The sequence below is a fragment of the Leuresthes tenuis genome, unplaced genomic scaffold (genome assembly GCF_036924035.1).
Source record: "Leuresthes tenuis unplaced genomic scaffold, fLeuTen1.0.hap1 SCAF_9, whole genome shotgun sequence".
Classification (NCBI taxonomy): domain Eukaryota; kingdom Metazoa; phylum Chordata; class Actinopteri; order Atheriniformes; family Atherinopsidae; genus Leuresthes; species Leuresthes tenuis.
Window position 1 is genome coordinate 16,737,916 of NW_027325363.1, and position 144,179 is coordinate 16,882,094.

At 41.2% G+C, this 144,179-nt stretch overlaps 6 protein-coding genes and 1 non-coding gene across 9 annotated transcripts in view; 2 read left to right on the plus strand and 5 right to left on the minus strand.

Moving 5' to 3' along the window:
- Nucleotides 1-1,852: 1,852 nt before the first annotated feature.
- LOC140314400 (rho guanine nucleotide exchange factor 17-like) lies at nucleotides 1,853-68,077 on the minus strand. Its single transcript, XM_072392570.1, has 25 exons — nucleotides 67,824-68,077; nucleotides 62,376-67,685; nucleotides 21,968-22,045; nucleotides 16,013-16,195; nucleotides 12,295-12,411; nucleotides 11,495-11,587; nucleotides 11,226-11,402; nucleotides 10,964-11,014; nucleotides 10,653-10,762; nucleotides 10,365-10,450; nucleotides 10,042-10,160; nucleotides 9,608-9,815; nucleotides 9,357-9,430; nucleotides 9,089-9,172; nucleotides 8,865-8,968; nucleotides 8,354-8,463; nucleotides 8,092-8,211; nucleotides 7,741-8,008; nucleotides 7,546-7,632; nucleotides 7,257-7,324; nucleotides 6,827-6,975; nucleotides 6,527-6,701; nucleotides 6,111-6,206; nucleotides 5,842-6,024; nucleotides 1,853-5,698 (listed from the first exon to the last, which is right to left on the minus strand). The coding sequence occupies exons 2-25, from the start codon at nucleotides 67,587-67,589 to the stop codon at nucleotides 5,490-5,492; spliced, it is 8,163 nt and encodes a 2,720-aa protein (XP_072248671.1). The 5' UTR covers nucleotides 67,590-67,685; nucleotides 67,824-68,077; the 3' UTR covers nucleotides 1,853-5,489.
- Nucleotides 14,004-14,076, minus strand: trnam-cau (transfer RNA methionine (anticodon CAU)). The gene has a single exon. It is a non-coding gene; the product is annotated as a tRNA-Met (tRNA).
- Nucleotides 68,078-70,970: 2,893 nt separating the features above from the next.
- LOC140314401 (P2Y purinoceptor 3) lies at nucleotides 70,971-84,530 on the minus strand. Of its 2 annotated transcripts, none has more exons than XM_072392572.1 (3): nucleotides 84,344-84,530; nucleotides 72,277-72,719; nucleotides 70,971-72,150 (listed from the first exon to the last, which is right to left on the minus strand). In XM_072392572.1, the coding sequence occupies exons 2-3, from the start codon at nucleotides 72,708-72,710 to the stop codon at nucleotides 71,484-71,486; spliced, it is 1,101 nt and encodes a 366-aa protein (XP_072248673.1). In that variant the 5' UTR covers nucleotides 72,711-72,719; nucleotides 84,344-84,530; the 3' UTR covers nucleotides 70,971-71,483. The 2 variants fall into 2 exon arrangements, with proteins under 2 accessions (XP_072248673.1, XP_072248672.1); XM_072392571.1 differs by lacking the exon at nucleotides 84,344-84,530 and adding an exon at nucleotides 73,462-73,548.
- Nucleotides 84,531-95,445: 10,915 nt separating this feature from the next.
- Nucleotides 95,446-117,238, minus strand: fam168a (family with sequence similarity 168 member A). 2 transcript variants are annotated; one of them, XM_072391741.1, is made up of 8 exons: nucleotides 117,061-117,238; nucleotides 104,915-105,022; nucleotides 104,116-104,207; nucleotides 101,343-101,423; nucleotides 97,269-97,414; nucleotides 96,703-96,889; nucleotides 96,300-96,426; nucleotides 95,446-96,104 (listed from the first exon to the last, which is right to left on the minus strand). In XM_072391741.1, the coding sequence occupies exons 2-7, from the start codon at nucleotides 104,974-104,976 to the stop codon at nucleotides 96,314-96,316; spliced, it is 681 nt and encodes a 226-aa protein (XP_072247842.1). In that variant the 5' UTR covers nucleotides 104,977-105,022; nucleotides 117,061-117,238; the 3' UTR covers nucleotides 95,446-96,104; nucleotides 96,300-96,313. The 2 variants fall into 2 exon arrangements, with proteins under 2 accessions (XP_072247842.1, XP_072247843.1); XM_072391742.1 differs by lacking the exon at nucleotides 104,915-105,022.
- A 2,588-nt stretch (nucleotides 117,239-119,826) lies between these two features.
- On the plus strand, nucleotides 119,827-125,361 carry kbtbd3 (kelch repeat and BTB (POZ) domain containing 3). Its single transcript, XM_072392577.1, has 10 exons — nucleotides 119,827-119,877; nucleotides 120,244-120,535; nucleotides 120,743-120,908; nucleotides 121,510-121,692; nucleotides 122,111-122,284; nucleotides 122,362-122,652; nucleotides 122,858-123,100; nucleotides 123,189-123,479; nucleotides 123,636-123,785; nucleotides 124,388-125,361. Exons 2-10 carry the CDS (start codon nucleotides 120,255-120,257, stop codon nucleotides 124,508-124,510), a joined length of 1,902 nt encoding a protein of 633 aa, XP_072248678.1. The 5' UTR covers nucleotides 119,827-119,877; nucleotides 120,244-120,254; the 3' UTR covers nucleotides 124,511-125,361.
- A 69-nt stretch (nucleotides 125,362-125,430) lies between these two features.
- LOC140314406 (sarcolipin) lies at nucleotides 125,431-126,070 on the minus strand. The gene has a single exon (XM_072392578.1). It carries the CDS (start codon nucleotides 126,068-126,070, stop codon nucleotides 125,972-125,974), a length of 99 nt encoding a protein of 32 aa, XP_072248679.1. The 3' UTR covers nucleotides 125,431-125,971.
- A 7,624-nt stretch (nucleotides 126,071-133,694) lies between these two features.
- The window catches only part of alkbh8 (alkB homolog 8, tRNA methyltransferase), an 11,865-nt gene continuing 1,380 nt past the window's right edge, over nucleotides 133,695-144,179 (plus strand). Inside the window, exons 1-11 of the mRNA XM_072392579.1 lie at nucleotides 133,695-133,871; nucleotides 134,357-134,490; nucleotides 135,232-135,332; nucleotides 135,481-135,612; nucleotides 135,951-136,046; nucleotides 136,245-136,349; nucleotides 137,735-137,805; nucleotides 140,950-141,056; nucleotides 141,307-141,467; nucleotides 141,933-142,204; nucleotides 144,027-144,176. Of these exons, the coding sequence (XP_072248680.1) occupies nucleotides 133,734-133,871; nucleotides 134,357-134,490; nucleotides 135,232-135,332; nucleotides 135,481-135,612; nucleotides 135,951-136,046; nucleotides 136,245-136,349; nucleotides 137,735-137,805; nucleotides 140,950-141,056; nucleotides 141,307-141,467; nucleotides 141,933-142,204; nucleotides 144,027-144,176 (1,467 nt within the window). The 5' untranslated portion in view covers nucleotides 133,695-133,733. The remainder of the gene's footprint in view (nucleotides 133,872-134,356; nucleotides 134,491-135,231; nucleotides 135,333-135,480; nucleotides 135,613-135,950; nucleotides 136,047-136,244; nucleotides 136,350-137,734; nucleotides 137,806-140,949; nucleotides 141,057-141,306; nucleotides 141,468-141,932; nucleotides 142,205-144,026; nucleotides 144,177-144,179) is intronic.

The following is a 144,179-nucleotide window of genomic DNA, read 5'->3' on the forward strand; positions in this document are numbered from 1 at the left end:
GGACTGCAAGCAGACCAGTCCAGCACTCGCACCCTCTTGTTCCTCAGCCATGCTTTTGTGATATGTTCTGAATGTTTTTAGTTTTTTTTTTAATCGTCTTGCAATAAAATTTCTGGACATCAATAGAAAATGTGTTGTCTTGAAGGCATGTTGCTTTAAAATGACCTTTTCTACATTCATGCTGCCATCACAGAAGTGAACCTTTGCCAAGGGTACAGATACAGCCACATATCATCACAGAGCCTGGCTTTCGGACATGTTTGCTGACAGCAGTCTGAATGGTCTTTGGTTTGATCTTTGGTTCTGAGCACACAGAGTCCATTTCCTCTTTATCTTAAAACAAAAAGATCTTGAATACTGATTGGCATGACCATAACACATGTTTCAACTATGTGATGGTATATCCCGGATGCCAGATTACTTCCTCTGGATAAGGTTGACAAAAGGCTTCTTTTATGCACGATAAAGTTTTTAATGGCATTTGTGAATGTAATTCTGTATTGTAGCTCTTGACAAAGGATTTCCATAGTAATCTCTTGCCCACATAAGCTATCAATGAGTGCAGGTTCTTTACATCGAGAGATCGAAGATCATGGGTGTCCAGCTTAGGCTTGCTCCCTTGGCCTTTCAGCAGTGTTGACATCACCTGTTTCAAATAATATTATTATTATCATTGTCATTATCATTAAATTGACCCATTCTGAATTTCCCTGGAATGTGTGCAAAAATGGATGAATGTTAACAAATTTAATCAAGTTAATGAGATAACACATGACATAGCTGCAATGATTATAAAGTTTTGCTAGTTTTCAGTTCAATTGAAAGTTGTACAAAGAATAAATTTCCAATCTTTCCTTTTTTTTTCTGTAGTTGTCAGTGCATGGTTCAAAAGCCATATTCTCTACTGGTAGTTCACAGTCATTGTGGCGTTGGTAAGTTACATATTGATGAAGCTACCATTTCAAACTGGTGCAAGGAGTTCAAGGACTAAACTGCTAAACTGGCCTCTCTGCAGTCTAAAGCTTTTTCATCCTTTGTAATATGTAAGAAGAAAATGGTTGGGGGAAAAAAAAAGAAATAAAACTCAAAGGAAGCTAAAAACTGTTGAGCAGTCAAAATACTATACTAAGCAACAACAGTTCTTCTTAGTTCCCGAAAGCTTCTGTGTTGTTAAAAGAGGAGGTGATGCACGGTGGAGAAAGGCTCTGTCCTGATTCTCCTGAAAACTGTTTACTGGTATCAGATTTAATATGACCGTTATATTACAGAGACATTTCAGGGAAAAAAATACATCCGCTCTGTTTCATCATCTGCTAAGTTGTTTTTCATGCAATTTTCAATGAAACGTAGGAGTGCGTTTTGTATTTTGCTTTGATCTACAGCATCACAGATTTTTTTGGAAACAGCTGAAAAATCGAAAAGACAGGCTGGGTGTTGGGTGTTTTGCAGCAAGAGATAGTTTCAACATAGAAAATATTGTGTTTCACATATTTCACTCTCAAACAGTGTGTTCCTGATTCAAGAAAAGAGAAAAGGTAATTATTTTAAAAGCTGAAAAACCCGCTCGACATCACACTGCATTTGTTACTTTTAGGGTGGCTGACTGCCATCTTAAAGCATTTCTCAGTATGTACCCAGCATTTTTTTTTTAAACTGTCAATTGCTTCCTCTTAAATACCTTATTACCCATACTTATGCTGTCATACTTTTCATTTAAGTACCAAGAGAAAAACCAGTACTTTCTTTTTTTTTTTTTGATAACCAATTGGCATACATTGCCCGCCGTGTTAGAAAGTTTTCACCAAGCTTACTCTGTTGTCTGTCGTGAGTTAAGAGAACAAGCACAAAGTGGCACCAGTGAACTGATTTAATTACAAAGAGGAACCCACAGTGACAAAAACAAGAACAGCTACATACAGGAGGTAACTCTGATAGACCGTAACCATGGCAACTGTAAGAAGTCAACTAGAGTCAGAGATAAACAGGTAGGTGGCGACGCAAAAACTGACCTTTTTTTTTTTTCTTTTTTTTTTTCCCAATCCTTCCCCTGCATGTCAGTAACAAAGCAAGCATCAGGAGCTACAAGGGACAACACGAACAACAAACCCCTGTCAGTCTTGCATGAACATGGACCGTGTGTCTTCCTTTTGAAAGATTCTGTGACAGCTATAATTTAAACGTGACTGACAGCGCATGCCAGGGAAGAAGGGGGGGGGGGTTACAAATAAAAACAAACGTTACACAAATATATAAAAATATGCCATTAGATTCATATCAACAATTGAGGACTGTGGGTGCACTATTTACAGAAAAGAGGCAATATGTACCAATATTTACAAAAATAAGACTTAGTTCACATATGGGCATGAGGAGATTACGTACAAGTCAACTAGTGTTACAGTTGTGTGCTTAATTTTCGTAATCAAATTAGCGTGGAGATTATTTCTTCTTCATATATAGGATGGAGTGTGTGATAAAGAATCTGAGTTAGTTCAGTTTAATTTCAACCTGCCTCTGTGTAAGGAGTCATTTTGATTTGTGTGACTTCTGAGGAACCTGATTTCTAAGTCTGCTGAATTGAAAGTTGTCGACTCCAACCACAGTGCAGCATCGACCAAAACTGAAAAACCTCTTCTCATCATAAGACGCCACACGGCATGAAAACACACTCAATGTTGAATGAACTACCTCTGAGGGAAATTCTGCTGCCACACTCCCAGATTCAGACCGATCCAAAAAGTAAAGTGTGCCAGCAAAGACAGCAGATGTTGTATGGCTCACAAATAAACTGAAACCTTTCTGCAGGGAACTCTACAACCAGCATAAGTATACAGCATCTTCTTGGGTAACATGGCCGCTCTTAGCACAGTGAACACAAGTTGAAGATAAAAAAAAACCTAAAAAAACCACACATATTGGCCACATTAACATGACATTACATTGTTTTGGGGATAGAAACAACTTCCTGTTGTGAGTGACCCATTATACCACTTCCATGCTGATAAAGTTAAGCTACAGCCGGTTGGGGGGTTGATTAGCTTAGCCTAACATAATACAGAAAATGACCCTCCCAAAACCACAAGGTGCTTATACACTTCAAGGCTTGTACTGATTTGAGAGCCACTTTAAGCAAGCTGCTTTCTTGTTTCCATATTTAGATTTAAGTCAACCACATACATATTACCACAATTACCATACAGACTTGGGAATTGTATGAATCTGTTCACTTACTAACACCAAGGAAATTGTTGAGCAAGTTCTTACTAAAGATTCCTCCACTGCATTCCTCACTTGCTACCGCAACTGCAGTTTTTGCTTTATATTTGGACAGAAAACAACAAAAAAAGCCTTTTTTAAAATACTTTTCAATTGAATAACAGAGCACTTGAGGAGGAGTCTTTCCACTTCTGCACTTACAGATGCTCACAAGCTAGTTAGTTAGCAGCCATCACAACAGCCAACTAATCTTCTTAACCATCACAGTGGGAGAAAGAGCCTTATGTGGATGCTTGTGGAAGTGGGAAAGCAAAGGTGAAGAGCCCAGATGGCAGGTAAAGTGCAATAAGGTTTCTTTAGGCTTGGAGGGATCAAAGACAATCACTGCTTAACCTTCAAAGTCTGAGGCTAACTCCTGTGTGTGTGTGTGTGTATTCGTGTGTGCAGGGACAAGTCAGTCATCCTTCACTTCCATGGACATCTGCTGCGGGACCAAGGAGAGCTGACTTTTCGCTGTGTGTGTGAAATGGCTTAACTTTTTAGCCTTCTGAAGGCACGTGCAGTTACTAAGCATTTATCCTTCTAACCTTTCTAGTGCCCTTTCTTGTCTAAATACATGCTTCTTCTTCTTAAATAATCGCAACAAATCCTTTAAATTGTTTCGCGTTTTGTGCATTAAGAGTGTAAAACTACATCTTAGTGTTATATCTTCTGTAACAAAAATACCAGAGCACACACAGTGGAGCTGAAAAGTAACTCGAATATGATGCAAATCTTTATGAAGCGTTTGGCACCTACACAGGCAACACAGTGGTTGCGTTCTGCGTCAGTCCGAGCTGCTTTCGGATACATTACGAGGGGAAATTATAGCACTGATATGCACGGACAAAAACGATTCTGGTCCCGTCTCTCAACATTTTGGGGAACAACACGACTCCAAAAACAAGAACCCTGTAATGCGAATCGTACCAAAACCACGAGGAAACGACATCCTTACACCCCTAGTGTGCATTTGTGTCCGCCGGAGGCAAGCTATACTCTTTTCTCTAATCTCAAAATCAAGCCAGGACCTCCGTGTTGATCAGTTCAGGAAGCAAAAGTGAAAGCTACATCTTCTATAAATTAAGTGCTATAAAAGGCGACGCTAAAATAAAAACCATAAATACTGTACATTTCTATCTTTATCTGCTACCTCAGCTTAGCGTCATCTTTAAAGAGCCCCCGTCCAACATGACAGAACGCTAAACAAACTACAATTTCATGGCAAGGAAAAAAAAAAAGAGAACACATGTAAGGCTTTGGCATGGTCATGTTAAGGAGGAACGTCTCCAATGCACTTTTTTTTTCTCCAACCAGTATTGGGACACCGCTTCTTCTCCATTACTGTCATCTTCAGCTATCGGTAAAAAGAAAAGCAAATACAATGCGAATACTTGAAGGAAACGTGTCGTTTGACTCTCTGAGTAAGGCTGTGCATTACTTTTGTATACGTGTGTTGTTGTCACATACCACCTCACCAGTGGAGCCAGAAAGATCTGAGCTCAGATCTGGCCTATCAGGCGCAAAACATTTTACCCTTTCCTCCTATAAAGACTCACAGATCATCTAAACCGCTTGACTGACATGTCATTGTAGCTGGGGAAAAAAAACAAACAAAATATCTAACTCAAAATTTCAAACTACAGTCTGTGTTGGCATGTTTCACTTAATTCACATATTCACTTCTGATCATCAGGAGGCTTCTTGTCTTAAGGTTCAAGTGAAGATGAAGTGTTGATGGAGTGAATCTTGAAGTCCAAAAAACCAGAGGATTTTAAAGTACATGCAATAATTTGTTAATGTCATTCATTGGAATGTCCTCTTCCGTCTTCCTGCGCAGAGTCCACGTCTGTGTCTTCCATATTTGCTCTCAGTCCGAACATCGTCCATCTGTGACAGTCTAACTAGTCCCTTCTCTGTCTCCTGTCTCTCTTTGCAAAAAGTTGAGTCTAAAGACTATAATCACAGATTCCAAAAAAGCAAAGCACACACGCACAGACAATGCACACCACCAGAAACATTAACACAAACAAAACTGAGTTTGACGTGATCATATGCATTGGTACGTCCTGGAGCGAGCTGGCAGCCGTATTATGCACATAGAGACCGTTGGACCGAGCAAGAGACCAAAACAACAACACCAAAAACTGAAGAGTCTGATCAGGTTGAAGGAGAGCAGGCTGTGTGCTCATCTCTGCTATAGGGAGGTTAGTTAGACCGAGTGAGCGATTGTCTCAAACCCTCCAAAGCAAAAGATGGTTTGTGCTGTCGTCCCGTCCAATGGTTTCACTGCTATTAGTCAGTCTGAAGTCCTCATAGCCATCACCGCCAGAAATGACAAGATGGTTCGTTTTTGGAGGGATGTGGGAGGAGGCTCTGCGATGTGTGGAGTCACGCCTTTGAAGGCTTCCCTCAAATGTGCTGCTGCTCTGAGATTGATTACCTAGAGTTCAGAGAGAATGGGTTTCGAAGTGAAAGTGAGGCAAAAGCAACACAAAGTTTCAGCCTTTAACAAATGTGGAGGTCACTGTTATGCATGAGGACTCATCAATGTTTGTTAAAACGTTTGACAAAAGCAGTAAAAACCTGTGGAGTCAGTTGTTGCCGAAGGGAAATTCATGTCAAACCCTTCGGGTAGTTCGATTGACGTCAGGAACCGAACGTGGCCTGTGTGCCCGTGAGCTGATCCCATTGGCGCAAGAGGAGATTTGAGTGTCCCGGCCCCAGTTCCTGAGCTCACCGCTGGGATCGCCAGCGTAAGGACCACCCCTGTAGAAGAACAGTCAGGAAAAATTAGCCTTGAGTTTCGTACCCCAGTAGCTCAGTAGGTTAAAGAGTCACGCATTTGCTCTTACCGGCACTGGTGCCGATCCACAGCAGATCCTTGCAGGCCAGTAAAGCTGTGATTCTGAGACAGGCAGCTTTGTGCTGCCTGATGATCGCATCTGCACCTGAATAGAGTAGAGAAGACAGGGTGGAGGATCAAAGTGAGTGTCGGAAAGAGGTGGTAAAAAGGTGAATATTTAACCTGAAAGAAGAAATGGACCCAAACCCTAACTCACTGACCAAGAGGAAAGCCTGTATATGAACTGACTTGACATCTGGAATCAAAGTAACTTCAACACAAGATTTTTTTTTCTGTTTAGGGTTTTTTAGAATAAATTTTCCAGCCATAGAAGCACACGTCCTCATTAAGTTGATGTGATTAGAATATCTGCCGGAACACGTGCCTAAAATCCAGTAAATGTGATCGCTGTCTGTGTGTGTTTACCTGCAAGCATTTTGTGCACAGCAGGTGCCACGTCCACCTCTGTCAGGCTCTCCCAGGTCTGAGCGTGGTACAGTCTGACCTGTGCACTGCCCTGCAACGCCAGCCACACACCCTGACCGTAAGCCACCATGCACGTTACACAGCGACTGCTGTCGGTGCCCACCTGGAACCAGTGCTGGGGAGGGTAGGAAGAAAGATGGAGGTAATACCAGCTAATACAAGCATCCCTGATTATTGCCCTTGTCAGTTGCTCTGCTGTTTCCTTTCCCTCAGCCCCTTCTTCATAAACCTTCCACTTACTTCTTGTGCCAGTGTTGTAGTATTGATGATAAGGACTCTGTTTTGTGAGCCACACCACAGCTTTCCCCCAACAGGAACCATTTTCGTGACTGGACTACTGGGCGTGCCCAGAACTAATGTCTGAGAAGACTGAGGGTCCCAGAAACTACCTGCAAATTGAAATTGATTTTAATCGCGCGAGCTGGACATGTGTGCCTTTTAAATATTCAAAACATTAAAGTTTAGAAACAGAAAGAGAGGAAATAACAGCTGTCATTTCATGTCACTAGTAGAGGTTGGAGGTAAAAGTGTGTCCACACTAAACAGGATGGAGGACAGCAATGACATAATGTTACAAAGTAAGAAATCTAAAAGCATGGCCTGCCTAAAACTTAACTTGAACAAATCTTATACCCTACTTTACATCAATTGTGCCCACGGTTCAGCTTACCTGCTTCTCTCTGATAAACGATGACCTCTCCATTTGCTAACGACACAAACACTTTGTTGTCCAAATATCTGATGTGAGAGAAAAAGGGCAGTAAAAGCAGAATTTATGTTATCAATTAACAGTATCTGGCTGATTCATACCTTTACTTATTTTACTTTGATACCTTTAAGTTACAAGCTGCATCATGTTTTTTTTTTTCCTGTATTGCAAATTGTGTGGTAAGAAAACATAAACTCGAGTAAAACTTTTGTTTCTAAAGACACGCTAACAGGTGAAAAAGCAGACTCACAAAATACAGAGGATGGAGGCTGAGTGTTGCATCTTCATGCTGTTCTTACGGTTGCGGATGTTGTCTGAGGACTGGTACACGTGGATGCTGACAAAAACGGAGACAACACAGAAATTTAGGGGACGCGGTCAAGCAAGGGAGCATTTATAACGCAGGGATGGAAAATGGTAAATTAAGGTTTTTAGTGCATGCTACCATCCATCCTCTGTGCCCAGCCACACAGAGCTCTGATAGGCCTCCGGGTCGATGCTAAGCAGATCCTCCAGACTCGCCCGGGTGAACGACCCCCGAGAGGATCGCCGCATGGCACGGCCATCCATGGGGCTCTCTGTGTGGGGACGGCTTCCTCCCCCAACCCCTAACACTCCTGGGGCACCGTAACAGCTCGTCACTGAGAACTCCTGTTCCTCCTCACTGCTGGTGGTCTCTGTAGCCATGTCCTTGGAGCTCGGACCCTCGTCATCTTTGAGGGAAAATGAAGCGTGGTTTGAGGGACGTGTGAAGACTGTGATGGCTTAACAAGTTGAAACGGAAGCTTTTACTCACTTCCATAGCTGGATGATATGGTGGAGTGACTGGCCTGACTCTGCAGAGTGGAGGAGGGACTGGGTGAGTCTTCATCATCCGTGTCATCGCTGTCAAATGGCACAAGCTCTGCCCCTGGTCCTGGAAACGATCAATCGACATGTCAGTCAACATAAATGTATTTTCACAAGTTTAAATTGGACCATATGCTTGAAAAGTACAAGCTGAGAACAATTTTGACAGGTCTCACGATACTTGCAAAGCAGATTCAGCAGAGACTAACCTGTGGGTTGCTCCGTGAGCTCTAGAGTTGAATGAGAGATCGATATGTGAAGCTGCTGCTGGGTATGAGCAGGTGCTGCGGAGGTAGGGGTGGGTTCCGAGCCACGATCCCTGAGAGGTCATGAATGATTGGTTAAGAGCAGCAGTGCTACAACTCTCCACCAAGCTACATGGAATTCAGCTTGGTAGTTTCTGTGTAATCTTGGTGACAAACAGTGGGCAATGACCACATTCGAGTGTGTAGGTACTCTAAAAGTTTTTAAACCATGTACACTTTTATTCTTTTAACATATACTCAGGTTTTTTCACCAGTCGATTTGCATTTTCTAAGACTTGAGAGGGCAACGAATGTCTCTGAATTATTTTGAAACATCACGTAAAACAGAGGGGAGAATAAGAAGCAAATATCAGAGTTACACTATTTTATGTCAAGGCCACACAAACTCAAATCTTTAAATTAAAGTTTACCTTCATGTCAACTTTTCAATATAAATATCGATGCATGCACTGACCTTCCCTTGAGTCCTGGAACTGCAGCAATACAAATGATCCTCGCTGAGCAGACAGCGATGCAGGCCTCCACTGTGGGCTCATCTTTGATATTCAACAAGCAAACCTGGACAGAGAGAAAAAAAATTTAAATCTTGCTTTTTAAATTTTAAAGATTGCTCACACCGGCTTACGTTTTTTTTTTCTCTCCACCAGACAAAGCAGAATAATCAGAAAATGTTCTCACCTGTCCCACGTATCCGTCACTGTTACACACCCACACCTCACAGCCGCTGTCAGGACAGCTGTGGCTGGGAGAGGCACACGAAAACTGGACACAAACAATGATACATGAGTCAAGATGGCATTTCCATGGCTGTTGAGACTATTTTTCCTTTTTTTAAATTTTTTTACTGCTAAATCCACAACCATATACACACACAAAGCAGTGACCTGGGTTGTCTGGCTATCAAAACTTCTCCATGCATAGCGTGGTTCATTTGTGTTGCTCTCACCTGCATTCCACTGCGGGTCTTCATAATAGGGATAGCCTTCAGAAACTCTGGGTCCCACTGGTCCTTATTCATAGCTAAACACATATCACGCACAAGTATAATTTGCAGTGTTTGAAGTGTGTAAATGGATCTCGGCAGGTTTATAAGTTATAAATGTAAATTAATGCATGTCATCCATTTTACCATATGACTTCTTCTACTGTCCAATTCACAAGTTTTCTTTTGTCTCATAGTATAGATTCCACACTAACCTAGCTTCTTCTTGGCATCTTCAAAGGCCAGTTCGAAGCTGGAGCGAGCATCAGGCGAGCTGAACTCAAATACAAAGCTGCTCTCAGCGGAGGCTGTGATCAGCTCCAGCTTTGTGGGCAGGAAAGTCATACTGAAAGCCAAAGACTGTTTCTCCGACAGCTCTTTGTGCACCGATGCCATCAGGTCCTTTATTACTTCATCTAGGGACTGAGAGAGGAGGGGAAACACAGAATAGATTTTGAAAAACAATACTTAGATCCTTCAACCAAAAGCAAAGATTAACAAAAAAGATTAAAAGTTAAAGTAAATACAGAAATCAGCCTCTTTATGTATGTGACAAGGAGTGGATAAAAGGAGAGGAGGGAGGGAGGGTTACGACTAAAATACAGTATTGAAATGTGTACGAGTAATTGCACATGTTGGTCCGCAGTACCTGGTGTGGGAAACTGAGGGTCTCTGAGAGTTTGCTGATCTGACCCAGGGTGCTGAGATCCTCGTCCAATCGACTGATCATCTTCTGGATGCTCTCCTTATTTGTGGCCTGAGTGGGGCCTGGTGCAGAGAGAAACTAACAGTCAGGGAACAGCTCTAAAGTTTTCAAAACTCAAAGATAAATGACTAAATATTTAGAATGGAACATTAATCTAGACATAAAAAACACTGGCATCAAATGACGTGCTGAACGCGACTTGATGCCCCATGTAGTTACTCAGCAAACAAAGAGCAAAATGCGCAAAAGTTTAAATTAAGTCTTACTTTTCACCACTTCCACGTCCTCAAGGGGAAGTTTCCACAGAAACTTGTATTTACTGGAAGTATCAATCACACTTGCAGCAGAGTATCTAAGAACAGAAGAATTCAGAGAGAGCGTAAATAGAAAGACAAACACTGTCTGCATGACTGTTACTTAACACCAGGGGGCAGTGTGGTTTTAAAGTGCTGCATTTGTGTGTGTGTGTGTGTGTGTGTGTGTGTGTGTGTGTGTGTGTGTGTGTGTGTGTGTGTGTGTGTGTGTGTGTGTGTGTGTGTTGGTTTGGTACATACAGACTCATGGAGCTGCGTCTCAATGAGCCGGACTTCCTCTTTAGAGTGGTGCAGATGATCAGATCACTGAAGAGGAAGAGGGAACGGTCCTTCTTCCCACCCACCGTCTTCTACATGGAGACAGGAACAGCTCAGAAAATCAGGGCTTTAACTCCAAATACTCTACTCAGTTTAGGTGTAATATCAGCCAAAGTTAAAATCTATCGTTTGGTGAATGTATAACAGGACGGTTTGGAATACAGTTTGCTTTAATCACTCGTATTACTTGGACTTTTTTTTTCCCATTTGTCAAATCAGAAATCACATCTTACCGCCTCCATGACTATTTCCTGTCTCAGGAATTTCCTCTGGGGATTCAGAATCTGACACACAGAAAAAAATACAAAAGTTACTATATAACATCACAATAATGTGCTATGGCTCTCTAGGATAGAGATCCCTTAGGCGTAATGAAGCAACAACTGTCTGAAAGTTCATATTTCTCCCTTTACAGTTGTAAAAATAGGCCAACCTCAGTAGTAGAGTAAAGAGTAAGCTCTACTGGTTTGAGCTACATATGAATAAATATCTCACATGTTCAACTCCCTCTATGTGTGCCTCAATCTCCTGGATAACTCTGGCCTCCCTCTCTGCCTCCTCAGCAGAGCGACGTCCCTTATTGATCTTCTCTGCCAGTCGCTTGATGTCCCTCTGAGCGTCCAGTAGGAGCGGGTGGTCCGGGTGGTCCTCTGGAGTGTGCTTCAGCAAGTCCTTAAACAAGCAGCACGTACACATTAGTCTCTCTTTACACAGCCCATGTACAACATACAGAAAGCGGGTAGTTATCCACTGAAATAAGTCACCTTAACCAGCAGCTCATATCGAGGAATCCTCTGCACCGGCTTAATCATCAGATCACCCAGAGCTTGCTTCTCCTTGTTCTCTCGCATGTTTTGCTGTTGGGTTAGAGGAAGGAGGATGATGGAGGAACATTCAACAAAAGAAAAACAAAAAAAACATAAAGAGACTCTGCATTTTACACCGCCACCATAAGATGGCGAAGTTGTCCCACTTTCAAAGCCAGTCACTGACATGACGGTTTTCAACTGTGAGGGAGACGTGAGGACACGTCAGGACTTTGTGGTTCCCGATTCCATTTTTTTGGATCAGTGCTTGGGTCTGTGTGGCCAGCCTGGGCTGTTTTCACCCTCAGGGCATCCATTTCAGATGGCGCACCGCAGCATCAAACAGAAAAAAAGTGGTCTACCAAAGTTAACCGGACAAACAATAAAAATATCAGGTTTTTAAGTGCAATTTTCCCCATTTAAAACTTTAAAGTTCTAAAGCTTTACATGAAAAAGGATTAGCTTTATCTTCTGATACGTGAGCAGTGGTTTGCATTGTGAATACAGCCTAGTTTGTCTAGATGCATCATAAATTTAATATAGCTTAATCAAATAAATTATCTAATTATATCTAATACTTAATCTAATTAGTTTAGAGTGAAAGACTGCCTCTTTCAAAGGCAAATACATACACACTAATACACAGCGCTGACAAAAAGCTGGTAGTGGCCAAACTCATTTCATCTGTACGTGTTTCAGCTGTAAAAGCTTGTTTTCCTGGTAAAAACACATTCAAAAACGGCTGGTCCAACACCCACCTCCAGAAACTTGTGAAATGCCGGCTTGGCCTCCTTAGCGATCCTCACGGCATCTTTGGCGTTGAGAAAGTTGTCAATGTACGCTGAATACATATCAGCGAGGGCCTCTTTGGAGAACTAAAGGAGGGGGAGAACATTAGTAATTAGTAATCAGTGACGTTGAAAAGTTGAAAGTCATATTTTCATGTAAGGGTGTAAAATATGAAAAAAGATCAAATAAAAAGAATTCCGCCTGATCTGATTTGGTTAATTCTACAAATTTAAAAAAGGGAAAATTTCACATCAGAGGTTTACAGTTTGCTGTGACTTCACCAGGAAAAAATGAGAAAAACGAGAGTGGAATTTCTTTAACTACAACTGAATTCCAAGGAGCGACATCAAATGCACTTAGATGCCATCAGAAAGACCTAAAACGACAAAAAAAAAAAACTAAAACAAAAAGTGTGTCATAGCGCTGAGCAACGTGCCTCCAAACAGCGCTCCTTTATCTGTGGTTATATCAATCATGTCAAATGTGCCCCAGATTTATCTCATTTCCAGGTGTGTTTTTACATTTTATGGAAATCTAACGATCTTGTGTTTTTTCTTCCTCTCAAACACACACATAAACCACAGATGACTCATCCTGACCTGATTTCTTTTCTCAAACAGAAGGTAGAACAAAGAGGGTTACGGACCATATCTGATGTCATACAGTAATGTGTCTCTCTGTCCCCTGATCGAATCAACTCCTCTTTTTGTTCTCGTTGGCCTGTTTCTCTGCTCTCAGCATTTTATGTTCCACTGTCCTCTCCTCTTAGGATCCCACACCCACCACCAGCACCGGCAGAGGACAAATACGGCAGAAAGATGAGGAATACGCAATGATGAAATTTTATGTTCTTTTTCAGCAGATTTTTCTCTAAAAATAGTAGTGACTGATCCCTTCTCAAGTTTGATTAAGAAGGTGTCCAACCCTAAATGTCAACTGGAAGATAAAACTGTTACTGCCAGAGAACAGGGCAGAAAAGCAGTTAACTCAATAATTTGTATTTAACTTTTTAATCCGCTGATGTCTGCACTTTAATCACGTCAAGAGAAAATACTATTATGGCCCATTTAATCGGCCCTAATTGCATATTTTTACGACAACATGTTCAAATTTTTTTTGCTTCTTCATACACAAAACTTTTTTTACAGCTTTATTATGATGTTATTCAAGCATCTCTCTCCTTTCAGGGATTTCACGGAGTAACAAAATAAACTCTGAGCCTTCAGTGTCTTTCTCTGTCATGATAAACGATAAATGCTCGCAGAGAATTGGCCGACATCCCCGCACTTCATCGATTTATCTCTGAAAAAGTCTGACAAGTCTTATTTCCTAAACATTTTTGCCAAGAAGCTAAATCAAATTCAAGCGATTCAAATCATTTTAGTGATTTTCCCTCAGAGGGCAATTCAAACTTAGAATTACTCTAATGGGTTAATCCAACACTTACCTATTGTGAAACTGCTTAAATACCTAAAATTACATTCTGTATGCATCTATAGGTGGCTTATACACAAAATAACATACACTGAATGCTTGTATTGTAATACTTGAGGAAGCCTTGTTGTGCATATAAGACAGGGTGTGCTTGCACAAGAACAGAAAGAAATAGCACAAATACAACAAAATTACCCTTCACGTCCGCAACCCCAAGTGTTGCAGACCTCAAAAAATAAATAAGTGCCCCGTGTGAGGCTCGAACTCACGACCTTCAGATTATGAGACTGACGCGCTGCCTACTGCGCCAACGAGGCTTGACGCCCTTCGCAGCTGCTGCTAGTTAAATAACCGCAGGGAAGAGTGAGGAGGGACACACGGGCGGCAGTGTGGAAACACTGAAACTGAGCGCAACGAATCAACAGCCTCAGCTGAACAGCAAAAAAAACCCTGCCCCACTCGCATTTCGTCAAGCAGTCTTATTTCTTATGCCCCATCCTCAAAATCCATTGATTAAATTTCATGATGCAGTTCTGTTTCATCTACTGTGGCTCAGAAATCCGTCCATTGATTTACACTGAGAAAAGTCTGATTTCCTGTAATGCTGTGTTGTTTATTTTTGCGTTATTTGTGCATTTGTTCAGTGTTTCAGAAAAATCTGTTTGGCTTTCCTTGTCACTCTCGATGGGAAAATATAGCATTTAGCCTTACACTGATTCTCTGGAGCTCTGTTTGGTTAACGTCTAGGTTGAGAGCGACTCTTGGGTCATGGGAAATTTTTAAAAGGGGCACCAAACGGTCACTGGAAAAACAAAATACTGAACTACTGCCGCCAACTGTGACTAGTCTCCCTTCAAAACTGCTTCCCTTCATTAAAACAAATGCTCATCAACTCAAGCTCATGTCTACAGTAAAATAAAATTCAATACGTCATGTCTGTAAAAATGATTCACTTCTGCTTCAAAATAGTTTGTATATTTGTCTTGGACTCAAATTTGAAAATAATCTGAGAAATAATCTCATATAGATTAAGAAAGAAACTGAAGCAGTTGGGTCCACAGAAACACAGCACACCACATTATGAAGAGTGGTGGAGAGATGCAATTTTAGGTCCAAAATACAGCTAATTTCTTGTTTTTCAGTTTGATTTTAACTGAAGGTTGCTGTACGATACTTTAAGATGCTCTGATAATAAAAAAAAGTCTCTTTCACACATCACAGGCTTTTTGTTTTACAGGCTCTTGAGAGAAGTAAGGCAATCCCTGCTTGCTGGCAGAGGTTAACTGTCTCACACTGTCAGCCTACATTCTACAGACAGAAGCTAACCATGCTAACATGTGCAAAATGTTTTCCTACAGTATGAACGAGACAGGCTAGTAGGACTTTACTAGCCTTTAGAACTGGGCTTTAAAGGCAGATACAAAAGGCAAAAACATTTTACACTATGTCTTATATTTTGTCATTTTTACTTTTACAGTTGTTTTTTTCTTTTGTTTTAGAATCTTATGCCAATTTATCTTCATCAGCTGGAGACGGTCTCAGTGTTTAGGGACATTATGTGGACCTAATGGAAACAGATAGCCTGTGTGGCCATTTAAGTGGGCCAAAAATAATCTTGTCAGGACTCAATGCTGGTCTCAGCCTGCAGTAATTGCCACTAGCATCTGTAGCCATCAGACTCATTCATCCACCCATCCATTATTTTCTACACCTGCTTAATCCAATTCAGGGTCACGGGGTTCATCAGTCCCCATAATGAACTGTCTCATCCAAATATGTGTGTTTCTTTACTAATCAGAATTTTTTGATAATGAAACACAGATCAAGATGCTTTAAACACATTACGTGAAATAAATCATGAACATTTTTAAATGAATTTGACCAATAACAAAACAATATTTTTGTTCTGCATATTTCTTTTAGGCACACAAACTCTTTAAAGCTCAATAATTAAGTCACTTGTAGTCTAGTGTATAATTTTATAGTACTGAGCCAGCAACAGTGTGAAGTTGGGTGGTACGTTTCAAACATCCACAAGACTGCAGTGTTTTCCTGCAGAATGGTGCAATCTGAGCATGTTGTTACTGTTATTCACTTACCCCGTCACTGGTTGTAAAGCTGTGACCGATCACTCTTTTTCTTTGACAGGCAAATATTCAATGTAAGGGGCCTGACTTAACCCCAAAGAAATTACAAAATGTTGGTGACCCCCAAGTCTTAAGTTCACACTCAATATTTCTTAATTTTACATACTGATTGGATGAGGATGTGTCCAATGGTCTGCCTGTCGTGCCACTGGCCGACGCAGCCGGAAACCTGCTCCAGGAAGTCCTCGTGGTGCTCCAGGATCTCTGGGATCTGGTAGAACATCTCATCCACCAGCAGAGGGTCAACAATGGAGCCGCTGTCCGGCTGTTTGAGAGGACGCATGTAGCCCTGAGAAGACAAATCCACCAGCTAATGACTGAGGAGTTCAAATAACTTCAACAGGCATCAGATTAATTGAAAATGTGACACTTTTTTTTTTTTAAATCATCTTCATCAGCATATAGAGAAGGCTGAATAATGTTGAAAGCATTTAATCATCACATGGCTTTGGTATCGGACTTAGTTTCTGTCATAATGAGGGTTAAGACATGCAGTAGAAGGCCAATAAATCATAAATAGTGTCTGATCTGGAAGAAGGTAAAAAACAGCAGTCTGTTCGGACATTGAAAATCTGTCCAACAACATCTGGAAGATCACAAGTGAACACCACATTGTTTCCGTGATAGTTATTTCTCTCATATCTCTCGTGTTCCCATTTATTGAGTCTGTTCAGCTTTCATAAACGGGTAGGGACAGAAGGTGTTGTGTTTTCTGGAAAACGAGAAAAGGCGAGAGGTTTCCCTTCGTCCCACCTCCGTCACTTCTTCACAGAGAGATAAAATATGTTACGATGATAACTACTGCATTTTTCTGCGTGTCAGTTTCACGGAGCATGCAAAATGTCAAGCTTGTCGCACACACGACAAGTGGCAAATGCGTGAAAAATAATGAGGTCACTTTTTAACCAGGAATCATCATTTTAAATGAAACCACAAACAACCATGTTAAACATGTAAAAATCACTCCTTTCAAAACACAGACTTTGATGACTGAAGCTAAGTTATCACCGTTTATTTACATTATTAAGTTTAAGGGGAGAAACAGGTGAGTGGGGTAAAATTATCAAACTATCATTATGAGTATTATTAGGTATAATACTAGAAAGTTGGGGCACGAGTGATTTTGAGAGATTTTGAGAAAATCTCATTTTGAGAGAATTGCTATTACCTATACTTGCTGTAAAGCTACATGTAAAAAACAATCGACTATAAGACAAAAACAAAGAACTTCCCCCAGCTGATTTCTTACATCAAAGCAATAATCTTTCAACATGTATGAACATGGCCTCAGAAACTGAATGTTAAAATATGCAAATGCAGCATTATATGGTTAAATTTGAACTGGGAGGGGTAAACATCCATGAAACAAAATGCTGTTATATAAACTGTGTAATTAGTGTTATTTTACCCCCCACACACTTTTAAAAGAGACATGAAAAAGGATTAGCTTTATCTTCTGTGTGTATAATGTATTAAAGTGACCAGCGTATGAAAAACAATATTTTGACCTTTTGCTGTTAAATAAGTGAAGTAACATTTTAATTTTACAGAAACCTCTGAAACTTTCCTGAGTTGGCACTATGTAAATTATTTACAGCTATGTTACCATGATGGATAATTAATTGGGAGTCCATGGGATTATCCAGCGTGTCTCCAAAACTTATCTTAACTGCTAGCCATAGTTATAATAGATCAATAGGCTAAATGTGCAAAATGCCACGTCATTGTCCTAGACTGCCAATGATGTCTGCCAATCCATGGCTGATAATGTTCCATCATGCTGTTCCAGGCAGGTATATTCTTGCTGCCAGAGCATCGAAAACCAAACTGTGATCCAATGAGGCCTCTTTGCCAATCAGACACTTTCCAGATGTTACTGCATGGCAGATGAAAATCTGAAGGTACTTTTCTGAGTTCATAATGTCAGCGGTTTTGATGAGATCCTTCAAACCACATGCTGAAATGCAGCCCCAAAAGCATAATCCTCAACTTGTCAAGCTTCTTCAAATTTCTTATGGACACGTTGCGCCACGTCGAGTTTTCAGCAAATAGCTCTGTGGGAATCACCTTGTTGGTGTTAAAATACCATTTTATGTCTTTGGCACTCTCCCTTTGGATTCAACAAAAAATTTGTGTCGTGTGTCATTGTGACAGGCTGCTAGTAACGCAGTGCCTGAAGACACAACTTAAAATTGGTACTCTGCTGAGTTGTCTTTTTTGTGGACAAAACACTGCTTCATCCCCTGAGTCGGGTCCTTTTTTTTTTTGGTTATGCTTGAATCTGATTCATAGGTCAGTGTTACGTGATTTAACAAACAAAAAACACATTCCACTGAAAATATTCAGGCACAAGGAGTACAAATGATCGAAAAAGCAACTGAGAAACTTTCAGAATACCTGGAGAACTATTGCTTAAGACCACTTTCAAAGATTACAAAAGAGTGTGAGTCCTCAGATGCAAAAAATACCATTGAGAGAGAGAGCGTGGGGGGGGGGGGGGTGTCTTCGCACAGTACCACATTTGCAGCAGTTTGTGAGGTCAGCACACAGAGTCTTTTAAACGAGCTTCATGTCATTTTGTGTTTCAGTGAGTGACGACCATAAATCAGCTTGCTCAAAAGCTGGACCTACACCTAGCGGAATGCTTTGCTACATCTGTGACTGTAACAACTCAAAACATCTGCCGTGGAAATGCTCTCCTGGTGTTCACGCTGGGTTTTATTTTGTTGTTAGGGTCAGCGATGGAAGCTTTGTCAGCAGCTTAGAATTTCCAGACTGGGTGGCTGATAATTAAAGCCTGACCGATATGGTATTGTTAGCAACAGTGCCAGAGAAGCCACGTGGAGAAAACAGATTAAGCTGTATTTTGTTAGAGCAAAATGACTTCCCTTTGCCTTTTTTTCCTCACCTCTATGTCTTTATTTTGTGTTTGACGGTGTCCTACGATGCTCGACTCAGGCGCCACACTCCTAGAGAGAAACACTGTGACCCTAAGAGTAATAAGGAAATTGAATTCGCTCCAAAATGAACTCAAATGGATGTGACACCAAGGCTCCAGAGTAAGTAGGAGTCCAGACATCAGTGTGTGGCTCACTGCCCTGACCTCAGGACGCATTTGATGACTAATTCAATCCACTGATTGAAAGATTTGTAGTGACAAAAGGTGGAACAAAGGAGAGTTTAACTTATTTTTCAAAGCAGGCCTGATTCTGCTTGTTCTTCCTGAGAATGTGCTACATAAGAACTCAGTAACTGGCAGGAATTTCCAGAGAGTGTCAGAACTGGGAGGTGAGAAGGAGAGAGGGAGATGTGTGATCTCTAAGTAGGTCATCATAAGCCACATAATGTACTGTATGATACATCTCACGTTGGCCTACGATGGACTGATCCCCGTCATATTGACACAGACCAGCTTCACAGGAACCCATGAAGAATTTAAGAATATAAGAAAACTGAAACTGTGACGCATCTCTGACGCACACATTGAATTTGGTTAAGATTAGTCCGCGAATATAGCAGCAGGATTTGATTTACATGCGGCAGTCTTTTAATATACATTGATTTCCAGTGCGCCTCTTCTTAACCTCCAAAGAGCTGCCATGTAAAGAACTTACAAAGTGGAATTTAAAGGCCAACTGATATGAGATGTTTTAAGCTGAAGAAAGGGTAATAAATCAGGTTTTTGGCGAGTATAGTCACTAAAACCCAAAGCTTATTTCCTCACTGTTGTTTTAAAGTCTGAGTTAAGCATATTCATGAAATCATATTGCATAAAATGTGTTGAAAGACTAAAACTATGTCATTCAAGATGATTCTGTTCTGCCTTAATCATATAAATGCTTATTTCCTGAATAAATAGAATTGGCAGAACTTGGGTGGTCTCCTTAAATCGCAGGGGGAAAAAAAGGAGATTAAGAAGAATTGCAGTAATTGAATAATATTGTAAAGAGCAAAGTTGAAATGTGGCAAAGCATATGGTGGAGTAGCTCCACACCTGCTCAGAGAATCTGATTTATGGTCGGTGGATTAATGGTCAGAGTTAATGATCTTCTTGCACCACCTCAGAGTTTAAAGCTCCATGTACCTACTTTGGGAACCAAAGTTACAGGAGTAACCACGGTCAGCACATGTTCGGTGGACTGATATTGTGCAAAGTCCCAATGATGGAGAGATTAAGATCACTTGCCACATCTTGCACATTTTTGTTTGGTATCAGTTACTAGAGACAGCTGGGATTAATAGATACACTGCTGCAACAGCCAGCAAGACCTTCTCCTTTCCGCATTATCATTCTTATGTTTTAATAAATTGATCCACCACTAAATTGCAATAAAAACATTTATCATCTGCACTGCCCATCTGCTATTTCACATTGAAGGAATTTAGTTTAAACACACATCAGTCTCTGACAGACTCCGAGCACAAATGTATTATTGCTTTACTCAGACTTTTGAATTTAACTTAATTTACATTTCAATAAAACATATAGAGAAAACAATACCTAAATTCACACTATTTGAAAAGGCAAACAGTAATTGTGATAGGCAGTAGACCTTAGAGGAGGTTTTCACACATTCAACAGCCTGCAGCACAGGTGCATCATGCGATAACCCTATATTCACAAAACGAGTAAAAATCCACACGTTTGCCTTGCTCTGTATCACCTGTCCCACTCAGATGAAAGTCGAGGGAAGCTGGAATTTTTTGCATGCTTAATAATTGTCCCCCTGTTTTGAGACTCTGCTGTGACAAGTTAAAAACTTTGCAACACATGCAAAGAGCTGAAGGTATTGCCAACACTGCATGTTGGATATTTGATATGTGATGATGCTATTTCTGAGCTACCAAAAGTATTTTTTTCTATTCTATGTTCTGGCTTCAGAACATAGAATAGGTAGGTGTAGGTGCCAAAACACTGAGGCTTCTTTTTTTCCAAGTTGCTTTGAGAATAATGACTAATATCATTATTGTTATTTTATCTGCGTTTCTCACTAAAACAGAGACAGACCATGCACGCCCGGTAGCAAAAAGATTAGTTTGGGAGTGGCTCTCCTCCATAGTTATGCAATGAAGACAGCAACGATAACGTGCTGTTCTTGGTCTGACAAATGCTCCAACACCTTTTCAACATGCAGACATTTTTTTTTGGAGGGAGTAAAGTTAAAGAAACTCAATAAATTAAGATTTAATAAAAGCTCTTTGTAATTATTCATATCAGAGGAGCCATCTCGTCCGACCTCAGCTAACTACATTATTAAACTGAATACATTATTCACAGAAAGTGTCACCAAAGGCATCCTAAAAAAGAGGAGTCAGATTTAAACCCTGGACAGCAGTGCTGCTGAGCAGTCTCAGCTGAACCACATCTGACACCCTCCCTCAAGGATCTGCACTCTCCCAGCAGTCACCGTGGTAACACTTACTTTCCCCGTGTCGTCATGGGAACACAGCCCAGGATTATTCCCTTTGTGGTCACATAGACACACATGCACGGGCAGCAAGCAAAATCAGCGTGCATGTGGGTTGTGCACGAAAGCTTCTAAACATACGCACATTTTATAAGAATGCACACATACACACACACACACCGTTCGCCCACACACAGCAAACTGTGACAGGTTACACAACAAGGTGATGATAATACGTGCGAGGATCTGTTGGTGTGAATGTGTTTGAGGGACAGAGAGATGAGGCTAAGATCTGGGGGAAAGGTTAGTTAGCTAATAAAGCACAGACAGGTGTAGGATATATGAGAGTGAGTGTGTGTGGACGGGTGTGTGTGTGGGCAGATAATGCTGATGACAGTGAGATGTGATAAGGTTAGCAGATTAGCCTGACAGGATAAATGGTCATAAGTGGATTACATAACATCTACCTACATTTGTTATTCATGGCCTCGGCAGAGATTAAAAAAATTGTTGAAAGTTTTTTTTTGTTTGCTTTTGATCGCAGCTGAACAACAAAGTTAGAGTCTGTCTGTGAAAAAAATCTTTGAGGCCGGAAATGTAAGAAAATCTGAACAGTGTGTTCAGCTGTGTGTGTGTGTGTGTGTGTATGTTACCTGAATGAGAGTTCGTAGTGACTCCACATATGACTGCTCGGTGTCAAAGAGAGTCATCATCACATGTTTTCTCATGTCCTGTGACGACAGAGGAAAAAGCACAACATGAAGAAGAAAGGTCAACCACTGCATTTGACTCTGATTTATGTCATGACAACCCTTCAAGAAGGAATACATGGATGGTGACATCATGAGATGAAGAACACATTAAAAAAAGAAAAAAGATGCACATCTGTAGACATGTTGTGTGATGTTTTGAGTTTTGTTAATAGTTACATTGAGAACAATGCAGTGTTTCCACCTTACATGGACCCTGACAGATAAAGAAAACAGGAAAACCAATCCTACAATGTCCCACAAAAAGAATGTTCTCGAGTCTAATTATGGACCAACAGCTGTCAATAACCTGGGTCTTCTGATGAGACAGACTTGTTTTATGAATGCTTGTTAAAAAAAAAACATGCATACAACTGAGGCCAGATGTCAAGATGCACACCACATGACTGCAACATCCCTGTCCTGTTACATTCCATGAAACCCACCTTTATCTCACAAATTAAATCTACAGAAAGGGCTAGAAGTCTAAAGATAGCGAGGGACTGCTCTGAAAAAACATCTTGATTCGTTTCGAACAATTTGCATCCTTCAATTCTATTTGACCTCCACGTCCATTTTTGTAGAGAACTTCCTAAAACGACAACATGAGTCCCTCAGTGTAGCCTGTCCACATTAAAAATGGGGTTTTCAGGGTGATATTCAACCCCCCACCACCAAATCTAGCAGCCTCACTTAGGGGTTCAGAAAGTAAAAACAGCATTAGATACACTCAGCAACAAAAAACATATTTCTGAGAGTTTAATGTTGTTGATATTTAAGCAGCAAATTCTCACCAATCTGCACAAAATAAGATTATAGGACAGTGGATAACTGAAATTTCAATTTAAATGGTAATTTCTATGGTTTTCATTGCCGATGGACTCTAAAGTGAAAACAATGATCTGTCTACTACGCTATAAATTACTTTTTAAACACCAGTCTCACAAAACTGAAATATAAAATCGTTACAATCTCTGCTATTGTCTCACTGCGTGCGAGACTTCACAAACCGCAGGGTTGTTTTCTAATCTATTAAAAAACCTAACTTGCCTCTTTGTCAATGCTCTTGGGAAACAAAAAGGTAAAACAGGGCAGTTTTAAGTCCAAGAAACAATTTGAAAGAAATTTAGCATCTTACAAAAAAGTCATTGGGTTGTATAAGAAATCTTTTTTTAAATTAGGAGAACTCAGACAAGACGGCCGTAAATTTAGAGCTACTGTAACCCACACCCGGAACTCCACAAAACTAAAACATGACTCAGCTGTCCACCCCAACAGTGACTCATGGTGTGTGGATATAAGCTGCTCCAACACACTGAAAACATAAAGTAAACTAAATAACACCAAAGCAGGAAAGTGCTAACGAATAAAGGGGTAAAGTCTTCAGCAAATTAAAAACATAATTCTGAATTACATCTAAATTTAACTATATCACACATTAAATTAATCTAAATCAACAGGAAACTTGCCAGATTTAAATATAAGTGGACCGCTGATGCCTACATCACAGTTTCAATCAGCCTATGGCTGTAGAGGTAAGGACTGAAAGGTTTGAGCCACATTGATATAATCTATCACTCATTCTCCTGTGATTAGATCGATCTTATTACTTGTGTGTGAGTGTGTGTGTGTGTGTGTGTGTGTGTGTGTGTGTGTGTGCGTGTGAGTCAGAGATATCGAGGTGGGATAACAACAAGAGGAGTCTGAGGATCTCGGAATATGTCAGACGTATTATTTCCGGGGTCTCAGAGGAGATTCTCAGAATATTCTGGTCCCCAACATGAGTCATAAATATCAGATGGAGCCACGGGCCAAACCCTGTGGTGCAGATATAACCACATTCTCTCCCCTGCTGCCTTTCAAACAGACATACACATACAGGGGCCACAAAAATACACAGAGATTACATAGGATCTTTTTTTCACTCCCTGCTTGCGCTGCTCTGCCAACAGCACTTTGCCCTATAAATAATCTTAACAATAACTTCCCAGAAAGGCCATGTTTAGTGTTTGGCATATGAAGAGATCCCAGGGGTACTGTGGGGTACCACCGGAGGGTGAAAGGTGATGTGTGTATGGGAGGAATGTGTATCGTTGTGTGTGCATAAGGGAGAGCAATCGTGAGTGACAAACCTACTCTCTGAAACGGGTACCTTTCCCTCTTTTTTTTTTTTTTTGCAGAGAAGGTTACACTAAAGGTAACTCATCTCCTAAGTCAAATAGTATTTGCTAAATCAATGCTCCTCTAAAAGAAATGAAGGACTGTGTCCAATTCTACTCATGCCTGACAAACAAACACAACAAAGTGGAGGTAGCAACTACAGGACTCAACAGCACACAATAGCATAAGCAATGATCCATTTATATTCCCCAATTACCTTCAAAGTGGATAGTGTTAAAAAAAAAAAGCTCTTTGTACAGATGTAGGTTTAGAGTTCCATGTTTGCTATGGGTACTCAGCAGATCTTTAGGTTCCAGAAAAGAAAGTGCAATTTAAAGGGAAAAGCAACAATCAGACATTTGGGAGGCAGCAAACACATGTGCGATTTTGTTTGATGGAAAAAAAAAAAAAAAAAAAAACTATGGTGGCCTCAAATAACACAAAAGAACTGCTCTAGGGTCAGTGTTTTGGTTTGTCTGTTTTGGCCTACTTCTGAAACATGGTGTTGTAATGTGGTGGAGGGTGAGGAGTGGGACCCTAGTAGTGTGAGAAAATAAATTGCTTGTTCTAAAAACGCAACGATTCTTATTTTTGTGGGTTTCTACACATTTAAAGACGTAGTGCCCCTAATTGTTACACATGGGAACTTCAAACTCAATTCTACATCCTTGACAACTAAAACGGCAACTTTGCAGAAATGATCTGCCACACATTTATCAAAAGCTGGTTTCCCTCCAGCAGTTGCAGTTTAAGTGCTAGATTTTCTCAGTGTCAGGAATCTCCTGACAAGGAGCTGTGGACACGCACACACCACACTCTGCACTCCACACAACAACACAGCCGCTCTCTGAGTGAATGTCACATAGAAATTAAACCTCATTAGCAGTGATCAAATCAACAGATGCAGATACACCCTTGTTTCTAATGACTGCTGATCTGAAATTAGTGTCAGGGATTGGCTGCTGTCACTCTTGTGTTGGTACATAAATATGTGCAAATTGTTGTTGTTGAGACCAAATAACCTGACAAAAACAAGAAAGGTGATACAGTTAATACGTGTTTGTGGGTAACAGTGAAGTAAATAAACGAAGGGAACTTCCCCAAACTCAGGAATGTTCCTCTGTTCGGTGCTGGTTGTCTTTATTAGATTACACACACACACACCCAGACACACACATCAGAACATGGTGAAATAATGCTAGGAATGCCAGTTTCATTTTGCTAGCCGGGTTACCATAGTAACCCCAGCTGAGAGGCTGAACGGTCACAGGACAGGCTTGTCTCACAGAAAAGTCGACAGCACTGTAGAACTGAACTCAAGACGCACTCAGACCAGTTTGTGTCAGGCTTTGTGACCGCTGACTCCCGTGAGATAAAAAGAAAATACATGGAACGATGGCACTGCGATGAAACTGGGTTCTGTTCAGCTCGTGAAGCTGAACGTGGGTAAAAAAGAAGCTGTCTACTGTTTGTTTGACCACAAAACAGAAAGAGAACATTTTAGAATGATTACAACAGACAAACACTCTTACTTTCTTATCTAAATAATCATTTTAAAAAAAATTAACACGCAAACTCAGTGATTTAGATTCTTTAACAACTTTGGTCTTATTTGGTCATCACAGACATCGATGAACAAGACCACACCACTAACAAGCTGCCAAATAAAGCAACAAATGGGCTTGATCAGAAAAATTACATCATCTGAAAGTAAGATTATAACTATAAAAGTAAGCACATTGCAAAATGTTAATAATAGCCCCGTACTTGTCTGGAACATTGTGTGTCTGAAATCAACACACAAAACAACTGCAGTTAGTAGGCAGTGTGCCTCTATTTTTGGATGAGCACGTTTTCATTAACACATTTCTTCACAATACTGACATAAAGCTTTATAATGCAAGTCCGTGCACCTGATAGGAAATTCTCGTTAGCTTGAAGCTAACTTTATAGCCTGACCTGTCACTATCAGATGTGAGTCGCTGCCTCATGTGAGATGTGCATGCTCAGCGAAGACTGGCGCCTGTGCCATAAACCAACCATCCTTTAACCTGGATGCTTCTGGTCACTGACATTCCCGTCGTGCATGGTCTCCAGAATCAACTGTACCTCAATTATTCAAAACCCACTTTTCATGACATTTTGTTTGGTAGAAACGTGAGAAACTGGATATCCTGCAGATTACGACGTGGAATTCATTCACTTGCACTGAGGAAAAACTATCATACCTATCAAAAAGCCACAGCTTTATGTAGGCTCCGATCTGTCAGGAGCTTTTACTTAGTATTTCAGCCTCTGTGGGTTACTCCGTAGAATTCTGTACCATCTGTATGCTAGATAATGCAAAAATAGGCTTATCAAACTTTGATAAAAACAATACTCAGTCACATAATCCGAACACCCTTAAACATAAATACTGTTGATTCAAAATACTTTACTTTCATCTTAAATAGTTGTTGCTGTTCAAGTTAGTTTTGCCATAAAAATAATTGGAAATGCTGTATTTTTAATGCAACAAAATTAATAGGGGTGTGACGAGATCTGGTGCCACGAGATCTTGCGAGATTAAACTTGATTTGTGAGCTATCCAAACTTCTATTTGTGACCTGTGGGGGCAGTAATGCGTCTTTGCTACATCCAGGCTGCCAGAACCTAAAGAAGGAGAAGGAAAAGAAGAAGAGGCGGAGAAGGACGGGAAGCAGCAAGCAGCCAGAATGACGTTGGAAAATACCGGTATTACCACTGAAGATACCCCCGCAACTTTCAAATCATTTGTTTGGCAGCATTTTGGGTACGAGGCGGAAATGATGAATGGCATGCATGTGCAACTCGGTTAAATAAAAGTCTGTTGGGTCCAGTCATATATTTTGTCATTGTAGTTTTCTTAAAATCTTGTCTCGTTCTCGTCAACCCAATATCGTGTCTCATTTCGTGAGCTGAGTGTATCGTCCCACCCCTATCTGATAATACTGTGATGCACTATTTATAGCAGAGGAACACGGCAGTTAGAATTCAAACAACACTACAAAATGGCTGATGGTAAGGGTGTGGATAAAGTTGGCTTTATGCCTCTTCCACACTCGAAGATGTATTTATGTCCTTGAGACAGTGGTAGAAGTTGGCAGATTAATCAAAGATCCTCTATACCAGCAAGAAAAATCAACAAGAAAATACAGCCAGCTATGTCTTCAGTTGAGTCAAGCATGTGGGCTCAATTTGGATTCTACAATGTTCCAGGGAACATATAGAAGACTATTCTTTTTATAATATGCAAGGTCAATATCTATATATTTATAATATCACAAGCAGTCCTGGTTCACGTCAACTGCCATCAACATCCAGAGTCAAACGTCCAGCTGCTGATCAATAGACATTGCACCATGTTATCAAACTCTCTCCAGAATCTGAACAGAGACAAAAAAAACAGAAATCCATTGCCTGTCAAGACCTACATATGTACGCCGAGTTGAGAACAAGGGTTTTGAGTTATAACCCAGACAACTAAGCCGAAGTATGCAGTTTTTCTTATGCCACACCTCAGCTCGACAAAGAGAAGAAAAGAAAAAAAATTCAAGCCAAAGTCAATGCGGATACTGCAGCAGCTGGGGTAATTCTCTCATACACATTCTTTTTTTAAGATTTACTGTATATATACACTACATGTCACTAACTAGCTTATATTTCACATACTATATAAAACAATCATATTCTTATAAAATGTCACATTATGGAAGAGATATATAAATGGAGAAAAGTGCGGCTCTTTCCCAGAAAAAAAATGAATAAGTAAAAAAGTGTTACGTATTAGGAAAGGTGGTTGTCAGTTTATGATGTACATATTCCCTAATGGATGCATCCAGCTCTTTTTATACCTAAAAGAGCAAACTCACCATTTGGCACCAAATATGTGCAAGAAATACAATTATCCAGAAATTGTATTGTGGACAAATGTACAATACAATGAAGGATGTAAAACTGTAAAATGGCTAGGTTTATTACTCACTTAGAAAAACCTGCAAATCTACCTGAATTAGGTAATTGGAGGGGCAGTGGTACAAGTTGCAACAAGGCAATCATGGCCATGGGGCATTTGTTATTGAGCTGCAGGTAGTCTGGTAAAAAATAAATAAATGACAATTAAATAAAAAGATTACTATGCATACGGAAAAAAAAAGAAGCAAAATGTGGCGTGCAGATATTGAACGCAGCATAGACATGCTCACAACGTAACCAGACAGGCAAACTGAAATTGGAGGGGAACATAATTGACATGCTCCAAACATTAGTTCAGATTTTTTGCATGAGATCAAACCTCCTTCACTGTCAAATTAATTTAAATGTTAATTCACTACAAACAGATAACCAAAAAAGTGCAACGGTATAGGTCCACAACTCATTTATGAATACGGCATCTGTATTGACACGCTAATTATCCGGGTGCTTGTGAAGCTAATTATACATAAAACCACGAATTCAGATGGAAAAATAAAGACAAAGGACAGAACCTAAAAGCATTTAAATAACTGTTTTTGTCCTTACTTTTTTTCTTTGTGTATTTATGTGCTTCTCTATCCTTTTGCTCTCAGACAATCTGATTTGAGCATGAGACGTCTGCTTCATCTTTATGAACTGTGCTTGTTGTATGAGGAGACTACTTTATCTTTAAGTGTTTTCCCTTTAACCACCCACCAAAATCGGTTTCTGAACAAAAATGAGAGAAAAAACAGACACTGACGTTATCACATCTTTACAAGGCCTATATCAAAGGTTTATTCTGACCTCTGTCAGACACGGCCTGGTAGAGGAGTCCAACCTTAACAATATGTTTAAAAGATCTTGCCATTTCACGAGGTGTAGCTGGATGCATAGAGCACACTTTTGGACTTTATTACAAAACACACTAACAAAAAGCCACTAGATCAGCATTCCTAAACTCAGGTCCCCAGGGGGGCGCTGCCTTGCATGTTTTAGATGTTTCCTGACTCATCTTAATGGCTCATTAACAAGCTTTTGCAGAACTTGAGGACGAGCTGTTGAAGAGAGCCATTTCTTTTGATTCAGCTGTGTTTGAGCTTGGAAACATCTAAAAACATGCAAATAAAAATACTGAAATGGAAATACTGAAAACACACATTTGAAAAAATGTGTTGCCGTGTATTAACAAGACATGATTGTTCAACTGAAATAAACCTATATATCTTAATTTGCACATGAAAAGAGTGCCAGAGTCATATTTAGCACCTCCCAAATCAAATATGGTTCATAAAGCTTATGAGTCACCCACTTTTCATAAGGGAAATCAAATAACCTTGATCATTTTAACAATCCACATCTTAGGAATGATGTGGCTTTAAAGACAGAGTCTGTTCATGTAATTTAATCACCCCAAAACAGCCGAGCTTCGATCATTTTGGTAAGACAAGTCGGTACATCACAGTCTGCTCATTTGAGACAGAATTCACATTCAAAAGTAAGTAATAACATGTTAAATGTTGGATTCTTCTTTTCTCTTTCATGCATTCCGTCTCCCTGTAGTCTTAATACGGATGTGTGGGGGTGGAGGAGTACACCTTGTACTCTTCAGCTCACACAAGTCCGTGTAAGCTTTCAAGCCTGAATAATGATGTGGACACCGAAGGCCCAGAAAATGAGTTTTCTTCACACCTGTAGCCAGATGCTCACGTCTGAGTCGCAGCATAGACGGGTTTGTGCAGTGCAGTGCAGTTTGGTTTGACTTTTCACTTCATTCTCTCTTGGTGGTGCTGTTATGTTTGTGTCTGGTTCTGCGCAGTCATACTGCACCACTACGGTTGTGTATTTCTGTGATCTGGATTGACGTTTACATTTTGTTTATATTAAAAGAGTACTAAACCACTCCTGCAATTTCTGTTCGTGGAAGTTTGACCACTGAAGTGCCACTAAATCAGAAAAACTGAATGCAGAGTGAGGTGATCAGATGCCTTTAATGCATCCACATTTGTAACAAAAACAACTTCCTTTTCCTCAGTTGATGTCTTTCATAGATAATCCAACAAAGGACTGATGTGCCAAGTACCACAGCTGAGTTCAATTTTGTGCCATCAAATATGAAATCACTGTCTTTTCCCTTCTGACCTCTTTTATCCCGCAATAAAGGAGACGTGCACATGCAATTATGGGGCACAGCTGTGTCCTGCACACAGCTTCTAACAAACAATCATATGTATATGATATATGCAAGCTTATGGTTCAGTCCTGTTTAATTTAGTCTTTCTGTCTATTTATACGGGAAAAACACTAAAACATAAACTGAGTTTCTTGCCGATTCTGGGTGATCGAGATTTTCTATCTTGACACCAAGGTTATTGAATTTGTCCGTTTGCTTACTAACTAGCGTAGAAGATGGACTGTGCTTATACAGCGCTTGTCTAGTCCAATTAACCAGTCAAATGCTTTCACACTATAAACCACATTCACACACACACACACACACTTATGCAGCACATTGATGTTACAGGCTATTCAGTGCTTCTTTCTCTATCCCACACATTCACACACCGATGGCTGCATCAGAGGCAATATGAGGTTCAGTGTCTTGGAAGCTGGGGAGCAAACCGCCAACTTTCCAATTGGCATACGACTGTTTACTCCACAAACCCAAAAAACCTCTTATACAGAAATTATGGGGTGTAAAACAGTCGCACTCACATTTGGAGGAAATAGACTGGAAACAATAATGACTTACAAAGATTATTATTTTAAAAGTTTAAATTCTAGACAAGAGAATTAGAAATTTTTTTAACAAGGTTCCTCTAATTGATTTTTCCTGTCATTAATGAGTGCGATCACTGCATCATGCCGTCTCTGAGGGCTCTTCTACTTCTATATTGACCTTTTCACTTCTTTACTTCACATTTATATGTCATAAGCCTCATTTATTTGCCGAATCAAGTTCAAATTTGGTTAAAAAGTCAAGCGATCGGTTTTTGCTGCACATAAATCTGAAACTACTTTTTCCACAGATTCCATATTCTTACGCATCCATTACTTACAAGCATATTCTGTGGTTAACCATCACTTTGTGTTTCTGCACAGCTATACATGACAAATAAAACAATACTACTAACAGACATATACCTTTGAAAAAGGTGGCGTGGCCTGAATCTGTCCAAAATAACAACTGACAACTGATACACGCACCAGATATTACAACTGAACAATCTGTCTAGTATTATTGAACTGAGCAAAAAGGACATAACCGGAGATATTATCATCACCTCAGCAGGAGATCGCACCACAAACAGCCCCCCAACAAAGCATGTCAAACAAAATCACTGCTGATGAAAAATAGTGTATTCGATAACTTGGATCGATCTGACGTTCATTGTTGGCTTATGCACACTTCTCGCTTAAAGGCACATTCACCTGAAAAATTATGAAAACTGATCATTCATCAGTTATTTCTTTTGAACTTGGGAGCACTGCTGAATGCGTTTACCAACATCAGCACACACACCTCAGGGGAATACTGGCTTTAGCTGAAGTTATTTAATCAAAACTATCAGAGGCCGAGAAGCAGATCTTTTCTCATCTCATTGCTCTCGTCACACCTCTCCCACCTCTGTGCCCCTTCCTGACTACTGTATCCCCTGGCAACAGCTTGGCGAAAGCAGAAACAGGCTGCCTCTTCGTCAAAGGGAGAACGCATCACCTATCGGCTCTTCTGCTTATACCTCGATCTCTGTGAAGCACAATAATGTCACCTCTTTGAGGTGACAGCACCTGGACATTAAGGAGTTGAAATCCGTAACCCGTGAAGTTCATATTTCTGGCATGCTTTAACCAAAATATGCATTTGTGGACAAATGTGTTCACTAATTGTCTTTTGCAGGCCAGAGACCTACTGCTTTGACCTACTCTGTGCCGGTCAATAGTTTTTCCCTCTTCCACACACAGATACAAAAACTATTGATCCACCTTTCCAGCCAGTCTTTTATCACCTCCTCTGTTTGGTTCAAACTCTTTAGTTTGAACCTCTTCAGACTTTGGTCTCACTTGTCATTGACACAGAGATCTAATAAAACTTTATCTTTATCAATATCACCAGTCAAAAAATGTTTACTGACCCTATTAAATGTTTTTACAACGTGTTGCATTATATTCACACTCTATTACGGTCAATTAGAGCTAAAACAAACTGGTAACTGATTATTGGCTTTTTTTTTCTTCTTCTTCTTTTAGGAATTTGACTTTTAAAGCCATTTTCTGGAAATTTACAAAAGATTAAAAAACAAATGAAAAAGTATTGAAATACGTGCCGTTGCTATGATAAATACACATACAAGGGGAAATTTGGAGAAATCATACTTGTGTTTCAGTCTAAATTTGTATTTATTTTGCATGCAACTGGATGTGTCTCCAACAGAGAAAGATAAACTTATCTATTGCGAAGCAAACAGAAGAATAAGATTTAGCTCTGTATTTAGATTAAATCAATCCACACACAAACAAATGGATGCATATCAATCTCTGCTGTGGATTAACTGGTGTTAAGATTAGCAGAACTTCAGCTGTGATGTTATGTTTACAGTTTGTGTGTTCACACGTATCGATCCTGCTCCCATGCAGGCATCGATAAGTTGAGACTGAGATACACGCCACTGATGCAAAAAATGCAACAAAACAGACAAGAGACAACCTAAAGACTGAACAGTGAGAGTAGTTCCATTGGGGAGTGCAGAAGGACAGACAGTGAGACTACAGAGAGTGGGTTGAGTGTTTAGGTGTTGGAGCTAATCGTGTGATTCACTCAGCTCTAATTCCATTATGGACATACATGAGAGACAGAGGGACCTGGTGAATGAGACATTATCCAATGGAGACAGACTGATGGAAAAAAAATAAGTGCAAGAGAAAATGAGGGTCTTAAGAGAAGTAGCTGAAAAAGAGTGAGATGGAAAGCAAGAGAGGAAAAAGTGGAGTTAATGAGAGAAACAGGCAGGATGGAGTAAAATCCAAATTGAACTGGACAGGCAGGTGATAGTGTCCTAGATACCCAGCAAGGGTGCAAGTCGCGAGTAGCACACACAAAAAACACAGACACACACATTTTAATGGGTGACAACAGAAAGAAAGAAAATGGTCTACCTCTCCATTTGGGCTTCCAGCACAAAGTCCATTCCCATTCAAATTGCCACCAGAGTTCCCATTACTGTTGCTGTTTCTGTACTGATCCACAGCATCTCTGTCCACTACTTCTTCTCCTCCACCACCACCACAGTCTCCTCCACCACCTCCTCCTTCATCTCCTGTGTTCTCTCCACTCTCATTCATTTCTTCCAGAGCGATGCTGAACTGGGCCAGGGTTCGAACCATCTGCAGCATACAGTATGGACCGGTCCGTGTGCTCAGATGCACACTCAGCTTGGCACATAGACACACACCCGCAAGGCAACCTGAGAGTTCTTTATCTGTCCGTTTACTCACATAAACTCAGTCTCGATGCCAGTGGAAGCAGGTACAAGGAAAAGCTGCCACCCAAGGGTTGAAGGAATCACCACCTTTCTTCGTAATCACTACGAAAGACGCGCATGTTCCTCCTTTTCTTTTCTCTTGTGGAAACAAACACTAAGAAATAATTCAGTCCCTAAGAGAGCAATCTTTCGGAAAACTGTCTGCTCTTCCATAAATTGAATCTTGTGTCTTCAGAGCACATCAGAGCGCGAGTCTGTTCTGTGGAAGACAGGCTCAGCTGCGCAGCTCCGTGTGTCAAGCAGCGCACACGCAAGTGAAAGGCGAAGGAGCACGCTGCAGCATGTATGCTTGGGTGTCTGATCTGTTTCTACCGCATGGGTGATGTAAGCAAGATCTGAGCGCATGTCGAGGTGTGTGTGGACCACGGGAGAGACAGAGAGCGCGTGCGTGTGTGTGCGAGTGTCTCATGGCCCTCCCTCTGGGTGAGTATAATAAGCGACAGCAGGCAGTGCAGACGCTCAGCTCCGCTTCACACCGTCCAGACTCAACCAATCGCCCCTTAAATAAGTGATTGAAGAAACAGGGACGAGAAGGAGAAGGTTTTAAATAAATCAGTCTCCCACTAAACGTTTACCCTGTGGCCTGTTTGCCATGATGTCATGTTCCTAATTTCAAACGCAGTACAATTGTTTGATGGCAGCACTCTCTGAAGCTTCTTTCTGTTTGTTTGGCTTATCGGCAGAGTCAATGAAACACTGGGTGGCAACATTCTTTGCACTTTTTTTACATGCAATGTCTTAATATCTTAATGCCAAAATAATGTCCCCTCCTTTTGTTGATAATAGTTTATTCTATTTGGATCAAACTAATCACTTTTTTTTCTTACCATCTTTCAATCGGGAATACAATTGTAAATATGAATGCAAGTAGACATGAGTAAATCACTCAGTCTGGATCTTAAAAAGTCAATAACACTTACTTGAAAGTCAAATACTTGCAAAGAGCAATCACATTTGCTCCAGATTTGTGGCATTAGCACTTTTAACTGCCACCTTTCGCAGCAATCTGAACGAAACCTTTCTCCCAACATGTGATATAATAAACGACAGCAAAAGAAGAGGGGACCAATGTTGAGAATTTTTTTTTTTTTTTAAATGGAGATAATGAAGATAACATTTGTTAGCTTCAAGCTGTTTTTAATCAGTCATCAAAAATGATCATCTCTGAAAAGCTGAAAAGAGCTGAAAAGAAACACAGTATGTATTAAATGCATCAAATGTAAACTTAATGCAATAAAATAAACTAGGTTACCACAGTCATTCACTGAAAAGAGTCCCCATTGTCTTCCGTTTCAACCGACACTGAAACACAAGCAGGCCATGGGGTCTTTTTACCAACAGAGATCAGACGGTGACAACACAAAAAGGTCCCAGAGGGACATTTAAAGACCAAGCTTATGCCAGGAAATCGCCTCTAATCCTTGTTGCCATAGGAACAGTAGGATGATTTTGAAGGTCTGGTGACAGATAATCACTCAGGTGCTTTTGGAGTTGTATTAATAAATCAGAACTCTCCAACATATATCAACTTTTACTTCAGTGTTTCTGTTTCTTCTCCAACAAACTTAATTCAGCATGACATGAAGCCAATGTGAATAAAGGAATTTTTTTTGTTTAAATATGCATTGCTGTGGTTTTATCTCCATTCGTCTACTCATCCCACATCTCACACTTTTTTCTGACTCTGGAACACCTCCCCATCTCAAGGATTAAGAAAGATTTCAAGAAAAAGCCCCTGCTGTCAATACATTTAAGTATAACTTGACCACACAAGCGTTAAGCCCAGCATGTCATCATCAAAGCATCGTCATCAAATAAGGGCAATGGCTTTTAAAAACACCATTTCACATAAACCCTGTTTGTTTAGAGGGAAACCCTGTAGTCTATGCGAGCACACAACCTGGCTCCTCACACAACAACTTCAGTTAAAGTTCTGAATAAAAACAAAGCCAAAAAAAATTTTTTTTTAAAAATCGATACGTTTGATTGATAAGCATGAAATAAAGACAATGAGGATGTACATAACGGCCTGTTGAAGCTGTCATTTCTTCACACACAAATGTTTCATTTTCTTGTGACAACTTACTGCTTCGTATATTTTATATTTCCATATTTCTCTTCCCACATTCATTCTTTCATGAACTCCTCTTTAGATTTCCACATTAATTTTCTTGTTATTCTACAGATTTACTATTTTTTTTCCTGGCATTCTGGTCATTCCATAACTTGAGTGCGATTGATGTACAAAGGAGTAAATGAAAAACACATGAAACTAAACGGAAGCTGCTTTCTGGGCTTCCGATAACATTTCAAACAATAAACACTGCTTTTTACCATAACTTCTGTACAAGGTTAAAAACAATTTGCATGCTTGATTATACGCGAATCACAAAGAGAGATTAGATATATGAAATTCTGAAAATCTGAGCACTTTGGTTAATAACAAAAGTTGTTTGAAAAGAACAAAACTGTTTATTGATAGGTGAATTATTTAAATTTTTGGATTGTTACAGTATTTTGCCCATGAATATTTACTGCTGTTTGGCTTACTGGTGCGTTTTTACCAGTTTCTTAGAAAGAGTAAAGCTGACAGGGACAACCTGCATCTGCTTGGGTCCATTTGCTGTTTTTATGAAAAGTCTATGTGAACCCAGGCAGATGCAGGTTGTCCCTGTCAGTATAAGTATCATGACACGTACATGACAGCAGCCACAATCATCCCCTAAATCAGTTTACATCAACATTCGTAGCATCTTGTCTCCATAGAAACCGCAAAGGGCTCACATCCTTAGTAATTTCTGTTTAGTTTTTGACTAATTCAGTTGCTAAGCAATGAAATGGGTGGGGAAAGGGCCATAAATGTGTGTGTTTGTGTGTGTTTCCACATGTGCAAATATAAGCACAGAGTGAGCAGTGCGGGGACGCAATTTTCTCGCTGGATGTGTTACCAGCTCATGGCAAGCTGACCCAGATTTCCCGGCATGTATTCGCTGTCGCACAAAAACACGTCTCCCCAAACAGGTTCCGACTACAGGAGAAACTAAAGATGACTGCGTCACTTTCAGGGGATGATCAGCATGTTCTGACTGTTTTCAGGAACAGACTGACACAAAGTGAGGGGATTAAACACAAAAGCCACACTCTGTCTTGTGCTCTCATAGGTACAGAGGCACTTTAGCTGTTTTCAGTTGATAGATCCACCAGGAAAAGATTCATGTGCGTCTTCCAGAGATCAGCAGTTATCTTAAAACCAACAAAAAAAAAAACAACTTATGAATGCCTCATCATAGACCGCGGGCGCAATTCAAAAGCTTTTAAAAATAAAACAGAGCACCATGCTATGTGCGCATATGGTTCAACCAAGAAAATGTGTAGATGTGCGTGTGTGACTGCGAGTATGTGGTTCAATTTTTGCTCAGCCACCCTGCCTTGTTGTGTCAGTCAGAGTTACTGTGAGCTGCTAAATGGCAGCTCATGTGACATCTGTATTTCGGCCTCTGGGCCTGTGTCACCCCACAAACAGTACGTCAGTCTGAGGACCGTCGCTGATCAACACGTAGGGGGAGTGATGGCACCTGTCAGCGCACCCAGTGGTCCACAGGTGTGCGTCTGTGTGGGACAGATGGAGAGAGTAACCTTAGAAGAGGTGAACGCATGACTGGCCAAACAGATCAAAACAGATGTCTCGTCACACACCTGTGCAGCGTACAGCTTGTACCATATGAGCCTGTGTTTTCATGTGTGTGTGCAGCTCTGTAACAACAAAAAGGTTGACGATTCTGGGAAAAAAAGATCTTTCTCTCCAGTACCTGCATCAATATCCATCCCACTTTACTGATTTCTCACAGTCTTCATTTTCTCTTTATGAGACAGTCTCCTGGTACATCTTCTCTCTTTATCTGCCCACACAAAAACCACTTTGATTCATCAGTGTCTAACCGCAGCCTTCCGCACATTCACACCTGTTAACTGTTACTAACACTATAATAAAAGGTTGACTTGGGTTAGGTACTGTATATGACAACAGCATTTTAAGAATTCATTCGTCATGTCTAATCCTGTGCATGTATGTTGCAAACAACTGCACAGACGGCACCCACAAGGGGGCAGCACTCATAGTAAAGAAACATACTTTTTTTTTCCTTCTTCCTGTCACTCGGTCCCATTACAAATAACGTCTACAAATAGCTCTCCAAAATTAGATAAAAAAATCTAGAGTACATAAAAGCACTCTAGAATGAGTTCTGAAGGTTTCTGTGTGATGAATATGGAAAATGCATTCACATTATCTGAATGCATCTCTTATGTCATGCAGGTCAGCCATTAAAAGTTAAACAGAAAGAGCAACACCTTGAATCAAAATTCTGCTGCGATTGTTGCTGAAACTGTAGAGGGCATGTGTGCATGAGAGAGAGAATTCACAGGTAACCAGATCTACTCACTCTCCCAATACGCCCTTTTGGGGTGGTGTGTATTGGTGTGTGTGTGTGTGTTTGTGTGTGCGAGTGAGAGAAAGAGATGCAGTGAAAAGAGCTTTTGTCTCTGCGAGGTGAGGCCGAAGCAAGGACACAACCAACCACAGGACTCATATATACAAGCGCACACGCACGTGCGCACGCACATCACGGGCTCAGCATTGCTCTTCATACAAACACAGGAAAACACCTGAGATGATAATCTGATATCGTGTTTTGATGACGTGACAAACAAAACTGATACCCAAAGAAAGAAAACATACAATCACTCGTTAGCTTCTCGTTAGCTTCTTCTCACTTTAAAGTCAAATCTACGATAATCCAATATTACTATTCAGTAACATCAGCCTTGTTTCAGTTTTTTGTACCATTATCTGATGGGTCTAATACACTCGTCCAGTCTCACTCCTGAATGTGTAATAGCTTTTTTTCCACCATAGTGTGAAAACACAGTAGCATCACGATAAAGACTCAGAAATTGTGAGAGGTGGGAAGATTTTATGATGCCTGTTGTTTTGTATGAGGCAGCAGGTGACAGCGAGGTTCGAAAAGTGAAAGAACAACAGAAAATGTTGCGTCCTATAGGGCTAAAACTGGGGTCTGTTTGTTGTATGACACTTCATGGATCAATGCCAGTCATCATTCTCTTCTGCCTCCTTTCAAGTATTTTTGTGGATATAAAAAGTGGAAAACATTTATTATGTGACGTTTCACATACATGTAGGCTTATGTTTATTTTTAAAGACAAAGGTGGGCATCTATCATTCTGATTCTGGAGTCTTGAAAGTATAGTAATTTGAGCACTGATTATAATTATTTATTCATATTTTTCTGTGACTTTGGGTCTGTGCTCTACATGCAAATGCAGTTTTGGGCACTCAAACTATCTTAAAAACGCCTTTTAAAGCGAAATGTTTAAACTGGGACTTATGGCTCATGACATCTGATTGCTCACTGCTATTTCCTTTGAGTAACACCAGAATATGCACCAATCTCTCCTTTGTTCACAATTAACTCTCCTAAATGTCTTTTATATTATCAAGTTCCATACTAAGCTGAAATTCGAGATTAATTAATTGTGATCTCCGGGCTCTCAGGCAGCACTGTATTAAAAAACAGACCATTTCTGTAAGGAAATCGTGGAAACTTTACCATGGAAGAAAAAAAAAACGATAAAAACAAGATTGAGAGGTCCAATCCATTACGGCTTCAAATTTACATACATTCTTGTGTTACTTCTTGTCATTTTATCACATAACTTCCTTCTTTAAACAGACAGTGAAGTGTAGAATGTGAACCAAACAGAGGACCATAATGATAGAAAATACTTTCATTGCTACAGACGAAGGCCATATATGCTTGATGGTCTAGATCACATCAATATACTTTAAAAAGTTTTCAATCCAAAAAAGATAGGAATGGCTCCCTTGAAACAGCATCACAAAAATCATGTACATACAAGTTTACTCTTGTTGTTCTGCTGCACTCAGGTGCTGAAAGATACCGATAAAGTTCCTGTGAAGAAGACAGCATTACAGTGACACACCAGGAGGAGCCTTTGATCCACTCTACGTCCTCGTCTTCAATTTCTTGTCCTACCACAGCCTGTAATCTGACATCCCATCCACTTCCTGTCCAGCTCTCATTCCCACAATGCACCAGGCTCCAGAGATAGCCATCCAGCCACAGAAAAGTAGCCTTAACTCAAACACCAGTCCGGAAATACCTTCTCTGTGTCTCTGTCTCTCCCACCCAGTTTGTCCTTTCTGATGCCCTCTGCCATCCCTCTGCCCCCCCCCTTCTCTTTTGCTTTCTACGGTTCCTTCTTGTCTCTCACAGGGCCTCCCACAGAGAAATTGTAAAACAAAATCTGCATCCGTGTCTCTCTTGAGCTATATTTAGAGGTACGACTGATGTTTGCAGAGACTTGAGGAGACTATCAGCTGGAGTCCACAGGAAACTGAGTCTCATAAAAGATGCACACAGTGTTAATGTTGGTTCTTCGGCAGCACTTACACATCTGTACACATTCAATCCCACGTACAATGGTACCGATTGGTTGTATGAGACGAGAGGATGAGGAAAGGAGAAAACAGAAAGATGGACAAAAAGCAGTGATTGAAAACAGCACTGCCATAAGCTGATTGTACATTCTACTATAGCTAATCTGAGTAGTATGACATGCCCCACCACCCTCATCATGCTTCACTTTCTTTCTCCCCTTTTCTTGTCCCTCTTCCTAACCCTTATCCTTCTTTTTCTCCATTTCCCCATCTTTATCCTTCTTTCCACAACATTCCTGACCCCTTACAGCCTAAAATCCCTGTGTATTTGACTTTGTGAGGGTAAGTTGCCACATAAAGCAATAAGACACAACATGTCTTTTTAAAAATATATGGACATTTAAACCTTGTGAAACGACAAAACAGCGTTACTGTGCGCTACAGGCATCAGCAATACCAGCGTGAACTGAAAACGTTGAATGGTGAGACAGAAAAAAACATGAATACACATGCACAGTAAATTGGGAGTGACATAACAATGCCTCAAAACAAAGGCTGATCTCATGAGAGTGCCACAGGGTGGAGAGGAAGCATCAAAACACTGAGGATTAGTTGATGTTTCTCATTTTGTTTAATCTACAAAAGACTAGGCCCTGTTCACACAGAGGCATGTCCCTGTTAGAAGAAGAAATACTTTTCTAAAGTGTTCTTTACTTTTGCCACCTCAGTCTTCTGTTGCAAAATCAGCAGGATTCTCATGAGACTCAAGAGATTCCATCCTGTCAGACTTTAAGCTATCGATTTGTGGCCCAAATGTCAAGGTTTTGACGAATCAGCATTTCATACTAGTAGCAACGGACAGGTATCAGATGGGACAGTTGCCAATAATGGAAGCATCAACTTATCTGTGGTTTTACTCGATTTATCTGGTTGGTGGAAATTTCAATAGACAGAAGCAAAGACCAATCAACTGCTCGCCATTTTTTTATGTTCTTTTTCAAATGATTATTATGGAAGACTTCCAATTTGGTTTGCTATAACAAAGCAGCTGGGTTGTCAGTTTAACTTAAAAAAAATTGGTAGAAAAGATTTATAATATCACACAAATCTCAAAAAAGGTATGATCCTAGTTTAAATGCACACTCTGTTCTCATTTGATCTTCTTCCCCCAGGTTTCATTAAACCTTGGAGCTATCCAATGGGGCCAGCCTGCATTTTTTCCATCAATCTAGGGAAAAACAGATGGTAAATTTCCATCTGGCAGTTTTTTATATAAGCATCATAAATGGATCAAAAAATTTAAAGTAACTCTTAAAAATCACTAAAACGTGGGAAGACTTGAAAAATGTGGAAGACAACTACAGACAAAAGCTAAGTGCAACGAATAGTAACGGAAGCTGGTCCAGCAAAAAATTATGACTTAAACAATTAACCTGACTCATACAAAGAGGACTGTAATCAGGAAATATTTCAAGACAAATATGTTGGAATGGAAACACCCACATGCTTACACACCTGGAAGCTGAGCAGCACGGCAGCTACCCACTGAGCATCCTCTGTGTGTCAGTGAATGCAGAGCTGCACAGTTCACACCGATTTTCTGGGAGAGTCTCTACACTCCATTCTTAAACTTGCTCCTTTTGAGCACCAGAGGAGGAAATTCTTAGTGATGAATGGTTTGAATTCAGTGGCAAAAAAAGTAAAGTAATGCCTTTAGAGAGAAAAAAAAGATGCAAGTTGCCGCTTCTATTCACTTCAGTGGCTGTAGCTTTGCCACACAGCCCAGAGACAGCATGGAGATGGGAAGCAATCACCGCCCATGTCATCTTACACAGAAGCACAGATTTACACTCAGCAGTTGCTGCTGGAGTTGGACTGTGAGAGTCTTTTGTTACCTGCTACTGCTGTGTATGATCAGCAGCTGCGGTTGTCACATTTCCACTGAAAGGGTCATACGGATCAGTGACAACTGACAGTCTAATGAGAAGGCTGCAGAGGAACTCTTTCGAAAGTTAGATAGAAAGAGAAAATGGAAAATCAAGAGAAATGCAGCAAGCTCAACCTCCGCTGCTGTCTGGCCAGTCGTCACATAACGCTGGTTGCCACAGCAACAGCTGAATGCAACAGAAAGCATGAATGAAAAAGAAAAAACAAGCAGCACACGGAAGCTCATGACTGGCACACAAACACTAACACTGCAACACAGCTGCGTCACAAATTACCTAGTAACAACATGTGGCAGCACCATGGAGGCCCAACTGGATAAGTGTCTGCGAAGCTCAGAAACATACAAGAGACGGGCCTGAAATAAATACCTGGGAAAAGCTGTTGTTGAGCATATAGGTCACTTAATAAAGCAGCTTTAGAAAGGTACCAAATTAGGTCAGCAGTAATCAATACAGATGAATAAGATTGAGTCTCTACTATAGACTACATAGACTACTTCATAAATCGATTTGAATGTTCATCCTGCAGACAGATGGTCTGCAGGATGACTGACAATTCATCTGTGGAACAATGCTGCCAAGCTGCTTTTTTATAATTGGAAATCTGATGATATGTATTCTATAAATTCTAACATAATTTTTAAAGGATTGCAATAATTTTGCATAATCATCTTCAATCATTTCGTAAACAGCTGGAGTAAAATAAAAAAACGCCATGTCACCATTTCTTTGGAGTTTATTAAAGATCAGAAGTTTGAGTGACGTCTTTTTGATCTGTCAGCTCAATGTGCCCCCTTCCGCTGCTGTAGTTTAATGATAAATGAGTTGAGAAAAGACCACCATTTTCTTTTTAGTTCAAAGCATTTCATTTCTAATATCAACTGAGAAGCCAATAACCGCGCAATTTTGAGTGAGAAGTTGGCCAAAATATAGTGGACAAAAACGCTAATGCCTCAAATGAAATATATATATATATATATATATATACTTTGCTGATAGATTAAGGTAAAAAAAAAAAAAAAACGGTCATGGTTGAGCAAAATAATACACCCTGTACCCTGGGCATTAAAGAGAAATTGTTGCTCCTCAGGCATCTCTCGGTGAAGACGTGGGTACTTCGTATGTACCGGTACGCGTTTGTCCTCATGTTTTTTCAAATGTAATTTATTAGCTGACCAAAAATAATTGTTTGGTAGTTACTGGAGTTTAGAACTAATAGCTTGTCTTTTGGTTCCGTGCTGAAGGAGTGCTGTCAAACAACAGCTCCTTCATGCTTGGTGTCCGTGTGAACGGAGGAGGAGGACCTGACTGAAGACCGACCCCCCCCCCCCCCCCCCCCCCCCTTCATAAGTTATTCTCCCAGTGGGACAGAACTAAAAAAGGAAAACATTTTCTTTATCTCAGCTACTGACACACACAAAAATACAAATGTACTCCAATACCGGATACTCCCAGGAAAGTAGAGCCGTTTATAACTGCTCAAATGAAACAGTCACATTCCACAACACGACATAACACACACACACACACACAGATAAAAGAGTGTACAGAATCCACAGGGGGTGCTCCTAGTCATCTCTACTGTACACATTAACCAATGCCATGTCGAAATATTCACTAAATGTGTGACGCTTTGCTTTCTTACTTCTCAAGAACACACCGTGGGTCCAAGAGACTCCTGGCTCGATTTCAGGAAACTTACGACATTACGACAATTACGACAACATACAAGAAGAAGATAGCGGCAAACACTTCACTGAGTTTGGACTACAGATCAAGAATATGCTAACATAACCAACATAACAGAGACAATAAAACAACCAAAAGCAGACCTGTTGGAAGAAGTTTAAAAGGAAACAAAAGATTATGCAAATTCAACAGTTCAAGTATAGTGGGTTTTCCCATAAAATCTCACATTGTCAAAAATTGATATCAGCTGCTAAAGCATACAAAGTAGTTTACAATTCGTAGGTCAAGCCAAACCCCGAAAACCATATTGTGAAACACACATTAAGTCGCCTGCAGACCTCAATCTCTGAAGAGAAAAACAAACAAAAATTCATTTAAAAAGTAGCCTTTACATTTGCACAATGCAAACACAGACAATATCACCATTTCTGGTAGTAGAAGTACTCAGTGATTACTTATGCTCTAATAATCTTACACTTGTGTGAACCCTGTGTTTGAACTGGGCTAGTATCAATGAGGGACATTTAGTTAATGTGTACTCTTGAGTGGAGCCGAGGAGGAAAGAAATCGTTTAAATGGTACTGAGAGTGCTTTCTAAAAACTGGGTGTGTAGAGTCTACTGAGAGAGAGAAAAAAAAACACAGTTTCAGACTTGGGACAAGGACAAAGTATGATATTGCAAAGGCTGGGAGAGGGCAGAAAACACAACCGAATGAATGGGTGAAAATGAGAGCCTGAATATAGAGAAAACCAGAGCGGGCGATGAACTTTGGGAGAAAACGGGAAAGAAAAGGGAGAGAAGAAAAGCGGGACTCCTGGTTTCAACCTTGTCCAATTCCCTCTTGCTCTCTCCTTATATAGCAGTGTTACGTGCGTGTTTGTGTATGTGTGTGTGATACGGGCTCACTCCCAGTGTTGCTCTCAGAGGGAGCGATTAGATCAGCAAACGCATGCTGACTAAATTCAAACTAAAGCCTCTTTTCCAAGCCATCTGTACTCTGACGCTCAGTTTTACCAACTGCTCAGCCCATCACACTCTTCCAAGCACACTTCATAAAAAAGGTACTTAGAAAAAAAAAACTTCAAATGCAAAAGTAACTATAAACAAAAGATCCAGAAAAGGGCATTTTTTCTAGTTTATTTGATCTTTTTAAAAACAAGGCCGTAAGTTGACCAAAAAATGGTCTTAACGTCTAAATTTAAAAAGACTCAAGAAAAAATAAACAACTGAGGGGAAATGAAACGAGCAAGACAGAAAAAGAGAAGAGATTACATCACAATCAGCCTCTTTAAGGCTACAGGCCTGCAGATGGGACAAAAGTAACCCCTGGGATCTCTGCTTTAAAATGGAAGGAATCATAAGAAGCCAGAATCCTTTCACTTGTTTTTTCATTTCATCCTCCCCTCCCTCCTTCCTACACCCTTCACCTTCCCAGAATGTTTTAGCCTGAACCCAAATGACTGGAATGCAGGAATCCAGGTAGCATGTCAGCATAAACACACTCGCAAACAATGCATCCATCCACACACAGTGCACAAGAAGGAATGTGCTGTACATGTAACCCCGGTGGAGACATAAAACTTCAGTGAAATGGGTGACCTGTGTGACTTCTGGGTCCATGGCGATTTTCCATAACTGGGACCAACAGTGAGAGCCTACAGCTGGAAATACAATGAATCATTTTCACGATCCTGCATGTTTAGCACAAACACACAACATAGCACCGCCGTATTAATATTACTGCAAATCCTACAATATCAACAGTAAATAAATTACACAAGAAACTATTTGCTGTGACAATAGAATGGGCAACGACTGTAACCATCTTAAACTATCGGCTGGTTGTTCTGCTCACTGTAACTACACTATAAAAGGTACTTGCAAAATAAAACCTGCAAGCCAAAATTCATAACAATTTGGTGCACATCTGTATCACTTTATTTATCACGACAGTTTTAACTTCATCAATCTCATCTGTATGATATTCTTGTCCTCGTCTCCCCTCTCCTCAGTTCTCCTATCCTTGACCCTGAAATCATTCACAGCCAAATATTTTTGAAGGATGTCTCAGTTCCTAAAATGCACCCAGAGGAGAGAGAAGCGAGGACAGAGGATGATTGCCGGGAGGAGCGAGGAGCAAGGATACACCAGTGCATTCTTTGAGGAAGTATTTTTGGTATTCACGATGCTGAAAGGGGCTTGGCACATTAAACATGCATAGTAAATAGAAATTAAAGTAAATACATTATCGCAAACCTCTTACTTGCTCATCTAGTAGGTAGAATGAGATATAGCGATATGCTGTGACAAAATCATGGTTTGATGATGCAGTCGCGTCACACGGACTGAAGGTAAGGTTGCTTTAAAATGATGGTTTTGAAGCTTTGTCTAAATGCCTATTATCCCGCCTCTTCCCTTCTTCTGTCTGTGCTGGCTTCCTCTGCTCTCATTTCTGGTAGGAGGAACTAAGAAGTGATGAGAGGAGTCGAAGGGAGGAGTTAAGTCTGCAAAAACTGAGAAATGGGGAAACAAGCAGATGGAGGCACTTGTAGGCAGGGCACTCTGATTTAATCATGAATGTATCCTCCTTTGCATTTTTGCTGAACATCCACCCTGAGTCTTTCTTGACCCTTCTATTAATCAAAAATGGTCTCACTTTTCCTCGGTTACCCAGCTCAATCAAGTCTGATCCACTATAAAGGTTTGGCAGAGCAATTATCTGCAGACACACCATTTCTATTGTATTTTCCTTGTTTATCATTATTTTACTTTAGTTTGGGATGTTTCTGAGTTGCAGCCTTTGGGCAGAAAGTCTATAGACATCATCCAATGACAGTGTAATAAAATCTGACTACTGAACATTTCTGTTCTGTGAAGATTATTATTTTTTGCTTTAGTGCCGCTGTGAAATTAAGGGTAAGTTGATTTCTGGCTGGCCGCAGCCTTTCACATGCTTCAAACTAATGAGCAATAGGAGCAGCCAAGTTTGAATGCTGCATTCGTAAACAGTAGCTGCTCAATATACTTTTAAACTATATAACATGCTCCTTAAACACCACGTAAGATGGGGGTAATACTGTCGAGCAAACCCACAGTCATCAAAAAAAAAAAATGCATCAGAAAAGACAACAAAAGCAACATTAAATTGCACTATGATTTTGAAATTTTGAAACAAACTTTTTTTTTTCCTGTCATATCAGTCTCGTTCAGGACTGCATTTTAAGCCACTTCATGGAAATCAGCTTCAATGGTTGTAAAAGACACTGACAAATGTAAAAAGCTGAATGATATAGTGGAGTTCAAACTATGAAAACAGCTGACAGACATCTGACAACACAATATCTATAGAATAAAAAATACCTGACCAATATATATGTTATACTGGAGGCTCCTTTGAGGAGGCTGTGCAGACAGAAAATAGTAGAAAAACAAGTTTGGATGTGACATTAGAATGGCTTAGGTTTGTCATTAATTAGCAGTAAATTGACACAAAGGGAGAGAACAGAGGAAAGAAGGCACTGAAAGTTAAACAGCAAAATTCAAACGATCAGAATAATATTAAGAGTCTGTTTCCCAACCAAATAACGGCTACTCTCATCTTCTCATACAATCTTTCTCCATCTTATCATCAGTTTTCTTTCCCTCCCCACCATGTCATTCCCATCTCACAGGGGGGAGGAGGAGGGGGGGCAGAAAGAGGGACAGAAGGGAGGAAAGAAAAGTTTGTTTTTCCAGAGGGGACGACATTCCCAGGCCTGCACCATTCCTACCTCTATTAATAGAGTGTACACAAGCACATCCAACCCAAACACCAGCTCCTCACAAGATCACTAATGTTGAAGAAGGAACCAGAAGCTAAGAGCCATGTTTTTACACGGCAGACCGCAGATGCAAACAAATAGTTGCGTTTATTTCACGGATGAAAAGAGAGGGCGGTATGTAGAAATACATATAGGAGCGCGAGACTGAAATGGGTTTAAAATGATGCGCACTTTGCCTTGTATATTCTCTTGTCCCGTTCTTCCACAGTCACTGATCATTACATGGGCAACAAGACTAAGCTCTGATTTATTTTGCTCGTTTGGGTCGACCACATCGACCTTTTAACACCAACCGCCAGCTCAAATTACTTCCTCATTTGCCTTTTTACAATAACAACGCCAAAGTGACATCCAAAAAATTAGCCAGTTGGCCAAGCTGTCCTTGGCCCGAAACCCTCCTCCACAGTTCACAAACTTCCCTTTTTTTTTCCCCCCTCTTTCTCCTTCTAACCAGCCTACTATTAGGAAGATTTGAGGGCTGTCATGTAACTAGCTGTTAACCCTCTGCTGGGTGAAAACAGTGTTTTACTGGCTCAAAGGTGAGGCAAGAGTTGGAGCACTGGCAAAGGAAAAAGTACAGAACTGGCCTTTGTGGATGATCAGCACACAGTTCACAAGACAGCATTTGTTTGTGGATGCATTAGTGCAAATGCTATGGCTAAACTGCCCATCTGTGAAGGTGATGTTCATGTTGAATGTTTGAGGCCTCTTACAATGGCCGGGTAAATGCCCTTATATCGGCTGAAAACATCCCTAATCATACTGATAGCAATGTGAATTGGACATAAACACTTGCATCCAACGAAGGCCTGACACCCTAAGCAGTTGAGGTTAATACATGACTCTGCCTCTAACTGAGAACATATATGGCCCATGTCTTTTAGAGCAACATATGCTGCAATCCAGATGCTAACTAGGCAAGACAATGTAAACAATTATTTAAACACACTGAAATGAAAAAGATTTAAAAAAAGAGGCTCTAACCTGAAATCCTATGACAAGCGAGAAAGGGAAAATATTTCACTCAGGAGAGGAAAAAACATAATTTAATATGATGCCAATAAAACTTTAAACTGTTCATTTATGGGAAGTGTTTTGCAGCAAAATATCCAAAAGGGCACAGAAAAGGTTCATCAAGGTAGGAGTTGTTATTTTGTATTTCCTTTTCCTGGCTGCATTAGTAACTAAGGTGCATTAAAGAGCTTTAATCCTCTATTAAGATACTACTGTCCATCACATAGTGTCGCACAAGTAGTGTAAAATTCAGCAAACCGACAAGAGGCATTGAAAACACATCAATCATAGCATTAGCTGTGTGTTTGATGCACAGCTAAACATTCAATACTACAGAACAGTTAGAGACAATGTGTTTTATACGGTGAAAACGCACGGCAAACTGCTGATGGACATTCATATGTGTGTGTGAATCCATCTGTGGTCAAGTAAAATCCTCTTTTAATCGGGCTGTGTTATATTTAGGTCTGCCATGCTTTGTAAGACACTCACCAAGTACATACACCACACACGCATGCCGAGTCCAGAGAGTCTTTTATGGCTGAAGGCCTGTTCACTCTGCCAATAAGATCCAGATGTGCGCTCAGTGGGAGAGGGGATAAAAATAGGGGAGAGAGAGAGGTGAGAGAGGCAGAAAGAGAATAGACCAAGACATCGTCGGAGAGGAAGCAAGAGGGACAAACAGACGAAAAGCATCATAGTGCATAACAGAGGGAAACGAAAGCATGACATGGTGAAGAGAAAGCTGTGGAAGCGTTTTGGTTTTTTTTTATTGTTCAAAACTTCTTTCTCTACCCTTACTTTCAAGGTGAAACATTGGCCCTTCTGATGTCATCGCATTCCTACGGCAACATACACACACAGTTGCCAAGGACAACGAATAAAACATAAGGGTGACCATCAACTCCCTCAAGCAAAAAAAAAAATTTTATTTTTTTTTTTAAATCAGCAGCCACATGAGCGTTTTTCTGTAAGATGGAGTTTGCTCCTTTAAAAAAGGGTCCCCCACAGTCTTTTCTCTTTTTTTTCCTCTGACAAACACATTAAAGGAAGGTTGTGCGCCCGTGCATATGTGTATGCATGCGTGTGTGTCTGTGTGTGTGTGTGTGTGTGTGTGTGTGTGTGTGTGTGTCTGTGTGTCTGTGTGTGTGGGGCGCTTAAGGAAAAAAAAATCCCTCCCCAAACCCACTTCCTGCCCTGCCCTCACAATGAAGACAATTATGGTTCCTGCAAGAAGGATAACACAGAAGAAATAGCTCCTTAAAAGGCAGGATCCATGTTGTTTTCACCTCTGCACACATTTTTTAAATTAAAAGGCAATACCGCATGTTTTTCAGATATAAAATGATAAATTTTTCAAGCCTGTATGGAGGAGAGAAAAGCTGAAGGCAGTTATGCTTGATCACAAAGAATGTAGTGTCGGGCTGCCATGTAGATCATAACCTGGATTTAAAAAGGATGAGACTACAGATCTCCACTAAGTAAATCAACCGAGCCCATTTATTTTTACACGCATAAAACGTAAATGTTGACGTGATTTGGGAATAATTTACATTATTAGACACTTACTGTAATCAAACTGATCTATACAACGAATGTTGTGTTTATCTGTTTAGACAGAGCTGAGCACAGGGAGCTTGATTTATTCAGTGAGGTTGGGGCTGTCTTCCAGGGAATCGCCACGCAAGTACACAGTCTGGCGTCATGAAACTGCATGTAAATAACACAGCAGGTCAAGCGGCGTTATCACAGTCCATCGTTTGCTTTTAACACGTTAGCGAAACGTATGCATGACTCAATAAACAACACCCTGAACTTACAGATGCAATGTTTAAGCCTTTTAGTATTGAACACGGAAAAAAAAAATACAGATTTTTGACAGATTGTCAATGATGGGTTAACTTGTTAGAGAGGCTTGTTTCCATTGCCCTGCACATCTGGCTAGCTCAGAGCAAGCAAAGTTAGTTTCAAACCTAGCACCACATCTTTTCTTGCCACATCATTTACTATCTCCGTTCACCCTGGCCAGCAGCATCAGGCCACCAAAGAAGCTAGGTAGAGTCTAATGAATTTGATTATGATCGTGTGACAATGAAGTGCCTTGAGATGGCGCTATACAAATAAAACTGATTATAGATAAATATCTGCTATAAAGTTAAATTAGGACAACACTACATATGTGGAAGATTTGCTTGTCAGTTCTCCCTGAACCTTCCTTTGTGTTCAATGATGACACCACTCTCTCTTGTCTCTGAGGCTGATTGATTAAAATGAATAAAAATGAGAACTCATGTCATTCGGCTAAACTTGAACTTAAACACAGTATGTGAGTTTGCTAAAAAAAATCTCAAATGAGGATGAAGATACGCGACAACGATAACCCAAGATTAGACGAAACAGGTCGTGAAGAAAGAAAAAAAAAAAAAGGTTCAACGATAAGGTTAGAGAGGCATACAAAAAGTCTCTGATGGATACAAGAATCTACAACTCCCCTCAGTTTTCAGTTTTCTTGGAGAAATGGTTTGTAATTCAAGGTCAGATTGGGAACTATTTTAAGGATGTTGGCATCTCCTTATCACAAACGGTTTTATCTGCTCAGCATTCATTCACAGTTCCGACACTGTAACTTTTCTGTTAAAGCTGTAGCTTCACTGGAATCATGAGTGAGATAACAATGATACGACCAACAGAAGACAATGCAACATAGTGACACTGACTGTGCGGTAATTTTAGACCAAATAATACGAGTTCCTTTTGCATATTAATAAATTGCACTTTTAGACACCAGATTTAGTTACAAACATGTTTTTTTTTGTTGTTTTTTTTTTTTTTTACAGCCCGACAAGGTCAAATTCTGCTGTTGTTATTACACAGTCACAGTGATTCTGTCCTTGTGTGACAGTTATCAGGAAACTGTGCTTTCCAGCAAAGTGTGATGTGATTGGCATCTCTGTATAACCCTGCGTGAACCTTAGATAATTTCTCTTGTCCCTCCACAATAACATTTCAGAAACACACAACTGAAATGGCAACTGGTGAATAAAATGTTTGAAGGGGGGGAAATGTCGAGGCCTTCTTGAATATAAGAAGCCCATTGAGGAGTGAAGAAGGACGACATTGTTTCAGGAAAAACGGACCCGATTACCAACAACTCCCTGGCTGCTGTCACTGGGTGATGGGAGCTTTGTGTGAACCTATCAAACAGATCTGAGGATGGACACACACACACACACATACACAAACACACACACACATTCCTCAAGTCAGATAAATGGCAGTCATCATCATTAACCATCATCATTGCCATGGCGATTACCGCTGTTATTTTTGGCAAAATTTCCACTCGGCTGGATGAGCGTGAGAGACAGCCAAAGGACAACACACATGCACGCACGCCCAGAGACGCGCACACACACACACACACACACACAGACAGGAACAAAACTGAATAATTTAATAGTTCAGCATATAATGTTTGAGAAAGATTCTTTGCTAGTTTCAGTCAGAACATTTACATTCTTATCAAGGTCAGTAACAAAAGCAGCAACAGTTGCTGTTACAGAGAAGGTTTCTAAGCTTTTCCGGTTCAAGTATTTTGAATTAACAGTAACAATATATTATACATAATGTACACAAGGATTGATATATCATAAATCTAATGCCAGGCCTGGTTTTAGGTGTCCAAATTATATATAAATACACTGGAAACAAGGTGATCAGTTCTTACAGTGTAGTACTGTTTCCAGACTGTTTTTCCAGCTTCTAAAGGCGGTACGATGTAAAATGATCCAAGCAAGCAGGTTTGAAAAAAAGTAAAAAGTTTTTGTGGAGCAGTTCCTTTTTGTTCAGACAAAGACTGATTCTCTAATGTGAGATAAATATGAAGTAACACCCAGCGGCTGGTTAACTTAGCCAAGCACAATGAGAGGGAGAAACAGTTAGTTTGGTGTGCCAGCCTAGTACCATTATGCAGACCTAGTATCAGACCTAATAACAGTATGTAGACCGAGTACCAGAATGTAGACCAAGTACCAGACCTAGTACCAGAATGTAGACCTAGCACCAAACCTAGTACCAGAATGTAGACCTAGCACCAAACCTAGTACCAGGATGTAGACCTAGTACCAAACCTAGAACCAGGATGTAGACCTAGCACCAGACTTTGTACCAGTATGTAGTCCAGTACCAGGCCTAATACCAATATGTAGGCCTAGTACCAGTATGTAGACCGAGCACCAGACTTAGTACCAGTACTAGCAGACCTTCTTACTAGGATGTACAATAATACAGTATGTAATGCTTGCTTGTGCTGTAGTTTTATGCTATGTCATGCAGTCCAGTTAAAAATATTAAACTTACCAAATTAGTCATGAAAGCTTTGCTAATCAGAAAATGCTGTCCAACACAGCCTGTAGCCTACAGTGCAATCTCATACCTTTATGTAGTCATAGCCATCAGACCCTTGGGAGGCTATAGTGGTCACGCCACAGATTCTGCATATATTGTTGCCAGAACATCGAGGATAAACAGCAAAAGTGGTAATGAGAAAGGATTTATTCTGGTTGTTTTAGCAGGTGAACTTTAAAACCCTGTTTAAACACACTGCTTTAGCTTTAAAAACAGCATAAGTAAGCCTTACACAGTAAGCAGCATAGGCTGGTCAGGTGCTTACAGGAGGCAATTTTTTTCAATCAAGGATTTTTTAAACTCATCACTGTTCTGGTTTTTCTCTACTTTTTTGCTTTTATCCCTTCATGCCTTTTGGACGGTTTATGACTAATTATTCTTCATGTTAATAATAATTTGGATGCATTTACCCAGCAACCCACACTGGGTGGATGTGTGACTCAAACTTCCTGTGACAGAGCTTATGAGTAGACACCGCTTCATCAGGTTTCTTCAGGAAATAACGTCTGGAATTCATCAACCTGCCTGCAATAAACATTGACGGTTCTGTGAGGTTCTGTGTGTGCTGAACACACAAAGTGCCATATCTCTACCAGTAGGCAAATCACTACAAAGAACCAAGGACTAACAGTAAAAGACAGACTGTGAGATATGAGAAAGGGATCTACAAGAGCCCTGTAAGCTTTCTGGAACATCATGGCCTGACTCACATGCACAAGCATAGTACCCCCATGCTTATGTTTCCCTCAGCCTCTCTTATTCACACATTTTCTTGGCTGAGGTAAGGACAACATATTTTCAGGCTGACTCACAGCTTTGCAAAAACTCATCTTGGGGTAAAATGTTTTACTTAAAAGCAAAGGTTGGCAGCGACCAGAGAAATTGAGCCTGTCAATGCTCACCTATGAGGGGACAGGGGGAGAAAACGGGTCACTATTTAGGAAATTCAAAAACACTCGGTTAACCCATAAATATTTTGGGTTCTCATTTAGGATTTTTGCAATACATATGAATATATGAAACAGGAAATGAAGCACAGTTTATGTTGAAGCCCTACTGATAATGTAAGAAAAATTATGATAATTGCTTTGACAAGTGTACAAGGCATGTAAAGGTTATTCATTTTCAATCTTATGGGCATTTACTTTGACTACAAAGCTCAAAACTCCTCACACAAAAAAATCTTATTTGGAGTAAAATGTGGAAATGCTGCACTAAAGTGTGTTGGCCAGAGTAGAAACAATTCATTCTCTAAAATTTCAAACACTGTTGAATCAAAACCGTTCCTCCAATATCAACTAAGTCATAATAATTTAAAAAACAGTCTGAGTATTTAGACTTTTAGCCTCTGCAGTAAGAAGATCTCACAAATACACATGAAAGAGAAGTGACCAAGCTGCATTACAGACCAAAAATCCCCAGGCAAAGGTGTACTGTCTGACAGGCAGTGGACTTAAGCTGTTCAAATATTCAGATCAGTCTTGTTAAAATATAGAGGTCAAAACCAGCGCGTCACATTATGATGATCACAAAACACTTTTTTTCCCCTCCTACATGAACACACATGAATATTACACAAAAAAGGCTAAAGCGATGTCGTCCAGATGCTTGGGACGATGCATGGGGGTGTGCAAAGATAAAATCCATATGATAAAGGTGATGTCACTGCCAAAGTAATGTGATGACAGCAGCAATCGTGGCAAAAACTACACAGCCAACCATTTGAATTAATTCAGTGTCACAGAGACCTGCACTTGGTCAACTAAATCTACCAAAGCCTGTGGAAAACTATCGAGGAAATTAAAGTTACTTAATCAAAGAGTTTGGGTGCATGAAGTCTAAATCTGAAGACCATAGAAACACACAGAGAACCAACTCCACCTGCCTGTGAGGCATCTTTGACCTCAGTTGTTCTCGTCTTTGTTTTCCAGTCATCTTCATCCTCTCCCTGGGCTTTAATCCGGGATCCCAGCAGCCACTCGGGTACGGCGCTACGACACTTCCGACGGCGCGCATTCCCATTTTCACGAGTGTTTCTTAACTGGCAGCTTGAGCATGATCCAAACCGGCGGACCGATGCCATGAGACAGACAAAGGACAGGGTGAGAGGAAGAAGAGGACAGGGACAAGAAATGGAGGAAGAGTGCTGCCTCTGTCATGTTTCTCTGGGTGACAAAAGAGTAAGAGAATGCTGAATAGCCGAATCAACCCACAGTTAGACCGGGCCTGTGTATGCGTCTGTGTGAGCCTGTGCCCGACCACGCAGTCAATTATGCCATGCAATATGCAACATAGCGCACAAGGGGTACAGCTGTAGCATTGTGTGAGTGACAGAGCTCTATAGCAATGCCTTAATGTAGAGATATGCACATACACAGTCCATGATGCATGTACTGTATGCATGTATAATGTTGCAAGTATACAATTTCAACTTTCTGTGTGCCTGTTAAAGATTTTAACTAGTGGATTTGATTTTCTTTTTTTTTTCCTTCTTTTTTTTTTTTTTAAAGTGCCTTGTCAACCACATCTCTACAACCCCATGTGTGTATAAGTACCTTATGCATAGAACTAGCAACTTGCACATCTGAAAAGGTACCATCAATGCTAGAAGGTATATAAAGGTTTCAGAGCAACACACGCTCCCAATCAGGTGACAAATCTTTTTCCGGGCAACAGCAAGACAATGCTAAACCACATACTGCATCTATTACAATGGCACGGCTTCATTGTAGCAGAGTTTGGGTGCTGGACTGGGCTGCCTGAAAACATTTGGAGCATTGTGAAACGCAAAATACAGCAAAGATACACCTATAGCTCTATATCAGACAAAAATGGGACAACATTCATCTCCCAAACGTTCAGCAACTGGTCTCCTGGGTTGCCAGACATTTAGAGACTGCCCAATAAAGATAGGATGCTACATAACCATATAAATCTCCCTGTCCCATCTTATATGAGACGTGATGTTGACAACAAATTCAAGATTAACTACTATGTTTCATGGAACAATAAAAATGTTTCACTTTCAACATTTTGCACGTTTTCTATTTACAATTAGGAATAAAACATTGGTTGGTAAAATGTGCAAGTCTTAGAAAAAACTGCTTTGATATACGTTTTACACCATCTCCCAACTCTTTATTTTTCATTGCAGACACTACATGCAGTTTTTATTGAATGTCCTGACTGACTAACAATATGCTCATCAGAGAAGGCCACAAGACAATGCTAACTATATGTTAAAGTGATCAAAGCGAAGGCTGTGAGCTTCTTTCTCTTATTTTCAGTCAGTCACTCGGTGCAGTCGGTTCAATTCCACATTTACCTCATTTGAAACCTGGGTCACAATTAATATGAGCATGTGACGCTGTAAAATCGTGGATATGACAGAAAATAAAGATGAGCATCTTGCGTAGCTTGCCTGTGGAGATTGCTAATAAAGGAGCTTTAGTTTAACTTTGGCAGCTCTCTCTCTCTTGCATAGTTTTGCCCACCAGAACGTTGAACAGCTTCAAAATCAGATGCAACAAGGAGACAAAAAAGGACTAGAAACATTCAGAGTTCAGTGCTAAGAGGCAAATAAAAACGTTCGTGACTATGAATGTTTAGTTGACTATCATTGCCATACAAATAATTGGAATTCAATGGCCTTTCTTTGTTTATGCCATGTTTCAAGCATGACCCTTCATGATAATGAATTGATAATTCAACAATTTACACAGCCATTACAAAGAATAACAGAATTTTTTTGGAAATGATTACAGGAGCACAAATATATATATATACACATACACAAATATATGAGATGTTAACTGTTATCTACAGTATTTATTCTTTTTTTCTGGAAAGGGAAAGGGTTTTTATAGCATGTTAGGACTATTTGGTTTTTCTAAATTCAATTTATCAACACCTGCTGTAATGTGGACCTTAGGTGGTTCCTCTCAGACACATGTCAGTCAGCTGTATACAGCCCTGAATTAGATGACTCATCAACCCACTGAAGACGGAAGATGTCATGTTAGACATATTTGTTGTCAAATTGACTGCAGATGTATGACTCAGAAGGAAAACTACAGGGTAGGCAAAAGTATCTGAGGCACACCACAGATATACAATAATGTGCTGTGTATCTGGGCACGGGCACAAATAACATTTGACAGGTGGATCCATCTTCGAAGTGGTATGAGAATCAGACGAAACTGGAATTGTTTACATTGCACGAACACTAACACACACTTTAGTGCGTCAAAATCTACATGCACAGACAAAAAGCTGAAACTGCAAGTCCGTTAGAAAGTGCTGTTTCAGGGGAGGCTTTCCTTACATAAGCAAAGTGCTCTGTAATTACACTGGGTGGATCCACACTAACAGAGAGAGTTAGAAAGAGACAGGAGTCAGGAGGGGAGCAAAGAGGAGAAAAAGACACCGATAGCCACAACACTCTTTACCGGTTTGAACTGAACTGAGGGCCACGGTGATTTTTTTTTTTTTAAAGCATATCCTTAAAAGGGCAAGTTAAAGATTATCAAAGCATATTGCAACTGTCACCAACCAAGGGCAAGGACATTCAGAACGGTTTTCCCACAGACGTTTTTTTCCCCCACTGTGAGAAACCAGATGGAGCCTCATGTTAGGATTTGTTTGTAGAGACACTACATGTCCGCTGAGGTTTTTTTTATGGCTTCTACAGAAAAACATGTTTATTCACACACTTTTTAGTCCTTGGATTTCAGTAGTATTTTCAATACAAATAAAGCATGGAGAGCAAAACAAAACTGAAGGCTAAAGAAAGAGTTGGAAAAAATACTTCATAATGTACTTTTTGATGGCAATTATTATATTGTCATATAGACAGTGGTAGGACTTTTTTTAGACTCTCTAGAAGATTTTCCCTAACCCATACATCAAATGTAACTAATGGAAAAAGTTATATGATTTAAATACAAATAACAATATATATGAAAATACATAAACATGTATTTTTTTGCATTTTAAGGCCTGGGTGGGCCTTTTGAAGAACAGTTCAGTGGTTTTATTTTCATTAACAAATATCATTGAGAACTTTTACTAAAAACACAGTGACTGTAGGACATGCCGAATATCAGCAGAAGCTTTTCGGGCCCAACTAAGAAAAGAAAATTGTATGTAGACCTTACTGAAGTGTAGAACTGAGGCTTCAGCTAAATGACATTGGTTTGTTACAGGGTGAATGGCTCTGTGCTTTCCTAAAATAACTGCTGTACAACCAAGAACCAAACCAGTTCTCTTTAGGTGGAAAAGCAGCCAAACTCATAAGCCACATGAAACATAAGAGACTAGTTTGGGCCTAAAGTTAATTTTGTGTCTCTTTTACATAAAACACTTCCTATGGTGCATCTCCACAACTCATATCAGCAAAGAATTCAGTGATCTTTCTTTAGGTAAGCGGCGCATCCAGGGACCAGTGTTCAGCCTCGGCCCACATAAGGTAAAGTCAGAACATCCACCATCAAAGACCGTCTATGTCTTACCAATACCCCAGATATACACAGCATTGCCTTTCATTTTCTGATTCATCCCACCTCTCACCTCTCATCCGCTGAGTCTTTGCAATCAAAATCAGTCGGAACAAACCATCCTAAACCTTTCATCTCTCCTTGATGTTTTTATCTTTCTCAGGATCCCTCACTTTTTAGCCCACAGTATACCTTGGGTGACCTTTACCTGTTAAAAATATAACCCCACGCACCCACACAATGACCTTTCTGTGTATGTAACATGCCCTTTCACTCAACTTTTAAGTCTGCTTTCAAAGAGAGTTTATGATTGGATGACCTCCTTCCTCTTCACTGATCTTCATGGTGCATTTGATACCACCGGTGTGTTTTTCATTACATAATAGAGCAACAGTGTCTTTTCCACTGATAATCAAAGTAATAGTCTCATGAATATTCTGCAATCAAAATAAATTGGTGTGTGTGGAAGGAAATCTAATGAAATCTAATTACATATCTACTGGGGTTTACTTTGTTGTGAGGAACCCCTGCCTACTTCCTGGTTTCATGAAACATATCAACAGCAGATTAACTTACTTTCATATCTACCTTCACTTTTCTTCTGCTCTACATCTATGTAGCAACAGGAACTACAACACTGGAGAGAAAGAAAAAGATTGGGCGGAGGGAAAGTATTTGACTCCATGTGGGTGGTTTGATAAAACAAAGTCAGCCATAAAAGTGGAGTTATAAACACTGCGCTTTTAGACCTAATCCATGAAGAGGGCAGCCAAAACCAACCTTCAGGTCTCTTAACTTCTCTGACTTTATCCTTTCATCTGTTTCTCCCATTACCACTACAACCCATATCCTATATAAACCTGTACTAGCCTCATCAATCAGGTGAAATTGGAAGAAGGACTGAAGAATTATGTCATGTGACACTGACATAGTTTGACAGAGTTTTGTCCAAAGAGAACTCTCCTTTGCTTATGTCCATGATATACAAGAAGTATATTAAAAAAAAAATCCTGTTACTATGGCAGGCTGGAAACATGTATAGCTTACAATAACAATTTATCAAAATAGAATACTTCAGATTCAACGGTGTGGACATGCCAAAAAAAATAAATGACGCCATATTTGCATGAGGCCGTTGATGCGTGACACATGTGAAACACCAATCTTCAGCTTTTTTGGGAAGTTCAGAGCTGTTATGCAACAAGAAGAGAAGGGAAGATGCCACATTCCTGCTGCCTGCTAAAGTGAAAACTACTTAAACGTGTAGGGAAACACACACACACACACACACACGTGCACGCATATACGAGTTGAAGAAGTATCCCCATCCATCCATGGAGGCAAAAGCAATCTATGTACCTTATTTGACTCCAATAAATGACAGACCGCTGTTTTAAGTAACACGACAGTACAATTTGTTTGAACCCGTCTGTTGGACTGCTGTGATGGAAGAGCTGTTCTGTCCCTGAGATGTGTTCAAAACGAGCACATGGAGACCTGTTTACTAATGATATGACAAGATCAGAAAATGGTTTCTCCGCATTATATGTTACAGTAATGAACGAAAGATTATTTGGTACATTTGACCGAGCAATGGTGAAGCTTTTTCTTCCATGTGCGCCCCCTCCCTCCATCACTGCCTCATTCTTCAGCCCTCTTTCAGTTCTATTTTAATCCGGTTACTTTTTTTGTCAACAAGCTTCCTTCCAACTCCCTTCTCTTTTCTTCCTCCGTCTTTCTTTCTCTCCGTCTACCTGACATTTGGCTCGGCCGCCTGCCTTACACCAAGACAAACGTTATGACCTCACTTCCCTGCAATGTTCCAGAGAGACAGCAGAGAGAAGAATAAGATAACATGAGGTGGAATGTTGGGAGAATTAGCCTAAATGAGTCAAATGGAAATGTGAAAATGCAACATACTTTTACAGCTTTGCAGACATGCAAATAACAGGCTATGACTGGCAAAACACCGAGAGGAGGAAGGGAGATTAGAAGTGGATCAGACCAGTTAAAAAAAAAAGAACATTGTACCTCAAACAAAAATAAAAGGAGATTTTGGATAAAATGAGCCCCACCAGAAGACTCCAGAAAAGGTAAAAAAAAATAAATAAATAATAAATAAAAAAAGCACCTTCTCTTCCCAGCTAATACCATCTTTCTTTTGTCCTTTCTTTCTCACTTCCTTTCTCGCCTTCTTACTTCCAGAACTTGTCTGTGGTCATTTTTAGCTTGGCAAAGTCCAAACGTTTGAACAAGGCATTGATATGTTCCAGGCAAACAGGGTGCACGAAGGCTAAGGCACTATACAGAGGAAGAAAGAGGAAACCAGTGTGTAACAGACAGAGGCAAAGTCACCAAACTGCACTCACACAGTGCACAATGACATGTACGTGCACACAGGCCTGCTAGTACTGCTGGATATCATGAAAAATTTCAGTTACCACAACAACTTCCCATTTCTCAAAACCTATTTCCTGCTCGCCGGCTACTGCTCCTGTCACTACAGCAACTCAGAAGAACAACTAATGAAAAGCAGACTGATAGATGGAAATTATATTAGCGAGCATTGAAGCAGCTTGAGAGGATGCCAAAGTCAAGAAGTGGCAGGCAAAAAAGGTTAATTGTTTTGTTTTTGACAAATAAAAATAACGAGGCTCAGATTACTGAAACACAAACAGTGGCAAATCACAACTAACAACATTAGACCTCCACCCCACCACAACATACTGAGCGCAGGGCTGCAACACAGTCACCAGCAATAAAAAAAAGCAGACATACTGTAATAAAACAAAAGCCCTGCATGTTGTGTCTACAGCCTTGCGTGCTGTTTTAAATTTCTAAATGCCTCACAGCACATCCATGAATGTATTATAACTCTGAGCTGAGTCAGAGATTTCTGAGGTGGAGCAGCCGTTCTTAAATAAACCTAACAAAACAGAGCACCTGCCTTTCTGTGTATTTGCGCTATCCCAAACACTTGATATAGCAATAAGACTTTAAGTTTATATAAAGCTGTAGTTGTATATGTAATATGCATTTATTTATGGCCTGTGCAATGATCTGTACAATTATCACAACATTGTTACAGCGCAAAAAAAACAAAACAACATTTTTAAGCTATTATTAAGCAGAAAAAGTCTCTCAGTGTTTCAGGCACTAAATGAAGCATCACGGAACACACACCCAGTCTGTATTTTGGTTGAACTGCCTATTGTATTCCCTCTCTTTGACTTAGAAACTCTGGCACAGGCGCAATCCATACTGGTTGAAAGAAAGAAATGAAAACAGACAGCAGGCCTTGGAGTCTTCCTTAATGGTCTTTGTGCAAGTTTTGTTTAATCAAACTAATAACATCCTCTGATGTTTGTTTAATAGTGCTCAGCCTTCGATAGGCTATAGTGCAAATGCACTCTGAAACTAACCATATGAGCCCTAACTCTGCAAATAAACACAAGTACTAAATGGTGCTGTCAAACCACAAGCGCAAGTTGTTTTCACACACTTTTCAGGACTGATTTTCAACAGAACAATAAAAAACTGAGGGTTTCCGTATCTGATATGAGAGACAGAGGCAAGTTGGCTATGTGCATAGTACTGGGTGTGGTCTACTATTAAAGCCTCTTAAGGGCAAACAATTAACCAAACAATCCCAGTGTCATCAGGAAGCATTCAACCATTTGAAGTTAAACCATTAGAACTCAAAGCATCACACAACATGGGAGCATGCACCAGTCAACACAATGACTATGCTAAAAATAAAAACAAAAAAAAATAAAAATCGGAACTCACCACTCTGGGTTTGGTCCTCTGTGGAGCAGAGACAGATGCAGTGTCCTCCGTGCCCTTCTTCTGAGCTCCAGCTTCTGTAAGTCCACTGTTGCTGGTCTGGCTGGGACCCTCTGAAGATGACACTGAACCTTTAGCTCCATCCCTCGCCCCTGGAAGAGGCCCTGGGCCCTCAGTGTCTCTCTCAGAGGTGCTCAGTTCAAGAATGTATTTCTGTGTCACATCCTCCAGAGAAGGGGCCTCATCTCCTGGAGGCTTACTCAAGGTTGGAGGTTCTGCAGTGGATCCGGCAACGAGGCAGTCCGATTCCTTCAGGGGCTGGAGTTGTGGAGGTGGGGAGATGGGGATGAAGGTGGCTGGCTCACTGGTGTGGCGGACATGCTTGGGTGTTGTTTTGGGTTTGGGTTGCGATGGTGCAACTGGAGAAGAAGAGGTTAGCTTTGTTTGGTTGCTGTCCTCTTCCTGGCACTCTGAGCCCATCTCGAGGGGTTCAAATGGGTCCTCATGAGGGAAAAATGTCATCCTGTTTGGACGCTTTCTGGCGGGCCGACGAATTATTCTAGGGGTCAAAACCTCAGCAAGCTTGAGGTCGAAGTTAAACTTCTGTACCTCCTCCTCTCCACCCTCATCTATTGCATCATCCTCCTCATCATCATGGTTATTAGAGTGAGGGGTGCATTCCGAATGAGAGCGAGCCATCTTGACTTGATGCAGCAGTGTGGGCTTAGCTTCTGGTTCCCACAGCTCTTCTCTCTGATCACTCAGGATTGGCTCACTGCTCGAAGGTGGAATCTGTCCAGATTGATCTAGTTCACTGATTGGCTGAGTGCTGCCAGTTTGACCTCTGAATTGAGGATCATTCTGGGAAAGTAAAGGGGCATCACTGCGGCGACTGGGGTCACTGAAAGACTTCTTTTTGGGGGCTTTGCCATTGCCATGGTCGTCTGTCATCAGTCTGTCCATTGCACCTGGCTCAGCTACAATGTTCCTGATCACTCCACTGTAATCACGAATGCTATCATCACGGAGCCCACCATCACTGTACACTGACAAGTCACTGGCTACGCTTCCCTTGTATTCTGATATCGCAGCTGTACCAGAGGCCTCTGGAGCACCTCCCCCTCCTCCTTTGACAGACAGGGAACCTAGAAGGTTGCTGTCAACAGATGAAAAATTGTTGTTGCCTTCTTCTGCTACAGAGCAGCGCCGCTGAGGCATGGGGTCACTCAGAGAACGGTAGACTGTGGACTCCCCATTTCCTACAGCTGCTGTTGTTGACTCTGCATTACTGCCATTACTGGAATCAGAGCCTGTGTTGCTGTTGCCAGAGGGGGAGAACTTGCGCCTCCGACGGATAGCACTTGGGGTTGCAGGAGCTTCAAATCCTCCTCCTCCTGCAGATGCTGCTGACCCCTGCGACACGGCACTGTTGGTGTGGATCCCCTCACTGTCAGTGTTGACATTATTAATACACGCAGCAGTGCTCAGCTCCATGAAACGATTGTCATTCTCAGCCATACATACAGGAACAGCCAAGGAGCTGGGAATACTGACTTCATTTAGATGATCTGTACAACCCAAGCGGTTTTCTGTCATCTTTTCTACCTCCTGCTTGAACCCTTCAACCTCATGGAGAGCAGACTGCTTCCATGCAGTGACAGGCTGGCAAAGCACATCCCTTGCTATTCTTGACCCTAAATTAACCCCTGCTGATCCCAAGAACAACCTCTCTGAAAGGTCACTGGGACCCGTCTCCGGCTCTGTCACAATCCCCTCATCTGTTAAACTTGACTCGTGGCCTGAAAGCTCATCCACAGTGCGGTCATAGAGCATGCTTTCCTCCGAGTCACCCTTCAGTAAGGCTCTCTCCAGCTCTCCGCTCTGTCTCTTTGACTTCTCCCAGCACTCTGTCCCCCTGCTGTTTAGCTTCTCCAGCTGCATACTTTGTCCACTCCTCTCCCTCTCCCTATTCTCCCTCCTCAGCTCATGTTTATCGCTGTCTTTTATGTTCTCAAACTCAGCCTCTTTCACTGTTCTTGTCTCATCTGTAATACCTCGAGCCTCTTTTTGTTCTTCATTATCATCATTTCTCCTAACACCTACATCATCATCATCATCTCTTGTGCACATCTGGCAGATATCTTGAATGACCTGCCTGGCTTCCTGTGCACACCTCTCCTGCAATGGAGTTGGCATCATTTCATCATCATCCAGTCCATATTCCCTCATTCTTTGTACCCTCCCAACCCTAAAATCCCCACCATCACTTTCTACTTCCCTATCTGACAACAGCATCCTGCCCCCAACCTTCTCATCATCCAAGTCAAGCTGCTGCTCAGAGGAGCTTCTCTTTGTAGTGCCACCTGTCAAGTAACATCTCACACTTGTAGGTTTGTCTGAATAAGTGAAGGATTTTGCACGCCGCAGAGTGGCAGTCAGGTCCTTCAGCGACGGACGACGACCAGAAGGTAGAAGGGTCCCGCCATGAGGTCCTGAGCTGCTCTTGTTTGTTGAGGACCCTTCCACAGCCCCACATCTGTCACCTCCACTTGTTTTGTGTACCTTGAGCTCTGACAGGTCAGATTTCAGAAAGCTTAAGAGGGTCATAGTTTCTGATGTGATATCAGGATTAGACATGGAGATTTGGTTTTTATCCTTATTATTTACAATCCCCCCTCCTGTAGTTTTCCTAAATACCCCAGTCTCACCATCTATAACCCCTGAAGATCTCCCACCATCTCTACAAAGAACACTAGAAAAGGAGGTTACTGTTGGTACAATCTTAGGGCGCACGCGCGCAGGGGCACGGGAGAAGTTATCCCCGTGGCCAAAGCTTGGAGAGCGGTACATGGTAAAATTCCCATGATAGGTTTTACTCAGCATGGATGAGGATGAAGTTCTGCCTGTACTGCCTTCTGCTCCACCCTTGTGAAAGAACATATTTGTTGCACGGTTGGCACAGCTAGACTGGTCCTCCTCTTTTAGTGTCTCAGTGCTGGAGTATCGGCTACTGCAGCGTGAATCACCAGGACTGGAAACAAAAGGGGGTATGTTCACCTTTGACACTCGTGATACGCCAGGAAGTGTGGTGGACATCACAGGAGAGGAGATGCGCTCCCAGTGCTGCACCCTGGCTCTGTTGCTATGACTGCTGGGTTCTCGTGCTAAGTGGCTGCGAGGTATTGTCCCTTCAAACTCTCGTCTAGCGTTTTGTTGCTGTTGTCTCTCCAACTGATCCATTGTCAAGGCAGGGTCACTGTCACTATCTTCTGATTCGCCATCATGATCATTGTAATCATCACGGCCTGCTGCTGGAACAGCCCCACTCACCCTCTTCTTCTTTCTCAGTGAGCGGCGACGCACTGCCTCCCGACAGTAGGGGCCTAAAGAAGCAGGGCTGTCCTCCTCACTGCCCGAGGATCTGCCAATGCCTTTAGCACCCCACCAACCATTTTTGCTGCGGGATAAATAGCCGCCCCCCCGGTCAACACCAACCCTCTCCCCTCCTCGGCAGGTGACTGAAGCAGAGGGCCCAGAAGGAACACCCCAACTGCCTCCTCTTCTTCTTCTGGTGTGCACCTCCTCTTCGTCTCCAGAGCTTAACTTCCAGTGGGAGCTAAGGGGTGAACCAACTGTTTTTGGGGCTCCTAGCTCAGAGGAGGGAGTTACAGTAGAGGAGGAGGAGGTATTGGCTTTATCTGGAGCTGGAGCAGAGGAGGAGGAGGAGGAGGTGGGGGCTGGTGCTCTGGAGGAGCTATGTAAGGAATGTAAACTATCCCTGGGCAGCCCGACCCCCTGTCTATCCCTTCTCTCCCTCTCTGCCGGCTGCTGAAGAGAGGAGGAGCAGAAGGAGGTGTCTAAGCTTCCCGATCGACTCCAAGACGAAGTAGCACGGGGTTGAAGGTCAGGGTTAGGGTCAGATGTCAATCCTTTCGTTCTGTAGGTCTTACGGGCTGCCTCTGCCTCAGCACTGGGACTGCGAGATCTGGATGGAGATGAGTTAATCCTATGATGGTGACTAACCCGAGTGTGACTGGTACTGCTACTGCTCAAAAATATATTTCTATTAGACACTTTGGGTGTTTCTATGTCTGCCTCTTCATCATCCGAGTACTGACAGTGATCAACTTTGGAATAAAAGTCCATACCATGACAAAACGTCTCTTTAGCAGTGCGGCTTTCTCTGCTTTGTGCTCCAACTATGCATTTGTCACGCACACCCAGACCACTCGCTTCATTAGCAGAATTGCAATACGAGTGTTTGTCGCTTCCATCAGAAAGAAGAGCACCCTCGCTGCAGCTGAGCTCCTGTATATGCCCTCTACACGCTGCTTTTATACTCTCGCAAGAGTCAGTCTTATGCTTATGTAAAGCTTTTCTTTGTTTCACATCGAAAAGTTCTCTAATTTTGGTAACACAGGGCCACTTGTCAGAATGTGTGGGAATAAAGTCACTGTGGTTGATGGTGAGATAACTTCTGGGAGATTTACAGGGTGGAGGAACCGCTTGACTATTAACATCGTCTTCTTCGTCTGCAGTCAACGTTTTTCTGATATCAGTGGGACGTGCATTGATCTGAGAATAGTCTCTCTTACCACTGTCGCTGCTGTCGGTTGATAAACGTATACAAATCCGCCTCTCACTTTTTCTTTCCGAGTCTGAGCCTGACACAGAATCAGTGCCAGAGTGAAACTTCGGCAACTTGGAGTCCAAAAGACACTCTGCGGTAGTAGTATCGCTGTCCTGGAAATATCCCCCACCGCTATCCTCGTGAAAAGATTTACGTGATGAAGACCCGTCTCTCCTGGAGCCTCGCGCCCGGGGAAGAGTGCTGCTCCACCGCGTCACCGCGGCACCGTCTCCCGGTGAGGCTCGGTGCGTCCCGGCGGAGACACTGCTGAACTTCTCAGTAAGCTGGCGGATAGATGGAGAAATAGAGGAGAGGAGAGTGGAGGAGCCTCTCTTTTGGTCTGCGGTTGGGAGGACGGCAGTGGTGGTGGTGGCAGAGATTTTGGAAACTTTTCTAGACACACTGACATTACGCGTTGCCAAGAACTGTTCTGCTTTGCTGGACTCCGGGGGAAGGGCGACGCCAACAGCCTCCAAATCCTCTGATTTGTGTTGCTGGTTTGCACTTCTGTTGGCGCCCCCAGACCCCAACTTTTTGAAAGAGACACTGCGATACGCGACCGCATTCTTCTCCTCTCTTTCTGCCATTGTTCATGTCTTTCTTTGTTACAGTTCACACGCACATTTCAGCTCCACAGACGATACGCATCCAAGCACCTTTTCGAGTTGTGGTCCATTTCCCCCCTGCAGCCAAACGGCAATCAATGTTTTTAAACACCAAAACTGCTGGCAAAGCATCAAAATACACTGTTACGAGGTTAGGTAAGTCATACAAAATTCAGTGAGTAAGTAGGTGAGTGCTGCCCTCTTATCAAAACTTACATATTTGTCGAGTGCTGAAACCGCATCCGTGCAAGAAAGAAAAGTCGAAACAAGTCTTTTGGCCCAAACTTTCCCAACCTCTTTCACAAACACAGCTTATCCATTGTTGTCCCTGCTGTTTGTAAACCTCTGCCCATCGCCAGGTTAACACGCCTGCAAGGGCCCAGCGCACCGTTCACTCTTAATTCCCAAACCGTTGGTGGATTCCTTATTTTGCCATGATTTGCTTTTCCGTGACTTATGTTGTTTTTTTTGCATGTTAATGCTTGAGATAGGGCAGGGGGGGTGGGCGGGACTAGGGGGTATAGGGGCTGTCATAACCCCCTCGGGGACTGAGAGGAAAAGCTTTTTTCATGTTGATAGAGGACAGATACTGCGGCTTAACAAGATGTAATTATAGCCTTTTCCCTTGCGAAAAAGACAGCAGCAGTGCCAGGAGTTTTGGACCATAAAAGTGGACATCTAATACAAAAGTTTGTCACAACTGCAGTGTTTTTGGCAGACTTGGGATATTTTCTATGAAGCAGTAAAACAGGCCTGATTTGCATGATCAATTTTGCAGTATTTTTTCTTTTTAAAGGTAAAGGGTCACAAAACAAGTCAAACTTTTAATCACTGCTGTATATTCAGCAGCAGCTCAGCCTGGCATGATGGTGCTGGAGAATTAATGTGTCAGCATTTAGAGGAGGTGGAAGAGGGCAAAGAGAAAAGTTTTCACTAATGCACAATAACCTCTCTGTGGTGCTTCCCATGTGCCTGTCTGCTTAACAGATCCTTTTGTTCCAGGAGGAATTTTGTGTTTCAGTCCCTGAGAGAGGAGGCGGATATTCACTGCAGCGCCTTACTCAGGCTGACCCCTACAATATCAGGTCACAGGTTGGGGATGGGGAGAAGCCAAAACTCTGAGAAACCATCCCGTGCAATAGCAGACTTGATTATAGATAAAAAATGAACCGACAAAATTTGTTTAAGCAAGTTTCTTTTGGTTTTGGTTTGTATTTCTGCTGAATTTGCGGTGTAAATTGAACCTATATCGTACTGCTGTGTGTTCAGCATCTGTTTATTCACACTAAAGAAAAGTTCAGACCAAAGTACTGCCATTTAAAAAAAAAAAAGAAAAACTTTTCCAGTCTGAAGTGGACACTTTAACATAGTGTCAACCTGCATTTACAAGTTGGAAAAGTTCACTTTTGTTTAAACTACATCAGGAAAAATTAAGCAACACAACTTGTCCAACCAAAGCTAATCTCTTAGATTCATAATATATACATTTAATAACACTTGTACACAAGTGAAGTTGCTTGCATGACTTTTTTATTGGCTGTTTTCATTAAGTTTGACATGATGGCAACAGCATCCAAAACGTATTTACACATAACTAAAAGGAGTTGCGTGGCAAAAAAAAAAAAAAAAAGAGAGAAACATCAACATTAATCCTCTCATCAACACAATTGCATCTATGTAGCAAAAATAAAACAATGTTCTTCTAACTGATCTGCTACAGTGTTTCATAAAAATAAAGAATATTCTTCAAAATAATACTGACCCACACTAAAATGTTGGCACAGTGCACAAACATCCTCTCTCTAAAGTGAAGCTCATCAGGTTAGACATTTTACAGCGCGCGCACACACACACACACACACACATATTAACAACTAAACTTTGTGCTGCAGCAGCAACACAACATACAGTAAACTATTACATTGCTGGACATGCACTTTGTTGGCATAGACACACATTGAGAAGCACATAACACTTTCAAGCACATGACCTACTGTTTGTGGTCAAAATGTTCCTCGTCTTTTAATAAATGTACAAACTTTACACGTTCACATTAAAATACACACAACTAGCTCACAAGTGCATGTCTCAAAGTAGTGAGTTTAAGCTGCTGAAAGTTGGCTGTTACTGTATATCCATCGCTATCAAAAGGCTGCCGGGAAAGTGATAGTATAGAGCTTTTATTTTAGTAATTAATTCAGTTATTTCACACCTTATCCTATGGATACATGATGAACTATAGCAAACCTGGCATCAAATTTATCGGTGAGATTTTCTTCATGCTGAAGGCAAGGACATTGTCTTTGGTAAAGAGTTTGTTGCAAGACACAGATTCACAGTTTCTACACTAAATGCATCGTCATTTTAAACAAACTCACAGGAAAGTAATTGTTTGAGCCAAGGCAGTTGGAAGAGATAAAAAAATGTGGCTGACAATCAAGGGAACGTTCAACCTTGACATGAAGTGCACAGAGATGATATGTTTAAAAGGACAGAAAAGATATTACGCAGTTTACAAAGTATGTGAAAGCAATGCATTTATAATTAACAACATACCACTATACGAGTATATGCTGGATCACAATGCAATATGCAGTTCTGCTCGTCCCGTGAAGATTATAAATGAACAAAGCGCAAAATCAGTAGCTTGGTATTTACTCCATAAGAAAAAGATCACAAGGATGTAATTTCACGTGCGTCGCTAAATGTACAGTTTAGACTTCAGTGCATCTGGTTAGAGCTGTCACAAGCAGTTCATTTGTCCTCTCGAGTGCTTCCTCAAGAGCAAAGAGCTCATTTTGATAAACATCTCCTTTCCCTGTAACTCTTTATTTATTAAGGCTTTTCCAACGCCAAACTTCCCTCTATTTGTACAAACTGAAATCCCAATTTCATTGGAAAGATTCACACACTTACTGGAGAAGAACCAAAGAGTTGAGACTTGTTTTAGGCTCTGCCCTTACGTTCATATTCCACATTTAAACAACTTAACGGATGCTTTTTATGTGATACATTAAGGTTGGCACTGGCATTAAAGCTCACGGCACACAGTTTGGTTTATCCTTGACTGTAATGCATAAGATCTGATCCACACTGAATTAACCATCCCAGTTATTCAGAAGTCAGAGCAGTTTTCCACGGCAGTGACGTACTCACACCATCCAGTGGTGAAAACGTACAACACGTCTGAATAAATCTGAAAAAATGTCCAAGCGATGCATGAACAAAAGAAAATACCAACAAACAAAAAAAAACCCTTCATGTTAAAATATAACAGTCTATTGATGAGAAAGCACAGTTTTAACATTTTTTTTGTTTAGTCTGGCTCTTACTACTTCTGTAAACGTCTGTTTTTTTTAAAAAAAAATATCTTTACTGTTATATTCACACAAATTTCCAGTGCAGTTAGTCAGAAACACAAGCACACCAAATGATTTGAGAATTCTACCTATTCTTTCTTCTATCTTTCTTTCACCATTTACTGTGTATCTTCAAATAACATCAAAGACACATGTGGAAAATAAGCTTATATAGGTTGAAAGGAACTCATACACAATATGAATAACAAGAAGAAAAAAACTCCTTTACAGCCCAGTGCACCATAGGGTCTGAAAATGAATGTTTCCCAGTTATGAGACTGGTCCAACAGGGTGATCATAGTTACATGTGTACTTTGACTCAGTCACAGAGAAATCATCAGAAATTCTCATGAAATATCAAATGGCAATAAGATTACAGCCTTTATGTTGTAATCTTGGCTTCTTCACACGACACCTGGAAACCTGTTGAAAAACATTCACTAACCAATGCATCATTCTTGGTTCCACCAATGACTTAGAAACATGGATTTAACACCTCATAGTGACCACCTTCTGCTCACACATTGGTGCCTTTGTCCCTGAGGGTGGCGACTCTGAGTATAAACCTTCTGGTGCTCCGGCGGTAGCGTGGCTGAGTAAAGTAAAACAGGATCGGGTCCAGGAAACTGTTCATGCTGGCAAAGGGCCTCGTGCTCTTATAGATGACCGAAAACAAGTTTTTAATCTCACAGGATGCACTGGTACGCACCACAAGGTACATGGTCTTAGTGAGGTGAAACGGCAGGAAGCTTATGCAGAACACTACCGCCACGACGATAATCATCCTCACAGCCTTGTCCCGTTTCTCCCTGGCTGCCACAGAGACCCCCTGGTAGCACACCGGGCGGCAGAGGATGTGGGCCATCCGGCAGTAGCACAACATCACGCCTATAAAAGGCAGCAAGAAGCCGAGGAACGTCAGAGCCATGCCATAGGGATAGTAGTTTACGGAGTGGGACGGCGTGCTTAAATCATAGCACACCGTGCGGTTGCGTTGGGTTCCTGTTGCAGCAAAGTGAAAGGTTGGTGCACAAAGAACGACGACCACAAGCCACACCCCTCCACAGATCCACCACGCCATCTTGCGACCACCTTGTTTATGCCAAATCGCGAGAGGATGGCAAATACCCACATAGCGCTGCACACTGATGCAGGTGAGGAACAGGATGCTGCCATGAAGGTTACTGAAACCAGAGAACAAAACAGTCAAAACTGTTCAGTTAAAGATATTCAGAAATGCAAGGTTTTGTATTGGTGAGCGGCTGTAAGCTTCTGTGAGCAAACAAGGCAAAACGTAGTTAAGAACCCACCTGTAGAACTGAAATCTGACCATTTTGCAAGTAAACTCCCCAAAGGGCCAGTAATCACGACTGGCGTAGTTGTAGATGAGTAAAGGAAGTGACATCACATACAGAAAGTCAGCTATGGCCAAGTTGAGCATATAAATGTTGTTCCTGGACAGATTGGGCCTCGTCCTCCATATCTTCAGTATGACAGTGGCATTGAGAGGAATGCCGAGCACAAAGACGATGGTGTACACAGCTGGGAGCAAAATCCACTTAAAGTCCTCCTTGTAAGTGCAGCGAGGGGGCGCTACCACGCTGACATTACTGACATTACTGAAGATGGAGATGAAGCTGTCTCCGTTGTATGGCTCTGTAGAGTGAAGAGTGGAGAACACGTCCAAAGAGAAGGGTTTCGAGATGAGAGTCTCCATAGGGAGGGAGCTGAACGAGTATGGCATCTTTGCATTCTGCAGAAACATGAGATCAAATATTAATGCACACACCAGGAGTAAATCAGCCTTGTTATTTGTCTGTTTACAGTACTGGCTTTTACATACAGGTTGAAATTAATAAATAAACAAATGGATACAAATAAATTAAGCAATAATGAAATAGAAAATACAGGCTGTGCTCCAAGAGACAATAATTGTCCACCAGAGGGCAGAAGATGTCTGTAATGATTCCATTTTTGTCTTGAGAATATGCAGCACTATTGTACAGCCTACTTCTTTATCATCAACCGTACTATATGCAGTCTAAAACAAATATGGAAACTTTTGATAAATATCTTCAGGGCAGCTGTGAGCAACTGAGAAGGAAAGAGTAAGAGCAATGGGCTTCACAGTATTACTTGGCTTCGCTGACTGCAGTTTTGCAAAATGTTTTGCATGTTGTTTGGTTAAAAGAAACATCTACTAAGCCGACACTAAAAAAGGTTGCCGGTGGTGCTGTGTCCACCGGTGCAGATCGCAGATCACACATAAATCTGTGTCTTAAAGTAAAAATGGCATGAAGTAAAGCAGAAAACGTATGCTACATAAAGCAAAACTCTAGTGTTGTGCCTGTGTCTTCTAGCTGTATTCAGAAATCATTAACCTTCCACATATGCTCACTGTTACAACATAGTAGCTATGTATTTGGCAGAAGAAATGAATAACCCATTACTGGCAAAAGCCTCACAATATAAGACCAATTAAATAAGAGCCAGACCATAAAAGAATGCAATCATTGAATCTCTCCTCAGTGACGATAGCTTTCAAATGAAAATCACAGCAGTCTGTCTACACTCCCACTCACACCTCAAACTGTCTGGAACAGGCAGAGATTAATAGACAAACCTAAATAATGATCCATCCCCATTTTTTTTACAAGGCAGCGTGTTGAGTAAGTGATTGGCTTAAGCTGCTTCCTCCGCAGCCTTGATAGTGTGAGTCATGGCGTTTCACAACTCCCATCGCTGCGTGAATGCGTAAGGAGTGTGTACATGTGAGGTCTTTTAAACTGATTAAAAAAGCTGACACTGTGTGTTGCGTGCGTGCGTGTTTTTTTTATAAACTGCATGTCAGAGTACGTGTGCGTTTTTGGCCGAACCCACTGAGTGGGCGGGTGAGCAGTTTGTTGTGAACTGCAGTGACGCACGATTTCATAATTCTTCGTGGACTCATTGAAGGAGAGGGGAGATGGTGTGCTAGCAGACCGTGAAACAGTTCAACGCACTGAACCGAGAAGCAAGAAAAGAGGGGGAAACAAGGCTTTTCAAGCGTGCACTGCAGTCTGCGTCATTTTTCTCATGATTCATTGGAAGCATAATTTGGACATTTTGTTTTCACCATAAGAACCCCAGTTTTTCTTAATCACATATTGAAAACCTTTAGAAACAGTGCACTTAAAGCGATGTCTGATTGACTCAGTAAAAAAGTGGCCAACTTTTGTTTTCCGGCTTGTCTTCAGTGGTCCACCACGATAACCTTCAATAGAAGATGCATAAAGAAACACTTGAACCACTCTGACCGATTTCAGCTTCAATCTATACGCCGGTTTTCCTCACGTTCAAATTGAAGCAGCTGCCGTTCGAGCAGTTGGGTGTTATTCATACTACCAGCATGCACAAGCAGTTAGGGCATAACAGGGCGAGCGGGAACATTAAACCAGTTAAATAAGAGCGATGCCATAAGATAACATGATAAGTTCATTTCTTTTCAGTGTTGACAATCACAGCAAACTGTCTGGACTCCCACTCACGCTAAATCTGGTCTCTGGTCACTACTGCGTCTGCTTTCTCCAGAATTAAACTTTCTAAGGCTACAGACAACGTAAAGTATGTCTGGCTACACCCCGTGGTTGGATCATCCAACTCTGCCCACATCCATTTCGGCTGGTTAGAGGTTAGTGGGTGTGGCCTCAAAATGATAAACGACTTAGATGTGGGTGGACCTGGATGGTCCAATGTAGGATGCTGGTAATGAAAACTGATTAACATTTTCTGTCAGTTTCTTTTTGTTTTTTTTTAAATGTAATATGGGCGCAAACAAAACCATAATTTCATTCTGCTCAACACCTGGTGGTAAATGGTTTGATTGGTCGCTGAGAGGCGCATTCCTAGGATGGAGTTCAACAAATCAAAAAGAGTGAGCAGGTGCTCTTATTTCCAATATGCCGATTCAAATGATAAGAGTGCGGTGAAAAAGCAAGGCTAGTTGAATCTGTGGTTTCCTTTTGATGCTTCTGGTAAACCACTAATGGTGTGAAATTAAAATATTTACCGGAGGAAAACGGATACGCGCCACAAACTCATATTACACTGTCAGTGGCAGCAGTGTGATATTTTTGTGGCGCTGTCACGATGACTGAGTATGCTTCTGAATTTATGCTGAACACTGCACAGAGTATAAAGTGGCAAAGAGAGCTTCTGAATCTGCAGCATGTACTGGTGATTTATACGGCAGTTTTACAATCCCAGGGCTCTGAAGATACCTTCATATGGACACATATACGTGTGGATGCACTGTGTGTGTGTGTGTCTCTATCTTTGTGTTTAAATTAAACAGATAGATAGATAGATAGATAGATTATTAGGGTACCTTTTTAATACTCCTGTGTGAACAGTTTACTGCAGTTTTTTCTGTTTCAGACACTAGCGTTTAAAAGAAAGATCAGAACATTTGATTGCTGAGGATATGCTTCAGAATCACCAATATATGCGCATATTTTCCCAACTATTTCCAGAGAATATCAAGCCTCTCTTGCGGTAGAATAAACATGTAATTATGTCTATTCTCATAGTGATGGGATGGCCAACTGACAAATGATGAAATACAATGTTTTGCCTACATTCAGAGGCCAAAATAAGAGGTCAGTAAAGGGACATTTACTTCAGCTTACATACATAGATTTACTTCACGTAACAGTTTACAGCAAAGCCATAAACTTCATCTTCTTAATAGGCTGGCGGTAGCCACTACAAGGGAAAATTCAACCTTATCTGCCGATCAGTGTGGATGTGTGTGCCTCATGAAGTAATTTCAAACCATGCTTTCTCCACCTGGACACCCACAGCTAATACTAATGAAAACATTGCTCATCGCTGGGGCAGGGATTTCTCATATCTCCATGGGTGTGAGGGCATAATCGCTCTGCTTTATGACTCAATGCATCTTTTTTCTGCCCACACAGTTGTAGGATTTTCTGGAAACTTCCATGAGATTTTCTTTCAAAAGTTAATGAGTCAAAAGTTTAAATCTAACACTCAGTAGTGTTGTGTGCACTGCTGTGACTAGCAGAATGCAGTGAGCGCCATGGATCTGCATTACTTGGGGCTAAAACCGAGTTTTTCCGAGTTAGTTTTGTTTTCAAATTACAGTGCTAAATACAACTGCGACGTTTTCACAGTATGTGCCCAAAACAGTGATTGCTTTGACTGTAAAAAGCTAGCAGTTTGTTAGCCTGTCCGCTACTTCATTATCGCGCTTTCTGGCACCACATGTGGTCCTTCTCCTAAATCTATAATACTTAAAACATTTCAATGTACTTAAAACTAACTCAAGCAAAGGAAAAAAATGAAAACAAGGCGGAGGTTCTCACATCTATCTAAGATGAAAGCAACTCTCCTAAGAATGAATGGATTTCAGGATGACTCTTATTCAAACACACATGTATGTGGAAACAAGGCTTCAGTGTTTTTTTCATTAGTGTCAAAGGAGGTCCTATTTATTGTATAGTCATCTTTCAGCATATAAAGCTTTGTGTTTGGTTAATCCACCGTGCATGTCCACAGCAACAAGCGAGAGAGAGCCCACTTTAGACCTACACACACATATGATTAATGCATTTGCTGTTTAAAGTGTATTTCCTACCTCGTCTGCTTTTTGATCCGTTTCAAGTTACATTCGTTGTAAAAACCCTCGTGGAGTTTCCTTCATCTCCCCTGCGTGGTTTAATTCATTTCTTTTTGCTGTAGCAAAAGAAAAGAAATGACCCCTTTTTCACTCAAACTGTTCTAGTCGTGCTGAAACATTTGTCTGCGAAATAAAAAATCCTGTCAACAGCCGTTTGTTTTGATTGTCCTGCAGATTGCTTACGCTGCCTGGGCTCAAACTAAGCGCTTCATTCGGTAACTTGATCAAAAACAACACCGGCCTTTCATACTGCTGTGCAAGTGAACCTAACACCTTAAGCTATCTCCTGCAGGGCTCCAAAGTCAAAAGGGTTAATGGAGAATGCGGGCATTGATCCCGCTACCTCTCACATGCTAAGCGAGCGCTCTACCATTTGAGCTAATTCCCCTCCAGGACGCCGGAAAACAAAAGACGTAATCAGTCTCGCACGCACTCTGACAGCCGAGACGTGCAGCCGCATACTCTCCACCCCGAGGGCTGCCAACAGGCACAGCTCAGTGCGACACAAGACTATTTATAAACCATGTTTGCAAGACTGTGACTGCAACTCAGGACAAATATAGGAGATTACAGACTAAACGTCAAAGGGCTGTATATCTAATAGCAAATGTAGTTCAAACGATTAGTGAGCATGTGGATTTACGACTATCAGGACTTCCAAGGCTTGGTCATAGGAACATTAGTCAACCCAGAGTTTGTCAACAACTTCTGCAGAACTGACAGTTCTTAGGAAAAGCAGACATTCCTTTGGGAATTGAGAGGTTTAACACAGAGGATCAACCCTTGTCTGTGTCTGTGAAGAAACAGAAACAAAAGAGCAGCAGAAAACGTCTCCCTTTTGAGTTTTTTTTGGTCAACAACGAAACGGCAACATTGAAAAAAAACTGAAAATTTGGTTCCACTTCTTCTTTTCTTTTTTTTTTAAGTTGATGCTTGTGGTGGCATTTCACCCACATGACTTCATCAAATGACTGATCAGCTTTTTCTGCTTCAACAGAATAAAAGTGACTAATGCACACGGTAATCAATGAACAAACAGCCTATATCCTGCTGAAAAGAATTCCAGAAGACGACTCCATTTTACTGCTGCACATGACCAGGGCCACCAGTCTGCTTTAGTCTTCTTCCTCTGAGTTTAGTTTCTGTCAATATGCTCAGAGCCGGTAACCGCAGGCTCTCGTGGCGCATTTACATGACACATTTCAATCTCTATTTCAGACTCATTCAGCTGAGAACGGCTTCGCATGGAATTCTCTTAAATTCCCGTCAAACTGATTTTAAAATTTCAAAATTTTAAAATAAAAAAATAATAATAATTCACTAGAGGTATGAAATAGTTCCTACATCTGCACAATACGCAGTGTGGTGTAAAGGTTTTGGTTTTCTTCCTCTCGTGTTTGAAACTTTTGGATTTCCATGTTTGGTCTTCTTTACAGCTTGTTTTTGCTGGCTTTTGTTGAGATCTTTTGGGTTTGTTAGGTTGGTTTAGATTCTCTTGAATTGCTTTATTTTTTTTTTTGTAAAGCTCCTGCTCTTGTGTATTCATCTTAATGCCATGTTTGTAGTTGGCTTTCCTTACTGTTTAATTTAGTAGGAGTGTGTTTCCGTATGATTCCATCTACTTGAACTTCCTGCCCTTGTTGTTCTCCTGGTCTCAGTTGGTGCAACACACCTGCCTTGCATTTGTCATTAGTCTCCTTGGTATTTATTAGCCTTGGTTTTGTTAGTTAATTGCAGGATCCTGCTTGTTGTTGTCACTCATTCTGTTCATGTTGGTATCGCTTCTAATTTTCTGTTCTCAGCTTAGTTTTTCCCCATTCTATTGAATTTACCTTTTGAATTTGACTATTATATTCCCTTATCTACAGCATCTTCTCTTCATTTATCTAGTAAGTTCATTAGGGCATTTTTATTTCCTCATCTGTGGCCTCTTTAGTCTGCCTGCATTTGGGTCCTAACATTACTTTCATGTGGTGACAAGTAATTTATTTCGTGCTCTGTTTTTTCTGTTCAAGAATCTGTTTCCATTTACTCCATTTACTTCAAATATGCAATCCGTCACAGCTGATATTTTACCATTGCCACAAAACAAATAAAAAAGGAGCGAGTGGCTCTTCTTCCTCTGCAGTCCCGCACACATCAGAGTGCATGTGCAGATCACTCAGCTAGTGAGACGGCAGAGAGAAGAGCGTTGAACAAATTTCTCACGTTATTTTGGATTTGTGAGTGAAAATAACAAGAGAAATCATGGTAAAATGCATGTTGTTCCTGGATGACAGTGTCTATCAGCAGCGAAGAACTCAGATTTGAAGAGGTGCCTGCAGGCTAAACACAGCTCCAGCTGCTTTCAACTCTGCTAAAGCTGCTGCTCTGAGGGAAATGAATGAATATGATTATGTTGTGATGGAAATACTGCCAGCAACGGTAGAGGGGCCTTTCTTTCCATGAGATTGCTCGAATCCATATGACATTTTAAGCTACAAGCAAGGAGCCAGGCACTCTGGGTTATATGTGTATTTGTAATCATAATCAATGAAGCATTGAACAAAAGTGCACAAGGTGTGTTTATATTTTGGTGAGACAAAAGTACCTCGAAGATGTCATTTTTCGAGGAATCTAAACTAAAAGTGCAGGTAAGGCGAAGTGAACAATCACACCATGCTGACAGACACTCTGTATCTCTGAAACTAACATGGAGCAGGAGATGTAGATCAAAAGAAAAGGGAGATGCAGAGTTCAAGAGAGCAAGCAGGGTACCATTCGATCTGTTTTCTCTATGGTCCCTGTCCACTGTAACCAAAGATTCACTGCTCCCATAGTCTGTCTGCAGGTAATCTGAGGAAAGGCTGACTTTGAAAGACACAACTCTGTATTACACATCAGCGTCTGAACAGTACATTAAATGGTGTCGGCAGACACACTACAAGTCAAACAGTTAGGAACACTCACAGCCCTTCGGTAGGCCAGCACCCACATGAAAACGGTCTAAAGTGATCCAGCACAAGTGCTTTACTTTCAGGCAATTACTGCATAGAAACACAGACTCAAACATGCACACATGTGCAGATTAGTGCAATAGCATAAACATCTCCTCCGAGATGATAAACAGACATTACTGCATGTTCCCAGCAAAGATGGACAAGTACAACAGCATGCTGCAAATGCCACAGCTGCTTGGCAGAATGAGAAAAACACACACCCTAATAATTATCTGAGCTAATGCCAAATTGACTCATCCAAGTCTATCACTGGAGAGGACAGGCACTGCAACCATTATACAAGACATTTAAACTAATCAGCTGCTCCATAAATAGACAGATGGGTGATGAGGAGGTCTGGTGTTCCAACATAAGCACACTGCTTGCTATATGGCCAACAAGATAATAAAACTCACCCATGAGACACTTCTGCAATCTGCCACACACACATTTGAGTCACTCTTCCTTTCCTTGATCCTTTCAGAAAACACTGTCTGCACAGATTATCTGACTATAAGAAATGCAAAAGATTCAGAGCAAATATATCTGAAAACAGACTGAATGCAACAATCCAGTGCAGAAAATCCCCAAATCAAAACTTCTTCTGTAACTAATAAAGTTATAAAAGCAGAGGCGGACTGGAGAATTCTAACATGAAATTCCTACAACTGCAGTTAACAATACGCAGCGCTTTGTAGGGAACCGTTTGTGCGACTTGGAGACGAAAAACAAGTTGACACACGCTGCGGTAAGAATTTGGACTGACAATTTAATTTGGCATGTAAAGGCTTATATACAGCAGGTCATACTCTGTGAAACCCTCCGGAGTGTCAAGACGTTGCCACACACAGGAAGTCTGCTGACAGACGTTAAGTACAGCTCCAGGACAATGGGGTCACTGAGATCAAAATGTGGATGTGCCACAGGTTCATTCTCGCAGGATCATCAGGATCTGTTTCGTTTCAGTCACTTTGCAGGACGTTGGCTCACGTTGGCTGATTCACTCTCAGGGTGAAGAGCAGAGGAGTTATGTTTTAATGAACCCCTTCCGGCATAACACTCCCCTAATATCACTTTTCAACTGCCAAAAAGATGGGAGTAGCATTCACTGCAAGCAAATGAGTCTCTTTTGTTGAGTTCTAACATTTATTTGCAAGTACATAATCTAATTTATTGGGCTCACTAGGACGGGTTTATGACTAACACATTAAAAACATACATTATTCTCCATTAAAATAAGGTCTTGAGGCCTTCCTTCCACTTTAGCTCCTGTCACTTCTGCTCTGTCTGCTCTCCCGCTTTGTGCAACAGTTTTTTGTGGAATGAAGTACTTGGCAATAGGGGTAAAAATGATCAGAGACACTCTCTTCTCTTTGCCTTTCTGTGGGGGTCTTTGCATGGCTCAACCACTCACTCAAGAAAATCAGATATCATGTATTTTATAATATATAATAAGTGCTATTATTAGATAGCACTAATTTCTTCTAATAATGACCACATGAAAGTCAGATGTTAGCAGATTTTAGTGGGTTTTTGACCGGTGTACAAAGAGCATTAAACACATACAGGGGCAGAATAATGACAAGACCTGAATGAGTTTGATTCACCACTTAGTTCCTGTAACTGATGCAAATGAACGCATTGCACTGATAAAACTAAAACGCACCAACGTACAAACACTTTTCCTCAGACGGGTTTTAAAATGAATAAACTAGGTTGCACAGAATTGGTTGTAAATCAGTAGAAGAAGAAGCTGTCCTTCATGGAAACGAGAGCTCTTACAACAAAGAGAAAAAGGAAAGAAAAAGTGAAAAAAAGAGTGGTCGGTGTCCACATAAGGAAACTGAAGAGAGGGCTGTTCTTGATGAAATACTTTGATTTCTTGGACTCTCTGGAATATCATATCATAGGACGACGCCAGTCATTCATACGAGTCTGATGTTGGCGGGTGAGTCACGTCATTTTAATCTTTGCCAGTCAAGACGAGTATCGCGAGGTAATTTCCAATAACTGTAGAATAATCAGTATCAAATCTTCTTCGAAACAGGGGAAAAAAAACTCAAGGGAGCGTATACTAGTGTTTGTGCATGAGTCAAGGTTCTACCGATTTCCAGTCATCTTGGACCCGTCTTGGATTCCAGTCACTCTTGTTCACGTCTTTTAATGTCTCCACAGATGTTTATTTAAATAACCATGTGAAAAGAGCACAACTTTACACTTTCGTACTCCAACAAAACTATGAAGAGGGAAAATGGATATAAGTGTGACATCAGACTGAGTTAAACAGCTGAACTAATCATAGATGTTGGTCACAAACGAACGTTCTGAGAACATTTTGCTGTGAATAGTTCCACGTTTATGTATTTTTGTTCTTTACGCCTCATAACCACGACAATACGAAGACCTTGTTGAATGCACAAATATTTTCCACTTTCCCCTTTGGTTTTGACACTTGTTTTTGCCCTTGAGTGGTGTTGCAGTTGGTTATGTTTAATCTCAATGGGAAAAAAAAACATGTTTTTCCAACCTTGAGCTGCTGTAAGTAACTGTAATATCTTGTGACCAACGTTTGGTCAGTCGAAAAGCTTATCAAAGGCTTACCAGAGAGCTAAGTGTCTGTTGGACGCGTTGCAGATGCTGTTGTCACGGGTTTGTGGCGTAGACGCGATAGAAATACAACTCTGGAGAGAGTCTGTAAAACATAAAAAAACAAAAGTTGATCGCCTGTGCTGTCGTCATCCACTGATTCCTCAATGTGACACAATCTCAGAGAATCTACAGTAAGTTTCTTTTAAACACTATCCTTGTTTGCTGCGGTTTCTGGACAAGATTGTAAATTATCTGTTAGTCGGACTACAGACGTCAGGTTTATAATCAGACATTCTCATTAAAGTACCCAGTTGGCCACCGCAGAGCTTTTATTTATTTACTGAGCCGGATAATGCCGTACACTTTGTCTTGTAAACAAGTTTGGCCCCGACTCTCAGTCTCTACCTGGCATTGTCACCTGACTCTCTACAGTAATTCAGTGTCTCCAAACCAGTGTTGCATTATTTAGTTCCCGGTCGGGTTGACAGAACACACACAGAAGCCTGACCACTGCCTAGCAGAAAGGAATCTTCAGTAAAAACACAGTAACAAAGCCAAAGTCCCACGGCGAGTGGGCCAGGTCTTCACACATGAGAGCCTCACAAAAATATGCCCTGTTATAACATCTGTGACGTGACAACTTGTTTTTACAAGATCTCACGTCGCTGCTGTAAAAACTACAGAGAAAGCGACAGTGCAGATATGGGAAGAGAGGATGGCGGGAACGTTTCACAGCTGCATTTTTAGGTGTTCACAGTATTCAAGGATGTGTGTAATACCCACATGGTCAAGCAACTGATGAGCTCAAACGGTCAAAAAAGTAGCAATTTGACTCATCGTTTCACAAAGTCGTTTTAAAATCATTTAATCATTCTTATGTGATTTTAAAGTGAATGTTCAGGGGTTGAAATTGTTGGACAAACCAATCAAGATGTCTTAAGATGCCACTCATGCTGTAGGATATTATCTGGATTTGATTTATGGCTTTGTTTATAATATTTACATGCGTAACTCTATCAATACTCATATCATCCAGTGATCACGACAAAGCACAAATTGATCAAAGAGTGTCCCATTTTGCCTGTCTTTCGGCCAGTGGTGGCTGAAATAGGGGCTCCACCTCCCCCATAACCCTGAATTGGATGGAGCAGGAATGAAAAATGAATGGATGGACAGATTTGAGACTGTATCCTCTATATGTTTTATGGTCAATACAGATATAAAAACAGCTTCTCCATCTGTGGACATTTGTCCAAGCTGCTGCGGATAAACACCTGAGCAGGAGCAAACCAAAAAGACAGCAAGTCTCGCCTGTTTTCAGTATCGCTAAAAGCTCCTGGATTATAGTCGAATGCAATGTAAACTGCAAGAATTCATCTGTGGAGAAAAATTTTTTTGAGCATTAAATCTCAGCAAAGATAACAACAAAAATTAAATAAAAAGCCGTGATAAGTTCCGAGATAATTTCATGGTCACGTTCGCGTGGGTTACAACTTTCGCCTGAACAACTCCTTTTTTTTTTTTTTTTTTTTTACAGGTTCCACACAGAAGCGGTAAACACGCATTGCGTGTGCGTGACTGATTAATAACTATGGTTCTCGTGAAGAAAGACCGTCCCTGTGACTTGGCCCCGACTCTTTAAACGCATTTAAAATACAGACACAGTTACACATATTAAACTCAGACTTAAACAGGACTGATGTCGTCACCTGGTATGAAAAGCGCAGTAATTGTACTTTCACTTGTTTTCCACCACTTAACGCGACAGAAACCCTCCTCCGCCATAGCTGAGAAACAACTACACGCTTTTAGTCACTTCCCTTGGTACCTGCTGCTTGGTGTGTGCAGGTCTCTTCCATGACCCTTCCTGGACGTAAAAACCGTTTCTTACACGTGAGACGGATTAAGATGTTGCAGCAATACCACACAGCTTTAGCGAGACTATTGCAATAACACGCTTGCAATGCAAGAAAATGCCATGTGCAGGTGACATTGATCATTTAGCCACAAAGCCAATCACAACAGCATATATTTTGCTTGATAGAAGTCCATTACAACACAGGGTGCACTGCATTCACTTGAGGTTTGGCGGTAAAACGCGCAATAAAACAATTAACTAATCAAACTTACCCTGAATGACAGAAACAACTGTAGGAAAAGCCTTAACAAGTTGGCGACCTGGTCATGGCATGAAGTTTCATACTCCTTTTAACTCCTCAGGGATAGAATAAAATGTACAAAAAAAAACAACTTATGAGCAAGTGAGTGTTGAACTGAGACGCCTCTATGTCCCGGATTTATCTGGAGCGGAGTACCTCCACAGTAGCTGCACGCACACGACTGCTGCTCCCACCGCGCCGCTTTAAGGCGCTCGCTACAAAGAAGCCAGCGCACGCGCAATAAGTGTTGCGTCACTTTATCAGGACCGAGCTACGGTTGAGCGCGTTCGTGTGATTCCTTCACTTCAACCCTCATATGTGTGAGACGCCCGGTCTGCAGTCAGAGAACCACGCGCAGGGGACCGCACACGTGATGTCACGGGCAGAACCGTTAGTAGCTATGGAGCTAAGTTAGTAGCTATGGAAACGCTTCAAGATGAAAGAATATTTTGAAGGTAAACAATATTTAAAAAAAAAAAACACTCCAAAGATGTAATAAATAGGAACATTAATTGAATATTTAAAAAAAATGAAATTACATGTGCCACTAACCCCCACATACCCCCTTTTGCCTCAAAAGTCTTTCAATCATGTAGAATTTCTATATTTCATTAAACACCTGAGAATTCAAAGTTCTCAGACTGTAAAATTGTTAGAAAATTCACTCACAGACAACCGCTTGAAACCAAGAAGTGTATTTTACTTGCAAGGGGAAAACAGCACACAAACATTCTCTCTGCAGATTCACAAGAGTTCTCCTGCAAGTGGTTGCCTCCCTTTACCTTTCATTTTGTATCATATCACACACACACACATACAATCTTCTACTATATTTCCTGTGCCGAGACCTGGGATATATCATGAGTATGCAGCCATCGACTTATTGTGAAGATTCCGATCAGAGATAACATTCCTTTTTAGTGCACCGTTCTCTGTGTCTCACCTCTCCTCCTTGTGAGTTTTGATATATAACGGCCTCTCTGGCCTTGACATTTATGCAGTGATAATATGCAGACAAAAATGTCATCAGTTTGTAGGATTTCGTTGCTTTGACTAACAACTATGACAACATGTATCCTCGAATTCGACATCTGTTTGCGGCCCTCTTTACATCTTAACGATTATTCGCACCAGTTTGAACACATGTTAATTACCAGTTATGTCGATAAGCTGTTAGATTGACTCTGTATTTTGTTTCTGACTTTCTCAGTTTTGATAAGTCTCATCCATAACAGAGGGTTGGATAACAGATGCGTCTGAAGAGGCATCTACCCCACATCTTACACATCGAGTGTGACATCCAATCGGTGTGATAAACACTACCTCACCAGTGTTTATTACACCACCTGGTAAGGCAGAAATGGAGGACAACCAATGATTATCCATGGATGACCAGGGCTTTGCCCAGGTTGACTCTCACCGTGGCATAGTCATTGATAGAGTGTTCTGCTTAAAATAAAGCATTTCTTTTTGCAGGCTGAGTGTCTAACGTCCTCTGATGTGGACTCAAATCCTGGTTTGATAACTTAGGTGTGCAGCTGGAAGCCTGGATTACAAGACTGACACAGATAGCCATGAAAATCTGCATGTGTACTCCACAGTGCAGACTGCCTTTGAGGAAATAATCATGAGACAGGCTCAACACATCATGATCAAAACGTTGGTTCTCCTGTTAAACCACCTGCTCTAAATTCATAACTAGGCATATCTTAATGTTTTATCTTAACAGCATTTTCCTCACGAGTCCCAGATCAATTTCCTTCAGATCTGTTATGTAGAATCTTATCTTACATTAAACACATGGTAATTATTAATCTCTTATCGATAACTGGGCAGCACACAGACCGAGTTTAAATCAGGCCAAATGGCATCAATCCACTCTGAATTGAGATGGATTGGCCATAGGGAGTTTTCCCGGTGGGCCGGCAGTGGCTGACCATTTATTTATTAAATTTTATTTGTATGTAAAGACACATTAGAGGCCCAGTGGCCCTATGATAGGCCCAGTAGTCCCGCTCACTAATTTTCTTCAAAAATGATTTACCTATTTTTTTCTGTCAGTGTTTACAGTTTATTGTCCTTGCTTTTCTTTTTTTTAACACTTATTTATGGAAATTTTCAGATTAAATTACATCAAATAAGAGACAAGGAGACAATGACCCGTTTCACATTATACAGTTAAAACTAATTAAACACATGATTAACTACTGTTACAGTTAAACATCTGCATACATATTAGGGGTGTTCAAACATATTCCGTACTATTTCTCTTACTTTTCACGTCCAGGTTTGTGCCCAGTACATCATCTCTCTCACCAGAGACCCCGAGCCCACCCATTGATTATTTCACCCGTCCCAACCCAGACACCCTTCAGCTATTTTTTAACCATTCTTCCTCAACAATCAACAAGTAACCCCAAATGGCAGAAAGTTTTCCGCTGCAAGGATGGCACACTTCAAAAGTGGCTTTCATGCAGTCAGGGACGCCATGGCATTTGCCAAGTCCACTGACAATCCTTCTCCAGTATCCTTCTTAAAGGGGAACTCCGGTATGTTTAAACCTAGACCTTATTTCTGGCATAAAATACGCTCATCTACTCACCGAGAGCCGTCGGCGTCCATCGAAAGATATTTAGATTCCTCGAGATCCATATAATTCCTTATATATAGATCCATATATATAGGCTTTCTACACACTCATCTACTGGGATGACGTCATCGACGCCCGCCGCTGCAGCACAGCTCATTCACTCCATCGTACTCAAAGTTGTCGTGCACGTCGTCAAAATCTGATAAATATCCTATGTCGCACAAAACTATCAGTAGCAAACCACGTGTGAAGTTAGCCGACTGTGCTGCAAGAGCAAGTGAGCAACATACCGTGTAGTCATCATTTATTTTATTCAATGCTCCAGAATATCAAGGGATATTATTCAGTATAGTAGTGTTATTAAGGGCGATTATATGTGCAGTACATCCACGGACCGAGTTGGCACAGTATCTGCGCACGGATTGTGGTGGGCCAGTCTGGACCAAAACGTTCAGGGCCGAATTTTTGTCCCAGTCCAGGCCTGCACTGGGGCGCATACGGGATGAATCACCGTGTGCTGGGCACTCTTTAACAAGTTTTTAAAAGTCAAAGCTTGCGAGTGCTCAGGCGTTCAGGAGAGCGACAGGACTGATTGGGACGTGTTGCTGCGTGCCATTTTGCTTGAATTTATTTTTCCTGAACTTCCCAGGGTGCTGTTGACATTGCTGTTTCCTGCTCGGCATGCGCCTCCCATCACACCACAGCAGGTAGATTCTGTCTTGGCACACCAGTGGTCTTTTCATCTTCTGCGGTGTGTTATCAGATCATCTCGTCTCCCGTCGGTGCCTCCGCTGGATCGATGCCGGTGTTCGTTGGTGCCATTTTAAAACTCCTGTGCAAAATGGCCTCAAATCGTTTGTCGAGGTTGTCCAAAATCCAACCTGCAGTGCGTTGTCCCACCATATAAAGTTGATCAAATACAAAATGGGAAAACAAACAAGTTATACCACCATTATATACTTAAGTGCTTGCTCATCTTTATTAGAGTTTATTAAAGTTCAGATACTTGACGTAGACGTGTGGAAATGTGAACATCCCGTTGAAGCTGATGTAAAAAAAAAAAAAAAAGGGATCTGATTAAAAGACTGAAGAAACTGCTGTTATTCCAGTGTTTGTGAAATCAAAGTCACAGAGTCAGCGGTCACTGAGCAGTCACTGACGCACTGTGGCCTGTTAGTCATGACTATCCCCACTTTCTCATTATTTACAACAAATCTATCTACATAGAATAGTATAATGTCTTCATATTGATGAATATATCAGTCGTGACTAGGTATGAACTCGAGTCACTCCTCGTCTCTATTTAATTTAGGACTTCCTGAGTGTCAACGATTGATTTTAAAGGCTGTACAGACTCTTTTGCCCCTCCTAGTCTATTGATCTTTAAAAGTCAATGTACTGAACTTGTGTAAAATTGTTTGTTGTCTCCAATGACTCTGTAGAATAAATTATTGCTGCTTAACTGACTGAATTCATGTCAGTATCTGTATGTGTGAGAGGAGAGTTTGAGAAGATTTACATTGACAATTCCCAAGAGAGGCCTTGTTGAGAAGCCTCTTTAATCATCATGATTTTGTGTGTGTGTGTGTGTGTGTGAGCCATAAATATTACAAGGGGCAATGGTCGAGAGGTTCAAATTCATGCAAACGCAAGTGGTCACACAGAGTCATCCTTCAGAGAGACACGTAGAAACTACAAGGCTGAAGATCAGTGATTTGCTTTGCACGGACTCGGAATAGGAAGCTGGCTATGATTCGACCACCCACCATAGAACAAAACTCCCACACTGCAGAATAAACAAACGCGAGTCAAAGGGTTTGAATTACGAGTGTGCAATGGTTTTAAGGCCACCTGTAAATAACAACAGGCGCCAAATTTAGTAAATAAACAGCACTAATGAAAATGAAAAACAATCAGGGGGACAAATGCATCTTTCTACCACTGATGAAAATGAATATCTGACAGAGCATCGAGGCACTTAGATGATTAAAGTCCTGCATGGTCGTCCAACTGCAGCAAGGCCACTGTTTCTCAAGATCGAAACCTGCCCAGATGGACAAGTAGATGCTTTCCGATCCAAGCACAGCGATTGGCCGAGGCCTCTGGCTTCCTTTCAGCTGTTAAGACAAAAATCACAGTTTGAAAAGCGCCAATCTGACCTTTCTCTGGTGTTATGTTGTCCTCCTCTCAAAGCACACTCTGTCTTACCTTAATCCAATAAGCCATATCTTTCAATTTCCTTATTAATACGTTATAATTCCTAATTAATACTACTAATAATTAACTTATTGAGTGAATTGTTGTTCTCCATAATTCCAAAGAAGTATTAAGTAAGTAAATGAACCGAGGTCCTTGGCACTTGGATAGGTTTCTACCCGGTAAATGTCGCCAAAGTCCTTGTAAATGCAAACTTACTTGGCAAATGCTTGGATTCTTTATTGGTGAACTGGTCTTTCAGGTTGCGATGTAACAGTTGTTCAAGATGCACAACTCCTTCAAATTATAATAATTTCATGTGTAACCCTCTAAGTTTAATTGGAAACCTCACCCTGATGCATTCTTTAGGACATTTGCCTCTGGTTGTAAGAGACAGATGGGATTTTTTCCAAGGTTGTCCTCTGGCAGTGCGTCGTATTTAAAACTCCCTACACAGTTTGCTTTGTTCTTAGGTATCAGCTGCAAGCAGGATGTTTACCTATCAGAGGGCATGCAGTTTTTGTCCCCCCCCCTTCCTTCTTGTTAGCTGAATGTACTAAAGGCAGTCTGAATATCACCGCATTCTACAACGGAGCCAAAGTGACACACTGTTAGTGACCGGGGCTCGAGATTTATTGCAATCATATACAGAATAAATTTTAAATAGGTTATAATAAAATAACAAAAGAGGACTCCATTGCCATTGTGTCTTAAACACAATTCACAGCTACTGGCGTATCCAACGCCATTCTTTTCCACAGCAGTATTTAGAAGGGATCTTCCGGTCTGTTCTGCAGCATGCCGGTGTGTGCATTTGGCGGGGCACTGCCCATAAAAGAGGTGTGTGTGTGTGTGTCAGTGTTTGAGTAGGGCCTGCATCTGCAGGAGACGTGGTTGGTGTTGCTCAAGCCAGACGGATGTCTGGAGATGGATCAAGAGAGAAGTGAAAGAGGATTCTTCTGCTGTCAGTCTTTTCCTGCAACAAGGGAAATGATGCATCTTTGTTCCTCTACAGATACTACAGGAGAGGAGAGGGAATTATTGGTCTGTGCAGTGTTTTTAAAAGGTTAAGAGGATCGAGTCATTTATTGCATCATCAAAAACTTGACGAGTATTCACTTTGAGAGATGGTTTAGAAAGACTATACTGAAAGACAGGCTCCAAAGTAGAAACACGTTGACATAAAGAGCCTAAATAAATGAGTATATCTTTGATTTCCAGATGGCCAAACTGCATGAACATTGTTGCAAAAAAATAAATAAATAAACTGAACTCAGGGGAAGAAGAATGAGGAAAATCCGATTCAAAACTGACGAGGAGTCAGAGGTATTTGTGACTGAGGGAAAATGAATGGCAGCAGAGCTGCAGGAGGTTTACAACTAGCCACAGTATCAGTAAGTGATCAGTTTTGGTGCGAGCCTGGGCAGATTCAGCCCCCCCCCCGCTCCAATCCTTTTTCCATCACTTTCACATCCGTTTGGTCTCTGAACGACGGGACAAACCATGGTGAGAAAGTTTGTCTTTCAAGTTACCCCAAAAAAAAAAAAAAAAAAAGGTCACACAAGGCAATCTTTCCTTTTATAGGAAAATTTTAATAGTTATTCAATGTTCTACATTTTACAGTAAATATACAATTACAAACTTGGCTTAGTTATAGTACTAAGATCACTAACTGATCTTTGAAAGAAAAAAAAAAAAGAAAGAAAAAACCCTCAACAAAAAAAAAAGAAAAAAAGAAAGAACATTAAAAAAAAGAAAAAAAGAAAACAAATTTACACTTCATATCACAAGCCTGACGCAGGTCCTTCACTCTGGACCAAATAGCTAACATACAATTCACTTCTCTCAACGCTGAACAGACGTTGGGCTTCAGTTTTAAACACAACCTTACGGTAACAGATATACCATAGCATGTGCAAACTGGGTACCAAACTAAAACTTCCAAAGATGGGGTTGTTCCTAATACTCGATCCGGAAGGGATCCGAGTACACGGTTTTTTTTTTGTTGTTTTTTTTGTTTGGAAGACAAGGAATTTCCACTTTTTGCATCACATTTAGTGTCAAATCAAACTAAAGAGATATCCTCTGACGAGTTGAAATGAAAAAGCTGCAGCAGAACATCAAAAGACATTTAAGAGCCCACTATTCGTTGTGATAGTAGTGTTTTAATTCATACTCATGAAAAACTAAGACTTAGCAACTGCAAGGCAAAAAAAAAAAAAAAAAGAGACGAGAAGGGGGTTGGGGGTGTAAGCGAATGCTTTCTTTGACATTTTCACTGTCAAAGTGAAAAGGTTCAAGATTGAAAAAAAACTTGGAGAAAAAAAAAGAGGAAAGAACCAAGTAAGCCTCATTAAAGTTATCACCTTTAAAGGTTTGGAAATGTTATGGAGGACAGAGTGACGGATGAGAAGATGATGAAAAGATTAAACGATTTAAGACAAATTTGCACACCAACCCCCGAATACAAACGCGTTCAACTTCCCCATTTTGACTTAAGTGCAAATCGAAATGAACGAGAGGCAAGGAATGGAGTGAAATGAGGAAGCGGTTGGACCCTCCTGAAAAACGACCCTGGTCTTTAGGGATTCCACCTCTCTCTCTCTCGCACGCTGCTCTGTGGGTTTGCCTCCGTGTGAAAACTGAATTACAGCTCAGGAGCATTGGTCCACAGCCCAGGAAAAAAAAAAAATTAAAATCCCCCTATGTCTATGAGTAAGACCTCATCTGGAGGTATGTTTAGTCATTAAAATGGCATTTCTGAAAATGCTTTTAAGAAGAAGAGAAAAAAGAAAAAAGGGCTATGATCCCCAAAAAAATACTTCAGTGCTTAAAACGTGACATCCGATTTTTTAAATGTAGATGAATGAATCTATCATGTTGGCTCAAAGCCGTGATGCCACTTCAAGACTTCGTCACTGGCGACATCTAGTGTTTAAAAAAAAAAAAAAAAAAAAAAAAAATCAGTGGAATTTCAGAAATGCCATAAAATGTGGTCACGGCCACAGTTGCAAACAATTCAACGAGCATCATATTATTCAACCCAATGCTGTTCAGATAGGGTGGGGCGAGTGTAGCGGAGGTCAGACGGGTGGGCACAAAAAGGTCAAAAAGCATGAAAGTGTAAGTAAAGAAAGCTTAAATAAAAGGTAGAAGTAGAGAAAGGGAAACTATCCACGTATTCTGACATCATTTTGCATCCCAGAATGTGATAAAAAGGTTTGTTGGGATGCAAAATGGCACAAAGCGAGAAACAAAAAAACGGGATAAACACAGAAGATACAGTATGATAAAAGTCAGAGGTAATATGCGTCAACAGCGTGAGAAATAGGACAGCAATAGGAAAACACAGATTCACAGGAAGCTAGACATAACAAGGACTCAGAGTTCACCAGTTATTTAGGAGAAGAAACAAATATTTACTGAACAACAATCGGTGAAATATGGCACAGAACAAAGGACATGGAGGCCGAGGGTTTTCAAGACATTATTCAACACAAGCTTGCACCGACAGGAGGGAAATGGACGGGAAAGTTTGGCTCCCCGAAGGCAACGCGGCTGCCTTTTCTCCGGTCACTTCAAACACGCCGTCCATTTCAGTTCTGTCGTCCGTCCTCTACTTCCCTCGGTGTCTGTAGTTTCGGGCATCAACCAGAAAAACGTGGGAATTTGGTGGCAAGAAATTCCACAAGTCTCAACATTATTTACAGATCGTGTGTGTGTGTTCGGTTATCCCCTCATAGTGACATGTATGTAGAGGACAGCAAAACCAAAGAGGTACAAAAAACAAAAAAAAAAAAAAGAAAAAAAAGAAAATATATATTAAAAGCACAAACAGTAGCTGCCACACTGATGCAACCATGCTTAGCTAGAAATACATTACTGTACCACTTGCTGTATAAATATACTGCATGTTTTTTTCATTTTTTTTTTTTCAAACTTAGAAATCCAATGCTATAGTGAAATACACCTGAATATTACGCATACCAATTATGCTCAATTGACTGAATGGAGAGAAGAACCCCCAAAAAAAAACAAATAAAAAAAAAAAAGTAAAAAAAAACAAAAAAAAAACAAAAAAACTAAATTAGACATAAGATTTAATTGAGAAATACTGACAAAGGTAGTGGTTGGTTAAATAATCCTAATGTAGAGTAACATCACTGCTGTCGCAAGAAAATCCAGTTTGTACTCTTTTTTTTTTTTTTCCCCCACTTTTACCGGCATCAATTTTAAAAATGTACAAGATTCTTACACGGTGGAGACTTCTTAGGTCTGTCATGCCAATAACGTCCACCTATCTAAAATGAGGAGTTGTTCTTTTTTGCTTTTTTATGTTTTTTTAAATTTTATTTTTTTAAAATGCGGGCTCAAATATACGCAGTTTTCCTCCGACAGCGGCATTATGCGACATCTTGAGAATTAACCTACAGGTGTACGAACATCTGCACTAAGAATACCTCAAACACTCAACCTTATTGTTTTATTTTAATTATGATATAAATTGCTTTTTCCTCCATCTTGCACTACAAAGCCTAAGTACCTGTTTACTTAGCATTAAATCATAGTAGTTATAGTCAAGGTTTTTTTTGTTTGCTTTTTTTTGTTTTGTTTGTTTGTTTTAAATCTTATGTTGTGCAATATTTCCAGACGTTATTCAATACCCCAAAACTTTTGATATGTTCTACTCTCTTCTTAGCGGTAACTGTAATAATTATTGAACGTAGGCTGCATGAGCAGCTTTTATATTCATGTTTAGATATTTAGACGATAAGCGTTTTTTTAAGAAACAAAAAAACCCAAAAACAAACAAACAAAAAATCAATTCAAAAGGCTGATAAAACATTTACTGTACGTTAACAGCTGGAGGCGTTCCCCTCTTATTTTATTGCAATGATCAAACCACTTCATCCACACACCCGCGCAGAAAATGCTTCGTGTAATACCAATCTGCGCTCTACAGATCAAAAAGATGTGACATGAGTTTCAATGCTTTTTGTGTTGTTGTTTTTTTTTGTAAATCCTGTAAAATGCCACAGGCCTCAACTAAATATTAAATCCTACCGCTGCCCTCTTCCACCTACAACAAGTACCTCCAGGCGAGAACCAATCACGGCGAGTTTGATTAAGAAGGATCATAAAAAGTGTTGAAAGGTTGAGAACCTTTGCGCATAGAAACCTGCTAAAAGGTAAATGCACCATTACTTTGAATGACTACCGTCTGGCTTTCGCTTTCTATTTCAATTCTGAAGCAAATCCGACGCAGACCGCCGGTAACCCAAAACCTCAGCGGCCCGGCTCTCTCTTCTGTGGTATGTTTGCTTATTAGTCCTCGCCTGGACAAAGGAAGGAGGAGGAGATTGTACGACCACAGAGGGAAAAAAACAAAACAAACAAAAACAAAAAAAAAAAGAAAGAAAGAAAACAGAAAAATCAATGTACAATACATACAGTGCAAAAATAGCCGTCTATTTGTGCAGTCCCGAGCAGGTGTGATGTCACAAACTCAAATGTCTTGTACCTTGAAATTAAATGACTTCTTGTGAGTGCGTCATCTCCTCGTCCTTCCTTGCTGCCCCCCCCACCCCTCTCTCCTTGCTCCCCTCTCCCGGTGCCAATGTGATCCCTTTAAGCTCCTTCTCTGCTCGCTGCGTCTGCCATGCACACCCCCAGAAATCCACGCACGTGTCACGTTACGCGTGTCAATGTGTTGGCATCAGAACGGGAGGTACTGTACAGTAAGTGCCACTAAGTGATCCTGTGTTGTCTGACGCACCACAGGAGCCCCTGTGTGTGTGTGTGTCTGTGTGTGTGTGTGAGAAAGTGTGCACGACCGCCTATGTTTGGTTTTTTTTTTGACACCGTTAATATAAACACTTTCAGACTTTCTACATGAACTGAACAAGATAAGAAAAGCTGACATGATCCAACCCCAAAAGGTTTTCGAGCAATGTTAAGATTTTGATAGCGCCACAACATACCAGCCTGCATAGTATGTAGCATGAAGGAGGGGATGCTTTTCCTTACCGTGTAACGAGGCACGGCGCTAATGTGGACAAGGTGACACACGCAGCACGACGGGTGGCCGTCGGCGAGTGCTCACAGCACTGGCCGACACACGCGTGGACACGTGACAACATGGATGATGACGACTGTCGGACAGACAGCTACGCGCTGGAAGACGACTGAGATCAAACTGAAGAAACCAAATCCAAGTCGAATAAAAAAAAAAAAAAAATGTAATTAAAAAGAGAAACAAAAAAAAAAGAAAAAAAAATTTAATCGGGAAGAAAATTACGAAGAGGAAGGAGAAACAAAAAGGAAATTCAGCCGAGTGTGGTTAAAAAGGACGTTTAGAAACTGACAACAACCCGCAAAACTACAATCCAAATGATGTTAAAACCCTGTGCTGATATCTAGTCGTTAGAAAATTTGGCAGCATTAGTCAATAGTCTTTGTAGTGACCGATGGAGATGATGATGATGAAGAAGAGTAAGTGCCCAATATTTTTTCCAGCCAACTGAGCAGCAGCAGGCGGTACCACACACACACGCACATACACACACACACGCACACACACACACACACACAAGCACAACACAGAAACGGGAGCGACCAACACCTGCGATTGGTCGAGAGTCCCTCTGGAGTTCCAATGACAGACACGGCGAAAGTAAAAGAGGAAATCAAACGAAACAACCATACGATAAAAAGTAATGACTGGTTGGCAAATGAACAGAGAGAAGAAGAAAAAAAAAAAAACGAACAAAAAGAAAAGCAGCTTTTGTAAAAACATTAGAGAATGTCGCATAATAATAATAATAATAGTAGTAAAGTGGCTGTTGCACTTTAGTTTTGTTCTTGCAGACAGGTGCCGAGTTCCCATGGTTACCGCTGGGAGCTCGTGTAAGATTTGAGCAGTTGCATACGATGGTGGACTCCAGATCTGGTGTGGGGGGGGGAACAGAGCAAAGGCACGCATGGGTGATTGATTTACAACTGGCTCTGAGGAAAGCAGGGAAAGAAATGTGAGGCTGCAAAGTTTGCACAAGTCAAAGGAGACAACAGGGGAACAAAAAGAGAGAGGACAGGGGGGGGGTTAACTGTGCTGGGAGTACTGTCAGAGTAAGTAAACACTCACGTGATGGGTGGGCTCTACCAGTGAGGCGGTACGTAGCTGTAACCAGGCGTCCCTTGGGGCCTGTAGGTTGGCACAGTAACTGGGTGTGCTCCAATTGGGGGGTGCTGGGGCGTTGTCAGCAAAGTTCCTACACAAATTTAACATCACCATGAATGTAAAATCAATTTTTACTCGGATTTAAACCCATGCTTCTCTCATCTCCATCACGAGTTACAAAAGCCTACGATTACAACTCAGAGCCAATCATTTTCAACCGCTCCTAAAGAATTACTTTACCATCAGACTGAGGTACCGTCTCTAGAATAAACAAATCTTTTAAGAAACAAAGATGAAGGCCAAGAGATAATGGAGACCTCTGTGACTTAGTCCAATGTGCCACCCCTTAAATCTACATTTGTCCTACCCGCGCTCATGGCCATGGTTGTCCCAGCGACCATCCCCATGGCAGCCATGCCGTTGTTGCGAGGGGCTTGAACGGGGACCGGGGCCGGGTAGAGGGCTGTGGAGGGAATGCTGTTAGGCTGCACCACGGTGGTGTGATGGATCACATGTGGCTGGGCTGCATACACTGGTTGGGTATAATATGCTCCCTGTCAGGAGAAAAAAAAAACAAACAAAAAGGCTCGGTGAGGATGGACAGGACGTTTGATTTATGAAGCTTATTACACAACTCAAATGTTTATTTTATTCAAGTCTCAGAGGGAGGAAGTTTTTACACACACTCTGCTTTTAGAACAATAAGACGCTACATTCACTGCACTTTTAACACATATTTAGAGGAATTCTCACGCTCAAACTACTGCGCAGACCACTTGGCAACGCATTGCTAAAACAGGTTCCCCTAATTGTTTTAATAGACGGTTAAATGACAAAGACCAAGCAGGCGACACACAAATTTATCCACTAAAGCGATCGTGCTGAAAGGTAAACCTGATGACTCTCCAGAGCTGTCGCTTCCCATCTCCTTACCTGTGCGTAAATGTTCTGCTGAGGGTAGGCACTGCGGATGGGGTACATGGCTGTCGGGTACGGGGTAGGAGTGGGGGTGTAGGGAGGAGGTGCTCCGTTTGACTGAGTGGGGGACACTTTGTACGGGGTTCCTGCCGTAGTATATCCTGGAAACAGAGAAAAGAGGGTGTTCGAGTACATCGCTACAGAACATTTTATAACTGCTTCATCAATGATATTTAAAAGAAGAAAAAACATTCAATGACAATAAAACAAGTTGGAAATCACAACACTGACATTTTTAAGTTGAGAAAGCAACTCAACAAGCATTTATTTGAGGTTTTAAGCCAAATACCCGAGCTTATTTTCGTTCCATTTCACTCTGCATTTCCTAAGGGAAACAGACCCCTACTGTTTCATGCGGAGCAGGAAGAAGTTTGAAGCATCTTTCCACACAAAACAAGCTACCTGCTGTGTCTGGAAACACTGACAAGGGAAATAACCACTGAGGAAATGAAGGAAACTGTGCAATCAGGTGGTTTTTATCTGAAACCTGTCAACACAAAGCATGGAATCAAAACTAATGATGTGACTTCTTAGAAACTGCAGTCAATGATTCCACTGCAAAGACGGCTCCGAGCTGATCCGTCTGTGTATAATAAATGGACAAAAGATATTCGTCTTGCCGTCAGATATGCAAGGGAAAATGGATTCAGCCACACCAATTATTTTTGGTAAATAATGCTACACTTAAAGGAATTGCAGTATTTAAGGGCTGTGGAGTGTGGAGCAACAGCAGAGAGTGCACAGTCATATCCATACAGTTCTACTCTCTGCATTTTATTATTTGCATTTCCTGTGAAGTCCACCAGATGGGGACCAGTGCCGTCTTTACAGGGGATTTCAATCTCAACAACAACACAGCAAAGCCTGTCCATCTTTAAAAAAAAAAGCCTCAGTTAGCTGGCTTAACCTTCATCTTTGGACACAGCATCGTCACCTCGTACACTGAAAATAGAAAGAAGCTATGCAATCACAGTAAATGGACTATATTCAATCTATCATGGAATATATTAAGTTAATTGGTAGAAAACCAGTCAAAAATACACCATTCCACACAGTATCCACCTTTCACTGACAGTACATCAGCGTTTGATCAATAAGAGGGGGACAGTGAGGGCATCAGGTCCACGCGACTGCATTCATGTTTGTTAATCTTCAGACTGCAGTACCTAAAAGTGGCCACACGGAGGAGCCTGAAGGTCAAACATGCTACTAGCTAGCTGCTGCCGCTGTGGAGCTTATGAAAGCCCTTCTCTCACACAAGGACAAGGGAACAAAGAGATGCTGGAGCTGCTCTGTGGCTAAAAGTCTGAGTGTGCTTGTGTGTGAGCATATGTGCGCATGTATGCGCCCACTGTCATTTTTTGCCCTAACATGCATTCTGGGCATTAAAGGACAATGGTGTGTGACGATTACACAAAAGCCCTGCAGATAGAAAGCAGTTTGACAAATAATGACCAAGACGCATTTCTAATCAAGACCAAAGCTGGTTTTGTTTGGCTCAGTCTTGTCTAGGATGAAAACAAAAATCAGACAATTGTCATTTTACCACATAAGCACCGTGACAAGCATCGAGAGAATGCAGTCAAACAACAACAACAACAACACGGCCTCAACAAAGAGGTTCAGGTGTGTGCTGGAACAAAGCAGGGTGAGCTTTGCCAAAGCAGATCAGATATTATGTTCGACTTCCAAAAGGATAAAACCAAACTTGGAAGAAGGATGAGAGGAGGCAGCTTCACAAGAAACAGATGAAATCGAAGACCCCTTCCTGTCTTTGTGAAATGCTCTAAATTCAAGACAATAGGACACATTTCAAGTACGTCTTATTCCCTCACTAATGAAATGGAATATTGATGGATACTTTCAAAAAACACATTCATTGTCCAAAGCAAGTATAACCGAACAATAGACTATGCTGTAGTTTCTGATAATGTAGTAAAAACACCTAAATTAATCATATCAAGCATGTTATTCTTTTTCATCCAGACGGTCACATTTAAAATGTGTCTGCATCTATAAAATGAGATTTTTCGTGGACAATAGGCTGAAATGAACGAGATCTGAGCCATCTAGATCTATACAGGCATGACAAACGGCCGTATCAACCCCCCACCCTTCCAATCTGCTTCTGGGACCAGACATTGAACCCCAGCAGAGATGCATCTTCTGCTATACAGCCCCTGGCAGCTGTTCCTGGCTGGCTTCCCACTCCTCCCACCATTGATACCTTTAGGTTGAGAGCACCATTTAACTAGCATTGCCTCGGAGATCTAAGCTACGTTTGACTGCATTAGGGATCGTAATGATCCCTCAATGTTAAACGCAATGTTTGATTTACAGAACTGTAATCACCATGACTCAGGCAATTATTAAACATTTAGGAGAAACAATTTTTGCTTTGGGTTAAGTGTGCATATAAAACTGAAATAAATAAAAAAAATAAAATAAAAAAAAGCCAATGCATCACTATGCAGTGACACAAGCAGCAGTAATGGATCCCCTCGACATGAAATAAATAATTGCAGCAGCAATTCATTCAACAGATTAAGTGCCGGGCCAGCCTTATCCCAAACAGTGACTAACTTTCATTTCACACCAACACATTAGTCAGCTGCTTTTCACAGTGTCAAACGGACGATAACTCATCAGGGGGAAGTTGTATTTGGTGGCAGCGTTACAAGCGGTTTCGTGGTTATGGAAAACATTACTAACCGTTTGTTTTGTTTTGTTTTTTTCCATTTCAGCCATCTAGCAGCATTTATAGTGACCAAACAAGTCCTCAAAATGAAACGATTCCAGTTTCTTGTGAGCTATGTGAGCCTCATTGGTGTTTATCTATTTCTAATCCATGCCTGAAACACTGCAGTTTTGAACAGATATCTGCATGAAGTTTGTTTTCATCCATTAGGCCTGTAGTGATGTTTAACTGTCATTAACTTAGATACGAACTGTACCCTTCAGTCAGCATGGTTACTGGATGGATGTAATAAATTAATTAACAAATGCCTTACTTAGATACTAAATCAATACTAAAAATAAAAAAAAAAACAATCCAAATGCTCATCTGCAGCTCTGTTAATATTAAAAATGCCATCTTGTCTCCACAGCCCAGCTGCAGACACATCTCCTCCGCTCACTGCAGCTGGGCACGGGTCAAAGCTCAGCGCTGGTTGCTGTTGCAGCATAAAAGTAACATATTAGTGTTTCAATTGTTCCAAGGGCTTCATACTGTGGCCCCTTTGGACACAACAATAAGGTGCACCATTATGACCTGGATTTAAGTAGCAAGTTTTGCTGCTTTTCCACATCATAGTTCTTATGAAACATTTGGAGGGAGCAAGAATCTGTGTGCATGTGTCTTGTGGGTAAGAGAATATTAAACCGTCATCACAACAGCGCAGATTAGGATGATTAAAACTGTACAGGTCGTTCTCCAAAGGCCGCTCCATCCGGCGTCTGTTCAGTCAGCAGCTGACTTTAGCCCACGCTTCACTCCACCGTCTGAACTTTGGTGTCATTTTTAAAAACCAAACAACCTTTCAGGTCTGATTTAAATGACGAGGAGTCTGCAGGCAGAGGGTTCCTCCTTCCTGCACGAAATGGCGATAACCAGTTCTCTGGCTCAGTCATTTACTGCTGATGAGTCAGCATTGTTTTCTTACGGTTTCCCTCGGATCAACAGTAACTATCGAAAAAGATCTCTACTCGAAATCAGACTTCCTGGTTAAATGAATAATATTAATAATAATAATAATGAAAGTTACTTGAACGGTGACTTTGTCAGAACTTCGGAGCACATAAACGCAGGAGTGATCCAAAGCCCAACTGCATTGCGTGAGTGTGTTAGTCCAGGTTTGAGAGTCTTGATTTTGTTTTGGTCAGACCAACATGTTTCCAAGTATTCTGAACATCTGGTTTTAGCTGGATTAATACAATAGTTTGTTTTTCTGGTGCCATGTAAACACGCACAGAGCGAGTCACGCAGCCCCCGAACATACTGCCTTGATAAATACATTTTAAAAAGCTCACCTGGTGGATACCCTGGACTGCCTGTTTGATAGAGGTTGGGTGTATAGGTGGGAGCTGTGGCAGGATATCCTCCTGGGTAGCCTGTAGGAGATAAATGAGTGAAAGGGAATATTAGAAACCGTAGCTAATCAAACAGAGGGCGACACTGACACACACACACACACACACACACAGGTAGGCAGTATGTGCACAGATGGCGCTCATTAGAAAAATGTCTGCACTAATAACAGTCAGCTGAATGCATCTTACATACACCAATTTGGCAGTGAAGACACACCTGCCAATATGCTGCGGGAGAAGATAAATTCGGAAACATTAGCAATACATGCAGACACGAGAAAGGGGCTGCACGCACGCACAAAAACACACGAGTGCGTCACAAATCCCACTTCAAGCAAACAAAGCTGATCCGACCTGAGAAATTGCTTTCCCTGATAAAAGATGGAAGTTCAACAGATCGAGACAAAGAGGAAGCAGGAGAAGGAAAAAAAGAGAGACGCAGACTGAGGAAAACGAATGAAAGCGAAGAGGAGCGCAGTGTTGCTCTCGCTGTGCTATTGCTGGCCGACAGTCTCGCAGATCATCTGCTCCGTGGCTTCGAGCCTTTCCTACATCCAGGTTTAGCTGCTGTAGGCTGCACCGCAGATGTAACAGATTTAGTAAATATCCACACACACACACACTGCAGAGGGAGGTTGTTTGTGATGGCGAACCAGATGAATCAACATACTTGAGAAAATGGGGTTTAATGTGGTTTTGATTTCATTTGGAAAACAAAACTCACGTTTATAAAGCCTCTGCATCTTTATCAGTTCAGTCAAGTTCAGAGAGGCGTCCGACACTCGTTCATGATTCAAATTCCATATACTCTTATTAGTTTATCGATTAGCTGGCCAACAGAACATTTAACGACGGCCTTTTTCCGCAGCTCTTAACTCGACTAATTTCCTTTTGAACTGATACAAAAGGCAGCAAAAGCGTGCGACTCAGAGCTCGGTGAAATACGATAACATTTAACATCGTCCTGGTGGATCATTAAACTCTGTTAGAATAACTGAAGAATGATCAGCCATGAGAACAATCATCTATAAGCCATAACAACACCATACGGGGAGCAAAACTTCATAGTTCATCTTCTACCTGTGTCGGAGCAATTGAGAAGCTGAACCCCCCCCATTACAAGTGCTGAGCTTTGATCTTCAGGTTAATCATTTTAAAACAGAATTCAGCACTTACCCAGTTTATTAGGTGGGAAAATGGTTGGAAAACTCGACCACAAACACCAAAACACTTGTTTAGAGCTACAAGAAGAATATATAAACCGATGAAACTGCAGTGCGTCTACCAGCAGCAGGAATCAGCTAATCAATAAAATTCAGTCCATCTGGCTATGCTGCAGGAAGAGCTGCCATTCATCACCGTCACTGGTCAGTGTGAAAAAAGAAAAGAGACGGAGCTCAGGTGATTACGACTGTCCGAAACAGCGTGTGGGAATTTCATTGGAAGAGACACTGAGGTGTCAGTCCGTTAATTAGCCGACGTGCAACTCCACACGTTCATTTTAGAGACACCGTTTTACTTTAATAATGAAAATGGATTAAGTGATTCAATTATGGGATCTTAATCAGTACAAAAAAAAAAAAGGACACTTTAAATTCTATTCTTATGAAATCTCCTAAAATATTACTTCAGTGGAACAGAGGTTTGTTTGTCTTCTTTCTTCTGCAGTAAAATTCATGCATGCAGCCAAAGCTGTGCTCCAAAATTCTGAGCTGGTGCTTCTAAAGATTTAAAGAGAGGAGCAGCAGCAGCAGCAGCGGCAGCAGCGCTGAAAGTGGAAAATGTTACATTGATCTTCAGCAACATTTAAAAAAGCATAGCTCAGGGTGATGGTTCATCTTGTGGAACGATGCCAACAAAGGAAATGGAAAACAGTGTGCTTTTGTAAGTTTTCTTTACTGTATCCAATTTTCTGATTGGAAGGGTTGGCTTCGGGCGGGCACTGGCGCTCGAAAAGAAGGGTTATTGTAGTCATTAAAACGAAGGCCTAAGTTACGTACCAATCGGGGGATTTAATCATTTGTAGCAAAAGACATGTGGTCTACGGTCTGCCATGCATATCCTAACTCTCTAAAGATTAACCAGCTTCTTGCAGCAGGACCGCATTAGAAGTTTCTAACGTGAATACAAAGTGGGAGTGAAATGGTGGCGAGACATGCTGAACACTAAATTTAAAAAAAAAAATTAAAAAGAGGTCCTGGTTCTATCCGATCACCCAACATCCAGTTTGGCCAAACGTTTACTGCTCAAGCCAATCCATCGGAACACCATCTCTGCTGTTGTTTTGCCATGAAAAGACTTTGAATCTCACCCAAGTCGAGACAGGATGTCGCCAACCTCAGTCAACACTCTTTATTATCTTCTGCCCTCCTTTGTCTAGCATCCTCCATCCTATTTACATAACCCAAGTATTTCTTCACTGCATAATTGCGGCGTATTAGAAATTTGACTTTTGGGAGCCATTTATGTGCACGCTATCTTATGTTGCTTGTGCAACCGCTTTGTGCCCTCTGGATAAAATTCCCCCTCTGGAACAAGACTCAACAGCTTATGTGCAACCATGGCCATGGTCCCCTCCTCTGTCTTTTTCTGTACAGGATTTGTACCATTAACTGACTGTTATTCAGGCATTTCTTCACTAGTCCTGATCAGTTCCATCCTTAAAGCATGTTGACAGTGTGTGTGTGTGTGTGTGTTTGCATATTGGTCTTACCTGTAAAGGCCATGTTCTTCGGGTTTCCATATGGAGTGCCAGGCTGAACAGGGCTGTAGACTGGATTCATGGCTGAAGATAACCTGTTCTTACTAAGAAGGACAAAAAAAAGAGGGTGGAGGAAAGGGTTAAGAGAGGATTGAAGGAATGCGGCAAAATGGGCAAATGACGCAATCCATGTAAATTGGGAGAAACACACATCAAAACACATTAATCCCCCCAGATTGTTCAGGCGGCATTCAGCTGAAGGATTCTGCAAGCATGCAACAAAAATGAATAAGGAAGAAAAAGATCAAACCCTGTGAATCATCACCCTTCCAGTAGGCTCAACAACCACATAAAAAAATAAAAATAAATAAATAAAACTGTACTCAAATCACTGGAATAACAACAGGCACAAGTACTGACAGAAAAGCACAAGACACAGCATGGATCAAGTGAGAAATAATGGCGTAGTCTCCTGTGTGGCATTTAAAACAGGTCACCAAATTTGCACCAGCAAAGCCAGCAGTTTACTGACCAGGTTTCCGTAAGAGGGACTGCTCATCGGAGCGGTCGGTAATAAATTCAGGTGCTCCAAATGGTTTGGGGGTGCAGGAGCCCAATAACAGAGCCGTTTCTGCTGCACCGCCTAATAAGCCAGCTTTCTCCGCTGTGCACATGACAAAAGGAAAGAACCCTCGAGTGCACAACCATTTCTTTCGACTTACCTGGTCGTTACGAAGACAGGCACCGTGTAACCGTGAGTGTATTTGTGCGTGTGTGAGTGTGTGAGTGTGTGTGCATGCGTGCCCCGTACCTCTTGTGCGTGTCTGGTTGATACATGAAACTGAATTTGTCTGTGGGATGCCCGCTCGCCATTCTTGCTGTATGCAAATGAGGAAGGAGTGGAAGTGGATATGCAAATCTGAAATTAAAACAGCGAGAGGTCATGATTACAATGAACGCAGGGAAAAAAAAAAAATAGAAAATAATAATGAAAACAAAAGGAAGAGAGAGAGAGAGAGAGATCAAAATAAAAAGAACAGCAAAAAAAGCAAGCACCAGTGCAACAGTAAATGATTAGTGGTAGCAGCGGGGAGGACTGCATGTCTGAGTGAGTGTTTGAGGCAACTGCTGTGTCTTTATTCAGCAAGAATGCGTTTAATAGGCGGAGTAAATACAAGGTAGATATAGCCTATAAATATAAAAATGAGCAATGCACTGTTTGCAAGTGTAAGAGACTGTATGCACAAAACAAACAATATTTTTGTTTGCACAGGGAGAGCACTTGGCCATTCTTTCCGATGTCGTGTTTCTGAATCAATTTGCATTTGTGAAGCCTACAAGATGTGCGTGTCCACGTGAAAGTGAGGCATGAGTATGAATTCGTATCCACGTGGGATGCGCTGCACGTAACAACCAACACAAGCAGCAAAGCAAACACCGATTCAGCCCATGAAGAAGCACAACAAACCCGGTGAGCAGGCAAGGAGTGACGGAGGAGCAGCGAAACGGAGCGAAAAACGGCACAAAAGTGGTCCGGCATCAAGCCTTGACAAAAAAATAAAAACATGATCCGCAATGCATGTGAGCCAGAAGCACAAGCGTGTCCTAAAAAAAAAAAAAAAAAAAAAAAAAAAAAAAAAAAGGCAGAGTGGAGCAGCGGAAGACAAACACAGACGAAAGATGCGTGTGAGCTGTGTGTTATTTGAGCTTAGGTGTGAGTTTCACTTCAGGTTCTCAGAGTGATGGCAGTGATCGGGGCCTGTTCTGTGTGCTGGAGAAGTGTGGCCCTGTGTGTTATGTTCAAGAGTCTGTCAAATCTTTACACCGCACAACACCTCTGTCCAATTCTGCTTCCCACAGAAATATTCATTTATGATTTGGAGTGCAGCAAAAAGGGAGTTTCAGAATCAGATGAGGCTAATCCCAGCTGATCCATCCTGCTGAGCTTGTGCTTCCCGGTCACAGCCAGTTGACAAACACAAACCCTTTACACGATTGGAGTTTCAGTATCACAATTTGTGAGCATGTGCTGTACCACGATGACGTCAAACGACACGTTGAATTAGGCATGAAGCATGTCACAGCTCTGTCCAGGAACACTGACGTCAAAACGCCCAAAGACACGACACACGGACGGGAGCACAAACGCTGTCGCTTTTTTAATAGGTTTGTGCTGAAACTTCTTAAAAAGCAGCCAAAAGCAATGGCCCTGCGTGTGAGTGCGGGTAAAACAAGAGCGATGGTATTTCAGTTCTGGCTCACTACTTCCATTCATGTCTCACAGCAGAAGAATGTCCTCAGGGACTCCATTAACCTATTGCACGAATGCATCTTAAAGCACATTCCTCATTAATGTACCACATCACCTGGGTTTTAATTCCTTCCACTTCCTCCACCTTATCCATCTTTAATTCATCATTAGGTTTCACCACCTCACTTAATCAGCGCCTCTACGAAGATAAAATACCAACAACCGTGACACGTCTGTCACATGGTGATGTTAAAAGAGAAGCTACAATGGCTTAAAAGTCTTTCAAATTCTGCTTCTTTCGCTGTTATTTTGTGGGTATTCTCACAAATAAAAATAAATAAATAAATAAATAAATAAAAAAAAAAAATAAAAAAAAAAGACTACCTTAATCTGGAAGTTCATGTAAAGTTGTTGATGAGTGAGGCCAAACAGGCCATTAACACACGGGCGACCCCGAGGTCGTATCCACCCAACACACACTAACCCAGTTACAGCTGTGCATGAATAGAGAAGCGAGACGTGGATGTGTTTGTCTGTTTCAGCAAGTGTCGGGTGCAGGGGAGAGGGAAGAAAAAAAAAAAAAAAAAAAAAAAAGTGATGAAAACGAATGGGTGAGAGCGAGAGGAGCACCACAATGCATCTAATGAGGGTGTGTGCGAGGAACAGAAGAGAGCAGGAACGGATGAGTGGGAGTGTTCAACCATAACGCCCTTTGTTTCCAAAGGGGGGGAGGTGACGAAGAGGTCTCTACTCAAAAAGCCCTTTTCCAACCAGGAAACCTTCTGTTCAGCAGACCAGTCTGCAGAGATCATTCACTCCACAGATACCAGGGAAGAGAGAGGACATCTAATTTTGTTTCCATCTCTGCCATGAGCTGGAAACATTTATTAATCATTTCAATTGTTTGTGGAAGAGTGCAATACAGCATTTTGACATTTTTATAGAAATCCCTTCAAAAGTCTTTTTTTTTGGCTAACAGAGATGTGCGTGAAGCATCAAATCCCTATAATAGAGAAACTTGAACTAATGAATGTTGGCGATGCAAGAAAAAAAACTAATCAGAAATGCTTTTGATAACATTCTACCTATCTGGAGCGTTTCCAATGTTACTGTAGCTCATTATCACATCTGACTGTAACCTTTCTTTATACTGAAGCTACGTTTGCTGGGTTTATGCGTCTCCTAACAGACTAATGACTTATAACACTGCAATAATTAGTCAGAATATTTCCTGACCACAAAACCTAACCAAAAACAGAGAAGAAATGACTATTTTCATTGCTGGGACACATTTAAATTCTAAAATGTTTCTAAAAAGCTGAAGACAAGTGTCTGAGTAACACAAGCTGTGGGCAGCCAGAAGATTCTTGTGTGGCGGAGCTGGAGAGCTGTAGGTGCATTATGTAGATGGAACCAAATCAGTTCTTTTTTTTTAAAAAATGGCTTTTCTATCATCAGAGACATTATACTTTATGACGGCGGATCATTCCGCTACCGCCAGCGAGCTCTTAATGACTCTTTTACTCGTCTCTTTGATAAAAACCCATCTGACTCTGAAGATGGCGGCGCTCTGCACAGTGCAGCACCCTCCCATCGATCAAAGTACTACAGCTTACAGGGGACACAGACAGTGATGATGATGAAACCGCACATATGATGCGAAGTCTTTTCACTTAGCCGCTCACGGCCAATGCACCTCCTGTAGGTCGTGACCAGCAAACCGGTGACCCCGCGTTTCTGCGGATCTGTGACCCTGCAATCGTGGAAAAACATCACACAAATGGGATTTGCACTGACAAATCAGGCACATTCCCACGCGCGTTTATAGTGTTGTCATTTAAAGATATTCAGCCAAAACAGGGTACGGTGCAGAGCACAGGAAGAATGTGGCCTCCGCAAACACTACAAGACAGACCGACTTCCTTCCTGGACACTGAGCTTCAGGTGACGTGACCTTTAAGGCATCATGAGAACTGAGTGCTCAGAGCTCAGAGCAGGGTGAGTTTGGGTTTCACTGCCTTTCATACAAGCTGCAAACTTCTCACAACCAAAAAGAAATATATACATAAAGAAACTTTCAAGTTGTTATAAAACAATCAACACATGAACTAAGGTAAGAACAGGGCAGCACTGACCCTGTACTACCCCCCCACCAAGAATCTCAATCCCCTTGATTGAAGCAGGTCCAATATAGCTGAAATATTGGTCAGGTACAAAAAACAAGATTACTCGAATAGCTTCATTTGGAAATAATTCATTGCTCTAAAAAGTACGAGACGATTATGTGGGACAGTGATCGTGCATTTAAGTTGATAGAATGCAAAGACTTAAACGCTATATATTTAGAGTTTACATACAGCTTCAGAAAACCTCCCACTGACAGATGGCTGGAAACCGTCAGCAGTGTTGGACAAAGTGTGCGGAGCACTGCTGCGAGGTGCAGCAAAACAGCAGTCCCCTTCCACTCTGTCCAGGCGTTCAAAGAGGAGGGGGAGAAGAACGCAGACTCAAAAACCTCGGGAAACCGAGAGCGCGAGCGGGGAACGACCGCTCAGTTCCTCTAACCACGGGGAGGCACAGGTGTGCAGGCCTGGCAGGGCCGCGAGGGGCTACTGCATAAGCAGACAGGTGGCTTCCCTTCGTCTGACAGAGATGAGTCTGGCAATTAGTCTAACGAGAGCTTTCGCTGTCGTTACATTCATTTAGCAGGCGCTTTTACCCAAAGTGACTCACAAGGGAAGAATAAATTGGGGGCAACGTGAGGTTGAGAATCTTAAACTACGTGGACTAAGTTGCGTCACAAAATCTGGAGCTACGAGCTTCCCCCTCTTCAGTTAAAGGATTTTTTTTTTTTTGTAAAACCTGCCACTCCTGCTCAGCATCTTTCTCCTGATCTCCGGTCATCTTGCTCTGCATACAGCATCTGTACATCACTCATCAACAAGAAACTGTGAGTAAAATAAGTTTTTTTTTTTTTAAAATCAGACAGGTTTCTTCTATGGAAAATGACCCTAAAAGTATTCTAAGAACAGCTAATTTTTTTTAAAAAAAATAAACAGTTTTCAAATTGCCAAAGCGGAATATTGTGTTTAAACGAGGAGAAAACTGTTGAGACTTACTGATGACAGCCTGTCCTCAGGTTAGAAGCTCAACAATGACGACAAGACATCAAATCTCACCAACACAATCAGTGGAGAGATTAGTCAGTATTGTCATCATCTTGTTATTTAAAGAACTAGTTCAGGCAGCATTTATTTACTTGCTTTAGCGCCGGTACAAAAACGTTCATTTGCATATCTAACAATAAATAAGACATTGCTTTTTATTGCTTCAAATTCTCATTTACAAATCAATCAATCCCTCTGGTTGCTAAAGAACTGACATTTAAAACGCACAAGAAGAGCTTTTTCTCCATTTATTTGCACGAACACACAGAGCAAGGACTCATTCATTCACTGATTGACATTAAGGAGACCTTTCTGCTGTCCACTTTCACCCGAGTTATTTTTCCAAGACTTTGTCAAGATTGAACTCCATTAGCGGGACTTCATTTGGGCTCAACTCATAAGCCGTAGCCTCAAGGACTGAGCACAAAAACACAGCTTACCATCCTGCGCGCTCACAGGGCTGGAAAGCGTGCCATTGTCTCAACATTTTGTGTGACAATCAAGCATTTAAAGTTAGTGCCCCGCCTGCATACTTCATTTGTGCACGGCAACGTAAAACAGTACACTTTTCAAAACAATCCAAATGCCGATCGCGGATAAAGGAAGACTCCGACAGCCCAGGGGAGACCTGAGGAGGTAATAATGAGGAGGCAAAGAGTGTGAAAGAATACACCACACAAAGAGCTACCATTCCTGGAGAACACGTACAATTCAGCACAACCCCCCCCCCCCCCCCCCCGCCCCCTCCATCCGCTCACATAATACCTCAGCAGGCATCTACTCTTTAAGCAGCAAATCAACACCGGTGGGAGTTATCACACAAAAACCTCCATAAGGGGGAAAAAGATTCTCTTGGGCCGTATGAGTAGGAAAATAATAAATAATTAGAGGTTTTTTTTTTGGTTTTTTAAAATCATATTTGTTAAACATGTATAGATGCTAAGTAAAATAGTAATGTATTCTGGTCAACCTAACTGTAAAGCTACAGTATTACCAAAACGTTATTGCTTAAAGATATTTAAGTAACCACCTGTGAGTCTGGGTCCGACTGTCGGTCAGACGAGACGAGATTATACAAAAGATTCTGGGCAAAATGCGAGTTGCATTCCCAGAATAATAGGGAGAAAAGCCTAATTAAATCTAGTCAAAATGCTTCTTTAAAAACACAAATAACGGACGGCTAAACGAGCAACCGAAGCAAAAACAAGATTTCCTTTCAACATAACAGAAAACGGCGTCGCATTAGGGTTCGAGCTAAAATTACAGAAGCCTGGCATCACCTTTTCTTTTCTTTTCCCCGGCAGCGATACGCCTACTTCAAATCTGCGAGAAGCCCACACAGAAATACAAATCTCCGCCACGTGAGACTCTTAGGGAAAAAAATAAATCTCATTGTCTCGTGTTGGTTCCCCATCTCGCAAAAAGGTCCGAGCTGATCGAGGAGGCAGAAATTCTAATTACGGTAAGACAGCCAAGGAAACACAGGCTTACAGGTCGGACCATCAGCAACCGGTATCACGACGAGTACCGATATCCATTATCATGTCTAAGACCAAAGCCTTTGTATCACAGGTCTGAAAAGCAGCATGATGGAATCCCTGATGAAATCCCCCCCCTCCTCCTCCCTCTTGACTTTCACACAATCAGACCTGCCTGCAGCAGAGCTCCACCACACAGCTCTGGGCTATTTTAGATCTAGGACAGCAATATACACTTTGGGACAGCATCTCCCCTTTTATCTGAGCTGACTTTCTCCAGTTCCACTCTCTTCAAAAGCCATCTCATCAGTCACACACACCTCATGGGATCTGCAATCCTGGATTAAAGTGACAATATTGTGCCATCCCGCTGAAAGAGGAAGCCATTTTCACAGACAGCGTCTGTGAAATTAAATACGATACATATTCTATTTACAGATTTCTACCCTTGCTGTGGTCCTCGTTTACTATATATGTATGTATGTATGTAATAATAATTTCATATAGCTTTTTGTTAAGGTGTTAAAAGAAGTGGGAGATGAGAAAAAGCCTTTACTGAAATGTGTTTTGTTAGGGGCTTCTGCTTCCCTCTCTTAAAAAAAATAAAGGAGCAACAAGTAATTTGACTTAATAAGTTGTCGCTGCAACTAGGAAATGACAGCATCAATAGATGGTCTGAACAATGCTGGAAACAAGCCTGGAAGCCTACAAAGAGGCCCGTCGGGTAGAGAGGCTGTAACGGTCATTACAGAGCTGACAACAAAAGGGTTGGACGCATGACAAACCTACAGAGGAAACTCTGGAGATATCTTTAACATTCACTCAGATGAACAACAACAACAACAAAAAAAAAAAGTCCAAGGGCAACAATGTGTATGACGTTTGTATCATAAAGCCGCCTGTGTTGATAGTGAAATTCTACACTTCTTATGGCTTGTTAACGCGGCTGAAGTGGACATAACCAAGCAGACCCTGAAGAGCTATTTGCAATAATATACCAAGGCACTGGTGGATCCTTGTGTAGGTTTAAAATGAACAAAGTCCCTTGTTGTGAAGAAGTCAATCCACTGTCAATGTTTATATATATATATATATAAAGTGACAATATTGTATATATATATATATATATATATATATATATAAACAAACAACTACATCTTAAGGATTTGTATACATTTCGGTATGTCTCAATACTATAACTCTGAGTGTTTTCAAATAACCAGAAACTAATTCTAAAGTTGCTAAATGTTCAAATGAATAAGTCCCTCCCTGCATTAAAAACAGGGCTTGTCATGCATTAATATCCTAGTTGCCCTTTCTTTTTTGGAGCGTCGCGGTTATGTGCTGCAGACAAACATCTGATCTGACTCCAAACCGGGATACCAACGTGCATGTAAAAGCAGTTAATGTGTTCGGATACTTTAACCTGTTTTTTTATGTACTGAAAAATCCGTCCCCAGGAGTTTAAGGAACAAAAATAAATAGATAAATAAAACAAAGCACACACAAAAAAAAACCATGCACCCAGAGTGAAATGAGCTGGGACCTGGAAGTTAAACCCAAGATAAACACTCAATAGCTGCTAAATATATTAACAGAGAGGCATTATTGTCTGTGGTATAGGTGGGAGCTCAACAAAAACCAGGGGTAAAATGGAAGGAAAAAAACCCCAACAACTATTATTTCTTTTTACAGATATATATTCATCGCACTGGTTGTTGGAGTGCAGAGCAGAACAGGCCGAGTTTTACCCCATAGCACAACCGACACTGGATCTAATTCAAAATGAAAGTGTAGGTGTGTCCCAACGTTTGACTGCTACAGCAAACAGCCTACTTACTTCATGCATTACCACTTAGTTTTTGCACTGAATTAAGTCGAATCAGCTGATGTATAGCAGGATTAATGCGTGAAGGCACGAACCCTAAAAGTCAGAAACCTGGAAAAGAAACGAAAACGTTCTCTATAAACGGTTCCCATCGCACCCATCGTTCCCATCGCAGACAAATCGTTCAACCATCTTCAACCCGGAAGGAGTTCCAAAAGGTCTGTTTTCATTGATCTCAAACGGTTTGAGGATGATGACGCCGGAATACGTAGAAGGAGCTCAACAACATTGCAAAATTATTACTGTCGCAGGGGTACGGCTAACTGCGCAGCTGCTCCATTAAAGTCCAGGTTTTAACTAGATAGTCTTAATAAATGGTCATAATACAGCTGAGCGATCAGTTTAAAAACAGACAATCCGCACTACAGCAAAGAAAGAAAAAAAAAAAAACATACACAAGCTATAAATCGCCAGTGTAGCCAAGCGTCACTAATGAAACAACGGCCTGCGGCACAGATCCAAAGGCACGTCCGCCAGTGCTTTAGATCCCCAATAAGACTGACAGCCAAATGCATTACAGGGATCCTGCAGGGATCCCGTCAACCTTTTATCCTGCTGATGTATAAATGTATGCATGAGTGCATGAACACACTTAAATAGAAGACCAATCACCGCGTAATGACGTATGAAGACGATGCGAAGCCTCGCACCCAAAACGGACCGATAAAGCAGGCCGCTGTTAATGCATCTGGATTTCTCTCCTTTGCTGCCAACAATTGAGGAAAGGGTGACTTATATCTCGTGGCATATTTGGCGTCTTAATAAATCTACTTTTGCAGTAACAGCAGCACTGACACGACCACAGGGAAGTGCGGTAAAAGTACAAAAGTTCAGACATATTTACAGACACGATCAATTCTACAAAGCACAGTTTTTTCCTTCCAACACACGACTGCAGTCCAATATTTCCAGTTCCAACTACATCGAAGTAAAAGAAATGGACAGGGTTGTATATGCCAAGTTTCAACTTCTTGAAACGTTTGTCATTAGGCAGAGGGATTAAATATGGATTTGACTAAATGTAAATCCCAGTCTTTGGGTCTAAATATTTACAACTACAGCTTTACTTGCTAGCAATAACTATATTGCTGGATTTAACTGTCACCATCTAATTTAATCCTAAACGTGTCATGTAAGTCTTGTCCTTATTTTCTTTGCATTTCAAATCCGAGACTAAATTCAAACAAGAAACTCAACTGTTTGTTGAAAAGCTTTGAATTATGCATGTTTTGTTGCGTCTGCTGGCCTGAAAACACGCCCAAACTTGAGTTTTGTGCACCGTTTAAACCTCCCTTGAGCAAACATGAGTATATATCCACTGATCTGACATAAATGCATCATCGCAAACACCACCGGCGTTTCTTAATGACGAGGGGTGGAGACTGCTCTTCAGTGTTGATCACACTCCAAGATTAAGACGGCTGGAACAAACCAGCACAATCAAATAAACCTACCTGTAGTTAAAATAAACCAACTAAACCAATGAGCGACGTTCGTAATTCTCTATTCTGTATGTGAGAATCCATTAAATCCCATGGTTTTGGCCGTATTTGTTTTACAACAGCGCAGTTCAAACATCTTTGAGTCTGAGATTATTGGTTAGCTAAACAAGCCTCCTGGGAACTTACCCTTTGGCTTAAATAAACTCTGACAAGCAATTACAAACCGATTTCGATACTTCTTTACTTCATCACAAACTTAATTAAAAGATAAAGACATTGTGTAAATAATAATAAAATGTGTAAAACGTGCAAACAAAAAAAAAAAAAGGGGGACGGTGGGTTGGACGAGTGAAACCAGCCGATGCAAAATTTGTTGCTTTGTCTGGGTTTTATTCACCGATTTGAGATGAGTGAATCATTAAGTCGTTCAGAGCCAACCAGAATGAAGTGTTGGAAAGACAACAGCTTGTTCAGAGAACCACCGATTGTGAAAACATTAGGTGACACTCCTGCACCCCCCCCCCCCCACAAGCTTTAAACAGTCTGACGGTTTTATGGCTGCATTGTACAGCCCACCATTCATAAAGGAGCTCAACACAAGCCAAAACGCACATGCCACCCCCCACCCGCCTCTGGCGTGGCAGACGGGGGTCACCTTAAACTGAGGATGAAATGAATCCAGCATACATCAAACACTTTTGATCCGCGTTTAGCTTAGCTCAGCACCCATGTTTTTTTTCTTTTCAACCACAGAACCCCGTCCTATCCCCCGAGCAAGAAAGATTAGAGCTTTACTTCAAATGCCACTATTACCGTGTCATTTCCAAGCAGAACTCCAGCGTTCTTGCATTTAATACACTGCCGTCTGCTGAGGTGCAGTTCTCTCCGACACCTATTGATTGACTGCACTTTTGGTAAATTACACTGAATCAACATGACTTATGTTGTACAGCTACCGGAAAAGGAGAGTAGTCCTTTTACCGAGTCTCAAAAACTGCAAAAAAGGGTAAGAGATGTTAATTCCTGTTTGTGTAGCTTCGATTCAAGAAGCAATTTGCTTCTGAGAGACTCTGCGGGGTGCAGTTTAAACTGTACAAAGGTTTTAATACACGCCGTGCTGCCCCGAGGACATCAGAAACTCCTTCAAACACATAAGGCTTCTTAAATTAAATGCCATAAGTAGTCAGTGGCTAAGGCAAGCGATCCTTCATCAAAAGAGGGAAAAAGACAGTGATGGAGAGGAGTCATTTCTCTGATGCAGCAAGTCATAGGAGGAACCAAATTGACATTTTGCATTGATTTGTCTTCTCGCAGTATCTGTGGATCCGTCGCACACTAGGAGTCAGAATAAAACCCACTACTGCACTTTAGTGTCTCTAATGCACAAACGCCATACGTCAGCAGTCGAGATGCCGTTTGACAAGATAACGTTTGTCAATTATCGATCTCAATTGGTAGACATTTGCCATCACCCGTCTCCGAAAAGTGAAGATCTGCCACTGACCCGTCTTTGTTTTAAACTGTAATTTTAGCCCCCCCTCTTCCCCCTCATCAAAAGTGAGCACGTGTCAATCGAAAATGTGACCTCGAGTTCTGAACGAGAAATTGGCTCAACATCACGCATTTCGAAAACCGACAAGATTCCTCTAAAAACAGAGAGCCTCAGAACGATCGATAATTAGGAGGAAGAAAAAAAAGTCGCTGGTCACAGGCCTAGTCACATCAACAGCACAACTGCAGATATTTAAGCACAATAGCTGTGGTCTGCTTACTACTTATCAAATGGGAATGAATCCAAGTGATGAGCCTTCGTGTGGTTAAACACCTAAAAACCTGAGCGAAAACACGCACATATGCTGTTTACACGTTTGCCTCCAGTCTGGGAAACAGCACTGGAGTCAACAGAAATCTGTTCAAGGCAAGTTCAACTACAAAGCACGCATGTTTACTTAATAAAGGTGCCTGTAGCCCGGGGGGGGGGGGGGGGGCACAGACTAATTTTCAGGTATCTCTATTTACCACCACACTAAGTTATATCGGAGAATGGCATGCTCTGGCAGCGCACTGCATACCAGAGATAGCGAGCAACGCCAAAACAGCAATGGTTGGTCAAAAATGGTCACACTCAAACAAGCTTAAGACACCATTTTGAAAATCCACCGATTTCTGGATAACAACTCTGAGATGCCATCTTGCCAATTATTACCAGATTAGCTACCGTTGGAATGGCGACTCGACCATTCCGAAGCACTCCATGCAGGAATCCGTGCGAGTCACATAATACTAACGTTAGCTTAGCTTCCAGGCTAGTCTGAAAAGACAACCGCAACCCCGCCGTCGCATCCTTGCATCCATCGGCACACGCTGCTCAAATCGCTAATTAGCAAGCTAGCCGGAGCAAGATTAGCGAATGACAATGAAAACCCAATTACATTAGGTCAGACCGGGCAGCTCCGGGAGGAAAAAAAAAAAAACAGGTGCCAATTTTAACGCCTGGCAGTGAGCACGTTAAGTTGCAAATCTTCCCGATGCACCACGTAGTATCAGTTTGATCCCGCTTTTTGAGCTAGCCGTGTAGCTTAGCCCGCTAGTTCCCCACTGTAGCCACAACGGAGGACAATTGAAGGAATACGGGGGAGGAGGAAAAAAAGGCAGCAAAACGAACAACTAAAAAGTCGACACATGGACATTCCTTTCCCCCCCTCAACAATAAGCAGCTTACTAAACTTACCAAAACCTCTCGGTCGAGCAATAAAAGATTCCCTGTGGTTTTTATACGAGCTCTCTCCCGTGTGACTACTCTGTTTCGGGTCGGTGCGGACTGGCTCTGCTACAGCAGCGTTTTGTTGGGCCAGTGGCGGTGGGAAGACAGCTTTCACCCAGAGAGACGGCCACCGTGTGGGGGATGGGGATGCACTGCCGGGAGGGAGGGAGGGAGGGAGGGATGCAGGGATGCAAGGAGAGAGGAGGGGGCACGACCCACCGATAATGTAAAATGGAGCGAGAAAGGGGGGGTGGGGTCTGATAATAACCCAACGAGAAGCATATCAATGTATTTAATCCTTAAAACCGACAAGAAAACAGTTGATGAGTGAAGGGACGGCTTCACTATATGTTTCCTTTCAACTGACATAGCAGAGCATTTCCTTTAAATTAGAAATGGAAAGCATAAAATGAGAGTAAATAGACTCGATTTATGTAAATAATGTAGACAAAGGCAAATAATCTGTCTTAGATGCTGCTATGTGATCACATGGTCAACTCTTTGCTCCTTTGTGCGTTTGCACATCAGTGAGCAATTACAACATGACAATCATTCGTCTTATTAACATTATTCCTCTTGTCATCATTATTACTGTTGTTGTTGTTATTGTGCATGTGGTGCTAGTCTGTGTCAACAAAAGCTGTCGTGCGTGCAATTATTTTCAGACAAGAATGGTGTTATTTGGTTATAAGCAGCGATGTGGTGGCGAACGAAACTGCAGCACAGTCGGAAGTTCATGTCCACTCGTCAACATTGATGCAGTCCACCGTTTTGCTGTGTGCAGTGCCACAATTTTTTTCTAGACGGCAAAGCAGCGCCACCAAGAGGCGGCGAATTGTACTGCACCAACACGCACCGTCCGAGGATGTTGCATTCGAGGACACCGGAAGACTCGGAATATCTGAGTACCAGAAAAACTGAAGAACATTTCTTTTACTTGGTGTTTATAGCAACAAAACCGACCTGGAGTCAACAACTGTCTCACTCCATTTTTAACATCAAACTATCGAAAATGTCAGAGTTTAAGGTTTGACTTCCCAATTCTGAATTTCTTTATTCCACAGGTATACATATATATGTATTTATACATATGGAATAAAGAAATTCCGAATTTTGTGCAACCGAGAGAAATAAAAGTTAGTAATGGCTGCTACCAGTTTCTTTGGATAATGTCTTGTGAAGCTGTTTTTGCCTTTTTACCCCCGTTTTTCTCTAAACGTTTGCCTTATTCGTAAAGAAAAACACAAAACTTGTGCAACAGGCGATAACTGAAAATATAATGCAATAAAATGCTGTAAAATTCTCAAGCATTTGCTTTATTGCATGTGTGCCTTTCAGATATTCGGTTTTTATTTCAATCATATTTTCTAATCTAATTATCATCTTGCTAAGTCAATACTTATATGGACATGATTCATCTAGTCTCTTTAGTTTGTCTTTTGTATGGAACATTACCTCTTAAAAAGTGTATACACCAGCTGTATTCACATCAGATATATCTGAATTATTTCCAGTTGGTAACCTTTGCAGCTGTAGCCCATATGCAAAGATTCCAAAATGAATATCTGCAAAAAGCCAAATGTCAGTACATTTTGGGTTTGACAGATAGACTAACTATGTCAGGGTCCAAGGCAAGTGATGTTAGAATCACTGTAAGCCAAAGGCCTATGTTTTTATGTGTGTTATCTGGGACCAATGTGACCCTCACTGTCCACCTCACTACTGTGTTTTGAGTTCATCTATCAGAGCAGCGTACAACTATTTAGCACTTTCTAACTGAGAATGTAAAGCACAGTATTGTGACCCACTATTTGTGGGGTGTTTTTATATAAAGAGTTCAGGGGGAAAGTTGTAAATTGGATGTTATCTTCTCACAGTTGTCTCTTTATTGTAGGACTCAACATGAGGTTGTGTACTAGCAGCTGGAAGTAACTGCTTTTAGTCAAAGAATGCATGTTTGGTGCGGTTTTAAATGTATAGCTTGTAAACTTTCTCATTTGATAAGCCAAAAGGTTAATTGTTAAATTTGAATGTGTTTGAGAAATATTCTCAAATTCTACACATATAGATATATCAATTAACTAAAATAAAATCACACATGTTTGGGATGATTATTTGGCATCATGTAAATCTAAACTGGGTCACTGAAAATGATCCAACTCAAATACACATTTGATTTTGGCCATGACTTGCAAAGACTCATTACTAGACTATGTTTAGCCTGTAATAGATCTAAATATGAAATGCATAACCTGGTGACTTACATCTTACTTGGTTTTGTGCCTTTAGGACAGGGAAAGTGCTCTATCAACAAGAGGGGCAATTTTAATTTTTTTTTAGATTTACTAAACAAGATGTTGTAACTTATGTGATTAGCTAAAGGAAAAAAGTCAAATAAATAAATAAATTAATGAATAGTCTGAGTCACAGCTGCAGTAAAAGGCGTGAAGTGGACTCAGTCTCACGAGTTTTACCAATGAAGAGCAGCCATCTGTCGACGACCAGTAGAAGAGAACTGCAGTTCCCAGCTGTCCTTGCGCCTCTACCGTCTGTGCCAAAAACAAAAGGACACAAAAATGCACATAGCTTGGGGGGGAGGCTGGCTTATTATAAACTCATTCTTCTCACAAATAGAACAGCGTACTTTTCGTAGAAATCTACGTACAACCGAAAAAAATAAAATAAATATATATATATATATCAGTCCTCGTCCTCGCGTTATTCCACGTGTCCGGAAGTTAGTGCGGCACGAGAAAGAGAACTGTCCGAGGTGCTGACGATACTGTGAGTTGTACTTCTCCCACCCCAGACTACATATTTGTGTATTTGACATGTATTCTGCTTTGACTTTTAACATAAGCATGTTATGAGTGTGCAATATTTATTTTGGTCTGAACAACTGTGCACTGAGTGAGCGAGATAGAAAGATATTATGACGTTATTGTAGAGATGTGCAGCACTAAAGTAGATGTTTTGCGATTTCGTTCCTCATTCCAATCCATCCTCTCTCACACACAGACATTCATATAGTAGCCTATAAAATACTGAACTCACTACATGTAAAACTGCAATGTAAGTTTTGATTTTTCTTTTTCTCTTTTCTCTTTTCCTTTCCTTTTCTTTTTAAATTTAAATTTTTTTAAATGATAGATTTTGGCAACATGGATGCACACTCAGAGTCACCTAACTGTTTGACCACCTCCGACAACCCCAGCAGCAGCAGCAACCCTCCCAGCAGTAAATTCAACAGTAATCCACACTGCAATGGGGTCCCAGAGCGGCAGACGCTGCTGCGGGTGTCTGAGGCCCACGGACTGCAGCTTTTGGGTGTGCTGCGGTCTTTCAGGGAACAAGGCCTGCTGTTTGACTTCACCATCAAGGTTCAAGAACACAGCTTCCCCTGTCATTGCTGTGTTCTTGCAGCATGTAGTGATTTCTTTAGGTATCTATCTATCTATCTATCTATCTATCTATCTATCTATCTATCTATCTATCTATCTATCTATCAATCTATCAATCTATCAATCTATCTATCTATCTATCTATCTATCTATCTATCTATCTATCTATCTATCTATCTATCTATCTATCTATCTATCTATCTATCTATCTATCTATCTATCAGCATGTGTCACTGCTTTGTGTTTAGGGCCATGTTCGAGGTGGATATGCGAGAGCGTGGTGATGGTTCGGTAACACTGGGTAATCAGTGTCCAGTGGCTGTGAGTTCTTTCCTGGATTTTGCCTATTCTGGAGAGATCCTCATCACTGATGGCAATGTAGACATGTTGTTTCAGCTCGCTTCTTTTCTGCAGGTACAGTTGCAACCACTGCATAATCCTACACATCCTCTCATGGGTCTGTTTAACACAGTGCATTTTTGACTTGCCACAGTAGCACAGGGATGTGTGTAAATAGGGAAATTAATGATGACCGACTGCTCCAGTTTCAGTGCTCAGGCTTACTGGGACACGTTCACAAAGCATAGCAGCCATTTATGTTATTTGTTACACTTGTGCTTTTTCTGCTTTCACACATCAGAAGGCCTGGCACATACCTATGACTCACCCACATAGGTGTCTTCAATTATTTTCACAGACCAGTGCTCAGGACTGTGAGTCCATGCACAGCCTGTGTTTGTACTACATTTCCATCACTGTCCTTACTGTTGATTTTGGTGGCATGGGATTGCCTGGAATAACCTTTTTGTTATATATATGTGAATTTGGTGGCTTTTATTTAATTATAAAAGGAGAAAAAATCCATTTAATATCAACTTAAGCACATACAATAGTAGAAGTAATATAGAGGGAAGTACATTTAGTTCCAGCATGGTTGTTTCATTGTGTTTCTAAGCTGCAGTTCTTATTAGTCTGTACACACAGAAAATAACTACTGCTGTTGCTTTGTCCTCAGGTGTCTGTCCTTTCCAGAGCATGCAGCGACTTCCTGATCGGAACCATGGATCTTTGTAACTGTCTCTCCCTCTTCTCCCTGGCTGAGGCGTACGGTTCAGCCTCTCTCCTTCACAGTGCCAATGAGTTTGTGGTTCAGAACTTTTCTGAACTTTCCAAAACTCAGGACTTCCTGGACATGCAGGTGATCTTATAACTGAGTGTTGTCTGCATGTGCAGAAAAGCTTTAGGGGTATCTTCTACGGTTTGTAGAATTTTGTCAAAGCCTGTGCAGTCCCTTTTAACATTAATCTTCACTGTATCCCTCATCTGTTGACATCTCATTAAGTCTTACTAAACAAATAGTTCAGGTGTGGTTTTTTATTGTATGACAGCCCCTAAACCCATTCCAATGTAATTATTGCTGACTAATATTCAGTGTCTTATGTACAACACACAATATTTCTACATGAAAAATTATTAAGAACTTGAATTTAGTTAGTGTCAGAACCATTTTGCATACTTTATTTAGTGGCTCTAGTTCTACTGAAATGGTTCTTTCATCTTATTTCTGGCATTACAATCACTCCACTAACATTTTAATTTACATTTGCTCGCTTCAGGTAAATGTCTTGGAGGCTTGCTTAAGGTCAGATGATCTGAACGTGCCCAGTGAGGAAGCAGTTATGATGTCACTTCTCAGGTGGATTCGCCACAATCTTCCTGAAAGACAGAAGCTGCTATCTGGATTGTTGTCTCTGACCCGACTGCACCACTTGCCTGTACCTGCACTGAAGGTATAAATGTGTTGCGCATTTTGCGGCATTATGACCATCTCGGCTTTACTTTATTACTCCCTTGCCTCTTCTCTCAGACTCTGCATGATTCAGACTCTCTCCTCCGCAATGATGAGTCATGTCTTGCGCTGCTGTCAGATGCCCAGAGCAGACATACGCAGTATAGTGGCCTGCTCACTGATGCCAGGCCTGCCACCACTCAGAGCTACATCTACATCCATAAGACGGAGGAGAATGGCGAGAAACGCCACACCTTCTGCTACTGTCTGGAAAAAGACCAATGGAAAGAGCTTGAAATCGAGTGTGGAGAGGAAACAGCGTCAATGCCAGATCTGCCAGGGTCCTACCTCACCAGCTATGCTGAGAAGGTACAATTCAGAACAGGAATGGAGCTTGCGTAAGCATTCTTCATCATTTTTTAGCTTGTAACCCTTTAACATTGAGATTCTTTGCTCTTATTTTGGCTGAAGAGTTAATGAGAATTTAATTTTGCACCGTGTTATACATTTTAGTTTTAGTCATGTTCTTGATTTTTACCATTTACCAAATTTTCCGGTCTCCATTGGATCTAAGATGTTTGTCACAGGTGGTTGCCAGGGGAGCTGTTACCGGGCAATACGCCGCCATGTGGCAGAACCGTTCCATAATGCCACTGATGAGGTCTGGTGTTTCTGCCCTCTGACCTTGACCTGCAAACCTGTACCAGCTATGCTGAAGCCCAGAACTATGCATACAGCTGTGACCTGCCTGGACAGAGTATATGTCATTGGGGGACGGACCAAAGGACCCAGAGGGGAAGCCCCCAGTCTGCTGGATGTAAGAGTTTTCCTGATTGGCATTACCTTTCATTAGTAGCTCATCAGATCCAGAAAAGAACTTTTTTTTTTTCACTTTGGCATTTTAGGTGGAGTATTACAACCCCCTGACTCAGACCTGGTACTCTGTCAGCCCACTGTCCAATGCCATCTTTTACCCAGAGGCCAGTGCTTGTGGCAGTGTTATATATACGCTGGGGTCAGAGGTGGAGATCACAGACTCCTTTAACCCCTCCCTCAACGGCTTCCTCTGTTATGATGCGCAGCAGGACCAGTGGAGCCGCCTAGTGGCAGAATTTGGTCAGTTCTTCCACGCTACACTGGTCAAAGCCGTGTCGATCAATAATACGCTGCACCTCTGTGACCTTTCCACCTATAAGGTAGGCAATTACAGACCACATGTATAAAGGAGAAGATTAGTTTTGGCGTTACTCTTTGACAGCATTGCATTGATTGTACAGTTTATACATGCATTTACATGCATTGAGTGTTTGAATAGTTAAGACAGAGGATGAAGTGCACCATTTTCCATTCAGGTTTACAGTTTTTGCCCCGAGACCTGTGTGTGGAAGGGTGAAGGATCATTTGAATGTGCTGGTTTCAATGCTGGAGCTGTGGGTATGAGAGACAGAATCTTCCTTCTGGGTGGAGACTATTCACCTGATGAGATCACTGATGAAGTTCAGGTAATCAAAATCCAATTTATATATCAAAGAAGCCTCTCACTTTTCACTCTCATGGACTGAATGTAGTGCTGAATATATGCTGTAGTTCTGAATAATTAAAGGTGAAACAAAAGGGACAAATGCTTGAAGTCACTGCGATGCTTCAGAATTCAGGACCAATCAGATGCATCCCAGATCATGTTGTATTTACAAAGAATTTGTTATCCCTTTTTTAACTGAGGTAGATTTCTTCTAGTTGCCCTTATTCAAGCTCTTAGGATTACCAATGACCTGGATGACTGAGAATCTGCATCAATATTCAAGTGTTTGCACACAGCCATCTGGTGTTTACGTGCACCGTTTGCAATGGCCTTTATAAACGTCTATGGGTTTTGAAAACCGCGTTTACAAATGGCAACTAGTGTTGTCATGGGCAATATTGAAATGGAACAGCAGGAAAACAAAATGGACAAATGCTGTGGTCTGCTGAGTAGGTAAACAATCTGCATTACCAGTCAGTTCGGTCACATCTCCTCATTCAGAATGATAGCACTGTTGTCCATGTTGGTCAAAAGAGAGCATTCAGTACGTCCATGCTCCAACTTTTCTTTTTACCTGCACAGGTGTTCTACAGTGGGAGGAGTCAATGGGAGGAAGTGGCACCCATGCCCAGAGCACTCACTGAGTTCCACTGCCAGCTCATCAGCTTTAACAGATACAGAGACCCATGGGGTGACCCCGAATGATACCCAGCAGACACGCTCATCAGTAAAAATGCAAAGAGACATTTGGTGCGTGCATGACTCTCCCTTGGCTTTCTGAACTGTGCAGATGGCGGATGGCTTACGCCTCAAGAGCAGCAATCAGTCTTTAGCTAGCACCAAGTCTCCTCTCAGAGATCATTACAAAAACACCTGAGCCAAATTATTTATTTTTTTATTTCAAGTAAATTGGATCCTCAAAATTGTATGTGTGAAGCTCCTGCTATCATAGAATATTTATTGTGTCAATCTAAAATATGGCCCCTCCTGTGGAGGAACTCTATTTAGCTATTTCAGAAATCCTATTTTAGTACCTGACTTTTTTTCAATATCTTTTTGTGTCTAATAATTTCTATTATCATTATAGAGAGTCTATTCAAATAATCCACATGGTCTGTAAATGTAACAGCTCTCCTGCAGCTTTAAAGCGTAAACTTACTTCACTTTCCTTGTATTTGGTAATTCTACAGATTCTTCTTTAATTACGGCTTGAAAACAGTACACAAAATATACCAACAGGGGTCTCTATAGGATCTTTGTCATGTAAGGAAACACACAGGAGAAAGCTTTCTTAACAAAATCTTCAGACTGAATCTGTTACTTTCCATTATTGGAGTTTTTCCCAAGTTTTCTGAAGTCTTTTATTTCTGGCCGGTGGAGAGCTGTTATTGTGTAGTGCTCACTTTCAACAGCTTGCCTTTATTCTGCTACTACACTCTCACGTATCCATGCATGCCCGATTTCTCCCAGATTGTGGAAACTGATTTGCACAACTTGATCTGCACCTGCTAATCACAGAGAAACACTACGTAGTTTCAAAGAGTACAATAGAACGAGAAGAAAAATATTGGTTCTTTGATGTAAAATCATGACTGCGAAAAAAAGCTTTAGTTATGACACACAAACCAAGAAATGCAAGTGTTTAATGGCAAGAAGTAAACATACATAAAATGCTTCATTATTTGTGCTGATGTCATTTTTCATGTGACTTCTGTGGCTGTGACACGACAGCAAGCTTCAGTGTATCTGAAATCACATGCAAGAGACTGCGACATGGATCACTGTTTATACTACTGCTTCTACTGACATTTTAGTGCTGGAAAGTTTCAACAGTCAAAAACTTCAAACCCTCTTTCCTTTCAGTTTTATTCACCCTCCTAATTCATCTGAGATTTCACCTTTGGGTAATTCTAGACATTTGTGGCCAAACACACATCAGAGTCTAGCCTGTCCTCTGGAGAGTCTCCCTTGGCTTTAGCTGTCACATGCTATTTGACCTCATATGAATGCTAAAATGCTGGATCAGACCAGTGACCTTAGACTAAAAGAATGAGAAGATGTAAACACTGCATCTGAACAGCCAGCAGCAAAGTCCGACATGCTGGTGTCCCTCCACAAATATCTCTCCATCCCCTCTGCCTCCCGCTCATCTCCTCTTTCACCGCTTCATGCCTCCTGGTAAGTTTTCACCAGCAGCCACATCAGCAGCACAGTGATTAAGACGATCATGAAGTTGAGGAATAGCTCCTGCGTCGACCGGTCCATGGTGGACGGAGAGGGCAGGCGAGACTGGCAAAGGGATCAGCCGCTGAGAGGAGGAGAAGGAAACGAAGAGGAAGGCAAGGATGCCGAAGTGGTTTTGTGAAGAGGTGTGACTCCTTTTTAGAGCCCAATTCAGACCCAAAAAGGAGCGGAGGTGGAGAGAAAGAAGGAATGATACATTTGTTGTGCAAAGTGTTGATAGAAATACAGGTATGAGTGATGTATATTTAAAAAGTATGTTTATATGAGTGTGCTCATGCTCTCAGTTACTGTGATTAAATCAGATTAAACATCTTCTATCTTATTTCCAGCAGGTGTTTTAATCTGAGTTAATACATATCTGGAAAATGTTAAACATTACTATGGATGATATTAGAAAATTGAATGAAATCAATGAATTTTTACCTTTCCCGTTTCCCTCTGTGATCAGGAGGAGAAGATGGGAGATGTTGGTCTTTGCTCCTTTTCTGACCTCTGATGCAGCAGCGTATCTTTCAACTGGAAGCTTCTCTGTTCTGATAGTTCTCCTTAATAGCATCTGTTACTCACTGTTGTCCAGTTTTCTGCCTTCACCAGGGGCAGGTCCTGTTCCTAAAGTAGCCATCCTCAGTGGACCGCCCATGGCTCACATACACACAGACTGATGTCACACACCAACTAAACAACTAATAGAGTGTGTAATTTTCCACAATCTCTTCCACTGGAGTGTTTCCCTTTCATAACCATACAGAGTCTTCCTTACTCACACAACAGAGGAGTTATTTTTGCAACCTCGTTGCAGATACTTGGTAGATTACAGTGGTCCCAAAGACAATAGTTGTATTATCAGATGGATATAGGGATCTATAACCGTATCACTCAGTAACCAGGGAGCAACTATGCTCCCAGGCGGAGCAAAAATAATGGAGCAATCGACCTGAAATGAAACACAGATGACATGTTGATTTTAAAAACAGCTGAAACCACAGTTCTATCCTGTTATCTCTTGGCTTATATGTAAGCAGACAAATGTCTGATGCTGTGTAGTTGGGAAACATTAACAAAAACCACTTAAGCTCCAGGCTATTTTTGAAACTGCCATGGGGCCTCTTCAATCTTGCTTGAAATTTCTCTACAAACCTTATTGTGTTTTGATTTAGATGGATGGATGGATGGATGGATGGATAGATAGATAAAGCTAAAATGAGGCAGAAAAAAGGGTTTACCTTCAAAATATGTCATTCCCATGACAATCATCTTTGATATTTAGACCATTTTTGACAGTCTATAGTTTAAGCCTATGTATTTGAAAAATGTTTTGTTGAGCAGCAGGGTTGGTTCTGATCAGGCCAGTCAGAGCAGGCTGGCCTTTTAAGCGAGGTGGGGGGGCTTCCAATTTGTTCTGTTTGAGGAAGCACAAAAATAGTTTTGATCATTTAGCATTGTGGTGTTTATTTCATGGGAACTTTGAAAATAGCTTTTTGTAACCCAAATCTAAACCTCTCTTGAAACCTCAGTTAGGTTTTTTTAAGAAATGTCATCCAGTTGAGGTCTGGAGAAAGTTTGACTTTAAAATGTGTACCTTTCTGCGATCGATCGAGCAAAATTACAAAAGTAATTGACTCGTTGGGTGACAGACCTAACCCTGTTGAGTTTAATGATCCCGCTGATTTTGTCCTTGCTGTCATGTCATGCATGGAAGCGGAAGGAAAATTGCTGCATCATCAATGCTAAGAAAACACAAATCTACACGGACAGGTAAGCATTTCCATTCAGATTACACACAGTTTAATTTTGATTTACATTTAATATTCTTGGATGGACCAGAAGAAGATTAGTTCTCGATCATGCAGCTGAGCTCTGCTTGATTTTGAATCTGGATTTGTACTTGTAAAACTATGTTTTTAGCTCTTATTAGAACTTCTGGAAGGAATGTTTGTTGATGCCTAAGCTACATGCATCAAAATGAAATAACTTTTCACTTCAGCCGCCGTATGATTCTTGCTTTCCATTTTTAAGTATGTGTAGATGACAGAGAAGTACACTTGCTGGGACTGTCACCCTTCATGAAACAACTTCGTTTGACTGATGGATGAACAGATGCAAGAATAAAATTCAGCCCCCTACCCCAGATTGCACTCAGACTTATGGACACAAATTCAATGTATCTGAAGTGTGTGACAGTACAGACTAAACATATATGATAAAAATGATAATTAGTTAGTGCTAAGCTTAAGCATTGGTGGATGGATATTGATATGTATGGACAGAGTTTGCTGCCTGCTACCCTGCTTTCAGGCTTTATGTCAAATGAACTGTTTGACTCCTGGCTGAAGCTTCATATTCAATTGTTCAATTAGTTCCTGGCACAACCTCCCTGAGTCCCAAGTTGCTTGGAGAGGGTAAATATCAGCAATACTTGAATACAGACAGATGTTTGACCAATGCCATATTTGACTTATTCAAGAGGAGGACCACGAGAAGGGATATGTTTATTCCAGATACAAACATGCACACGTTTTCAACCATAAAAACTGAAAACATTTCCTAAGTCCTACTGCCCCTGAACCATATTCATCACACAACATGCAGAGAGTTTGGCTAAAGGATACAATGCAAGGAAGAGGCTACATTCCACTGCTTCACATTTAATTTACAGCCATAATGTGTGGGATCACAAACTGGCCAAAATTCTCCCTGTGATGGAGTTGTTTCCTCCCTCTTTTGGGATTACATATACCAACTGGATTTTTATGTCCTTCATATTGTCGTTATGCTGGCAGTCCGAAAAGGGTTTTTGAAAGGTTACAACAGCAAACCTCTCGGCTCAACTCACACTTGACAGCTGCTGAGAGCCATCTTATCTCTGAACTGGTGTTAAACCCCTTGGACACATGCACCTTCTTTTGCACACAGAAGGGCCAAACCAGGACAAAGTGCCAGCACAACTCCTTCGAAGCTTTCTATCAATGGATTCCAAGGCCATTCCCAGAGAATTAAACAGATCAAAACGGTTGCAATTTTACCCCACTGCTTCTCTGCCAGCCTGAGCCGAATAGCTATTTGACCCAGGGATTCCCATTGTCATGGAGATCCTGTGTTTGGCTGATTGAATAATGCAGAGCAGGGCGTGCAGGCATCTCAGAGTTGGGTGGACCATGTCCCACTCTGGCAGCTGTGAGTGTGTTTAAGATAGACAAGTGTTGGCAGGGTTACCCTCCAAATCAGAGCAGAGACAGAGGGTGTCAACAAGGCCTCAGAGACACCATTCCATACATTCTGGGATGCTGCTCATTGGTGTGTGTTTGTGTGTACATGTGCATGCACTAAATCTACTGTTTATTATGAGGTGACAACTAGTGAGGGTGAAAGTTTCCAGCTGTGAGTATCATGGAAAAATAAATAAAAAACATTGCCAAATGAAATCAGATCACCATGAATATTATTTCCTCATAACAACCTACAAGGCAACACAAAGAAAATCGATTATAGTACAGTTCAAGAACAAGGTGATCCAAAGGGCTTCATACAAAACATAAAAGCATTAAAAACTAAATTAAAAACAGAGAGAGGTAAAGTGAAGTGAAAGTTAATAATCAAAGCTTTTCAATTCAATAAAATCAGTTAATTAAGCGCAGTGGTAAACATGGGCGTCGTAAGGTTTGATTTAAAAGCAGAAAGAGTTGACGCAGACCTGCAGTTATCTGGGAGTTTATTCCACGTATGTGGCACATAAAAACTGGCAGCAGCTTCTCCATGTTTGGTTCTAACTCTGTGGACAGAAAGCAAACCTGTTCCCGCTGACCTTGAAGGTTCATAAAAGTACCAGAAGATCTGAGATATAACTTTGGCCTCAAACCTTTATAAAGCTTTTTACACCAACAGCAGTATTTCAAAACCAATGTCTTTGATGGACAGGAGGCCAGTGTGGATACCTCAGGCTGGAGTGATACGACCAGAAAGCAGCAGCATTCTGATCAATCTTTTATGCATGGACCAGCTTTTCTAAACCACACATTATTCCTTTAATTCTTGAAATGTGATTCAGGTGATTGTTGGCTGACTTTATAACTGACTTGATATGGCTGTTGAAGTTCAGGTCTGAGTCTATAATTACACCAAGATTTGGTACTTAGTTTTCAAAAAGTGTAAAATTGCGCAGGTACAATAGTAATAACAAAATTGATTCAGTTTGGTGATTTTAGGGTCATTAATTCAGTCAACTGATTTATGTTCTTGGATGCATATCCAATAAAAAAAACAAAAAAAAAACTCAGGAACAAAAGACAATATAAAGGAGTATCCTCGGTGGGACGGTTAATCCAGAGATATGCAATGACACAGTTCTCAAAATATCACAGACAGGAATACACTTTGAACTAGTCTGACTTGGGTGAGATTCCTTCTTATTAAATAAGCCACTGTCCTGTAATTTAGTTTGAAACTGGGTCCGCACATAAAGGCACTGAGTTTTTGTTTAGCTCACTGAAAGTGTCCAAAAGTTTGCCACTGCAATGTCTGGAAGAGAGAAAGAAATCAATCTCAGCTGACTTTCATACTGACAAAGAGAAGATATACACACCAGATGGATTACCAAACACAATACTCTGCCCTGTAAATATTTTGGATAGTTGAAATATCATGTTTGAATACCAGACATGTTGCCACAGGCAACTGATAGTAGCTTTGATTCCTGTCCATTCTCATCCCTGGCTGGTATTCATTGAAAAGAATGATCTTTTGCCTACATCAAAGCCGTTAAGTCTGCAGCTGTCATGCAAGAAAAACACTGAATAGCGTGTTTCATTATCATCTATATTTCCTTTTTAATCAAATGAGCTGTGTGAATGATGACACAGCAGAAACATTTCACAGGTTCCAGCTTCTGGGCAACATGCACAAGTCTTTTAAAGAAAGCATATTACATATCATATCACAACAATTTTGTATCATGTGCATGCATCTTTCTGCTGCTTCATTATTCCCACAGAAAGAAAAAAAAGCACATTTTTATCTGTTATTTTTAACAACTTGTTTTAACATTTCATCCTTTTATGACTCACTTTTTGTAGAAACCTATGTATGGATATAATCTCACAGTGAGCCCCTGGAGAGCTATATAGAACAGCAACACTATTTTAAAAGGCAGCATCTGGTCTCTCCGTCCATCCAGCTTCGTCCTACAACCCCAGCTAATCAAAATACAATGCTGCCAGCAGCAGTAGTTTAGCCGGTGGCCGCTGGCCCCACATTTCAGAAAGTGCTGACATGTATCAGTCCACCAAAGTGATTCCACCCTCGTCTGTTCCACTGCTTTATCAGTGGTGGAGGTGAAGTTGCCCTTGAGCATAAGAGAGATAGATAGAGATAGAGAGCTTGATAGAGAAATGTCTTTACAGACATCTTTTGGTAGCTTTATTTACCATTCCCCTTGGTGCGCTGGTGACACTCATTTATTCACATTTATATTTAACATGCGCGTAAAAAGAGAGTTAATAACACAAAGTCAGCTGAATGGCAAAAACATAATCGGCCCATTTTGACATTTTTCAACATTTTTTAAGACAGCTTTAGTAAGCAGGATAAAAATGCTATATTGAGTGTTGACAATACAAAGAATTGGAGGAAAAAGCTTCCATTCTTACTGATGCTGGTGCACCTAATTAATTCCTGTAGTGATAAATATCATCCGATGGTGATTATTGAGTGAAATGAATAGGCTGCTTAGAAAAAGGCACAGAGTATTGTTTTCATGTTTGGGATGGCAGCTCTCCTGCGTGACCAGCTGTTGTTATGGAGACTACACAGAGCCTGCTGTTAAGACAACTAAGAGTGTCCACTGGCCAGCAGCTCAGCCTGGCACTGAGATGGCTGAAGACAGGTGAGGGCTCGATTATACAACACACTCATGCAAAAATGCACTTGCACAGAGTCACACGGGGATGCACAAATGTTCACAAGCAGAGAGACGCTTAGATGCTGGGACATACCCTCATACCCAAAGAAGCTGTGGAGTCATTAAGCGGACAGAGATGAAAATGAGAAATAAATAAATGATGGCAAATTCATTTTTGGAAGAGGATGATTGCTTCATCTGATCAGAGTACTGTATGTCCTGGTGTACAGGTTGTTGATTTGTTGAAAGTGAAGCATGATAACTTACCCCGTAAGGCTGGATATTCGTCTCATCCGCCTCTGTGTGACCCTGTTATGGACCGATAACCTGTCAGGGATTTACTCTGCCTCTCACCCAATGACAGCTGGGAGAGGTTCTAACCCCACCATGGCTCTGAATAGAATAAAGCGGATATAGAAAATGGATGGATGGATAGACGGACAAGAGATGAAGCACTACGTACTTTGATAGAACATATATCAACATATGAGGTATATATAGGACACATATATAGCATTATTACCTGGGAGGTACTGTGGCATTTCAATGCCACTGAAGATAAGACATCAGTGTTCCTCTTGGACATTATAGAAAGAAACAGAACATTTTCATTGTTAAAAAACCGGGAGATAGTAACGAGTGACATTAATAACTGCTGTTCTGGGCAGCAATCATTTAAAAAGATGATTAAAAACAAGAAAATTAACTCCTGCAAAGTTCAGGTTGGAAAAAGTTATCTAAAGAGCTCAATGACAGGCAAAGTACAAGACAGGCAGATATTTTTAAACCTCAGTTTGGTAGTAATGATGCTCATCAAGAAAAACAGTTTCACACAGCTGGATCTTTAAGAGTGAGCATCAAAAAGCAGATATGTTTTCCTTTTTTCGGAAAAATTTGATTAAAATCAAAATGATTGATTTAAATGTGCGATTTCCACAAAATGGCCATAAAACTAAAAGAGGATAATGCCATGGTAGAACTGGCAATGTTTCTACTGCGATACGATCATCGGGAGACGACATGCAAAGGCCCCTCGCTTGGCTTAGCAGGGAAGATACAAAAGACTGAAATAAATAAAAACGAAACAACAATAGTTGTCCAGTCTAGCTGTGTGTCTTGCAAATGTTCTGCATTATATGTCTAATTCGGTTGTTGGTTTATAATTTTGTGCCCATCTGCAGTCATTTAGCATGTGCCCCCCCATGTTTAGGACAATTTGTGTCTTGTTTTAGTTGACTTTTTTAGGTCAACTAATTTTGGTCAATATGTGTGTTTTTGTGGAACTTTTGCACTGGACTTGGTATTTTTTATTTTATTTTTTTTCCATTTTCATTTCATTTTGACAATTTGGCCACTCTTGCGTCTCACCTACATATTGTACACCTATGAATGTTTTACGCTCCCTTTGGATAGTTTTATGTCTTTGTAGCTTCTCTGTATCCTTGTGATGACTTTACATCTCTTATGGGTTTTATCTTTATGTCTAAGTTTGGACGTTTTTACATCTCATTGCTTTATGCTTGGTGAAATGCCGCTGGTTTTACATCATTGTTGCGATTTTGTCTCTTTGTGGTCATTTGATTAAAGGTAGCATTTTGAGTATCTTTCCTGATATTCATCATTTCTCTAGCATAAGGCCAGGGCCCATCGTCTTGGTTCCCTGTGCCTGGACTTGGGTTAACTTATTTAGTTATCAGTCAGTAATGAGAACCACTTATTTTCAATACGGTCTCCTCGGGAACTAAACTTTCTCACAGAGTGTTGCACCCGGACATGTTATGGTAACGTACCATGGCCACTACGGGCGAAAACAACGTGAAGGCCGTCAGGAAGAGTAAAGAAGAGAAGAAAGTGTTCAGAAAACAGCTGAAAGCCAGTCATACTTTACTGAAACATGAAGGCATCAGCACAATACCGCAGCCCACCAAGGTAAACGACAAAACAGCTTTTTCCTGAAACATGACGGCACGAAGAAGAGTCAGCCTCAATAAACATGTACTTCTTGCAGCTATAAGAACCAATAAAATACATTTAAAGGCCACTTTCAGTTTAAGAGGTGCTGACTTGTAGTCGAAGGAGTTTATTTAATATAAATCATTAGGCTGTGACTTGTATTTTGGCTAATGTTGTAACGATATACGTACACAGTGAATCTACTTGTATAGAAGTGCCGCTTTAATTTTTTACATATTTTAAAACGGAAAAGAGGTTTTTCATTGGAGAATTGCAAATTAGATAATATTACACTTAAATGCTAAACGCTCAAAGTTACATTAAATCTCAACTGTATAGGACTGGCAAAAGATTACATGATGATCTGACCGGTTCAGTTGTCTTTCCTGTTTTTAAAATTTTTTTTATATAGTTACTGTTGTTTCACCCCTCCATATACAATTCTCTTGTCACCTCTGCAGAGTTTGGTGGTGGCCAACGGTGGGCTAGGGAACAACGTAACCCGAGAGGAGCTTTTTGCAGCTTTAACAGAAATGGGAGAGGTGGAAAGCCTCATCATGCCTCCTCACAAGCCCTATGCTTTTGTCACATACAGGTACAGTTGGGACATGCACAAGACTTAGTCCCATCACACATTCCTCTCAGTGTTTAAGGAACCCGCTTTGAAAGCAACTGATTACCTCAAACTTGAATGAGCTAAGATAGAGCAAAACTAAACAAGAATATGTAAATACAGCAACAATATATAGTGCAAGATTTAACAACATTGTTTTTCTTGTTTTGTTTTTTTTTAGCACAGGGCCACTGAATTGATGCCAACAAAAATGTCTCTCAAATGACTTTCAGCGTAGAAAATGTTCACTTGCTCACAGTTCATGTGCAGAAACCACAAAAAAGAGCAGATTGTTCATTGGAAAGGGTTTAGAACATCAGTTCTGCTTTCCGTTACAACAGAGCAGTGTATTGTGTGCCTTCACATGTAGAACTGTTGGTTTTCTCAGCGGAGTTAACTGCTGTTATTTGCTTCTTCAAGTATGGCCGTGGGAATTCTTCCTCTCGCTGAGATTTTGTACATTTATTCAGCTTTTGTGTGCTTTCCAAATGTCTGCCCTCACAGTGGTCAGGATCAAAGAAAAAGGCTCAGGCTAACTTAAATGTTCAGTTCCCTCTAAATGGTCTGGAGTAGTTTCGTAAGCTGATGTGAACGTAGTTAGAAAGCTGCTGTTAAACTGCTAGTTCAAATGCATGCGGTTTAGTACTGCCTGATTTAATGCTTTATTGGACCCTAATGTTGGTTTTAAACTCTGACTGCTGCTGTTGTCATTCCCTTTTCCAGATGTGAAGACGGTGCTCGGCGAGCTCACATCGACCTTAATGGGCACAAGTTGCAATGTGGGGAGCACGATGTCACACTCTACCTCAGTTATGTTGAATCAGGTACTCTCCTCAGATGAACTCGCAAAGTCCCAAAGTTTTTTCGTTTGTTTTGTTTTGTTTTTAACTCTTTAAACAATTTCCTGTTGTTTTTTTGCAGCCAAGTACTTGGAACCTCACTTTATGTGTTTTTGCGTATATGTGTGTGCAGTAAATCATAAAGAGGAGACGGTGGCCCCTTTGCCACAAGGTTTAGTTCTGGTGGAGGATGTCGTGTCCCCGAAGGAAGAAGCTCAGCTGCTCGCTGCTTTACGATGGTCGGCCACCACTGATGATGTCACCGGTGAGGGTTTGTGTGTTTTACTTCTGTTTCTCTGATTAGGCTTCCAAGCCGGTCTTCTCTGGTTACGTCTTGCTGTTAGAAAATGTTGGTCTTTTTTAACGGAGTCAAACCTCAATGTCCAGATGTTTGCAGGACATTTAAAACTTCTAAGCAAGGCATTTGCACATCAGATGAAAAATATGAGCTTTTTGGAACAAAAAAAGCTAAAATCGGGACATTACACTCATAAAAGATACATTGATAGTGAACAACCCTTTTTTTTTAAGCTGAATCAGACCAAGAGTGCGGACATTTTTACAGAGAGCTACTAACGTTCATTCATCCTAATGCTTTTTTAGCTCAAAAAGCTTTGAAGCACAGAAGAGTGAAACATTACGGCTTTGAATTTCGCTACGACAACAATAACGTGGATAAGGACAAGCCGTTACCTGCTGGTAAGTCTGATCTTTTTATTATCTAAACATTGTTTCCTGCTGCCAGAGTTTGGTTATTACACCTGTCACACAGGCTAATATTTGCCTTGATGATTATGAGCCCAGTGTTGCGAGGTGCAGCAGAGTTTGTTGCATTCTGACAGGGTGAGAGGAAAAGTTAGAAGCTACAGTGCAGTGAGTGTGTGTTTGTGTGTCCAGGTCTTCCGGAGGAGTGTTTTCCTGTTCTGGAGCGGTGTTTGCAGGACGGACACATCGACATCATGCCAGACCAGCTGACTGTTAACCAGTATGAGTCCGGACAAGGTGAGTCTCTGGTTTTTAGTATCCGTCTGACTTCATCACACACGCCTATGACCAAATATCAACGTCAGGACCTCAGGCCGCTTTAGGAATCAGGGCTTGGTGGAAACACTGATTCTGTATATGATCAATTAACGCTTATTACCAAATGAAGCTCACTCAGGTGGTTTTTCGAGTTCTTATGAGTATTTCACTGTGTACTTCTGTTTTTGGTGCGGAGACGGCACAACACGTGTGAAACAGGCCGCTGTTTAATCGGTCTCTGACATTCCTATGTGAAATCTTTCCGGCGGTCTCTTTGAATTTAAAAAATCCCACAGCGCCATCTTTCATGACACGGTGCAGGTCACACGAGCAAATCATCGGACGTTGAGAAAAAACGGTCGTTTCCAGGCAAATATCTGGAGAGAATATGTTCTCCATAACAGAAAAGTCGTGTACAGTTTCTTGCTTCCTTTTCAGCTTTTGGCATATTTGCATGAAGTCACTTGATGCGTCAAACAGATGTTCTCTCATCACAGCGTGCACAGTATTCCCACCATAAATCACAAAGCAGTTCTTGGGGATTTCATATGCCAAGAATATTTTTAGTAGCCGCATTAACATTTGCCTAATCTAGCCTGCTCTTCGAGCGGTTCCAGAAAATATGCAAGTGGCCGTGTTCCTTGTTCCCACACAGCCCTCCAACAGAGCTGTTGACTGCATTTTTATTTATAGTCTGGAAAAGCACCTCGAATACTTCTAGAAGAATTCCCCCTGTCACTCAGTTGTTTGGACCTTCAGCTCTGCTTCCCGTTTTAACTTTGACTTTGACATAGAACCCTGATTTCCTCCTGCATCTCCCACAGCTTAATAAGCAGATATGACACTCAGATGTGTGAAGTAATCTTTTAACAGCAAGCATCTAAAAAAAAAAGAATTTTAAGGCCATTTTTCCCTTAAACGTTGGAAACTTCTAAATTTAGAATATTTGGGAAAATGTACAGTAAAGGTATTACTGTTAAGCCTTTTTGTCCCATCATGTGACCATTGTACACATAATGATGTGAAGACTCTAGGTCTTTTACTAAAGTGTGTATTTTAGAGACTGTAGGTTAGTAGAGGAGTCATGTCAAAGATGGATTTGTTCTGGGAGACCTATTGAAAGAGCTCGAAATAAAAAGAATTGACTTATTTATACCACAAGGTGGCGAAAGGAACCTTTCCAACACACTTTGACAAGAATGATGTCTGTCCTTGGATTCTTATAGTTGTTTAATAGAGCGTTATTGTCTTTAATGATCTGATATCTATCATTAACTATCCAAACGATTTAACCTTCTCATATCACCTGGATTAACTTAGGTCTTATAACTGTCCTTCTGTGTTTGTGGTCCTAATATTTCCAGGTATTCCCCCTCATGTGGACACTCACTCTGCCTTTGAGGACACCATCCTGTCACTGAGTCTGGGAGCGCAGGTAAAAAGTCAGAGCAGCGTCTATGTTCTAAATATCGCTGTCACTGTCGCAGCCACATTAATCTGCTTAAGGCCAAAGAAAACTGCTGCTCTCTTTTGTAGCTTAAAGCAAGAATGCCACCGGATTTCTCTCATGTGTCCTGGCTCGATCAAATGAGACGATAAGTGATTCATCTGTCTCTCAGGGTGCTGTCATTAGTCTTTGTGAGTGCACGATGCTCGGATCTTGTGTCCTTGTGATAGAATTGAGAACATTTTGTTACCTTTTGCTACATCTCATACTTTCCACTCCCTCTGACACACTGTCCCTTGTTCACCGTGACGAGACACACAAATGTTTTGTGCCCTTAACTATTTTAGGTGTTTCCTGCCGATGGTTGGGCCTCTTTGGGCTGAGTGCTGAAGATGAACTTCGGTCTGGCCCTGCTTGTCTGAAAAACAGAGGCTGGTCTGTTAGCCGTCAGCTGTCATCTGCCGTGGCATCTGTCGCACACACAGGCTGACAGACTGGATGCCCGTGTTTGCTCGTGACGCCGTGCGGTTATAGTCCGTGCGTGTTTGACGGGGATTAGGAAAGTTCTCATCAGACAGCACTGTTTGAGAATTAAATCAATGCTCCCAAAGAAATGTTTATTGAGTGCAGCGGCACCATTTTAACACGTCGGCTTCGTCAAGCAGCATGAAGTTGGAGGAGGGTCGTCAGTTAAATCCAAGTGTTCATCACAATTTTAACAAATTAAACGGTGAGACATCACTCATCGGTCACTATAGCACGATTACAGATTTCCACCTCAAAATCAAAATTCTATGCAGTTATGATTTCATAAATCTAAGTAGCTTATTTCAGAGACTTGTTATATGTTCAGGTGTATGTTTCCCATATTTGATCTATGTGACTGTAATAAGTTTATTTCGATCTGATTTGATTCATGTTGACTTCTTGCAATACAGCAAACGAACTCAGACGTGACGTCACAGCTTTTTGGCTGCTTAAGATGATAGTTTGATAGACCATTCTTTGTCTGTGAGAGACTTGTGCGTGAGAAAAACGTAATTCAGTCCAACTTTGTGGCTTCCTGAATGTACAGAAGTTACACGTTGGTTTCTAGTTGGTGACATTCTCTGTGTGCAAACACTGACATAAACAGGATAAAAACGCAGGAAAAGAGGATGATATTCTAAAAAGAATCGGCCTCGGCTGTATGACATTATCTGAGCTGCAGAGAGGATGATGTCTAAAGAGAAGCTGTAAAACGGGTATGACTGATTTCTTTGAAAAGCAGAGTCCCACAATTTTTTTATGACCTTATACTCCATATAGTAGAAGAAAAATAAATGTTGCAGTATTACTTTGTTGTTTTTTTTTGGCAGTATCGTGCAGTCCTACAGTGCATCATTGAGGCCGGTTTATATATGCACACGTACAGCTGCACCACGGGGCTGTGGTTGTTTGTCACCAAATCCCAAATCACTGACTCACAGACCGCAGACTTTCCTGCAGGACTTGGAGTCTAAATACAGTTGTCAACGAAACCTTGAATCTTGCATCTTTTGAAAGCAAACGTAAGCCTGAAATGTGGATCTGACTGAGGTCAACAAAATGTGTCTATGTTGCTGATTGGGAAAAAACATCCACATATGTTGTCTATGTTATGTTACAGATGTTACAGAAAAATTGAGAAACACAGCCAGGTGAGTCGCCCCCTGCTGGCCATTAGGCAACTTTTGCAGTGGTTTAGTCTATGGTGAAAAGATATTTTCAAATAAAACCCATCAAACTCTACCAGCTCAAAGTGTAACATCCTTATAAGATATTTCCCCCTGTTGCTGTTTTCAAATTTTCCAAAATAACAGCCGATTAAACACGTAAACTTCGTGCAGCGTGGTTCCCTATAACACCACTATGTTACATAGAACTACACTTTACAGTTTTTTTTTTTTTACCTGTTTGGGTTTGCATTTCAGAGATAGAGACAGAAAATAAATAACTATTTGTTGGTGTTTTGTAGGTGTGTGGGCCTAAATGTCTGCCTTTACAAGGACCAGTTTGAGATTTATACTCGGTTAGGGGGGATTAATGCTAACGATAGCATTAGATTTAGGTCACAGTTATGGTTCCCACAAAGCCAGTTGTAAAGGAGCTTGTGTGTGTGTGTGTGAGAGAGAGAGAGAGCGATGGAGAATGATTAATAGTCTCATTGGAAAGCGTAGCTGCCAGCATCACTATCGATTTAGTCACATTCCACCAGTTTCATTGATTTGCTAATACTTGTCAGACGGGAACAGTGCCGTGTTGTTGTGTGTTTGTCTGAGAAGGAGTGAGTGCAGTTGTGGTCTGAAGGGGAGATTTGATCATTTGTTGGGGCTGCAGTCTCTTTTACATTCAGACACGAAATCATGTCTGTCTCTCATTCATCCACTCACCCATAGACACACACACACACACACACACACTTTGCACGCACTTCACAAAATCCAATTTTCCTGCTGTCAGAAGTTGGGAGAGATGCTGTTTGAAATTGTGCGGATGTAATTTCCCAGCTGAGCTTGTGCTGTAAGGAAACATTAAGATCAAACACCAACTCTAGGGTGGAGATGCCTGTGCTGGTTTTAAGAAGGAGTAAGGAGCACTCGCACTGCTTGTTGATGGCTGTCTGATGCCAGCATTCGCATTTACACTGCAATTCTGGATAATGATGACTCATTAAATATTCAAATTGATACATCGGGTATCAATTTGAATATCTGAATGAGAACATCGGGTGGCCTAAGTGGCGTATTATTATTCGTCAGGGTTTTAATCTATTAACCATCGACTGAACTCTTCTTATTCTGGTCTGTATTTTAATTTGTAGATTTGATTCTATTTTTGGAAACGCATTGTAATGCTGTGCTTTTCAAAGGACTGTATACGTTAGATTTTTGTTCAATTACTTTGCTAATTAAAAACATATATATACACTGTAGAATGATACCTAGAGATGGAATAATCCAACGTACCAGATTTTTATTGGTGCAGATACTTAACTTTTTCATTCAAGAGAAGGTGTTGGCCTCTTTGTTTGGTTTGACAGCTTTATGTTTTGTAGGCAAACGGCTGGTTGTATGTAGCTGCTTAATGCTGCTTGTCTGCATCTTCTTACAGACGGTGATGGAGTTCCGTCACCCTGACGGTCGGGTTGTTGCTGTGGTGTTGCCAGGACGGAGCCTCCTGGTGATGAAGGGAGAGAGCAGATACCTCTGGACACACGGGTGAGCCGAACCGTGTCACAATGATCAGTCTCTTCGTCCGAGTCTGCATCATTCTGCATCTCCTGATATTTCTTTTGGCCTCGTCGTGCATTTTGCTTTTTTTTTTTCAACAACTTTTGATCCCTTTCACACACGATTTGTTGAACTATGCCTCATCAACATGTTGTAGTTTGAGTGTTCAGAGTGATAATTGTCAGTTTGTGTGTGATGGTCTACTTTAATACCACAACTGTCTCCTATACTCCATTAGGATTACACCTCGAAAGTTTGACATGGTGCCAGCAAGGGAGCCACACTCTGCCGCTCATACAACAGCTGAGCAGGGGACCCATAGCAGTCTCACTCTGAGCAAGAGGGGCACCCGCACCTCCTTCACTTTCCGCAAGATCAGACACGAACCCTGCCGCTGTGGTGAGAATGTTGTATACGCAGGAATGGATTCATTATCAGACTTTTTGTGAGGCAAGATATTTTTGGTTAACAAAATAGACCACCTCAGGGTAGATCCTGTCCTGAATCTCTTCAAGTGTGTCAACACCTGTGGAGCACATATGGCACCGATCAGCACACATCAAAAGCACCACAGGAGTTTGACTGGGATTGTTTTTAGCCGTCATGGTTCTACCGGGGGGGGGGGGGGGGGGTTCAAAGCTTCGGGGGCTTCGTCTGTGACAGTTTCTGCCCTGTGAGTTGCATAAGAGGAGCAAACTATGCGCCTCTGTAGATGTGTGTGTGTTTGCGTCACACTTTAAGGAAACGGGAAATCGTGTGAAGTTCTCACAATAGCTGCTGGTTATTAAAAAACAAACAAACGTATTTTTATGGAGCGTTGTTGGTCTTGGCTCCAGCTGAATGTGATGTCTCCTGCCTCTCTAGCCTTCGCTTCTGCCTGCGACAGTCAGGGAGCGCCATCGCCCTTTCTGCCGTCTCCCCCGTCACTTCCCTGCTGCCGTGCTGACGCTGCCCGTTTGGAGGAGGAGTTTGTGCACCGGGTGTATGACGCCATTGCGTCCCACTTCAGCCGCACTCGCCACACCCCCTGGCCTCGCGTGTGCCGCTTCCTGTCCTCGCTCCCACCTGGCAGTGTGCTGGCTGATGTGGGCTGCGGAAATGGGAAGTACCTCGGTGTGAACCCACAACTGGTCACAGTAAGTAAATAAAAGCCTAAGTATCTGTGATACTTCAAAACCCCGGGATGGACATTTTCTTTATGATTCCACTGTCGTTCCAAGGGTTTAAAATGCAAAAACAGTCTTTCTAAGCAGAAGCATAATTTCTCACACAGCCAGCAAGTCGGTAATTGTTCCTCTGAGCCCGAGCCAAAGCTGTTTTTTGGATTAAAGTAGACAGATGTTTAAAAGAGACTTTGATTAAATGACTGTCGGTCTTCCCAGCCTCATAACATTTAAACATTCCTTGTCCCATGTACAAGATTAGCTGTTTTAGAATATTCCTGATTCCCCAAGCAAAGAACATCTTTGCCTCTTCATCTCACCAACCCAGAGCATTACCTAACTAACTAACTAATAAACTAACTTACAAACTAACCTACTAACAAACGTCACAGCTTCATTTGCCTACATTTGAGAGACTTTGAAATGGGAATATAAACCGGTCGAATGAATTTATAGATCACTTTTAAAAACAAACTTGACCAAAGAACTTTACAGTCACATGGATTTAAAACAACAACAAGGCAATAAGAGACTAAATACAAGAACACTGGTCAATTTAAAAAAAAAAAAGAGCCATAGAATAGAATAGTGTGTTTAATGTGAGAAAGGCTGATATTTAAGAGCTGTGATCCCCGAACCCTTCCTCCAGCTTTGCATGTGACATCGTTTGACATTGTAGGTACTCAACCAAAGCTGAATCCCGAGTTGTAGCTTAATTCCACAGCTGAAGGGGCCTGAAGTCCACCAACACCGGATAGTGCATCGACAGCTCTGCAGAGATCAGAGTTTGAGTGCTCAGCATTCTCAAAAAATGAAAAATTAAACTGTGGAGCTGCGGCAAGTCCTCAGCCGGCTGGGGGTGTTGCATAAACCAGATAACTCTGCTCCAGAGTCGTGTACGGTTTGCACCAGTGCACCTTCCCTGGGCAAAAAGTTACATTTTTTTTGCTTATCTGCTTTTTGGTGTTCTTCTGGTGGGTCGTGTGGAAAATGCTTTGGTGCTGCAGCAGCTTTGTAGTTCACTGGAAGGCTAAATGTATGAATCAGTTAGTCAGTGACACACGAAAGGTTGAGATTCATATTTCCCCTCTGCTGGATGTCATCTTTGCATAAACTCAGTTACCATGGTAATATCCTAATGTTCTGTTTCCGTATGCACACGGGGATATTCAGGTTTGGGATTTGGAGATGCGCGTAAGCAGCTTATCCTGACTCCGACTGTAGCTGTAATAAATCATCACGGAGAACGCTGATGATGCGGGTCACGCACCACTTTTCTTCAGCTTTTTTCCAATTTCCTCTTCACTCTTGTTTCTTTTCTTCTACTCTTTGATCCTTTCCCCCTTTCCTCTGTCTACTGCGCCACCCCTCGCTCTTTCCCACTCCATTTTAACACCGTTAACACTCTCTGTTTTAATTAAATTGAGATTGGTTGACTTCACGTCTGTCCGCTGGTGCATGTCTGCAGCAAATCTCACTATCTCTTCTCACCTCTAGTCTCTTTTGGGAGAAGATCATATGAAGCTTGATTGAATTGCTCTCTGACACTGAATGTGTTGAAAATGATTATCAGTAGCATCCCTCCTCCATCCTCCTCCTTTTTTTTCTCCTTTATACAGTGCCCCACGTTTTTTCACCACTTGTCTCTTTTTGAAGCACTTCATTTGATTTATCCCCCTTCCACTCTCTCTGTACTTCTTCCTTCTTCATCTCTTTCTGCTTACTTTGTTATCAACTGTGGCGTCTGCACAGCCTCACACTCTGTATTAAACTCCATGCGTTTGTCTCACCACAGGTGGGATGTGACCGCAGCGGCGCTCTTGTCCAAATCTGTGCAGAGAAGGGTTTCCATGCATTTGTGTCGGATGCCCTCAGCGTCCCTCTGAGGACAGCCTCCTGTGACGCCTGCATCTCTATAGCTGTCATACACCATTTTTCCACACAGGTA

What these genes read in the sequence shown, in the direction of transcription:
- fam168a (XM_072391741.1), bottom strand. Translation starts at nt 104,976, where the DNA reads ATGGCGAGCGGGCATCCCACAGACAAATTCAGTTTCATGTATCAACCA. An exon ending in CAACCAGACACGCACAAGAG is followed by an intron (nt 104,208 to 104,914) that starts GTACGGGGCACG and finishes TGTCCTTCTTAG; the next exon opens with TAAGAACAGGTTATCTTCAG. An exon ending in CAGTCCAGGGTATCCACCAG is followed by an intron (nt 97,415 to 101,342) that starts GTGAGCTTTTTA and finishes CTCTGTTTCCAG; the next exon opens with GATATACTACGGCAGGAACC.
- kbtbd3 (XM_072392577.1), top strand. Translation starts at nt 120,255, where the DNA reads ATGGATGCACACTCAGAGTCACCTAACTGTTTGACCACCTCCGACAAC. An exon ending in AGGACTTCCTGGACATGCAG is followed by an intron (nt 121,693 to 122,110) that starts GTGATCTTATAA and finishes TGCTCGCTTCAG; the next exon opens with GTAAATGTCTTGGAGGCTTG. An exon ending in GTGACCTTTCCACCTATAAG is followed by an intron (nt 123,480 to 123,635) that starts GTAGGCAATTAC and finishes TTTTCCATTCAG; the next exon opens with GTTTACAGTTTTTGCCCCGA.
- LOC140314406 (XM_072392578.1), bottom strand. Translation starts at nt 126,070, where the DNA reads ATGGACCGGTCGACGCAGGAGCTATTCCTCAACTTCATGATCGTCTTA.
- LOC140314401 (XM_072392571.1), bottom strand. An exon ending in GTCAGATTTCAGTTCTACAG is followed by an intron (nt 72,151 to 72,276) that starts GTGGGTTCTTAA and finishes CTCTGGTTTCAG; the next exon opens with TAACCTTCATGGCAGCATCC.
- LOC140314400 (XM_072392570.1), bottom strand. Translation starts at nt 67,589, where the DNA reads ATGGCAGAAAGAGAGGAGAAGAATGCGGTCGCGTATCGCAGTGTCTCT. An exon ending in GACACATCCTCATCCAATCA is followed by an intron (nt 12,412 to 16,012) that starts GTATGTAAAATT and finishes CCCCTCCTTTAG; the next exon opens with TTCTCCAAAGAGGCCCTCGC. An exon ending in CTGGGCACAGAGGATGGATG is followed by an intron (nt 7,633 to 7,740) that starts GTAGCATGCACT and finishes CGTTTTTGTCAG; the next exon opens with CATCCACGTGTACCAGTCCT.